Source organism: Lycorma delicatula, chromosome 5 (assembly GCF_047948215.1).
Source record: "Lycorma delicatula isolate Av1 chromosome 5, ASM4794821v1, whole genome shotgun sequence".
NCBI lineage: Eukaryota > Metazoa > Arthropoda > Insecta > Hemiptera > Fulgoridae > Lycorma > Lycorma delicatula.
In genome coordinates this window covers 120,389,611-120,497,315 of record NC_134459.1, presented here as the reverse complement: position 1 = coordinate 120,497,315, position 107,705 = coordinate 120,389,611, and the positions used below count along the sequence as shown (strand labels likewise).

The following is a 107,705-nucleotide window of genomic DNA, read 5'->3' as shown; positions in this document are numbered from 1 at the left end:
GGATGCAATTTGTAGCATGTGAAAATGCCATGCCTGACTGGGATTTGAACCTGAGAGCTCTGGATGAAAGGTCTCATAAGCTGCTAGGCATGCTTGGTTTTTAATCTTAAAATTTGCTACTGTTCTTTTCAATTTCTACCTACTAATGTTTTTGTGGATATCTCTCCATTAACCTCTTTTTTGTGGCTTGCAACTGTTTTTCTATTTAGGCGTTTCATAAGAATGAGCTTGATCTGTAATTTCTTTTCTTTTTTGTTTCAATCACAATTTATCCTAGTGAAAGGATTTACTGTGCTTATCAAATGTGAACACGGATATTTTAGATACATTGAACATCCTAGTTTTTATAGTTTTCAAGGAGTTCACTCAATAATTCTAAGGCTAGATTTCAGCCTTCTTCCCAGCAATGACTTGACAATATTTTGAAATGATATTCATACTGCTTTCTCAGATTCTTTCAAATAACTCAAAGTCTGAATCATTAAGCTTCAATAACTTACATATATGTTGTCAAACAAATATTTCACCTTGCTGTGAATTTGCTCTTAAGGTACAAAAAAATCATAGCCGTTCCATTTGACAAAATCTTTCATCAAATCAAGTTTTATGTAATTGTGGAAAATAAACATTTTTCAGATTCACAAGAGCTTGACACAATTTTTTTCTGCCCTGCTACAAAGGCTTCTCTCTTTGGCTAGTCTTTTTTTATGTAGTGGTTTTTCCTGTCTCATTCACATAAAAAACAACAGTAATTAGTGTAACCGAGCTGCAGTTCTAATAAGACTGGTGTCTTAGACCTTTAGGTCTCCACTTTATGTACCAATAATACATGTCGTATAGTCATATCTCTTCATCTAGTGCATAAGCAAGAGGAATTGATGATTTCTCATTTCATTGTAAAGCAGTAAGTTACAGATAAATCTTTCAGCCATAGATCGTATGGTTGAAAGAAGACTATAATTTCTAGGCGTTAACAGATTTCTTGAATCTAATTGATTCCTTAAATTTGTATGATAAAAAAGTTTGTTAAGTGGTTCTTAAGCTCTCTCCATACCTTAGGAACAGTAAAAGGCATGCTGTGGCTTCCACTTAGCCAGCTTAGTTAAGTTACACAAGATTACAGAAGATGTGAGAGGGCGAAGACTTGTACCTGAACTCCTATTTTACATCCAAGATAGTTTGTATGATTTTTTAACTGAAGTAATATTTCTTCTTTAAGGCTTAAATATTATTTACCACACACACAGCAAAAATTGTTGGGATGATTTATTTATAAGAGTGATTTTTATATAAATTACTAACAATACAAAAAAATAATACATAGGAAGCACAACAAAAACATCTGTTTCAGAAAAAGTAGTAATAAAACAAAAGACCAAACCTTAAAATCTTAGTAAAGACAGTTACTTTTATATGGTTGAATATTTGATCGTGGATAGTGTTCTTTGGTGGTTGGGTTTCAATTAACCACACATCTCAGGAACAAGACACTACATTTACATTCATCCTCTGAAGTAATACCCAAGGTGGTTCCAAAGGCTAAACTGAAAAAAGTGTACTGTATAGTCAGTTAGTTGTTAGGTAGTGCACTGAAAGTTATATTTACAATTTTACGTTCTGTTTAGGTATTCAGATATCAAGTTTATATTTATTAGCTAAGCAATGGATTTTGTTATTATTAATAAACCGATAGTTTATCTTTATTAAATGTCCTATTTAGGTATGCAGATGTCAAATTTATGTTTACTAGTAAAGCGATAGCCTTTCAGTGGTACCATCCAACTAACTGACTAACTACAAATTGCCTATTGGTTACTCTTGAAAATTAACAGCGCTCAGAAACGAGCTTGCTAGTCAATTGAGTTTGATCTACTAGTGCTATTATATATATATATTCTATTTTTACTGAGTTAAGTTTTATTTTCTTAATATTAGAAGTTCAAAAAAGGCTGAGATGTGAAAAGCAAACAATTTAGTAAAAGAACATAGTGCAGAATTGAGGGGAAAAATAGCAAAAGAATTGGATACACCAAGTTTAATTGTGTTTATTACATAATTATTAGTTGTAATATAAAATTATTGTATATACATACGATTCTACCGATGAATCTGTGGAATTTAGAAAAGCATTAGGAAGATGAGGTAAAGAAGATTTTTGAGGAGAACATCGCAAGAGGACTGAGTAAAAAAGATAAGGTATAAAATGTAGAAGATGAATGGGAGAATGTTAAAAAGGAAATTCTTAATACGGGAAAATTAAGAAGAACTTTGAGGTACATAAATTAAAATCTAATAATGTATTAAACAAAGAGGATACACTGATTTGTAACACAAAAGGAAAAATTAATGTGGGTGAAATATATTGAGTTATACAGAGGAAATCAATTAGAAGAGGATGAAAAGGGAGAAACAATACTGTGATCTGAATTTAAGAGAACATTAAAAGATTTGAGTGTCAGAAAGGTTCCTGGACGAAATACCTGCAGAATTACTGCACAATGCAGGAGAGAATCAGACTTCAAAAAGAGTGTTATAGTTATGATACCAAAGAAAGCAGGTGCAGATAAATGTGAAGAATACAGAACAGTTAGCTTGACCACTCATGCGTCAAAAATCTGAACTAGAATTCTGTACAGAAAAATTGAGAGGAGAGTGGTAGAAGTGTTAGCAGAAGACCAATTTGGTTTCAGGAAAAGTATAGGGATAACAGAAGAAATTTTAGAGCTCAGATTAATAGTAGGAGGATTAAAGAAAAAGAAACCAACATACTTGGCATTTATATACCTAGAAAAGGCATAGACTGGAATAAAATTTTCAGCATTTAAAAAAAATTAGGGCAAGATTTACAGGAACCGAACAGCAACAGTAATAATTGATGAACATAAGAAAGAAGCTGTAATAAAAAAGGGAGTCTGACAAGGATGTTCCCTATTCCTGTTACTTTTTAATCTTTACATATAACTAGCAGTTAATGATGTTACAGAACAATTTAGATCCAGAATAATAGTACAAGGTGAAAAGATAAAGATGCTATGATTTGCTGATGATATAGTAATTCTAGCTGAGAGTAAAAAAGATTTAGAAGAAACAATGAGTAGCATGGATGAAGTCCTATGCCAGAATCACCACATGAAAATAAACAAAACAAAGGTAATGAAATGTAGTAGAAATAATGTTAGATGAACCACTAAATATAAAAATAGGAAGAGAAGAGAAGATTACAGAGATAGAATTACTAAAGATGGACGAAGGGAGTGATATAAAATGCCAAATAGCATAGGTGAAACGAGCCTTCATTCAGAAATATAATTTGTTCACGTAAAAAATTAATATAAGCGTCAAGAAAACATTTTTGAAAGTATATGTTTGGAGCGTAGCTTTATATAGAAGTGAAACTTGGACAATCTGAATACCTGAGAAGAAAGATTAAACTTTTGAAATGTGGTGCTATAGGAGAATGTTAAAAATCAGCTGGGTGGATAGTGACAAATGAAGAAGTGTTGTGGTATATGATAAAGAAAGAAGCATTTGGAAAAATTTAGTTAAAAGAAGAGAGACTAATAGGCCACATATTAAGGCATTCTGGAATAGATGCTTAAATATTGGAGGAACAGGCAGAAGGGAAAATTGTGCCGGCAGGCAACGTTTGTAATATGTAAAACATATTGTTAGGGATGTAAGATGTAGGGGGTATACCGAAATGAAATGATTGGCACTAGATAGGGAATCTTGGAGAGCTGCATCAAACCAGTCCAACTGACTGAAGACAAAAAGTAAATAAAATTCCATTATATAAATTATTATAAAATACTTGTAACAAAGAACCTCTTAAACAAATCACACACACACACACACACACACTTGTAGCCGTAGCACATGTTACACGATTCCGTGTTGATTATGAATTATGTCCAGAAATGGAAGCTGAATTTGGAGTTGTGTTAGTGCTTCTTTGTCCAAAATTATGTTGTGTAGGAGACAAATTGTCTTCATTATAAATTTAGTGGTTTCCACATTGGATTCGATTACTTTCCATATTATTTGCCACTTGCTGTAGCCATCCCAAAGGCACATTCCATGGTGTGACTTGCTTTTGAAAGACTTTCATCAAACATGGTGTTTTCAATGATTTATTAGTTAATAAATCATCAGAATTAAACATATGACCTAATCTAAGTATTCTTGCAGAAAGGCGGAATATTCCCCTTTAAGAATAGAATTGTTGCATAATCTTCATTCCAGATGTAAGAACCTATTTTTAGCATTAATGAAAGAATCACCTAGCTGGAATTATCAGATTTATGTGGTAATGAGACGATAAATCTGCCTTGATTGCTCCTATTGGTCAGTTAATATGCTCAAACTGAAAGGACAACTTTCTGTGAAAAAAAACTGAAAATTGGCAGTCATACTAACCTTGGTTCCAAAAGGAACAATCTATAAAAATGTTATAATATTCTATAAAAATATATGTAATTGTTGTATATGAAATTAACAAACAGTTAATTAAAATTATTATTAACAAGTATATAAAGCATGTTAATTACATAAAAAAGGAACTATATCTCACATTAAATCTGAAAAAATAATCTTTGTTTTTAAACTGATTTTTTTTAAGATCTTGTTTATATTTAATAAAAAATAATTTTCCTTTGTTTTCTGTTTTAGCCAATACCTTAAATGTAAGCTTTTTAGTTTCGTTTTAATTCATTATATAGCAATATTAAACTAAAAATCACACTTTTTAAGTCAGATTAAATTGAATTTAATCAAGTCAAAGATTGTTACACTTTTTACTTCATGATGCAGACCATGCCAACTCGATCACAGATACCTGTGTTTATTATGTTTTACTGTTCCACATTAGAAACAATAAACATAAATTTTCAAATATAGATAACATGCAAATATTAAATTAAGTAATAATAAATTTAAATCCAAGAAAATTGCTGTTACTTTCAAGAAATATATAACAAAAAATTTGTAAAATAAAAACACCAACAAAAGTAAAATTAAAGAACAAGTAAAATTTGGACTTACTGATTGGATTAAAGAAATAGTATTTAAATTTTTAAAAAAACTCATTTTCATCACTAACAGATCATACATTTTTATATTTGTTTTTAATCTAACATACATAATTTCTGCAAAAAAAATGTAAAAGGGGTAAAGAATAAGTAATACATACATGATTATTAATTCTTATAAATAATTATTTCTTATCTTTATCAACTGTTGAGAATAGAAACAAATCTCTTTCAAATTCCATTCTTATGAAGACGGGTACAATATTTCTTAATTACTAGTTTATTATTACTGTATACGATGGAATGTTGCACTTTGCAACATACATAATTAAATGAATACAAGTAAGGGCTGTTTTAATAAAAAAACAAAGTGGGTGGCATTTTGCCATATGTCATCATTCACTGCAATACATTTTTCATTATCACTCTTTTATTCATTGTCTTAGAAAAAGTTTCCCATCACTGATTAAATCCAAAGTTCCAATCCATCAAACCTCTCTGATGCTAGCCATTATTGTTAATGGGAAAAAAAAATCGCTAGGTGTATGTCTGGGACAACAGTGGATATCTTAAGACCAACTATTTTTGTTGCATTATGTAGGCAAACTTTGGAAACTGCCCATGTATTCTGTACTGAACAGCATATTATTAAATCTTGCATCAGAATTTACAGTACTTCCATGATCAAGGAACTCAATAAGTCCCTGTTGTTCCAAAAAACAGTGTTCATAATGAACTTCCTACCTGAATGTTCTTACTTAAACTTCTTGAGCCTTAAAGATAATGAACTATTAGGAATGATTTCTGCTTTGTTTCAACACTAGTATAATATCTAAATCGCATTGCCCTGTGGTAAAGCAGTTCATCTCTTTCGGTAGTTGTGAAAAAACATTTGAACTGCAGAAAGATTTTTTCTTGTGTCCATATCATTTTTTGCAGCTACCTATACAACAATTTTCTGTAATCAATTTTATTCTTAAAATATTGTAAATCAAAGAATGCACAATGTTTAGAAATTTATCAGATTTGTGAAACTATAAAAATTATTTATTTTCATAAATTTGATTAACTTAACACAACAAGATCATTTGTGATCAGGTGACAGTCACCTCTGTCTGTATGTATACTCGCAAAGCTCTATAGCTTTCTTATGAAGAAAGTACAAAAATCTATAGCTTTCTTATGAAGAAAGTAGCAGCTTTCTATATCATGGAATTCTTCTTACCTTTTCAAATTGAAATGACACCACTTTCAAACTTTACTTTCACACTCAAAATTTGGTTTTTGGTCAACAGCAAATTTGTTGAACTTCACATTTTCTTTATTTTAACACTCATTTCAGTTTTGTGGCACAATTAACACAAATATTAGTTGACAATAGTTTCTAACTTACGACTACTGATGCAAGAACTATGTCTCCAAAATATAAATCTGTAATAAAGTTGAAAAACCTCAATTTATAAAACATACCTTGCATGTATTAGCCTTCCCTACCATTAAACAAAATGATGGGAAAGCTGAGTACAATAGCTGTCACCTTTTCCATGAGCAAATCCTGTCAGAAGTCAGTAGAGTTTGTACTTTATTTGGATACTACTTGTAATGGAAAGCAATTATAAAGCAATTTTTTTAAATTTGTTTTTCAGAAACTTGTAGGGTAGCAATTTGAATTTACTTTTTAACATTGTATGTTTTATAATTTAATCTGTGATATCAATTAGATACAAATAAGTAGATCAGTAATAATTATCTTTCTTTTCTTTTTTTTTTTTTGGTCAAGATTATATCTGACTATTATGAATGACAAATATATTGACAATAACATAGCACTTAACTTTTTATATTTTCTTATTACTTGACAATGGAAGAAATTTTAAATGGGATATATAATTTAAGGTTGTATAATAAAACTGAACTTTATTAATCACTTCATATAAAACAAACTATTTTCTGAAGGGTAAATTACTTTAATTAAACAATAAATAAATAAACTAACATATATTTATCTTATATATGTTGTACTGAGATACTAGCATGTAATTTAATTAAACATAATGTAATAAAGATAACATAAAAATTGTTGTCATATCTTTTTAAAAAATAAACATGACTGTTATTACAATATAACAGATATCACGTGATCATATTGTTTTTCATCATTTTAAAACGGTGTGAAAAACATAATCTAACTTCTCAATGGTAACAATATATAATATACGTATATATCTCTTTCTTTTCTGTGAAAAATGTTCTTACTCAACTAAGAACTTATCTGTTTATAATAAAATTTTCATTAATGTACTTCAATGTTTTCATAACACTTTTACTTTTTTTCAAGATATTATTCTATGCACTATGCTATGAGGTTGAACAATGAGTTTGCATAGGCCATTGGTTTTACATCTGGGTGAGGCTGAAACAAAGAAGACAAAATTTAGTTAATTAGAATAAAATATGTTTTGATTAAATGGTTTAACAAAGTTATATCAAAATTTTTTCATTACATTAAATACAATGAATCTTCAGACAGCATATAATAAATAATTTCGACCATAAAATATGTCCACTTTTTGAAAGTGGACAGTTTTGAGGGTATCTGACAAAATAATTTTATTTCAGTTCTATTTAATGAGATATTTTGTTGTACATTATTAATATTACATTCTGTAAAATGTTGCCTGAGAGAAAATATAATAAATTTATTAACAACATAATAGGTCAACAACTTATATATTATGTGAAGCACAGCGTGCTATGACATAATTGTTCATTTACTGCTGTCCAATTGGCTCTAGCCATATTGTTTTAGAATGATAACAGAATGCTATATTTAAAAAACAGATACCAGCAGAAAAAAAATCTAAAAAAAATTAATAATTTTTTTAACTCTTGAGAAAAAACAGCCAAAAATAAAATGCTTTATATTTTTTTGTTTTTTCTTCTTTTGTATATCCTCTATAGATTTAAAAATCTGAGTTATCAATAATCGCAATTTCTTAATTTTACTAATAACAATACTATCAATATATTATGCTAAATTGATCTGAATAATACATTACATACTCTATAAATAATATTTCTAAGGTTAAAGGTTAACCAATATAATAAGAATAATAGCTATTAATTATTAATTTCAATTACAGCACAAACTATGATACTATATAACTTATATAATGCTAAATCTGTAAAAAAATTCTGTAATCAGTATAAGTGAGATTAATTGCACATACCACTTCTTCATAAGTAGTAAAATTTGGTTTCATATTTTTGCCATTAAGTGTGATGAAAGCGCCTTTGTTCCCCATTTGATCACTGAAATTAATTATATAATACATAAAAATAAATAAATATATATAAATAAAATGTTTTACAACATACAAAAAAAAATAAGTAAAGAGTAAGTGGCCAACATCTATAAATAATAAAATTTAATTAAAATAATAATACAGATATTACATTTCTCACATTTTTAAAATCATGTGAAAAATGCTTTTAAAATGTAATGTCTTATAAAAAAATTAATTAAAAGAAACATTAATCAAATTGTATAAAATATTTCAAAAGATTTGTAATAATCAGTCACTTGTTTCTCATTTCCTCTAACATAACATTATGTTTGAAAATGAAGGTTTATGCAAAAGCAATTTATTTACCACAATGTAATCTTGTTTTTGATGAAATTGGATGAGACCATTAATTCTCTACAATCAACTGACTTAGACATACAAGTTATATGGTTAGTACTCACAATACAAAAACATCCTTTTTGAATCATCATTACCTTATTTGTAAAAGATTGTTGTTTTGACATTATTATTAATAAAAAATGGAATTGTTATATTGCAGTTCTTACTGACTCTATAGCTATAAATATTTTCTTGTTTCCATGATTTGATATAAAAATAAAATAAAATTACCCAAAAATATAAAAATTTTCATTATGACAGTCAAAAGAGAGTTCTTTTTTTTTACTGTACATAAAATTGATATAAAACACAAAAAGGATATATGTTTGCTATATGTAGGATGATTGACAAAGAATGTAACAAACTTTCAGAGACATGTTCTACTGGTGAAAATAAAGAATAAAGGTCATATAAACATAGGTTCAATATGCTTCATTAATGAGTGTCAGCTGGCGAAAGATTTCACCCTGATTTCTTGTGTTGGGAAAAACTAAATCAGATTGTAATTCTTGGGACTCAAATTAATAGATTAGTGGTTTTCTATGAAATCTGAAATTTCTATTTTTAAAATAGAGCCCAGAACTGGGAGTTTATTAATTATGAGAATACTGGGAGTAAATGACAAAAGATTAGTCAAAAACACACTATTTTATGTTTGGCAAAAAATAACTTTGTTAAATGGCTAATAAAAACGTAAATGTTTTAAACAAAACTTGTACAGAATTTGATTCTGAGTAAAATTGTATGAATAAAGTCTACAGAAATTAATTTGAAACATAAAAATTTCAAAACATATCCAAATGTGACAGATTTTAATTAGGTATTAAACAAACCTATGTTTATATGAACTTTTTTTTCTATATTTAATTAATGATACCTTATTAATAACTGCATAAAATAAACACAAACAAATATGATTAAGTAAAGCAAAATATATAATTAAGTAAAGGTATTAAATTACATAAATGAAATATGTAATCACATGCCACTTTGAGGAATCAGGTTTTAATACAATATTCCCTTGTACTAAACAAGAATTTAATTTCAAACTTCACAACCTGGTGGATAAAAAATTAAATGATGAGTTATATAATCCCTCCTTCACAATGTTCTCAATTAATTTAAGGCTATATAGTAAGCAATTACTTATATAAGTAATTTTGATAAAAATGAACATTACTTGCAAGCAAAAGAAGAGTTTAAGTAAAATGAAAAATTTTGGCGATGCAAATTAAAAAGATGAAACGTTAATGATCAAGGCCACCATTAATCAGTTCCTATGGGTCACCTTAAAAAAAACTAGTTATAGTTTCCTTTATGCTGCTGGCATTTACAGATAACATTTATAAAATATCAATCTGAGAAAATTATGAAATATATGAAACCAAATTGTAATAATGAAAAACTATTAAAATTAATTACCAGTAATTTGGAGCTGAGAAAACTGTTATACACATTCCATCATGTGCAACTTCATAACCATCATTTTTAACTTCATGACTCCTAACAATATAATCAAGATTATTTTCCTTGCAGAAGTTAAGAGTAACATCAGGCCCAAACTGAACACCAACACCACGCTTACTAGGTGCTCTCTTATTACTTGGCATTGGGTCAGACCAAAGAAGTTCACACATCAAACCTAATACAAAATAAAACATTCAAAAAAATTAATCCATTTATTAATTCAACAAATAAAAACACAAATGCCTGTTTAACATAAAATGATTCCCCTCACACAGAGTAATTCTAATGAAAGTTGATAAACTCTTTAACAAAAAAGTAATCAAGATGATACTTACATTAATAACTTTTTTATTTTCATATATTTTCACTTGATTAATATCAAAAGACTGCTTCACTAAGTGTCAGTTCAATTACAAGTTTGCAATTGTTCTGATTCATATTTTCAGTCAAGTCAACTACAAAATTAATGTTGTCAACTGAACTTCAATTATACATAAAAATAACCATCTTTATAAAAATTTTAACTTATTGTTTCTTCATTGTATTATTAGTATTAACAAAGATTTCATACTATACATATTAATATTTATCCCTCAAATGATAAATTTTTTAGAAAATAGATTATATTTAAAATATAACAGATGTTCTTCATATGAAAAATTTTCAGCAAAAATAGAAGTTTCATTAGAGATTAGTACTGTTTCTATTATAATGAGCATCTCTGAAAACTTTACACAAATAAAAAGTTTTTATTATATTTTTAATTTTGGTTGGTTAATTTTAAAAATAATGAGGCTGTATCAATTTCCTCACAAACAATTATTCAATATTAACAAAATCTTTGAAAGTATGAGTTTGTCAAATACAAATTGTAAACTTTCGTTTACAACATTTATTAGTATAAAGTAAAAATACAGAATGTATTTATTGCTTTTCTACATAGTCTCTCTAAAGTTTTACACATTTTTCTAATATGTGGACAGCTTGTTCAAAAAGGTTCCCTTCTTAAAAAAAAAAAAAGCTTGAGGACATGTCAAGAGCGAATTGTGAATAAATTCCTCTACTTTGTTATTGCTCTAGAATCAATTTACTCCTAGTGCCTCTTTCAATGGCACAAACAAAATAAAGTTGCAAGGGGATAATCTGACTGTACAGAATATGTTCTAAGGTTTGTCAGTAAATTTCATCCAGTTCATAGCAAATTCTTACGGCTATGAGGCTTTGTGTTGTCATGAAGGAAAACCACATCTTAGATTAACTGATTGTACCTTTTATTTCTGTGGATGGCTTTCACTTTACCCAAAGCTGACAATAGTAAGTAGCATTCAGTGTGATATTCATGGAGAAAATCGACAAGCAATACACCTTACAAATCCCAAAAGAATTCCAAGGACTTTTCCAGCAGATTGATATATTTTTGCTGTTACAGGGCAAGGTCTTCCACTTGTACACCATTCCATATTCACAGATTTAAACTCAGGAGTGTAGTGATGGATCATGTATGGGTGACTGATGCAAGAGATTATTTTCCTCTAGCTAAAATGGATTTAGGAGCCTTTGGTAAATTCCATGTGGCCTGTTTTTTATTTTAGATAAAATGTCTTGGAACCCTCTCTTACAAACTTGATAATAGAAAGTGTACTAGAGGACTTCTATATTTTTTATACACAATTTTTAAACAATTTCATCTATCTTAAGGTTCCGATTGACTTCAATGAGGTCATGGATTGATTAAATGTTGTCATCCGTCACACTTGTCCTTGAATGCTAGAAATTCATTTTTACAGCTTCATACCCTCCTTAAAATTTTCTGGCCTACTTACAGACTTAAATACATGAATTCATATCCCAAATTATGCATGCAGTCTAGTCAAAATTTCAACATGTATGACGACAGCCCCATTCATGAGAAACTACATGACAATACATTACATAATCAACAATGGAACCTCTTTGTTCTGACACGTTACCAACTAGACAGATCCAAACGCCAAGGCGGCTTGAGTGTCCATTCCTTCCCCACATCTTTGTTATCAACATCATTTCCAACTAATCCATTCATGTTCATATGCAAACTGGGAAAACAAAGTCTGTCTTATATTTGACTGATCCTTGCATTAGTAATCATAAAAATAATCAATTTAGATTAGAACTCACAAAGTAGGTAAATGAAATTAACTCTTTTGCAGCTACTTTCCAGTTTTTTCTTTCATGTATATATATATATATATATATGTGTGTGTAATTAATTATCCAAAAAGGTTCCCGATATTTACATACGATTTTATGTAATATAATCAAAGTGTATAATTCTGATAGGAATTTCTTTCTGAAAATAAAAACTTTTGAATATAGCAGATCTTTAAAGTATCAGTATCCGTTCATTAAAAAAATACACACCTTCTTCAGGAGGCTGTCTGTTTCTATCTATTTCTCTTAAGGCATCTAAGGTTACATTATCTTTAGAAAAGAGTCCACCATGCATAACCTGAAAGCAGTAAAACATAATATATGGTAAAACTATACATATAACACTAAATTTGTTGTATTTTATCTATACAGTTATTTTGAAGTAAATGATTCCTAAAGAATTGGATGGATGAGTTGGAAGGGCTATGATAAATGGTTTTCTTACTATCAAACATTTTTTTTTTTTATTGTATAAAATACAAACCACCAAAAACAGTAATAGATCTTTATCTATTACTTCACATCTTAATAATTTTTATTAATGCTGCGAAAACTAGTTTTCGCAGCATCCCAAATCTTCAGTTGGTATTAAATTTTATTTTTATAATATTAAAACTTATCGTTTTTAAAATTTTGTCATGTTGTTTAAGAAATTGTAATATTTCCCTATTTTCAAAGTTTAAATAATACTGTATAAGTACATGTACATGTGCTGTCCAATACTGGAATAATTAATCTTTAAAATGTATGTTTTTTCTTTAATTCTATTGTAATTGTTAGACTGTAGTTTTATTATAAGAAGTGGCTCAAAAAATAAGTTACATCCTTGCCGTGTTCTTCAACTAAAAGAGATATATTAATGTTTTGTGGTGGCAGCACTGGTTGTTGTTGTCTTCAGGCTCCCCCAGTAGCAATTCTGTATGACATTCAGTACGTGTGTAGTGTCGTCAGTATGGCATGTCCTCTACAGGTTTCGCCTAGCAAAGAAGTGTGTTCAGTAGTCAGATTTTTATGGGCAAAAAATTACAATTGTTGTGAAATTCATCACCAAATTGTTGAGGAATATGGTGAGAATGCAATGTCATGCCCCACTATCACAAAATGATGCCAAATGTTCAGAAACAGAAGAACAAATGTGAGTGATGGACTGCGTGCTGGGTGTCCCTTAGACTGCAAACATGACAGGTAACACAGAATGCATGAATGAAATGATCTTGAGTAACCAGTGCATTAAAATTAGAGAGATTGTAAGTGAACTTAACTTCAGTTATGGTAGTGTGTTTGCGATTATTCATGATCAGCTTAGTTATCGTAAGATGTGTGCACGATGGGTACCACATCTGTTGACCAACAACCACAAATATCAACGTTTTGCATCTGCTGTTTCTTTTCTTCAATGTTATTCCAGGACTGGTCCACAGTTTTTGAATCAAATCAACTCAGGGGATGAGAGCTGGGTCCCTTCATTACACTCCTGAGACTAAATGAGCATCACATGAATGGAGACACAGAAATTTGCCACAGCCAAAAAAAGTGAAAACATCCCCATATGTTCGAAAGGTTATGAGAGTCTTTTTCAATCCTGAGCGAGTTGTTTACAGTAGATTTATGTTCCAAGGAATAACAATCAATGCTGAATCTTACTGTGAAACTTTAAAAAACTGTGTAGAGCCATTAAAAATCGAAGAACCGGAAGATTGAGCAATGGGGTCGTTTTTCTTCATGACAATGCTACTCCTCATTCAGTTCATGTGACAAAGGAGTTAATGCAAACATTCAAGTGGGAAGTGTAGTTTCATCCGCCTAACAGTCCTGACCTAGCACTTTATGACTACCATCTGTTTGGTCCTCTTAAGTCAGACCTGGGAGGGAAGCGTTTCGCTAATGATGAACTGAAGGAAGCGCTCCTTAAATGGTTAAAGGAAATTGGATGAAATTTTTATGAGTGGAATTGAAAAACTTGTCACAAGGTTTTTAAAATGTTTAGAAAAACTTTGTGATTTTGTTGAAAAATAGATAAAAATATGTAGCTTTATATTCAATAAAAAAAAAAAAATTGTCTTATAAATATATATTTGTTTCACAGAGGGGGTGTAACATACTTTCTGATTGTCCCTTGTATATTGTTAATTAGTTCCTTCTCAAATGTGATCTGATGGCTCATAATTTTATATTTTTCTTTATATTTACAAACGAAAAAACATGTATTTTATCATTATCATAAATCTCAAATTGTTTTTGTAACCTGTAATATGTTTGCATTCTAACAGATGGTCAGCTACATTAGATATACCTTTTTTCTATTTTTGTACGCTGTGTAATGTTCTGTAAATATTTTTATCTAATCTATTATCTATATAAATATTGTTAGATTAATTGCATTTAATTTTATATATTCCTCTATTATTTTTATTATTGTTTTTTTTTTTTTTTTTAATATTCTATAATGTAACTATTTGGTTTACATTTTTTTATTTTATTATTATTTTTTTTTTATCATATACGTGAAAAACTTTTTATACCATTTTATTTGTTCAATTGTATTTTATGCACAAATTATTGTATGTTATGTTTTTTTGTTTATTTTGTTTTAATTTTCTGACAGTTTTTCTTAACAAAAAAAACAGACAAAATATATGACCTTTGGTTTGATAACCAAAGGGTTATTGAACCAAAGGGATGAATGCCTAAGGGATGGTTCATAGTACCTAAGGCATTTTTAGCTTGTTGTAAAACTTACAACAAGCTAAAAATTAAAGTTTTTTCATCATTCTGTTATAGGTTTTATTCCTTCATTCATCTGCTACTTCAATTTGTGCTTGTTCTGAATGTGATAATGCTGTACTGTAGTTCATTGTGCGATATTATTATGCTACTTAAACAGAGGGTCATAGGCTCAAATCCAAGGCTGCAGAGCTCACTTTGCTTGCCATTCCTGTCTAACCCTGATCCTCCTGGACTCCTGCAATGTTCATTGCCCCTATAGTTGTGAGAATATTAGCGATAAATAACAATTAAGGTACTCAGACTTTAAAGAAACCTGAAAAAGAAGCTTACTCACAAAAGACAGATTAGTAGTAATTACGCTAACTAAACTACACAGACCTTTGACGAGTAAAACTCCACAACCCACTTCAGTTGCCATGGTGACAGAAATATAATTATGAATTAGATGGATTAATTTGTTTTCTTTAATAAATCTCTTCATTACACAACTTCACCCCCAAGGCGGATAGGGCCTCAATCTATGGCTTAAAACTTTCCTGGGATAACAATGTATTCTGCAAATTTGAAAGCAATTGGTCGGTTGAGTCTTGCATGGTGCAAGAACAAACAACAGACAAACTTTTGGATTTATTAAAATTGGTAATTAGAACTGGTATTAAAGAGTAGCAAATTATCCACACAGCATTTTACAAAACTTAAATATAGAATAATAGGTCTCTATGAAGAGACTGTACAAGACTGTACGTCATTTATATTCAATATATATCATCCTCTGATGTAATACCTTACAGTGGTTCCAGAGGCTAAACAGAAAAAGAAAAGGTCTCTATGAAGACCCCATTCTAACTTTTAAATCATAATGTGAGTTTAAAAATTTATTTAAAGTAGAAAAATGTAACAAAAATGAATTTTTACATGCACAAATACTAAAATAATGTAAATAAAAGATCATAAACTTGGCTTAAACTGATAACATTAAGTCACTGACAATATTAAGTCTTGAAAAACTAATCCTGAACATTGAACAACCAAGTCCTGAAAGTCTAAACAAGCTTAAACTCTAATGTTACAAAAATTTGCAAATTTACCAGAACTCTTCCATTAAGACAATGTGCCAATGGAAGCCAATTGAACACTTCTGTAAATAAATCAGACATCAGTGCTGAGTATTTTGATCTAACCTCACCCTCAAAACCATACATCTGATTCATCGTTTGACTCTCATGATTACCTGAATACAGAAAAACATTACTATATTAACAATCATTACATTGTTCATTAAGCATGTAATGTTACATAATTTTGGCAATAACTGAAAGGATAGGAATGACAGAAAATTTTTCTGTACCAGTAATAAACTCATTTGATAGAAACAAGCTATTCATAATTTAAAGTTGTTTTCATCATTAATTAACTGATAAACTGATTTCTAATCAACTGCTAGATGATGATTAGTAGTTTGTCTTCAATATTATACTGTAAATATGAATCGCTATAATATCATTAATACAAAATTTAAAGAAATTTCAGTTTATCACTTGAGATTAACTGGTACTTCCTTTGGTACTGTACCAAAGGAAGTAATGCATTAACAGGAAACGTATAAATCCAAACAAAAATTAACTGGTCTCTAAAAAACAGGGGAATATTAGCTATCAAGAAGAATTTACATTATTGATGATGGATCATCTACTTATACTTTCAATTATCACATTTGTAACACCACATCATATTAAATCAATACGTAAATGAATAAAATTGAGGTATATAGAGTGATACAGCATTTAATTAGTTGTTCTCATTAACGTTATATAAGTTATCTTTAAATAAACAATTAAACAGCATTTCATTTAGAAACTTTATTATGAAAAAAAAGCTTATATATGAAAGCAAATAATTTTCTTAAAAAGAATGAATGTTTCTAAGCAAATTTACTGCAAATATTAGACATCACATTCCCTCATACAAGCCATCAACTTGTAAAATACAATCTTTTTTTGTTGCTTAAACAAATCTAACAACTTAAAGTAATGTTAGTTTGGTTGAATACGTGCAAATGAACAATACATGTATGTAATTTTATTTAATATTTTTCCTTCAAGCACTGAGGTCAGCAGTACAGAAGGTGAAAAGTTGTAGTCTCTTTATCTTAAATTATTTTCAATGTTTATGCCATCAGAAGACCCAATCAAAAAACTGTAAATTACCAACACAATTATAATTGTAAATTATCCAATTTGCCATAACTAATAAAAAACAAGCAAGAAATGAATAACATAAGTTTATTCCACTAACAGAATTAATCGGTTATATGGAATTTGGTGACAAAAGAATGTGCCATCCAAAAGGATGGTGTGTGTTGGGTTGTTGTATATGCTTACATTTTAATTTTAGCAGCTAGTGGTGCAGAGCGGACTATGTGGTGAGCCAGGCAGCTGCACACACCTGACTCTCTCCTGCTCACTATGCTCTTTATTTTGAATGAAGCACTTCAAGTGTTAAAAAATCACAACTCAAGAAACAGCTAAATTTTACAGGCTAGAAGCAGTCCTTTGTGAATTAATTTAAAGATTATTTAATTTAATTTCTAAGCATAGATTATTTTTTTTTATATTTATATTTTTATTTATTTATGTAATTTATAATAATTTATTATTTTATTTATATTGAATGAATTAGAATTTAATAGGCAATTATTTATTTATAATTTATTGTTACATTTAAATCAAAAATTAACAATTCTTATTAATATTTAAATAATATTCACTCATTAATAAAATAAAAGGATTGATTATTAGATAATATTTAGCAGTAAAAAAAACAAAAAAAACAGTTACTTAACTAATTATTTAAAAGTGCATTAACAGACTGTGGGAATGAAAGACTAAGAAACCATAAAGCACAGGAGAGTCAGCTGCACGCAGCCACCCCAGTGCACCACATTGTTCGCTCTGTGCCAATAGCAGCAGAGTAAGGAGTAAGGAGCAGCAGCTGGCCCGGCAACTAACACGACCTTACACAAGACTAAATGAAGAAGACTGCATCCCCCAAGCCATTTTTGCAGGAGGCCATAGGCCCAGCTTTTTTCTAGTATATAATTAATTTTAACTTCATGACAGACACAACTGTAAAATACACTATTACAGAGAAATGAACTGATGATGGGAGGTGTCTGAAATGTTTTTCACTTTTAGGAAATTACAAACAGAATTAATAAATAGTCTAAAGTATAAAATAATTTACAATTTCTCATAATAGGCCTTCACTAAACATGTAATCTTCTAACAGCAGCATTTCATTACAGTTTTAGTAGTAACAGGCTACTTAGTTGTTAATTTGCATATAATCAAAACTTTGTAGGGTTGTTATTTTTTAATGTAAATTTATGATATTATTATTATTATGTTTTTCTCCTTATTAGAATTTTCCCACATGCATTTTTGATAAATGCACTTCTGATACAAAACTTATACACACTACTATTGTTCATTAAATAGGACAATGTTTTTGGTCAAAATGTTCAACTTCAATTTGCTGTAATTGGTACTAGGTATGAAAAAATGTATTAAAATTAAAGCTATAGATTTCTTTTATGTTCATTATTAACTTTTATTATTAAACACTTTTTTGAGTAAAAAAGCACTTGATCTGAAAATCAACAAAAACACAATTTTACCTCCAAATTGTGATTAAGCCAAATTACATCATCTTAAAGGAGTATTAAATATCCAGTATTAAAAAAAACTTAAGACTATTTTTTGAGATAATTTGTATTTTTATTGCTTTTTGGACAGTTTGAGAATACCCCAAAACATTCTCATGAGAAATTAATTGTCTGCATAATGGATGCAACTGAGCAACTTAGGAAAGAGCAACAAAAAAAGTACAGAAGCATGCCAAGAAATGTGTTGAAAATGGCAGGCTCATTTTTGAAAATTTATTAAAAACTGATACGTATAATAGAATTTAGTTTGGTGCACTGTTTCTAAATAAAATTTGATTTTTTCAAACTTTTCTTTGTTTTATTAACTTATCGTATACCATTTTGTTCATGTAACTGAAATCCAAGCAAAATCTTTCATTACGCAGTTTAGGATAAATGTTTATATAAACTTTTTCCATTATTTTCACTAGCAGAATAGGTAATGAAAGTCCGGAGAGAACTTTGTAACACCTTGTCTTGTTTTCCTGTTTAGCCTCCGGTAACTACCGTTTTTAGATAATTCTTCAGAGGATGAATGAGGATGATATGTATGAGTGTAGATGAAGTGTAGTCTTGTACATTCTCAGTTCGACCATTCCTGAGATGTGTGGTTAATTGAAACCCAACCACCAAAGAACACCGGTATCCACGATCTAGTATTCAAATCCATGTAAAAATAACTGGCTTTACTAGGACTTGAACTGTAACACCTTGTCTATGACCAATATATCCATACTGATATCATCCAATTACCCATACTGGGTAATCCATATATATATATAAAATGACATAATTCACAAGTACATTCCTCTCGTCAAAATAATGGAAATAAAGTTTTCAGTAAATCCAAAGTAAAACTGAAAAATTTGTTTGCAGACTATTTTTCCAGGTTTGCAATACAATAACTTTGTTAAATGACTAATAAATGCTTAAAATGTATTTACAGAACTTGTACAGAATTTAATACTAAAAATAGTGATGTAAAAAATAACTCCAATAGAAGTCAAATAAATGTTTTAAAAAATTAAATTTTACTAAAACAGAAACAGAAAAAAAAATAAATGAAATGACTTACACAAAAAAATTATTGTATGTAATTTTGTTTTTTTTTAAATTTAATTTCCATACCTTATAGATACCGTTCAAAATGATCTTGATAGTTTACGCAAAATCTAGTGTGATGTAAAATCAAAGGAAGCTTTACTAATCATATCAAGGCTGATCTTCCTGGAAAACTTTCAAATTCTGTGAATAAGAGGTGGTGCACCATCATGTTGGAATAACATTTGCTGCCTTTTTTCAATAGGTACACCTTCTAGCAGAACTGGCAATTGATTTTGTAAAAAAAGTTTTGTACACAATATCAGGAAGATGATTTTGAAAAATAAATGGTCCGATTAATGGTCCCCAATTATACCATACATTTATCAAAAATCAGGTTTGAAAGTTAACTATTTAATTGCATTCAGATTTTCCATCTGTGACTATTCTTCAAATTTTATATTCAGTTTCTTGTGAGGATAGATTCATCAGTGAATAAAATGTAATAAGCAATATTTCTATTTTCTTGTACCCATCGACAAAAATTTAATCTAAATTCACTGTCATCTGGTTGAAGTTTTTGACAAAAATTTAATCTAAATTCACTGTCATCTGGTTGAAGTTTTTGAACGGTTTGCAAATGATAAAGATAAAAGTTCTGTTTCTTTAGTGTTCTCCAGACTGTACTACAAGATATGCCTGCTCGACTTTAAATTCGGCGACTTTTAATTTCTTGTTCAATTACAGGCTGTCCAATGGAAAAAGCAACCACTGGAAAAGACCCATTTGTTCCTAAGTTACTGATTTACTAAGAAAACTTTTTAATGAGTAGGTATTCTTTTATTTAGAAAACTTTGTTCATATTCACATTTTGCAACCTGGCTATTTAAATTAGTAAAACCTTAACCAAAAACAATAACTGGATTTTCTTGAATTGAAAATTTGAATGGCACCTCACTCACAAATACTTTATAAAATATATACAAATCATAAAAAGGGCACGTACAATACACAAATCACAGATAAGAGACTAGTTATGATTAATAAGTTAACTGCTAAACAGCTGTACAATAACTTAATTCAAATTTTGTTCCTAAAATGAACAGTGTTGCCAACTCTAGATTTTCAATAAACTTAAAGAACTTCAACTAATAGAGTATTCTTGAAATCCTGTTTTTGTAGAACGTTTTAAAATCATTTTCTAAGTATTTAACTAAATAATATACTGTATTTGTTTATAATTAACAGTTTTTTTTAATCAAACAAATGGATGGATTGTAACAATTTCTAAAATAAGTCATTTCATTTGTTTTAATGCATTGTTTGACTAAAAAGTCAAATGGAACAAAAAAATTTTGTTAAATTTCTTCTTCAGTAAAATTTTATTTTTTAAATGCCCAATTGATTTTACTGGACTTATTTATATCACTGTTTTTAAAATAAAATTCTCTACAAGTTTTGTTAATAAATTTCACGCATTTAGCCACGTTATTTTATTACAATCCTAAAAAAATGGTTTTAAGATAACAAATTTTTCAGTTTTACTTCCGATATCATGAAAACTACTGGAGATACAGGTCTGGAACCTATTTTATTAATTTTTTTCAGGTCAAAAACCAAAGGAAAACATTAATTTCTTCACTCAATTAACATCCTAAACATTTCAATATGACCTCATTTCACCAGTGGAGCTGAATTCCGGACAAAATCTTTCACTTGCTAACTTGCTAATGAAGCATCTCCAGACCTATGTTTATGATGAACCTTTTTCATATTTTGACGAGAGGAATACCCACCTGTGAAGTATGTCATTTCCTAGTGGGATACCCTGAGAATATTTTTTTCTTCTTTTTTGTAAAAGTAAAGAGATAAAAATATTTTCCTTACGTTTTAGTAGTAAGGAAGAAAAAAATTATATTCATTATATTATCATTATATTATATGATTCATTAACAATATTCATGAATAACATGAATAATATTCATATATAGAACTGTGATATTAATAAAATTAAAATCATGTATTTATGCAAGTAAATAATGAAAAGTAATACAGAAAGCAATTAGGAGTTATAATTATTTGAAGACTTTGTACTAAATAATGTTTGGATGTTCATGAAGACAAATAACATACACTGATCAAGCAATTCATGTGACATTTCTAAAGTTAGTGGAAAAAGTTATAAATCAGAACTAACAAATTTGAAAAAACATGTCAAAATAAGCAAAAACATTCAGACCGTTTGTTAACGTTAAAAGAATTATTTAAAAATTGCAGCAGTCACACATTTAACATCATGAAAACACACAGTAAAAAGAAAAACAGGAAAAGAAACTTCATGACACAGTCTTATTTTCCTTTTTACATTATCATGTGAATCAAATAAAATAAAGCCATGAATTTATAATTTATTTGTTATTTTATCTTTAAAAGAAAAAACTATTTACATACATCATCAAAACAATTCTTATGACAATCACTTAACTGTAGAGAACTTTGATTAACATAAAAGTAAAAAAAATTACATGTTAGAACATAATAAATCCATGTTAACTTGGCTAATTTATAAAATTATCCAAACATACCATTAAATACAAAATAAATCAATTTTTCAATGGACAATGAAAGTGTCATTAAGTTGTAAGTTATTTATTATAAACAGTGTTATTGGTAATTTAAACACAAAAAAAATTTTTTTTAAATCTTTTTTCTTTCAAGTTAAAGATAAGGTAGGTGATTTAAAGTACTAAGTCTCTCGTTACTTTTTATATTTATTTCAATCATAATTATAATTTCTTTTTTGTCAGACAATGAATTCTAAGTCCTGTTATGACTGTATTATTACTGGGACGACAGTACTGCAGTAAAATAAAACTAGAATTAACAACAAAATTTATAACTTAGAAACACATGTAACAGTAGCACTTACCTCTAGACATAAAAAAGTGATTAGGATAAAGCAATTTAAATCCAAATAATGTAAAAATACACTCTACTGAAAATGAACCTCTATCTACAAAATCTCCATTAAAAAGCTGGAATTTATTATCAAGGTAAAATTACTGTAATCATAGACAACATAAACATATTCTTTTCATATAATGGGTTATAAAAGTTACTAGAAATAAAAGAATGAATTACTTAAAAGCTATGATTTTCCCCTGAATTTTGTAATCTATAATTCAATTCAAAAAATCATTTAACTGCAATTAATTATAAATAAATACTTGATTCACAATAATTAATTGTTCTACATCATTATTAACAACAATCAAACAAAAAAGGATGAAGGTGAACATTGTTAATATATTTACACATTTTTGCAGTATCATTAACATTTTATCAAAATATTCATCATCAATCCTTTTCCTTCACCCATGTCACTGGGTCAGTCACAATTAATTTATCTCCATTAAAATCTATCTCTCCACTATTCACCTTTTTCAAGTCCTCATTTTTCCAGTTTAACATATCTTTTTAGTTAGGTAGTAGAGTAAGTTAGTACCAGACTCTAATGGCTGAAAAATTTATATTAGCTTGCATATCAAATTTTGTGTAGCCTCCATAAATCAGCTACCAAGTCTTTCAAAGTACTTCATCCAAATTTTAAAAACTTTGTTTACATTAAAAACAGGTCTTGTGTACTATATATGTTTCAAGACTAGTGGTGTTAGTTTAAACAACAGCAAAATGCTAGAAAAGATTGGAATTGATCATGATGACTATTGCTGAATAATCTACAAATTGTGACATTGTTAGAATCAGTTAAGATTGCCAAGAATTGTTACCTGAAAACCTTAACACAGTACCAGTTTATAGAACAGTGGTACACTGATGTATGCTGGGAGCTTCAAAAGATAGCTCTAACAATTCAAATTTCATATCTAAAATTTTTTTTAGTTTTTTGCTGTTTTTTGTTATCTTGGACAAGGTTATATATAATTTTTTTTTAATTAAGATAAAATGACAATTCTGAAATAGTCAGATCCTTCCTGGGATTTCAAATCTGGCATACTTACTGTACTGTAGATCATGCCATAGTCATCATGATAGAAGAGCCTACAGTCAGAAAGACTGAAGAAGGTACAGCTGATCCAAGTACAACAAAGAGCGTATTTGTTCTGTTTTTACATGTTGCTATGTCAAATTTTGACTGATATTTTAGGCACTTGACATATGTGATAAAAAAATATCAGAACTGTAGAAACACTGAAACTGGCTGATGCACCATGACTCAATCTCACCTCCCTCAAAAGTATGCAGTTTAGACGGAAAATACAACACCAATTACTCTTTGTATTTTTCTTGTAACTGCATAGTTTTCACCACAAAAGAAACCAAATTTTAAAGAGTACAGCTTTGTTATTGCAAATGTATTCAAGCACAATTATAGTAATACTGAGCTCCATTCAGGAAAAGTACCATGCTGGTGCTTTTGGGACATGGAAGAGAAATTAGAATCACTTAATATGACGTCAAGATTATCATTTTTGGGGTATTTCCAAATCTTCTCATACCATTTCATATAACAGTTCCTAAATTTATAACTTATAACACATGAAACATGAATATTATCAAGTAATGTTGTAGGAAATGTATGAACACTTTCATAAGCTAAGTGGGCATTACATAAGGTACAAATAAAACTTCTATTGTCTTTGAAGAAGTAAATCTTCAAAGAATTTTATGTAAGCAGCCTCTAATTTGAAATATAATAGACAGAGTAGGTTCTACCTGAGAAAATAATATCAGCTATAATTAAAAATATACAATGCAGTTCAATTTATTATAGGCATATTTTAAAAGGATACATATGGATTTGTTTCTGAGGGTAAGCCATTTAACTCAAATATATTTAGAAGATCGTAGAACTGTCCGTGAATATCACCACAAATTGTAAATTTTTCATCATCACCAATCTTTATATCAACAAGTGACGGCTGTGACATAAACAATTGTTTTATATCTAGTAAAATCTGAAAAAAAAAATAGTATTTATATTAATGAAATATAAAATAATTGCAGGTAATAAAAATGTATTGCTTTAATTTCAAAAATAATAATAATTACCTGGTAAGCATATTTCCTATGTAGTTTTCCCTGTTCTTTATATGTTTGTATTAAATCTGTCATAAATTTAAGGGTCACTTTACCATCCTCTAATGCTGGACCTTTGTACTCATCTTCAATAACTGGAAAAAAATTATTTCATTACTGAAGTATCACACAAGAAAAAAGTATTAGATTATTAACATAAGTTGAATAAAAATTAGTTATACTAATTGTAAACATTTTTATGAGTAAAGAAAAAAAATAATGTCCTAATAATACTTTGAAATAAGGCTTACAGAATTCATATTAAAAGCTGAAAATCTTCCATAATTTAAACCTAGCACTTACACACACAAAAATCCTAAATATAGTTTACACAGATTTTTCAAAGAATAGTATGGTATTTCTTTTATTGCAGGCAGGATTGAGGTGTGAAATCTTTACGTTTAAGGTATGAAGAGTATGAAAATACCATTAACTTAAAACATAGTTTCCTTTTATATATATATATATATATATATATAAATACTAGCATCCCCCCATAGCTTCACCCATGCTATATGGGTACTTGTGTATTTTCCATTGCAGTCATGGGATGTCTCAAAAAGGGGATATTTTAACAAGGGCTCACTTCACTCACCATGACCAACAAGCAAAGAGAGCCCTTCCATCTGGATCCCTTGTGTTCATTAAATTCATGCTTGTGAGAATAATAATAAATAACAATTAAAGTCTGTTCAATTTTTAAAAAACTATCAATGTATTTGCATTTCTTCAGAGCAACAGTTTGGTCAGTACAGGATTCCTGTCATGGCTTTGCTCGTGAAATACATTATCAAAATCTCAAAATCACAAACAATTACCAACGCAATGCTACCAAACCTCAAAGATTGATTCAACAGCAGTAACATAAAATTGCAAAAATGTAAAAAACAATGTTTTTTACCCCTTAAAATATAAAAATTCAAAAAACCCAAAAATGTTTTTAGATAAATATTTTTACCTAAGAGTATTGCAAGCCCAAATCAAATGAATATCTGGTTTAGTATAGTCAGAAACGGAAAATTTGCATTCGTTCTTCAAAATATTTTACCTTTCTTCATCCCTTTCAAGGTCAAATTTAAAATAATTTAAATTGGTTTTTAGATATTCACATGAAGATTACTCACACTAAAAATCAAATTTATATCTTCATTTGTTACTGAAAAATTCAAAGAATAGCCAGGTTTCAAAAATAAATTTAAATCCCTTTTAACCCTACAAACGGTGAATTTAAAAAAAACTAGAGATTGGTTTTTGCATAGATATTCACATGAAAACTACAGAGACCAAAAATCAATTTGATATTTTCATTTGCTATCAACAAATTAAAAAAAAAAAAAAAAAAAAAAAAAAACAGTTAAATTTTATTGTTACTCCATTTTAACCCTTTAAACTCAGAATTTCAAAAGATCCTTTCTAAGAGTGCACACACCATAAAAAGAACATGTATAAAAATAATCAACAATTTACTTTTAAAATTTTTTGCTGGATTTTGAATATAAATCACTCATGATATTCTTTTATATATTGTTGCTGAATTGCTTGTGGCACCTTAGAACCTTGCAGTAGCCCTGAAGAAGGGCTGATTTGGGTTTTTGTAGTGATGGCTCTGATAAAGACTGTGTGTTTGGCAAGGTAGCCCTGAGAAAAGCTGTTGCAGTACTGGGTTCCTTCTTACAAAGTCAGTCAGTACGTGGTGGGAGCCATGCTGTTGTGGTGGGATGTTGGCAGTCAGCTGGCTTGATGGGAGGAGCACTTGTGCATGGATGTAGGTGTACTTAACTCCTACTGACATCTGAACATCTAGCACCATGCTTTTTGATATTAAGCACAGCATGTGTAACAATATATACAGATCCACAAATAAAGGTTTTGGCTCAATAATCTCCAAACTATTTAATTAATTTCACTGAAATTTAGATATGCTCTAGCAGTATATCTGAAATTGTGAATATGAAAATTTTATGAAGATTGGTTGAATCGTTCCTGATTATACTCAATTTAAGGTTGACAACAGACAACATAACCTCAATCTGAGGATATTTTTACTTTGTAATGGTGTATTTTTTGTACACGCTTTTGTAGCGAGTCACAATGGTGAGTGAATTTAGACTTGATGCTTGGGCATAGTGTTTACTCATTAACTGAACATATGTAGCACATTGTACTTCATTTCATCAGTTCATTTCTGACTGCGAAATAGTGAGGGCATCAGAAATTCTTGCACAGTTCTGTAAAAGTTTTTTTTTTTTCAACAGTGAATGAACTTTCTGTAATGCTGTTTGGCTGTAGAATGAAATATGTATGTACTTATGTAATGAATCACAGTGATGAGAAAATTTAAACTTGATGCTTGCATGTAGGGTCTACTCATTTTTAATTATTTCATCGAACATTTTATATATATATATATATATATATATATATATGTATGTATGTATGTATATATGAATGTATGTATGTATAACTCTCAACTCAGTCCATCCAAGTACAGAAATAAAACAACTATTATCTTATTTTTTATTATTTTTCATATAATTTTTTACCAAAGCACTTTCGTGGTATCCCGCATCATGTTTTATACAATATATTTATATAAAATTATATATCAAACATAAGGAAAATTAAAAGATTAAAATTACAGATTCAACATATGAAGTCAATTAAATAAAATAAAAACAAAAATATATAATAACATGTATATGACTGGCCAAATACTACAGTCCTGTACTATTTAAATAAATATTTACAAAGGTGCTGCTATCTATTGCAGCTTTTGAGTACATCTCCTTCAAATTCTGTCTGTAAGTTAAGCTGAATCTTTTTTTATGTACAATATTTTTTTATAAAATATCTACAATTTTATTCAAATATCCTTTTTTTATAAACAATAAACACTCATAAATAAACAATAAACATTTATTTCAGAAATTACTGCTAATTTGGAAATATTCTAAATTAAAAAAGGCGATATAAATAAAAATCTACATATTTTAGAAAAGTATTACTTACCTGGTCCATTTAAATTGAGGCACATGTATATCTCAAAACTACACATTTTAGGAAAACATTTTTCTTATTAAGGTTGTTCCATTTCAAGGGGTAAATATGTTCACAACCTATGTTGACCTTGTCAACTTATTTTTTTAAATAGGAACCTATATTTTTAATTGCAGAATTGAATTCTTTGCAAAAAAAAATTAATATTTCATCTCAGATTTTTTTTCTAAAATTAATAGTTTTTTTAATTACTCATCTTCAAAAATGCTGTAGACCTATAAATTGGTGTTTTTAGTTTCATTAGGTCTGGCCCAGCTGATGTTAAATTTTAAATAAAAAACAATTAATGCTAACAGTAATGAAACTAACAATAGAAGAAGAAAAAGAAGTAAACACCAGCGAACATTTTAAAATATCCTAAAAATAAAGTTTAAGTTTCAAATGACATTTGTCTAAGTGAACGTATTGTGTCTTCAGTTAATTTTTTTATTACTTGCCAACAATTAATTAGTTTTTATTTATTGGAAATTATAGAAAGATTCAGAGAAAAAACAGAGGTAAATTTGCTTTATGGGGAATGTCAGTGAAATGTTGATCAGACAGTAGCTTTGTATGTTCTATGATTCCCTGGTAGAAATACTCCCAACTAGTGCTTCTGTGTATAGAATTGAACAGTTTAGTGATACTGGAAGTGTGGGGACCAAAAATAGGAACCCTCAAAATACTGTGACAGAGAAAACAATCAAACAGCAGTGGCTGTGGCAGTCATTGTAGATCCTCTCATCAGTTGAAGAATTTCACATGACTCTGGGATATCCAAAACCAGTGTTCTGAGAATATTAAAATGCCTGAAATTCCATTTGTATATTTCACTGCATCAGGAATTGCATGGCAATGACTCTGAATTAAGAGTAGCATTTTGTTGATAGGCACAGGAAAAAGTAGAGGAACATCAAAATTGTATCTTAATGTTCTTTTTTTCAACTAATCAGGTTTTACTAATCATGGATCAGACATAATATGCATTACTGGGCAGTGCAAAATCCACTGTGGCTAAGGGAAGTAGAACATCAATGTCTGTGGACTGTTAATGTTTGCTGTGGATAGTAGACTGTACATTAATCGGACCCAATTTTTTCAATGGAAGTTTGAACAGAGAGAAATACACAGATTTTCTAGAAAATCAATTGCCTTTGCTGCATGATGAACCATCCTTGGAGAAGACAAGAACGATGTTGGTGCTGTATCATAATGGCTGTCCTGCACATTTTTCAATTATCACCAGAGTAATTTTGGACTGCAAATACAATGATTGTTGGTTTGGTCAAGCTGGTCCAGTTCATTGACCTGTGTTGTGCCCCTGACATTGTCATTAAAACAGATATTTTCATTGAGTCTATGTAACTCAACTGACCAAATTACACAACATGTAGACTATGAGTACCATACCAGTATGTACATGTACTATTTGATTACAAAAATTCATAAAAATCGAAATGAATTTTAATTAGGGTAATCCTTTAATTGGTTGTTTTTTATTTAAAATTTAATTTTCTTTTAAAATTTAACAACAGCTGGATGTAACTCGTCAGCTGGGCCAAAACACCAATTTACAGGCCTACAGCATTTTTGAAGATGAATAACTAAAAAACTACCAATTTTAGAAAAAAAAGTTTGAACAAAATTTTTTTTTTTTTGCAAAGAATTAAATTCTGCAATAAAAAATATAGGTTCCTATTAAAAAAAATTAAGTTGACCTTGAAATTACCTTCATTTGACCTTATCAAGGACAACATAGGTTGTGAATGTATTTCCCCCTTGAAATAGAAAAACTTTAATAGGAAACATTTTTTCCTAAAACATATAGTTTTGAGATATACATGTGTCTCAATTTAAATGGACCATCTGGTATTTAAATATAAGCAAAGATTCAATTTAATCAACTTACAGACAGAATTTGAAGGAGATACACTCATAAAAGGTGCAATAGACAGCAACAGCTTTATAGATATTACATGAAATATTTATTAAAATAGTGCAGTACTGTAATATCTGGCTAGCCATATACATGTCATTATATATTTTTGTTTTTATTTTATTAACTTCTTATGTTTTTGTATATGTATTTGTAATTTTAAACTTTTAATTTTTCTTATGTTTAATATGTAATTTTATATAATATATTATATACGACTGATGATACGGGATCCTGCAGCAGTGCTTTCATAAAAAATGATGTGAAAAATAATAAAAGATAAGGTAAGCATTATCTTATTTCTGAACTTGGGTAGACTGAGTTGAGTTATGCATATTCAAATTATTAGGTGCATGATATGGGTCTTGAAAGAATTGATTTTGGAAAAAAGTATATATATATTGTTTAATTTTCTTATAAATATATTTTAATATTAAATAAATAAAAAAATTATACCCGTTTTAGTTTTCTCATAAAATGTTTTGCATATTTCTTACACAAAAAAATTATACAAAATAAAATAATGAAAGGTTGCAAGCCTCACAAGATTTCTAATGAGATATTTTAATTTTTATTGTAGAAAATTTGTGAAATATATTTTCAATGAGTAAATTAATATATTATAAAATTAATTTAATTTAATTGCATACTATAAGCACATACAACAGCTGTACTCTGAACATAATTTTAAGAGCTACTTGTCAGGCAAAATATAATTACAAACCCATGCTTTCAAAGTTGATAGTATCTGCAATTGACTTCTTTGAATCATCAACAGCTATTGCTTTTTCAAAATTCATTTTATTTACTATTTTACTACATTCTAAATATTTAGCTTTTGCATCTTTGTCATTTGGCCTTGCTTTTGTAACCTGTAATAAAATAAAAAATAAATAGTATCCACAAAATATTAAGTTTTAATGACTAATATGTAAAATCATATACAAAAGGAGCATAATTTGAGAAATTAATTCCTCAGTTTAGTCACATTTTTTGGATTGTTAGCCTCAAGTTTTGTTTAGTTGCAACTAAGAATAATTGATAACTTTTTCTATAGAAATTCTGTTTATTTAATTACTAATATTTGCTTAATTTTTACGATTTCTTCCTTGATTATTTATAACTTTCAAAACTAACTTAACTTTTATACAGAAATCTAAATTAAAAATCAGTATGAATTTTATTTTTTTCTTTAAAATGAGTATCTTATTATGTATATTTATAAAACCGTAAATAAGAAGAGTATAAATTTTACAACAGTAATAAATTAAGAGGCAGATAAAAAACAGAAGATTATACTTCTTACATTCAAAGTAAAGCCTATTTTTTAACCATGCACTTCCCTCATATTAATAGAATCATAAAACATTTTCACACAGATAAATCCTTTTTTCTAAATTTATTAATCCAGAACACAGTTAATAAAAGCTATTTCAAACTTTACAATGATCTAATAAAAAAAAGTTAATTATTTAGTTAATTTCTCAATTATATTTTTAAGTTTTCTATTGTATATTCATAAAACAATAAATAATATTAAAATAATAAATTGCTCTAAAAAGGAAATATTTTTACCTAATTTTTTAGTATAGCTAAAAAAAGTACTTCATTACATATCAAAGTAAAATAATACAAATAGAATTGTACTTTCACTTTGTCTAGACAACTGAAAACTTTTAAATTTTAAGACAATAAAACTAGCATTTGAACATGTTCACCCATGAATTATGAGAACATCAGTTGATATGAAATGGGTAGACTAAATATCAGATTATGTCAAGTAAAAAGAGTTTTTTCTGGAGTAAAAATTAACATTGTAGCAGGTATATCATGAACTCTATAAGTATAAAAGCGAGGCAGAAATAATATTAGCTCAGTTAATATCTGACATCTTTGTAGAAAACAATTTCTTTTTTTAGAACAGGTATTTATTACAAAAAGTGAAACACATTACACATGTAAATTTGAGTTTAGATAGTAGTCAAAAGTTTGTTTTCAACTGCTTTACATGACTAAAATGACACTTACATTTGAACTACTCAAAAAATAAATTATAATTAAAATTTATTATTATTTTTATTAGAAATAAATCAATTGACTTTTGTTTTGTTATTATTTGCATGGAAATAAAAAGGTCTATTTTTAACGGTTGTTAATAGTATAAAATTAAAAACTAAAAAAGTAACTGATGTTTACTAATTAATTTTTTACATACATTAATCCTTTTTTTTTTTGAATTCATTCGTTTTATCTAAATATTATGAACTTTAAAGTGTATAAAATATTTTATATTAGATTGTGTTGGTTTACAACCAACCATACAAAACATATTTTTGTAATGTCATCTAACTACTGTAAAAAGATACTTATTATCAAATGTTTTGCTGTAGGACATACTGGAAGTAATGAATTAACTGGTTTGGATGTATTTTCTAGGTTATTGGGTTCTAGGTAAGATGGTTAGGATTCAACTGGGAAAGCTAACCCCTATCATTTATGAGGTCGATTGGCATAGTAGAAAATGGTCACCTTTTTCATTTATTCTTGATCAATTTTGTCCATTAATTTTGTGGGTGGATGCAAGTTGAATCCAGAAAGTTTCATTATCCTGTGGATGGTTAATACCAAGTAGAGTTTCTCTACAAAGTAATGAAAGCACTATACGACATGCCCCAGTGGTATGCAAGTGAAAACAAAATCTTAAGAAAAATATTCAGGCTGATGAAAGATACAAGTGGATGGAGAAGAAAGAACAGGAAAATACAGAAGTTGTACTGTGATCCAGATGTAACTACAATAATAAAAGTCAAAAATTGAGGTGGGAGGGGCATGTCATTTGCAGAAATAAGGGCGAGAAAACTGTAGACGTTTGAAGGAAAACCACAGGGTACAAGACCAGTAGACTGTCCAAAGCTGAGATGGGGCAATCAGGTGGAAAAAGACCTGCAACAATTGGACATCAATATAGATCAGGTAAGAAACAGGAGGGAGTGGAGGAAGCTGGTTGGCAAGACCAAAGACTGAAAACCGAGCCTCTTAATGCGTCATAAAAAAGAACCTGTGGCCGGCTTTAACTGTTCATACTATTAATTACTGGGTAAACCTATGTGCATGCTTCTATCTGCAATATTTAATTTAAAAATTTCAGGAAAATGAAGTAGCTTTCTGAAAAGTGGTAATGTTGATATATAAAAAAAAAAAAAATACTGAAAGTTTATCCATAATAAATGTTTTGGGTTAAGCCCAAAACTGTATAAGTGGTTTAACAAGAAAAAATTAATTAAACCTTGCATTTATAAATTTTCAAATAATTTTTTTTTTATAGAAAAAGTAAATTATTTTAAATACAATAAATATAATTTTTCTTAAAAAAATAAATATATAACATTTGTACTAAAATTCATCATCCCTTTTCTTACTACAATAATAAGAGAGGTACTACAAAAGTGTATGCAGGTTTTTATTATAAATTTCCTTAAATCAATAACAACCTAATAATCTGAAATTACTAATGATCAAAATGTTTAAATCAAGGTAAAACATAATTAATTCTTTCTTAAATTTCTATAAGGAAAACTTTGAGAAGGGTCATATTTTTTCTTACGTTTCCAAAAGGAACACTTTGAGAAAGGTCATATACTTTTTTTCAGCAGTCACTTAATAACAAAATGTAGAAAATGTACTTAATTAGCAAACTGATTGCCTTTTCAAACTTTTTTTTTTTTTCATTATTAGATTGATTGATTACAATCTTTCAGCCATTTAAAAATTTATTAAAAATCAAATTCATGTTGTTACAGAAATTAAAACAATGCTATTCTTTCTGTGAAACATTCATATTTTGTGCACATAAAAAAAATTTGAACCATCTAAAACTGTCTTGTTTTTGTAGGCATTTCGATATTTTCAAAAGCTGTAATAAACTATATGTTTACCTCGATTTTCCTTTTCATACCAATAATCAATTAGGGATGACAAATAAAAGTCAGTTTTTCTGTCTTATTTGGGAATAATACTACAGATTCCGGTGGTTTCTTTTAAATAGAAAAGTGCACTAGTTTTAATGTTATGTCATCTTTATTGGGCATCATGGGGATTTCTTTTTAATGAGCACCATGAAATTGGATCCCATTAAATCTGTAAGTAAAAAAATGGGTTTATTTAACTTTACAAACTATTTATAAATAAATTCAGTATGTAAAAACAATCTAACTGAAAGAAAAAATAAAACTGACTTCCATATAACCAGTGTCAAAAATTAGAATACTTTTATAAAATATTAAATAAATAATTTTTATAAATTTTATTTACATTTTTGCTAAATAATTTCATTTTAATTATTAGGTATATAATGTTTTTTTATTCCACTTTTAAAATATTGTAAAAAATTGACTTTTCTGTAGAGGAGTTAACAGCTATTATAAAATGGCTGAAAATGAAATAAATAAATAAAAATTTATGAGAAAATATACAAATGGTGTATGAAGTAAGAATACAATTTTCAATGAACTCTTCTTGCCACACTTCATAAATAACTCTTAGCTTTATACAACAAAATAAGCTTGTAATGTTGTAAATTTTAATAATAACAACACTATTATTTACATACTCATGAAATTTGTATGAGTATGTAAACTTTAAAATTCTAAAACTGAGAACATTGTAATATATAATTGTTATATGTGTATAAATATGAATGTAGACATACATCTTATATTTCAACTATGGTTAGCTATCAATTTATATTATATTTAAAATTGTTTCTGTAAACTGATAAAACAAAAAATTACAGTAAATATAACTAATAATAATAATAAAAATAATAATACATTACATGTAATTTAGAAATCATAATGCATAGTGCAATAACTAAACAGCAATTAATATGAAAAAAAAAGACAATTAACTTTAACAGTAATACAGATACTGATTACTTCATGTAAGCAATGATAAGAAAAATTAAGTCATGTATACCTAATTTTACTAGTGAATTTTATCTTAATATAATGAGATCAAACATAACGAATATTTTTTCTTCACTTGAATTATCACTCTAGGAATATTTTTATTAAAAATACAAAAAAAAAATATTTTCTGTTCTATGGAGAGATTACTAGTTTTAGTTTTAATTAAATTAAACAATTTTTCAACAAGTAGCTTTGTTGAACAATTCTTTTTTTGTTGTAATAAAATAATTTTAGAAAATAACTTCATTTAGTTTTGCCAAGAAAACAAAATTGATGATATACTTTGATGGTAATTTAATTTAAGAAAATAATTATTTTTAAGAAAATGAAAAATGATTTTTGGTCAGAAATAAAATTGATTCAAATAGTGTTGTGGCAGCATATTATGTAAAGAGGAGTGGCAGAGGATTTGGGATACCTCTGATAAGGGTGTGTAGACCCGCTATCTGATACCACACATCGACCCATGGCTACGGAGGAAGCACAGAGAGGTGACTTACTGTGTTACACAATTCCTCTCAGGTCACAGGGAGTTCGGCACGTATCTTTACAAATTTAGTTGACAGGACACACCACACTGTGTATACTGTAGCTCATTTGACACCTCGGAACACACTTTTTTTTAATGTGCCAGATGGGCAGGTCGTTGGCAGCTGTCAGGCCTGGAGTGGCTGACACCGGACAACGCAGTAGAGCACATGCTTCAGGCGCAGCTGCAATGGGAAAATGTATCTAACCTTGTCACAGGCATCCTGAAAACCAAGATGGAGGAGTATGCTGAATGGGGTCCCAAATGACAGGACTGGTGACATTGGCAACATTACTAAAAAGGTTTGTTATTTGGCAAATGGCCTACAATATAGGATCAGATGTTTTTCTATGGTTACCTTACTTTTGATTGTTATAATGTATTTTACTGTGTTTGTGAAAGGAAACCTTGGGCTGGTTGCCCCGGGTTTTTGGACAACGAAATGTGGAACTCTGTGTAGGGCCAGGCCTATTGCAAAGGGCAATAATGTTGACTAACCACACACAAGAGTGGATAAAGTCATTCACTGAAACAGAGTGAATAACATTCGATGAAACATTAGGGACCTCAAGGTATGTAGGGCCATCCCCACACCACATGGTATGCAGGGACATCCCCACATACCACATAAAGCATATTATGTAAATGAATAATCAATATTAATATAGTTTTCATTTCCATGTTACAATAAAGAAAAAAATTATAGTTAAGATTGCTGACATGCAGGAAAGTGCTAAATTTTTTTTTTTTTTAATTTCTAAGTAATGGGAAATATTAGAGAAACATTTTTATATCTATGGGGAAGATAATATTCAGGTAAGCTTGTTGCAGTGTACTATAACAACAGCATCTACTCATAGAAATAATAAGTTCCACCAGTTTTCACGATTACTGAAAAGTACACTTTTGAATTACTTTCATTATGTATTGAGGATTCCTCAGTCACAATTTAAAAATAAAATGTTTTACATAAAGCAGTTCCATATTGGTTTTTTTCTTATATTATATACTGTGAGCAAAGTATATGACAAAGTTGAATTTTTTATGTAAATACATCTGTTAATTCGCATTTCACATATATATCTTTTAACTTCTTCTATGTTAGATTGGTAGCATTTCTGCTTTACAACCAGAAGGTTCAGGATTGAAATTCTGGTCTGGCATGGGTTTCACAAGCTTTAAAATTCATTTCTTATATAACATAAACAAAAAAGAAAACTAAATATAACTGGCTGTCAGTCTGTGGTTAGTGTATGAATAAATAAATTTCATTTAAATAAGAGGAGCTCGAAAGTTTTAAATAATATAAATACTTGGAGATTTTTACTGGACATCATACTAAACAAAGAATGGTTTGAATAATGTAATATCTAACAATACTATTTCAGCATTATAAACAGCATAATGCTTTTAAAACACTAAAAAAAACTATGAAATTAAGAATTAGTTAAAAAGAAACTTACAGCTTCAAAAGCTTTAAGAGCAAGTTTGAATTTTCCTAATGACATGTATGCTGCAGCTCTTCTATAATAACCTTTAACATATGTCTTATCTATTTCTATTGACTTCATTGCATCTGCTAATGCATAACCAAAACATTCCATTTTTAAATGTGCAAAACTCCTATTACCATAATAAACAGCTACAGTTGGATTTAATTCTATTGCCTGTGTGTATAGTCTAATTGCCTCGCCAAAATCTTGTTCTGAAAAAAAAAATTGTCAGATACATTACATCAAATACAATAAACTAATCAGAGTTAAAATTATTCAACATTACATCTACATAATCTTACAAAAACCAGATCTTATTAATATATAAAAATTTTAAAAATTTACATGAATAAAAGTGAGAAATTTTGAATTTACAATCAATTACTGCTTTTCAAAAATAGTTCACATTGTTTGGTAACAAAAACAAAAAATATTATGTAACAAGTCTTGGTAATTACAAAATTAAAAAGACACACAAATATAATAACCAGCACTAGAATATGAACTTACAATAATGTTTAATAGGATAAATAGTACAAAAATAAAGATTATTAATATACATACTTGGCTAATACACATAAAATCTTGGTTGATAACACATACAGGTACATGCATGTGTGTGGTACTTATTACAGTGATATCAGTCGGCTTATCAATAATTCTACTGTGTAATTGTGATTAACACAATTTATTTTAAATTATAACTAATACTCCTATTTAAAGACCCATTATTCATGATACTCATTACAGATAATGCCATCAAACAATAAATAATGCATACTTGGTTTATTGGATGACTTTATTATTTTTACTTGTGAGGCCACATTGGACAACTTTAGTCATCCAATTTCAGTTCCTGTTGAATTTTTGTATTAGTCTGGCCTTTCGATTTTCCCAGTATTTCTTCATTCTGTTGGATCATTGCTTCCTGATCTCGTCTGTAACCTCCACGCTGTTATGCCTTTCTAATTTTTTAACATTGAATCTATTGTTTTGAAGTGCATAGTTAATTTTCATTTTATCACAGGCGTCCTCAACCCTCAAGCCAATTTCTTGAAGATCTCTGGATTTCTCCAACATATTTTTCAAAGGTTTTTTGTTAATATTCCTCGTGACCAGTTGTTTTAGAATTCGGTTCTAAGACATTCTTAATATGTGGAAAAAATGGGAAATCCTTCGTTTTTCATTGTACTGAGAATCAGGTCGACTTGTTTGTAGACCGTTTCATTTGTGGCAATTCACCAGACTCCATCCATCCTTTTGATAACTTTTATTTAAACAAGTTCTGATAATTATCCTTTCTGTTTTACTTTCATTCAATTTAATAGATAGTCTCACAAGCATAAAGCGCCACTGGAAGAACTACTGTTTTATAATAGTGAATTTTGGATTTTATTGAGAGACTTTTGTATTGTATGTTTGCCAAGTTGGACTTTGTAATTTAATTTTAGTTATTCTGTTTTTCCATGTTTGTTTTTCCTTCAATCTGCAGTGAATGATTTCACCTAAATATTGAAATTGTTCAACTATTTTTATTTCTTTACCGTTAACTTTGATTTTGCTTATACAGAGGGAATACATGGCCAATATTTCTGTCTTTTCATAAGAAATTTTCAGGCCAGTCCTTTAAGAAATTTTTTCTAGGCTGGTGATTAGTTTTTTAACCTCTTCCATATTTAGTGCTAGTAAGGCCAAATCATCAGTAAATCCTAATATATTAGTTTTTATTGAATTTTTGCCAGTTCCTATAGTTGTTTTAACAGGACTTTCCTTTTGCCAAATGGTAATTATGAAGTCCACTGTAATATTGAATAGCAGTGGAGAAAGTCCATCACCTTGTCTCAATCCGGTCACATTTCTCCTCTAAATTTAACCTTGATCTGTGTGTTTGTTAATTTTAATTCATTTTCACCAATTTTGAGTGAAGCCCATAATTTCATAGGATCTCTAGCAAAGTTGGTTTACGAATACTTTCATAAGACTTTTTAAAACCAATGAAAGTTACAAATAATTGCTTGTTTATTTTAAAGTTTTCCATTATTAGTTTTAATGTAAGAATCTGGCCTGCACAACTTCTATATGGCCTAAATCGACCTTGATATTCCTCTAATTGGGGCTCTAATGTATTTTTAACTTTAAGATTATTCTGGAGATGATTTTATAGGTGCAGTCTAACAGTGTTATCCCCGTGTAGTTATCTGGGTTTATCTTCTCTCCTTTTTTGTAAAGCAGGTGAATTATACCAGTCGTCCTCTGTTCTGGGAGTGTTTCTTCTTTCTACATTCCTATCAAATGTCTGTGCAATTCTACCAATGTGTTTTGAGTGGCATTTTACCAAACTTGCACAAACACTTGATCTTCACCACAAGCTTTGTAGTTCAATTCTTTTATTGCTTGTGTTAATTCGATGTAGAATGAGGGATCAGCTTCTTCCCATTTAGAGATATCTTCTGGATTGGTTTCTAGAAGGAGCAATTCTACAGGTTCTTCACAATTATAAAGTTTTTTGAGTGCTTCAGCCAGGATTTTAGTATTTTCTTTACTACTGTGGGCTATTTTATCTTCTTCATCTTTTAGCATTAGTGTAAGGGGATCAAATTTTTGCAGATATTTACCAAATGTTTTGAAGTAATCACTCAATTTATTTTTGTTAAAATTTTCTTCTACTTGACTTAACATGTCCTTGTGGAAATTTCATTTAGTATTTCTAATTATTTTGTCTGTTAGTTTCCTTTGGAGGATTAAGTTGTCATAAGATTCTTCTGTTGAAATAGTCACCTAATAAAACTGTAAAAATTTTTACAATAAACCAAACTTTCATAACAATAGACAAAAATTGTTTTTAAACTTATTTCATTAAACTGGTATAATTAGGCTATTTACACACTCATTAACTCAGACAAGCATTTAAATTACTGGCAGGAAAGTTAATTATATCAAGTTTCTTCCTAATGACAGTTATAAAATGTAAGATTTTTTTATCATTAATTAATTAATTACTTGAATTGACTTACTTGTTTATTTTTGTCCACTGTGGACTACATTTTTTAATCTAAACTTAGTGTATAATAAAATAGTACACTGTACACAAATAATTTTTTCTACATGAAATTTTCATTGATTGTTATAATGTTTTCAGTACACTGTTCATCATTGTTTTTTCACTGCATAAAAAAGATCTTATTATGTATCCACTACTATTTCATTTTCTTTTGCATTTAAAATTTTTCATTTTACTCTCATTTGATTTAAGTTAAATTCCTTTTCTACCAATGGAAAAAATTTAATGAGTCTATACTATTCAATATTTTGGTAAAAGAATTTAGATTGGTAAATCATGCCCTTCCTTCTTTTTTCCTGTTTAGCCTCTGGGAATCACAGTCGGATATTACTTCACAGGATGAATGAGGATGATATGTATGAATGTAAGTGAAGTGTAATCCTTTACAGTCTCAGATCGATCATTTCTGAGATGTGTGATTAATTGAAACGCAACCACCAAAGAACACCAGTATCCACGATCTAGTATTTAAATCCGTATAAAAGTAACTGCCTTTACTGGGACATGAATGCTGGAACTCTGACTTCAAAATCAGCTGATTTGCAAAGAAGCATTCACCACTAGACCAACCCGGTGGGTAAATGATGCAATCTTTATTTTTCTTCCTTAAGACTGCTACTCTGATCTCATTTTTTCCCTTCAATCCTTTTTTATGATTTCTTATAAAATATGGAAAATAAGTTACATCACTACAGTAAATCTTGCCTTTCTGATCATTAAATCTTAAACTACCAGATTCTTGTTGACAGCTTACAAATAATTTTTAATTCAATCCCAGTTTCTTTAAAGTGTTTGTAAAAGTAATTATTCCATTCCATATTACCAAAAGCTTATTCAAGAATGATAAATTATGTTTATTCTCTTCAGCCCAACTTTCTAAAGCTCAGAGCTAAACTTCTTCCCTTGTAAATTGTTCCAACTGAATTACTAGTAATGATAAACAACTAGTTTAAAGTAGAGATAGTTCCAGTGAACAGACGACATTGATGTTTCACAAATATAAATATGAAAGAAAGAGACATTCTGCCCAAACTAATAACACATTACAATATACTTAAAAATGATCTGTAATAAATTCTTACAATGTCTCAATTTGTACATGAATAATAAATACATTCATTGAATAAGCATGCTCAAAATTAAATAATAAAAGAAAAAACTGTAAAATTAATTTTTGTGACAATAAATATCAAATAGATATAGTGCTAATAAAGTTGTTTATAAGTTTCACACATTTCTATACAAGATTTATTCAAATAAGGGTGCGCCGAGGTATTTTATCAATATAAACAAATAAATCTTTATTTATATTGGTACATAATATATATCATGTCAGGAATGTGTAGATATGAGGCTACTCTACATAAAAAAGGGACTGCCCCAGCAGTCCCTTTTGAAATCCCTTGGGTGGATGAATAAAGGAAAACTATGGTAAAAACTTGATCAGAGAAGGATCACAAAATACACAACTAATTATAAAATAAAAAATAATGTGATTAAAATACACATTGATTGTTTAATATATAACCAGTGAAATAGCATTAAAGCTCAATTCATGAAGATATTGATATTACTACAAAATAATTTATAATTCAAATGTTAATGAAAATTTTAAGTTCATATTTATGTACATGTTAGGGGGGCACGTAAAAGGGGGCAGAATATTTAGGTTTTTTTTAAATTAGTATTATTTAAAAATTCTTTGATAAGTAATATTGCTGCTGTAAAAGAAAATATATGAACTGCGTTTTAAATAAACCGATAGAAGATTTTTTAATAGATCGGTAATTTATTAAAAATTCTAACAGAAGCAAACACGACCTGTTCTGCTAAAGAATTTTTTTATGATTAATTCTCCTCATAAGCTCAGAGCTTGTGTCATGGAAATATGAAATTGAAGTATTGTGTTAGAAAACACAGTCTGCTGCTCAATTTGACATTGGTTATTACTGTTTTTGGAGAAATAAAAGGTACCAAACAATGAATTGACACCCTATTTTATTATCTTGGAAACTAATTTTTAACATAAGAAATAACGAAGTTATTTTTATAAATCTAAAATTCAAACAGATAAAGAATCAAAACAGAATTAATTTCAATTGAAATTTACAATGTCAGCAAAAATTTACCTATAAAAACATTAATTCTGCTGGTTTTAAGGACATGAAATATGTTTTAGTGAAAACTACAATATATTTATGTCATTAATAACTTTAAAGTAAAAATATAAAATGTTTATATTTGAATGCCCCATGATACTTATTTAATACAATAATAATAAGTCACAAGATTACATTCATTAACAACCATAATTTTAATTCAGGGAATGAACTCAAAATTGCCAAGCAATTCAGCAGCATTTTGTAACTTCTCATTTACCATGACACCTCAATTTGTCTAGCTAGTGGAACTAAATTATACTTTCAACAAAAACTAATTCAAATATTAAATTAAAACCAAATTACTATTCATTTAAAAATTAAAAATTTTGAATATTTACCTTTTGACAAGTTATGTTACTGTTACAGACTGAATAGTTTACAAGTGTTAAATGACACAATTAATATCTCTATCTACTAGTAGAGAGTTGGAAATATATTAATTACTTTCATATTAAAGAAAATCTAAAGTGACACCCATATAATGAAAAATAACCAAAACGAAAAAAAACACTAATATTTTTTGTGATAATGCAAAATTATAAAAAATAAGTGCAAAATATTCACAGATAGCATGGAATTCTGTTAAAATAAATCTAAAACAGACTTACAAACAAATCAATAACAATATCAATAAACACACTGCATTTCTGGCCTGATAAATTGCACATCTATTCTATAGAGTATGAATCAGCAGTATGTAACAAACAATACATGAATAAACTAAACGAATTCGTTTAGTTAAGCCTAGGTAACTACTAGGCTTTTCTCAAAATAGTCCTACCATAAATATAACCTCCACATGAATTATGTTTGGTAAATTTATTTCTTCTACACACCTTAAAATACGCGAGCTACTTCACGGATAAAATTACACAAAAATAAAGGTTTGTAATATGTTATCATTTTAGGTACAAAACAAGCTCTGAACAAGAATCTTCAAAAACTCATTGCCAATAAAAGCAATTTCTGCAACAAACAGTGAAGTTGCTAGCACTCATTTTTTACTCAAAATTGTTACGTATAGAAAAAATATTTATTTTATTTGTATATAAATATTTAATACAATCGGCAAACACGAGCCTAATTAACCAAATTCAACACCACTCACTTTTAAAAAATTCATTCGCATCTGCCTTAAACTTTTCAGCTTTTTGTTTATCTTCTTCTGTAACGGTTTTTGTTTGTTCATCGAGACTCATTTTAAAGTTTGCAGAAAAAGTTCTCGCCTAAATAATCACAATTAACAAACAAATATCAGCAACTTAGCCCAAATTAACATACCGCTTAAAACGACAATCACGCTAGTGATGTTGGGTCAGCTGTTTCCTATTCCAATACAAAATGAGAAGTTTTAACAGGTTAGCCAACATGGCAAAATCTACGATAAATAAAATATCTTCTTTCTGAAAAACAGAAAGAGACTACTAATTATCCGTTCATTCCATTCAAGTTCCTATATGAATACATAACGCTTTACAAAGACGAATTGTTAATTTTACATACCACTCCCTCTTTAAATTCAATTCAAGGTACTAACAGAAAACAGACATTGTTTATAGACCAAACGCAAAATTAGAATAAAACAAGGATTTTTTTGAAAAATAAAACAAAATATTCTAAAAGTACCTTAATTACTGAAGATAGAATAGTACGTAAGGTTTCGCTTAGCTTTTAAGTTTTAGACTTACTACCGTTGCTTAGGACCTTTTTAGAAACTACCGGGTATTAAAACTAGTCAGCTGTCAGCTATAATAACATAACTGATGAAAAAATTCTGTCCCGATCCGACATCTCTTCAGAGGGGTGTTTGGAGTGTAACCTGCGGGGGGCGGCAAGTAAGCCGAAATTGTAGAATTGTACAGATACTCCATTCGATAATACCCTCAAAAAATGGTTTGAGTTGATCTAGTTCAACCCACAGGTACCTTAATGGTTTGCTCTTTTAAAATAAATGCCACTTGCAAATAATACATTCTCATAGCACCATATGATAAATAAACGGTTGCTTTTCAGTCTACTTTACTTTATATTGTCACAAAGGGGGTCTGCAAACAACTAAAAATAGCCAGGTTTCTTAAAATTAAAATATCGTTATGTTCAATAATGTTAGTAAGAAACTGAACTAATGTGAAAATACGTACCGCCAATACCAATACATAACATGGACTATGAATTTATCATACCAACACGATCTTGGCCATGCATTACACAGATGTTCACTTATGTGTCGTACAGGTACACGTAGTAAGCACATGGTCTTTAAACAAGTTCAAACATATAACTTGCTACTGTATCATTATTAATAATTTCGGGATTTTTGGATACTAAAAATGACTAAATTCCAATCGACCCTGGTGGTTTAACATTTTCTTGCAAAGGCATTTAGAGATATTTAACAAATTTATTATTCAGGTATTTTAATTACAAGATGAAAGTAGGTTATTGGAAAATTAAATTAAAATACTCACTCACAAATTTTGAGAAGTAAGTCTCCAGTAAATCTTTACAAAGATTTTTCACTCTTCAATATTCTACATAGTGCGTAAAATAAAAAAACAAAGAAATAAAAAAGACATCGTAATATCAGCTGACACAAGAGCGAGAAAAACAGCACCACTACTGAAAATAAAATAAAAGTTTAATTATACTAATTTTGGCTCGGTTTGTTGTTAAAAAAGATATATATTTAAAAATTATCACAATCCATTACATTGTCATAAACAGAAACGCAAAAAAAATCTTTTCAAAGTTAATTTCCTTAATGCGGTTCCTTTTTTTTATAATTATGTAGGTAGGTAATTATGGAGGTAGGTCCTACCTATGCAGGTGAAGTAATTATAAAAAAGTCCCAAAATATATTGGAAATTTCTTAAATTATTATATACTTTTTAAAATAATGTTTTGTATTTAATTTATGTCTAGATAATTTTTTGTTCCAAATTATTATTTTTTTTTAACATTAAAATTTCTAATGAAATAAAGTAAAAATTATTTCGTATGAATAATAAACTATTTAAAAAATGATACGTATCATTAAGCAAAGGACTAAACAAGATTAATAAAATTTTCAACTAAATTTCGCGATGTATGATGAAATTTGAAAAAAAAGTGTAAATTAAATTCAGTTTCTGATAATTATTTACAATTAGGAACTATCTCCGATTTTATTGAAATTAATGGTCGGATACGACTTTCACCAGAATTACGTTCCTCGTAAGTTACTTAGTACCATTATCAAAAATTTCGTAATTCAGCACTGTACAAGCGTAATATACTTTATTTTCAGACTGAATAATTGGTTATTGTTTATAATTATGGATTCAGCCTAAAAATCGGCTAATATTTAAGGTTAATTAAATGAGGTTAGCGAGCGATGCAAACGTTAAGTTATGATGATAACGTACGAAGTTCAGTGTACGGGTAAGTGTTCGGGTAAGAGTCCTAATAATATAATTGATTGATGAAATTAATCCACGAATGAATATTTTTCTACATTTTATGCAATTAAAAAACTATTATTGAAAGCAATCTTTGCAAAAGTTGATTATGTTATACTAGCGCTCAATACAAATTATTGAGATTTAATCGGTTTGGTGTGCTAATTTCAATACCGTGAGCTGAGATCTGAAATCGTATATTTTCTGAAATTCTAATAAATCTGAGATCTGAAATTTTAATCGTATAAATGTTACGTTTAAATCGTAATATAAATTACATTTTTTTTTGGTTAAGCTGATTACGTGTAGGTACAATTAAACAAGGCGGCCTCCGTGGCGCGAGTAGTAGCGTCTCGGCCTTTTATCCGGAGGTCCCGGGTTCGAATCCCGGTCAGGCATGACATTTTCACAACTACTTGTCATTCATCTCTTGCTCTGAAGCAATACGTAACGGTGGTCCCGGAGGTAAAAAAAAAGAAAGACCTGACGGGTAAAACTTAACGAAAAAATAACGACAGAGAAAAGAAATTTTCATGATATTAAATTGTTTATGTATTGGATTTGTATTATGTGCATCAGTAGAAATATTATTATGATATTTTCATTGAATGTTATTGTTTAAACTAAACAAAAGTACAAAACGAAATCATTTTAGATGAGCAAGTTGTAATTCTTTATTAAGTCGTACGTAGTTTGAAATGTCCGCTCTTTAAAATTTACAGATTGATTTCGAAGCGCTGCTATCGAATCATTATTTTGGAACTTAACCTTTATTTTTTTCTTAGCGTTTTGTTTACGTTAGTAAGCTCTCAGTGTGAAGCAGCTCTGGATGGTAGTATTTGTTAAAGAAATAAATTTTATAATTTTCTTAAGTGAATAAGTGTTCATTTATTCACACCTATAAAATAAAATGACAAATTTTTATCATAATTGATGAAGTTGTTAGGCTAAGGTAGTTACTGAACATTTACATATTTGAATCTAATATATTTTTAATTTATCATGCTTCAGAAATTGTTAATAAATATTAACCACGTTTTAATCATTTGCAGTTAATATTTATTACTTTGGTTAAAATAAAATTGATGTAGCCTAATTTTTAAATTTTCTACTGTAATAAATAGATCTAATTAAGTTGTAATATGCCTTGCATATTGAATATAAAGTAAATGTTTTCTTCAAACCAATGTTAAAATAAACCCTAGATTCTGGTAATCTGTTAATTTAATAGATTAATTTGTTAATTACTGTGAGTGAAATGTTCATTTTTTATTTCAGTTGTATAATCTTTTGCTGTCATCCCAGAAAATTAAAAGATTGTTTATATTTATTTTGAAAAAATTATTAAAATTTCAGATGACGTGTCAGTCTACAATATGTATTGATCATATTTGTAGAGTTTGTGCTGAAGAAGACTGTGAACAATTTATACCAATATTTGAACATCCAGGATTAGAATTAAGTTTACTATCAAAAATTGAGAGTCATCTTCCTATTAAGGTAAGACAATTTTTTTCAGACTATATTTCATTTATTGCTTCTTAGAGATACTGAAGTTTAAAAGTTTTATACCCATTTTTTTTTCATATATGTGTTATTAGTTTTCACTAATTTTAATTTGGTCCACAGCAGTTTTCAAATAATAACTGCAGTGATGTCACTACATCAGGTAGGAGTAATTTGTAGTAATGAACCCATTTGTTTCTTCTGTGCACCATCGTCTTGGATCCTTCTCATTTATATTTTAATTACACCATTGCTGGTTTCTTTTTCATCTTTTCCCTTAAGTCTCGTTCATTTTTTGACCAGTACCAACCAAAGTCTGTTTAAAGGTTCATATATCTCAAAATCTTACTACGTATGCATATCTTTGTTGTAATTTTTCCCTTAATATTTCTGATACTTAAATCTGAATTGTTACCCCAAGATAGCAATGTGTTTCTCTACAGTCACTATTCATTAGAGAAAAGCCTTTAATTTAATTGCACTGATGTTGTAGTGTGTGCATTGGAATCAGTTTGTTACCTTAATTTATATTACTAAAGCGATGTACTTAACCTTTTTAATAATTTTTGTTTACATGCGCATATGTAGTGTTGCTTAGACTTAAGACATGGCATGTGATGTTGTGATACTATTACAAGAATTTTGGATACTATCTGTTAGTTTTTACTTATTTTTCAATCTTTACTGCAGCTTCTACTATGTTGTAACTGCATGGAATAACTGGACTTGAAGTATTTAGTTTTATATCATGTTCTTAAAAAAAAGGAAATACCGTTTACTGACTTTTCTCATATTGTATTAGGAAACTCATGACTAGAACATTTTATCTTAGAAATTTTATTTTATTTGAAGTTTCGAGATTAAAAATGGCATTCTACTTTAAATTGTAATCCACTGATGTTATTAAATGACTAGAATTGTATTCTAAAATGTATGCCTGTGATCTTTGACTAGGTTTTGATTGGCATTGAGACAAAAGGGACATCTGCTATTCACTTGACAATTGCTGATGCACCTGATGTTCTAAAACAAGATTTTTCATATCTTCTGGCATTTGTGTTCAGAATACAGTATGTCTAACTAGTTTAGTTTTTGAAATACCTGTATGATTTTGTGGTCTATTTTTTTCTAAATTTTTCTTATATAATTAAATTTTCACTTAATAATAACAATCATATGTGATTGAGTAATTAAATCTTGTGTTGATTGGTATACTTTTATAATGTAACCAATCACTTATAATAATAAGTTAATAGTATATAAGACCTTGTAGGTCTTAAGACAAGGTAAGGTGAGGTGTTGTTCTCCTAAGAATTTTAAATTTTTCTTTAGATTTCTAATTCATTAATCATATAACATAGTAGCTGTTTGGATTGTATATTTGCCATTAACATATTACATCCAGCTAATTAAACTATTTTTACATTATACTACACTGAATGTAAGAATAACTATAGGCAGTCTAATTGGAATTTTATCATCTTTTTTTTTACATCAAATTTTACCTGTAAACAAAATGATACTAAAATCATCAGGAACAAAACTATTTCTGAACCCACATTTTCAATGATAGTCCTTTGCTTAGTATTAGCATCTGGGATGCCTAACTAAGTGGCTTCCTCATGTTATTGTGGCACATGTATAATGTCTACCAAAGGACAAGCCTTAGTATCAATATAAATAGTACAAAATCAATAGTATGTGGTGGGAGTATAAAGACAAAAATATGAACCCTTGAAAGAAGAGCTGCTTTGATTAATAATGTCAGTATTGATTGAGTAATAATTTACTCAATCATTACTGACATTACCACACCAAAACTGTGGTGTTTGCCATGGCTTCAGTTTGTTAGGTTAATTATTAAAGTTCCCCACTTATCTGTTCTGTTTAATTATTGATTTTGACACTTATAAGTATTTAATGTTACTTATTCCTGAGCGGTTTTCTTTTTTTGCCATACCCTGGCCAGGAATTGAACCCTAGACCAACTGCTAGAAGCTAGGATCTACCTGGCTAACCATTACACAAATTGGATAGTCAGTTAAAGAAAATAAAATTAAAGAATCTTGACAGGTATTCAGTTTTGTAGAATTTACCCATTAAAAGTGCATAATATTTATTCAGTAATTGTATAGCGATTTTTTATTGTTTGTGTTGATTTAAATGTACTTATAATGGATGTTAGGAATCATTATCTATGAGGATGGATTGCTTATTAATCATGACTTAATCATATTGTTCTTGGACAGCCGTTAGTTAAGGAAGAAAATTTTAATATAGTGTTATGAATCAAGCAATTTTAAATCTTTGATTATTTTTACTGCATCTAGGTTCAGATATCTGATAGTTTGCCTCATCAAGTTTGTGAACCATGCATCTGTAAGCTGAACATATGTCATGAACTTGTTCAAACAGCAAAGGCAGCAGATTTGAAACTTCGTCATTTATTAATAAACTCATCTAATAATGTGTCTGCTAATGTAAGTATGTGTAATTATAATGTAAAAAATTGCATCTAATTAAGAGTGCTGGTGTTTTTTTTTTATTTTTAAATATTTTTTATACTTTCTTTCTTGTTTGCAGATTTCATTCTAATTATAAGTTTCTTTGTTTGAATAATATAGTCCTGCTAATTTTTTCTAACTGTCTTTTCTGTAATATTTTTATTAATGTGGTAAAAATTGATGCATTATGGATTTATAACTAGTTTAAAAGCTACTTATTTAATATAATTGAATTTTATTTGTACAAAATAATCGTGTAATTATTATTTGGTTTATTTTAATAAATATATTTTTATAATAATCTGTTCTTTGTCATTATTTATGCATATTTTCTCAGCCTTCTTTCGTTAAGCTATTAGAAAAGGAACCCCAAATAAGTAGGTCTTTGGTATTGCACTAAAATGGCCAAATGGTGATATTTGTAGGTAGGTTCAAAAAGTTCCTGAAATTAGTTTATTTTTCAAAAAAACTGCTTATATAAAGAACTTTTGTTTACATTTACATCAAAGTAGTTTCCTTCGGCAGCTACACATTTTTGTTGCTACACATTTTGGAAACAACACACAAGTTGTTGGAAACATTCTCGGAACCCTTTTGAGATAACAATCTTAACTGCTTTATTATATTATTCATTACATCAGCAGCATTCTTGTATCTTTTCCCATTCAGAACATTTGTCAAGTGAGAAAACAAGTAAAAATCAGCTGTTCCTAATTTGGGAGTTGTTACGTTGTGTAAGTACCAGGTACTTTTTGATAAGCACAGACCAATGCAGGTGCATTGTCCAGACCAATATGCAAAGAACTAATTCTTTGTTTCCCATTTTTCAGGATCTTTTTTCTTACTATATCCTATAAAATACTAAGGATGTTGATGGACTTTTTTCCACTATCAGCCCATGAATGAATTTGTAATAAACAGTGTCCTGCAAATTGAAAAGTCTTCCAACATATCCTTTCCTTTCCTCCTATCCAAACGAAATTCCTGTGACACAGAGATGATGCTGATTTCCACTCTGATGGCTGGCATTTTGTCATGGATCCCACAAAAAGTACCATATCTCATTATGAGGTTGCTCAGAAAGTTTTGATTTTAATTAGCCAAGCAAGATCAAAATTGATTTTAATTTTATGATGGCAAACATTTTTGGAACAATGTTTTTGATAAATGTGATACATATTCAGATCATTTTGGAGAATACTTTGGCAACTTCCAGATCACATCCCACTATTGATAATATTTCCTTTTGAGCAATCCTTAATTAAATGTATCATTTGGCTGTAAAGGCTCCAGTAACAGTTGGGAGAAGAGGACTACCCTTATTTATTGAAAATTGTAGAATCTCTTTTTTGGCCAGTTGTTCTGTTTAGCAGTGTTATTAACTATGTGGATGTGAAAAGTTATGGTGCCTTCCTTGTAGGATTGCTTGGCCTAGAATCTGCTCTATGAATAGCTCCTTTCTCTTGTTCCCTTCATCAGTAAAACCAGACTGTTTTGGTAACCAAGCCAGCAGCCAAGGGACCAATGAGATGACAATTATCCTGTGAAAATGCTATTGTTATCACTGTGGAATAGTAATAGTGGTTTTCCATTCCTGGTTCAGGTTACCCAATCTTCTTAACTGTGGAGGGCATTATTGGATATCACCGAAAGCCAGTCAGTTTGAGTAGATCAACAAGAGTTTATTATTTCTCAAGGAATCCAAGTAGTTAAGTTTCTAGTTGAATCTCATGGCACTTGGGATTGGTATGAAGAGATCAGATCAAACAGAAGAACATTACTCTCCAGAGGTAAACATTGGAGCAATTGCAGAGGTCCAGATCACTTTGATAAGAGCACTCAATTTTCTATCAACTAATGCTCTGATTTTCATTTTACATGCTACATTATTGAGTGCTCATTTAATTTGTGGCCTAGGGCTAAATTCCAGATACTTGGAAATTCATGTCAAAGGAAAGGATGTCAGACTATAATTTTGCCTCATGCTTTTTAAGTGAAAGATGAAAATGATAGTTTTTTTTTTGGGTTCAGCTGTAGCTTCCATCTTGCCAAATACTTAACCAACAATGCTTACTCAACAGCCTATGAGGTATTAGCCTGTGTTAATATCCATGTTAAGAAAAAGTTTGGGAACTTGTTTGTGGGAGATCAGTTGTGTATATGCATTGAAAAGAGTGGAAGCCAGAACTGACCCCTGGGGCAGACCATACACTAGTTTCCATGAATTGCTTTTCTCAGTGAGTAGATTGATGAGATGATCACACAATATATTGTTTACGAGGGTGATGATTTTGCACTTTGGCATGGTATCAGCAAGTTGTAACAAAAAACCAGTTCTCTGGGTATTGCTGTATTTGATGGGGAGATTCAAAAACACAGCAACGTTAGAGCCAGAAACCGATCCTTGCAACCACTTACTCATTTAATTATTATTTATTTATTTAATATTACTTTCTGTTCATTTTTCGTTTTAATATGTGCACAAGCTTATAAGTAAATAAACTGCATGACTCTACTTCACATTTTTTATTCTCCTGAGTTGTTTGGATAGAATTTGGTTACATTCCACTGATATATTCTTGATATTATTGTTATTATTCTTATATTAACTATAATTTTCCAAATTCTAAAAATATTCTATTATTATATTTTATTAATTACAATCTTTTTATTGTAAGAAAGTGCTCAAATCTGAACATATTAATACATCTTGAAAATTCATATTTAAACAAATAATATTTCTTCTGTTTTACCTTTTTGTATATTTTTGTTACCTTTTTCCTTTTTGTTTCACGTTTAAAGTCATGAAAGCTAATAAGGTTATTCAGTATAGCTGTTTGTTCAGTGGTGATAGATAGAAATTGGATGTGCCATAGCACTGCAGCAATAGTTTGTGTTGGAGGTAAACAACTTTTAAGATCAAAGCTCTGAGCATAAAATATTGTATTTATGTACTTTTCTGGAAAATGTTTATAAGTTCTTTATAACCAATAACTGGATTTAAAACTTAAATATAACTGGATAAAAAAAAAATAATAATAACTGGATTTAATACTTAAATTCGACTTTTGTTCACAGCTGTTATTTCTTAATAAGTTTTTACTAGTGTTAGTGTTGTTAAAGAAAAATTATTTTTTAATTAATGTTATTTGAATTGTTCGTAAATTAAAATTTACTAGTGTCTGCAAAACTGATAAAATAATGGGGGGGGGGGGGAGAGGATTATCAAAAGTCAGACTCAAGCAGTTGTTCCCAATATTTATAGTTTTATGAAGAAAGAAGCCAAAGAAGGACAAGCAAAAGATTTAAAACAAATTCAAATTCGTGTTTCTAAAGTGATTGGGGTATCCATTAGATCCCTTTAGTACATTTTAAAGCAACAAGAACAACATGAAACCAGTGGAAGTGAATTCAGTACTTCTCATAAAAAAAGGCCAAAGAAGAAGTTAAAAATGGATGATTTCAACAAAGGTTTTTTTCAGAGGATGGTGAATGTATTTAACATATGTCATAGAGAATGCCCTTTTTTGAGGAAACTTTTGCCATTAATAAAAGAGTAGTAATGTTTGAAGGGGAATTTGGGCTCTTCGTGTAGTCATGAAAAATTTAGGCTTCTCATGGAAAAAAGTTGAAAACAACAGAAAAAGTTTGATTGAGAATGATGATATACAAGATATTTGCATTATCTGCGCTCCATAATGTGGTATAGAGAAGAAATTTGTTCAATTATATACTTAGATGAAAACTATATACATTCTTCCCACAGGAAGGATCACGGACCTATGGTTCTTCAGAACGGCTGAAAGCGCCCATTTCTAAAGGGAGTCAAGCAATCAAGCAATAATATTTAATGCGGTTGGAGAAGATGGTTTTACTGAAAATGCTCTCCTAATATTTAAGTCTGATAAAAAATGAGCAATTACCATAACAATATGAATTTTAATAATTTTCAATAAGGGGTTGTGTCTCAATTTCTACCTAATATGTTACTGAGATTTATAATAGCCACACACTATGGACTGTGTCATAATGTTCAAATAAAGCCAGTCTCTAATTCAAATTCAAAAAAACAAGACATGTTGGACTGGCTCATTGAAAACAAGATACCATTTTCACTTGAAATTTTCAAATCTGAATTGTATATGCTGATAAAACTTCATAAACTTTGATTTAAAAAGTACAAAATAGATTCTTTGTTTACTGAAAAAGGATATATTGTCAGATTATCAACTTATAATTTGGACTTAAATGCTATTGAGAATGCTATTTATATTTCCCAAAAGAATGTAACATTCAGTTTAGAAGACACAATAGAACCGAGAAAAGAGAAATAAATGTAAACTTTTGGAAGGCAGTTTGCAAAAATGTGGACAATTCTGAGATAAATTATTTAAAACTTGAACCATTGTTAGAAAAAATTTCTGAGCGTTATATTATAAAATTACATGAAACTGATTTCAGTTCCAACAGTGAAACGAAGAGGAGTACACATTGAGTGAAGGGAGAAATAGTGTTACTTGGAAAGAAATTAAATATGTTTTATGTTAGGTAATGTATTAATTCAGTGAATCTAGTAAAAGTTATTTATGAAACCAATTTGGATAGATTTATGATTAGCTACTGAAGTACTATGTATATATATATATATAATCAACTCAGCTTCAAATAATAGGCAGGCAGAAGTAGGTTTTGTAATGAACAAGAAGATAGGGAAGAGAGTATTTCAAAATGCATAGCAATAGAATCATTGTAATAAAGATAAAATCAAAACCTACGATTGTAGGTTTTGATTTTTATAGGTGTTATTAGGTTTAATAGGTATTTATTAGGTTTTGTTTATAGGTGTATTTTTTTAGGTGTTGATTGACAACGATTGTTAACGTCTATATGCCTACAAGCGCCCATGATGACGATGAGTGTGGATTCGAAGAAATTGACGAAGTAATTAAACACATAAAAAGAGATGAAAATTTAATAATAGTTGGAGATTGGAATGCAAGCATTGGAAAAGGCAAAGAAGGAAATATAGTGGGTGAATGCGGGCTGGGCAAAAGGAATGAAAGAGGGGACCAACTTATAGAGTTTTGCACGAAGTACAATTTAGCAATTGCCAACACCCAGTTTAAGAATCATAATAGAAGAATATACACATGGAAAAAGCCAGGCGATACTGCAAGGTATCAGATAGATTATATCATGGTTAAGCAAAGATTTAGAAATCAACTTGTCGACTGCAAAACTTACCCTGGAGCAGATATTGATAGCGACCATAATTTAATGCTAATGAAATGTAGGTTGGGATTTAAAAACCTGCAGAAAAGGTGTCAGATAAATCGGTGGAATTTAGAGAAATTAGATGAAGAGGAGGTAAAGAAGATTTTTGAGGAGTACATTGCAAGAGCTCTGAGTAAAAAAAATAAAGTAGAAAATGTAGAGGAAGAATGGGAGAATGTTAAAAGGAAATTCTTAAATCGGCAGAAGTGAACTTAGGCGGGAGGAAGAGAACTGGTAGAAAACCTTGGATATCAAAGGATATATTGGAGCTGATGGATGAACGTAGAAATTATAAGAATGCTAGTGATGAAAGTAGTAAATGGAACTATAGACAGTTAGGAAATACTATAAACGGGAAGTGCAAACTAGTGAAAGAAGAATGGATTAAAGAAAAGTGTTCAGAAGTGGAAAGAGAACTGAACATTGGTAAAATATACGGTGCATACAGGAAAGTTAAGGAAAATTTTGGGGTACATAAATTAAAATCTAATAATGTGTTAAACAAAGATGGTACACTGATTTGTAATACGATAGGCAAAGTCGATAGCTGGGTGGAATATATTGAAGACTTATATGGAGGAAATGAATTAGAAATTGGTGTTATAGAGGAAGAAGAGGAAGTCGAAGAGGATGAAAGGGGAGAAACAATACTGAGATGTGAATTTAAGAGAATTAAAAGATTTGAATGGCAGGAAGGCTCCTGGAATAGACGGAATACCTGTAGAATTATTGCGCAGTGCAGGTGAGGAAGTGATTGATAGATAGATTATACAAACTGGTGTGTAATATTTATGAAAAATGGGAGGTTCTGTCAGACTTCAAAAAGAGTGTTATAGTCATGATACCAAAGAAAGCAGGAGCAGATAAATGTGAAGAATACAGAATAATTAGCTTAACTAGCTATGCATCAAAAATCTTAACTAGAATTCTCTACAGAAGAATTGAGAGGAGAGTGGAAGAACCGTTAGGAGAAGACCAATTTGGTTTCAGAAAAAGTATAGGGAGAAGGGAAGGAATTTTAGGCCTCAGATTAATATTAGAAGGAAGATTAAAGGAAAACAAACCAACATACTTGGCATTTATAGACCTAGAAAAGGCATTCGATAATGCAGACTGGAATAAAATGTTCAGCATTTTAAAATAATTGGGTTCAAATACAGAAATAGAAGAACAATTGCTAACATTTACAGGAACCAAACAGCAACAGTAATAATGGAAGAACATAAGAAAGAAGCTGTAATAAGAAAGGGAGTCCGACAAGGATATTCCCTATCCCATTACTTTTTAATCTTTACATAGAACTAGCAATTAATGATGTTAAAGAACTATTTAGATCCAGAGTAACAGTGCAAGGTGAAAAGATAAAGATGCTATGATTTGCTGATGATATAGTAATTCTAGATGAGAGTAAAAAGGATTTAGAAGAAACAATGAACGGCATGGATGAAGTCCTACGCAAGAAGTACTGCATGAAAATAAACAAGAACAAAACGAAAGTAATGAAATGTAGTAGAAATAATGAAGATGGACCACTGAATGTGAAAATAGGAAGAGAAAAGATTAAGGATGTGGAAGAATTTTGTTATTTGTGAAGTAGAATTACTAATGATGGACGAAGCAGGAGTGACATAAAATGCTGAATAGCACAGGCGAAATGAGCCTTCAGTCAGAAATATAATTTGTTTACATCAAAAATTAATTTAAATGTCAGGAAAAGATTTTTGAAAGTGTATGTTTGGAGTGTCGCTTTATATGGAAGTGAAACTTGGACGATCGGAGTACCTGAGAAGAAAAGGTTAGAAGTTTTTGAAATGCGGTGCTGTGGAAGAATGTTAAAGATCAGGTGGGTGGATAAAGTAACAAATGAAGAGGTGTTGCGGGAAAATCGATGAAGAAAGAAGCATTTGGAAAAATATAGTTAAAAGAAGAGACAGACTTATAGGCCACATATTAAGGCATCCTGGAATAGTCGCTTTTATATTAGAGGGTCAGGTAGAAGGAAAAAGTTGTGTTGGCAGGCAACATTTGAAATATGTAAAACAAATTGTTAGGGATGTGGGATGTAGGGAGTATACCGAAATGAAACGACTAGCACTAGATAAGGAATCTTGGAGAGCTGCATCAAACCAGTCAAAAAAGAGAAAAAAAAAAATATATATATACTCATATGTGTCATATATTAGGGACATAAGATACTTTGGTGAAGGTGTAATTGAAGCCAAGTGTACTTTACAATAGTGCATGAAATTCTGGTGTCTATATTCTTGTCTGCAGGTTGAAACTCTCATTCTGGATCGAGACAACTCAGAGTTCACGCAGTTCCTATGCCATTACCCATCAGTGTCATTATTAAAGTCATCTTTAATATATTAATTATTAATACTGGCATAAAAGATTAACTTATAGAAGACTGCCTTATAACATTAATAGTAGTATATACACCAGCACCAATTGTGTAGCTTATTCTAATTAAAAAAAATTTTTTTTGTTAATTGAAGAATAGAGTAACTATTATTCAGAAAATATCATTGAAAAATAAATTAAATAAACTATTGGTTAATTTATTTAAAATTGTTATTCAATAATTCACTTTCAAAATTTGTAACTTTTTCTTCCATAGAGACTTTTGGATTTAATTAGCTCAGCACCTTCTTCATGTACAGGTGATTCAAAGAAACGGGAAATTAAAAAAATTAAATAACGTTAATGAAAAATTTTTTTTAGAAAATGAATTTTATTTCATGCAATTGTACAAATGTTGCCATTTTAGGATACATACATTTTAGTTTATTTTATAAAGATGACATCTTCCAGGTGACCTCCTCTTCTACGTAAACACTCACGAAGTCTCTTCGTTAAATTGCTCATGGTTTGACGTAACATCTCAACTGGAATTTCCGCAATTTCTTCTCGATCTTTGCCTTCAGTTCTTCCATTGTAGCAGGTCTACTGTGGAACACTTTGCTTTTAAGGTGACCCCAGGAAAAGTAATCACAAGCTGAGAGATCAGGCGATCTGGGAGGCCATCTAATGTCACCATTTCGTGAAATGACAAGTTGTCTAAACAACCGGCGTACAGCTGCCATCGATATTCGTACAGTATGTGATGTTGCTCCATCTTGTTGAAACCAGGCTGTGTTAAGAATTGGTGGAAGTCTCTTTTGTTGTTCCACAACAAAGGTTTCAAGCATGGCTACGTAACAAGCCAACGTCACTGTAATCACAAGACCGTTGTCATCCTCAAAAAAATAAGGGCCTATAACACCGTAAGATGACATAGCACACTGCACGGTCACTTTCTGGCTGTGCAACGGACACTGGTGTAGCTGCGTAGGATTTTCTTGTGCCCAGTATCTGAAATTTTGCTTGTTAACAAATCCACTGAGGTGGGGAAATGCGCTTCGTCTGATATCCACAGTTCGTGAACAAACTCTTTGTTATCATTTATTTTCTGAAGCATTACATTACAGAATTTTGCTCACACAACTGCATCGTTCGGTTTCAGTTCCTGGACGATCTGCAACTTGTATGGATGGTATTGCAAGTCCTTCACTAACATTCTTCGAACACTTGAACTATGCAATTGTAAAGATGCTGAGAGACGACGGATTGACAGATGTGGACTTCGTGTGACAGCATCTTGTAAAGCTTGAACATTCTGTGGTGTATGTACGGTTCGCTCATCACAAAAAAATAATTTTTTTGTGATTTGCGAAAATATTTTTCGCGGCCTGGAGGTTTGTTTTTCATTGCCGAACCAGTTTCCTCAAAATTAGATATCCATGTTTTAATTGCGTGTGCTGATGGAATACGGTCGTGCCATCCCAGATTAAAATGACGGCAAAATTCTCTATGCGCTCCCTCCACACTGTCATTGTTTTTGTAAAACGCTTTGATAGCAAATGCACGTTGCGCACCACTCCACGAATCCATGACAACTAAATGGCAGGTTAGGTTAGAGAGGCTGGCGCCACTTATCAAGTGGTACCTATCGCCCTCGGCTACCAACACAACTTTCAAAATTTCCCGTTTCTTTGAATCACCCTGTACTATAGTTGTTCTTCTACAATTATTGGTAAAGAAAACGTTACAGTATTTTGAAATTACTACTCGTAACATCACCGTTGTAAAGGTTCCATGAAAGAAAGAGTTACAATATTTTGAAAGTAAGTTATATAATAGTTAATAATTTTAAACTATTAGCAAGCTGATCTCCAGTTACAGTTTCCTTTACTAAAGAATTTTATATTCTATTTTGATGAATTTTTTCATCATGAAATCTAATAAAATATGTTATTTTATTTTCAGGACAAATCTTCAAGTACTGAAGATAACAGTGTACAGTGCAATGCAATTGATGTGGAACATTTTCAGCTGCATAATGATAACTTAAGTGAAAATAAAACATTTCAGTTATCTAGTGTATCAGATAAAACACTGGAAGATGTACAATTTGAAATTTCCATCTCTGATAGTATTGAAGTTGTTAAAACTATTGAAGGGCCCAGCGGTCAGCCAATTCATCATGTAACTGAAACTTCTGTTGTTGTTAGCAATGATGATGTGTTTGGAATAACTAGTTCAGAAGAAAATGTTAAACTAACTAATCTAATACATGATAATCAACAGTTTTCTTTACGTTCTGTCTATCAGCCTCAATTAAATGATGAACACAATGCAAAAAATATCGTCAGTGTAATTGAAGAACATCATGTACTGCCTGTGAGTACATTATACGTAATGATGTAAAGTTAAATCTATTCAACAACCTTTGTCATTCATATACTTAAGCTGGTTTGGTTGAATCTGAAAAAATCTGTGAACCCTGTTTATAGCTTCTATTATATTTTTATTTATTAAACATGTTGTCCAGTTGTTTTGAAATTAGTAATTATCACAAAATGACTATAAACACAGTAAATTAATTGCAAGCTCAAGATAAACGTATAAATTTACATAAAAGTAATTTTTGAACTGATTTATTAGTACTAAATTATATAATGCTATCTTTGTCATAAGTTAAATCTGGTAGTTTTCATGTTTATGTAATTAAAATTGGTTATAACTAAGGCAACTATCAATTCAGATGTGCCAATTTAAACAGTTCTTTTTCACAATTTACCCTGTTCATTTATAAGAGTGTATTTATGTTTGAAAATTTAATATTTTTTAAAAAGTTTATTATTGTTGTTACTTATTTCTAAATTGTTTTTTATATTGTTATTATAAGTTTATGTGAGACGAGGTGATCAACAATGCTTGAAAAAATAATAAATGAAAGAATTTTTCAGGTGTAAAACCATTTTTATATATATATATTTAAAAAAAAAAAAACTGCAGGTGTAAATTGTATACAGATTATGAGTTACTATGTTTATTTAAATGTTTGGTGATTGCTCATTTATATCAGTGCTGCTAGTATCAGTGAGGACATCTGGGTGTGAAAAACCTCTAAACTCTTCTGGCCCAAACTTGTAACCCCCTCAAAAATGGTGTAATTGAAGAAATAACGACAGTAAATGTATATAAAAAGAAGTTGGTTTAAATTATTATTATTATTACACTTATGTACTATCAACTAAACTGAGTTTAGCAAAATAATAGTTGAAAAAAGGATTTGATTATTAGGGCCAAATCTCTGCTAACTGTAATTATAGTTTAGCAATCATTTATAAATTGATGTGGTTGGTTTTATGGTTGTATGCACTGATAAAAGGATTGATCAAGAGGTTTTCATATAGTAATTAAGTTTGCAAAATTATGTGAAAGTATTTACAAAGCAATTGTTTTTTTCCCCTGCTTAGGTTTTACAGCTGATAATATTAAAGTTTCTACTGTAAATGTATTTATTTAATTAATTTTATTTATTTATTTAAATAAATATTTTTATTTTATTTATTTATTTATTTAATTTTTATAAAATTGAAAAGATTGTATAAAAATTAATTTGACTTGTAAAAAATTTTGAAAGTGTAATTTATATTACAAAAAACAGAACTTTTTTAAATGTTATATCATTAAAAGTATTTAATACTTCAGTAGCATATTTCTACATTAAAAAAACATATAAAAAAATTCTATATTAAAAATATCAGTTTTTCAATGAAAAATTAAAAGCTTAAAAAATTAGAGTAGGTAGTTAAGGAAAACATTTTATTATTTTTATAATTTATAAGTACTAGAAAAATGTACAGGCAGAAAATGCCTGTTTATAAGCTGAAAAGAACTGATCATATAGACTTTTTTGTATTATAGGCTACGAAGTGTTATTCAAAAACTCCTATATAAATCTGTACCCTGGAATTTTTGAAAGGATATTGTAGGACAGTTATAGTAATTTATTATTTAGGGTTTTATTTTTGTTCTACTATTTTTATGAGGGGTAAACAAATAATTATAATGTATTATTTTTTATTACAGAAATCACTTCTGGTTTCTGAAGATAAACAACAGACACTAGTTGAAGAAGATGAAAGAACAAAAGATGATAAAGTGATTTCAAAACTGTCATGTCCAGACTGTGGAAAAATCTGTAAAACTATTAATGGTCTTGATGTCCATATGTCGACTCATTCTGATGATTCACCTTATCTTTGTGATCTATGTGGAAAGAATTTTAAACATGTAAATAGTCTTTATGGTCATAAACGAACTCATCTTGATGAATCTGAAAAGAAACGACATCAGTGTGCCATTTGCAGTAAAGCTTTCCGATCAAAGTTTGTAAATGATTATGTAAATGAACTATTTATTATTTTTTAAATGACAGTGTATTATATTTTATATTATTTTGATTTAATTATATATGCTGTGGAAGCCAAATGCAGTTATTGATTTTCACGTTCAGATGAGATGATAATGTAATAATTGTTTGAAGGGGGTAAAGATTCTACAAAAAATATTAATATTAGCCCATGAAATTATCAATTTTATTGTGTCCTCTAAATCAGTAGCCCCTAAATCATGCATAAAATTAAAAAAAAAAAAAATACATCTTATGGTTACATATACAAGCTTGGTCATTCTCTGTAGACTGTGATAAAATACATTTTCATACATACAATTAAAACTTGAGTGTTGTTTATGAAGTATTAAAAAAAAAATTGTGTAAATTTCATTTTATTTTTATGAAAATTAATTATAGCTGAACTGAAAAAGTAGAAGATAAATATTGTTTATTGTATATAAATTTGATGACTATTTTAATTAAATCTTAGTTGTTAAGAACCTAAAGTAGTATTTTCCTAACATGGGAAAAAGTCACAAATTCAATTTTTTTATGATAATGAATATCATATATTATTATTTTATATAATATTAAAAACAGCTTACCACTATATATTATTTGATTTCCTCAAACATTTTTGGCTATTCTGCCATTTTCAGGAGGAATTTTATAATAATTTAGAATTAAAATGTATAAAAAAAATTTATATGATAAATTAAAAATAACAACTGATTGTCATAAGATAAATTTTGTAAATGTAAAAATAATAAGTTAAATTAAAATAATTACGTCTGTTTAGTAAGAGAATCATAATTGTCATCACAAGTTGTCATAACAATTGTGATGCTCTTACAAAATTTACGTAATTATTTTAATTTAACTTACGACTTTATCATTTATCTTATGATGATCAATTGTTATGTCTTTAATTTATCATGTGAATTTTATATTTTTATGTATATTTTAATTCTAAATTATTATAAATTCCTCCTGAAGATGGCGGAATAGCCAAAAACGTTTGAGACCAAATAATACATTGGCAAGCTGTTTTTAATATAATATATAATAATTATATTTTACCAATGGTGCCATGCTTGAAAAGCTTAAAAAATAAAATACTCAAGAGCTGAATAACAATAATGTGTACAGTAGATTCTAATGAAAAATTATCAGGACCATCCAGAAAGTAAAGTAAAGTTTGTGCATAGCACTCACTTAGGTCCTCCAGTGATGTAAAGTCAGCTTGTTGTATTAACTCAGTCTGAGCCAAGTTCTGTAATGTAAATAAATTATTACTGTTTTGCTAAGTATATAAAATGTGGTAAAAAGAGAAAACTTGTGTTTTTGTTTTTAAATGGAAAAAAAATCATTTGCTCAGTAGAGATTTGTACACAAATAATGGAAACACCATTGATGTGGACCAAATGTTGTGGACTTTCTAGATAACCATCTCTTAAAACTGAAGTAAATACTTCTATAAAATTCATGAAAGAATAATGTTTTATGTAACTTCATTTCCTCAGATTTTTAGATCTCTCTTACATCTAATTATATAGCTGAACATCTTTGACACTAAGAAATTTATGCCAGGTGGGTTACTTGACCAATGTCTGAAGGAGACTAGAAAAATCAATTTATAGCTGTCTTAACATTTCTTGAACAGTATAAATAAGAGGGAAATAAGTTTTTAATTATATTGTTACTAATGATGAAATGGAGATCTGTCACTAAAATACTGAAAGTAAACTTCAATCAATGAGTTGATATTATTCAGGAACAACTTTAAAACTGAAAAAAGATACACAAACTCTGAGCATGGCAAGTGTTTTCTGAGAGACCGGAAAGGCTTGTTGATTTTATCTATAAATTCATAACCTTATGGTGAAATGTAAGATTTAAAATCTTATGGTAAAACATTTAACCAGCCTATTTTTGCACTGTTATAAAATTAATCAGGCTATTATCAAGAATTTTTTGTTCTATGATAGTATTTGTGTGTAATAAATCAAGCTCTGTTTCAAAAAGTAGCTTGGAAAGTGTTTATGCACTTACCTATCTTGCAGCCTTGATCTAGTGATTTCACTTGTTTCCTGAACTGCAAGAATTTTCATCAACATTATTTTGCTGTCAATGAGATAAAAAAGCTGTAATTGAGTATATGATTTCTATAGTGATGGACTAGAAAACTAACAAAATAGTATTGTTTAGATGTTAACAGTGACTTTTTTATTTCAGAAAGTATAATTGTTAGTAGCAAATTAACATTTAAAAAATAATTATGTGTTTTTACAGCCAACCAAAGTTTTTTTTGAATGACCATTATAAATAGCATGCCCTTAGCTATATTCAGGTTTTCTTGATTTGTATTGTGTACCTATTGCAATATACACTTGGCTTTAGATTTCAAAGTGGTATTAGGTAGTAGTTTTTAAAAATCATCTGTGCATTATGATTAATGCACTTTTCAGATATACACTTCCTTAAAAATATTAACATGTATATGTTTTTTAGTGAAGCAGGTAATTGTACCAGTCTTCTGGGTTTAAAATTTGTTAATCCCAGAGGGGGAGAAGATGGGTAATCTATGTAGTAATGTGTAAAACTCAGCTTGATCACAAAATGGTTAGTAGTATTCAGAGATTGAGAAACAGTTATACTAAAAAATTTTTGCAAGCTAATAAAATTTGCAAAATTTGTGAGCTCAATCTTAAGAGTTGATTGAAGGTAAACTTTAATTTGTTTTTGTCCAAAGTGTTTTGAAAAATATTCTAAATAACTGAGATATAACATTATGTAATTAGTATTATAATTAGTTCATTAATGGTCTGATTATTTTGGTTGAGAGTAATGAATGAATGAATATCTTTTTGTGTTCAGATTTCACTTATCAGAACATATGAATATTCATAATGGAGTAAAACCATATAAGTGTCCAGACTGTGGTAAAACATTCCATAGAAGTATACAATTAAGGCAGCATGCAAGCACTCATTTATCAGAACAAGATAAATTAATGTGTTTTGATTGTGGTGCTAGATTTAATCGTCGCAATAATTTACAGCAGCATATTAAGAAATGTCATGATGAAAATCGTACATACAAGTGTCGTGTATGCTCTGAGGAGTTTACTACTTTAAATCGGCTGTTATCACATCGAAGTTCACATAAAAAAGCAGGGGATCGGCAGCTACCTACATCTGAACATTGTAAGTTAACATGATAAATCAATAAATTTTATTATTACAAATGAAAGTAATGAAATTAACTATGTTGGCAATTAATGTTTGAACTATTTGTATTGCTTGTAGTTGTTTAAGGAAAATAAAATGTTCAATATTGTACTGTTAAACCATTTATTTAGATTTCTTTTGTGAAATTGCTTTAATGTGGAAATCTTTTCAAAGGCTTATGTTTTCAAAACAAAGTTATGTTGTTCAGCAAATAATATTACAGTAATCTACCGCTATTTCATTATATGTGATCATTAGCAAGTTTGTTAGTGTATAGAAATTCAAGCAATATAGAGTGGCCAGCCAGGAAGTCACTGTACCTCCTAAAGTTAGAACTAAAAATTTGTAATGAGTTATAAATGAAAAATGTGATATAATAATGAATTATTCTATTTAATTACTTGATACTTAGTATTAATTTTAATGGTGCAATGGGTCTGTGTCTTCACTCTTATGTTGCATACAATTCATATAGTTGCTACGTCTCTGTGACATGCAACGTAGCATTTCTGGTGTTACATTATGGAAGGCATTCCTCACAGCATCATGCAATTCTTCATTTTTGGTGTAGTGATATGCAGATATGTGTGCTTTAATAATTCCCTTTATTGAATTGTCTAGTGTGGTGAGATCTGGTCTTTGTGATGGCCATGATAACGAGCTGGTGACGCTGGAGTATTGTGGCCAATTCAATATCCTGAAAACTTTTCATTCAGAAACGTGTGGATTGATAGAGCAAAATGTGCAGGTGTTCCATCCTGCTGCAACCATACTCATTCCATGAGATCCTTCTCTGAGATCCTTCTCTGAAGCTGTGGTATTAACCATGCCTCTAACACAAAATAAATGCATAAGTAAGTTTTTGCATTCACTGGCTTGTCAAAAAAAATAAAGATCAAACAAATGATGAGCTGTCATTCCAGCCCATATCATGATGTACGGTGTCTTTCTTTCCAGCTTTGTTGCATAATAAGGATCTTCTTTCGCCCAAAATAACACATTTCTGGCATGCGAACTGTGATAAATTGCATATTCATCAGTAAAAAGCATCTTTCCATGGTGCATTGCAATGGGAAATTTTTCATTCAATGGGAAATTAGACATTCTGTGTCTGCATCTGACAGTTCATTGATGAACGTCGGATGAAATGACCTAACTTTCAAATCTTTTTCATATGGTCTTGCATTGTCATTCACAATATACAAAGTTCATCTAACCATTTACAAGTTGATTTCATTGGGGATTGTTCAGTGGAAACTGCAACAGCAGCACATGTTTCTAACCGCATTAACTTTCATCCAATCTGTGGCGTATCTTTAACACTGCCTAATTCAAACACACGATTTTCCCAAGCCAACATGGTTGCTTTTTGTGCTGGTGGCTTATTAAAGTGATGCCAAAACATGTCACTAATTAATTAGCTTGATTGTTTGATTTGTTTGTTGTTCATGAACCCATACATATGTCATTAACTGCTCCTCGACACTGTAACTACTCGTGTCAGCCATTTTAGCACAACTTTCTTTTAATCAGTGGGTGGCATAAAAAAACTGTTGCCAACTGACCCCAAAAAAATACTGTATGTTCTAAACACATATCCTAACTTATATTTTTCATTAGCTTTTGGGGTACAGTGACTTCCTGGTCACTCTGCATGTAGAAAAATAACAGTTCTTCTGAAAAAAGGTGTCAGTGAAATTCCTCAGGTATATGGCTATTTATTAAAGAGTTGGAAGTGAGGAATTCATGGATTGGCCATCAAGCATAAGCTAACCTTTTTTATTTTTTGGGGTTATGGGACCCATAATAAATTGAGAGTAAAGCTGAATGTTATATAGTAAGATAAGGTGAAGTATATCAAAATGAAGTTTATAAAGTTTCAATTTGAAGAAATGGAGTTGGACCTGTCTATATTTGTCAATTGATATATTACACCATTTAAAAAACTTAATAATTATCTGATATTAATTTATTTTAATTTACTTACATCATATTTCTTTTGGTTCTTTGCATGATGGAAAGTCATGTCTTCTGTTACTAAAAGAATTATGACATAAGTTTAAAAAACATTATATTGACTATTGCTTTTTGTTTTATAATGTTTAAGTAGGAAGAATTAATCTGAAGCTAAATAAATCTGATAAATGAAAAGATTAAAATTATTGATAACTCTTATTGAAATTCGTATATACAAAGGGCAATAGGAAAGTTTTGCAAATACGATGAAATGGATTATCATGGGCGATCACAAGTTAGTGTGTGTTTAGACAGATCCCAACCTGTGCTGTAGCCGCTATAGTCACTGTTTCAGTGTTATTTGCTTTTTAGCTGTATTAGTGAAAATAGGTAGTAATGTTTTCTTGGTTGAAAATCAAATACTGGCCAATTTTTCACTTGGTTAAGTGTTGATTAGTATTTAGAGGAAATGATTGCTGTATTTGGATAGGATTGTTCTCATTGTACAACAATATTTAGGTTGTACCAAGAGTTAGAAAGAAGAGATTTTGGGCTTTAGGGGGCTCCAAGGTCAGTTTGACTGTATCCGTCTGACTGAGGAAAACATTGCTGCAATATGAAAGTGCTTGAAACAAACAGGCATCTGACCTACCACCGTAATTTGGTATTAATGCATCAGCAGTTCATGTTTTTTTGCGAGTTCCAAGTTATAAAACTTTGTATCCTTTGGGTACTGCATAACTTGATCAATGATCAGATGGCATGTTGTATTCATGGTGTTATAAAGTGCCAAAAAAGTTTGAAAATAGGAAATCTCCTTGCATGAACAATATTGTAACAGGTGACAAAACTTGTCTGACTATTATGACGACTCAATCATGGCTCTAAACAAAGTATGGGTGTTTGAAGATGAGGAAACCCCATGAAAATCCAAAATTAGTGAAAAAGGTGGCTGTTTATTTTAGTGTGAGAGGAGTTTTAGAACCTTGCTTCATATGATTTGACACTCTTCCCCATATGAAGAACAGATTAAAATGGGGGTATTAGAAATGATGATGACCTCCTAAGTGCTTGGGATGATGAGTGTGTACAGATCTCTGATGAAACATGGCAGGGTTTCTTTGAAGATTGGTTTCAAAGGATGGAGTAGTGTATAATGTTTGATACAGATTATTTTAAAAAATTATAAAAAGTCAAGTTTACTGCAAAACTTTCCTAATACCCATTCTATAAACATCAAAATATAAACCAAAACAAGTAATTTGTTGTAATTAATTAATTTGTACATTTGAAAAATTGACCAGACTTTTAAAAAAATTGTTATTAACAGTTTGCAATATTTCTGAATAAATTATTAACCACAATCTATGAGGTGTGGCCAAATTTTATTTGTGCAAGTATTTATTCTCTGGATTAGCATGATGAAATGTAATGCCAGTTTTTAAACATATTATTAATTTTGCATTCAAATTATATCGAAAATTATTCTACTCAATAATCTTTTCATAGTTGATTATTCAGCCAGCCCTTTGTCCTATATAGTTTTCAGTGGAATCGTGTAATTAGTTACTGTAGTGGAGGAACAAGAGAGTTTGTAAGAACACAGTCTGCCTGATATAAAAACTCATGGTGTAGAGATTAAACTGCTGTGATTGCAATAAGTACTATTATTAGATAGACTAGATGCACTTTAACCCATAGATACAAGGAATATTTTGAAGAACACGACAGACATACAAACTCATTAATCACAAAACATAAATTGTACAATTCATATGTAAAAACCTTGAAAGATATGAAATTCACAGAAATCCAAGATTTAATAAAATAACAATGAATAAACACAACATACTTAAATGTATTTTATTCATTTGCATACTTAGTGGGTTTCTTACACTTTTTAAAATAAGATTGTTTATAAAAGTGCTACCAATAATTTCGCTGAATAAGGTGCTTCCAAAGAATAAACAAAATGTCCTTTGGAAGAACAAATTACTTTGGAAGTGGGTGTTTTTAATTTTATAATTTTATTTTTTATTTATTACTAGCTTAAGTTTACTACTACAACATGTTTAATTTCATTTGATACAATACTATATATCTATATATGTTAAAATTAAAAAATTTTTGAGGGTGCCATGATTGTGTCAACGTAGTAATTTTTTTTATTGTTGTATAGTTCTACTTCTTTTTCATTTTGTTAAGTTTTACTTATGGCTATGTGTTACAGGTTATCCATGTCACATTTGTGGTAAAGTTTTACCAAAGAAAAAGTCATTAGAAGTTCATTTAGTATCTCATTCAGGGGAAAATAAGTGTTGGTGTAATATTTGTGGAAAACAGTTATCAAGTAGAGCATCTTTAAGGTACCATATTCGAGCATTACATTGTACAGAGCGTAGTTGGCATTGTCAATACTGCGGCAAAGGTTACATGTCTCGTGAATTGCAGTTAATACACGAAAGGACTCATACTGGGGTTAAACCGTATAAGTTAGTATTCATTTCTTAAAAAATAACTTTAATTTTTCTTTAGAATTCATGTAATATTTTTACAGATCATAACAATACATATAATGCCTACTTTATGTTGCACTAAGTTGTCACACTGTCAACTGATTGGTTGTCAACATTTTAATTACCTATAGTTTTATAGGAACAAGAAAAGACATTTCCTAACTAATGTTTGCTTTTAATTCAAAAGAAATAGTACATATTACATTTTCTATCATGTTTTAAAAACTTGATTGTGTATTGAAAGAAATTATAGGTAGAATATAGTATTTGGAAATAAAGGATTTGAATAAGAAAGTCTGTTTTAAGTGGCCATCATGAAAGAAGAAATATTTTTTATTAAATTAGTATTTGTCTTAGTTATTTATAATTACTGTCAAAATATGTGATAAACATTTTCTTCAGAATTTTATTAATATTTTTCTTGGCTATTTGACTTTGCTTAACCTGACAATACAGCTTAACTGGCTAATCAGGTATATTTGAATTACATTTAAACCAATGATTGTTTTAATTAATTTTTAATAATTCCTTTTTTAATACTGTGTAATGAGTTATATGGAATATCCATGAATTCAGAGCTTTAATATTAAAAAATGTATGTACCTCTCTTCTTAGTATCAGCTATAAAAAAAAATGTAAAAGATTGTGCTATTTCTTCCTGCTGATAATAAAATAAATTTTGGTATGAAAAATATAATTAACTTTTTTTTTTGTTTTAACACCAGATACATTAAATCATTGTGCAGTCTTTACCAATTCACAAATTACTTTATAGAATTTTACTCCTACAACCTAAATATTTTACTCATAGAGAAAAAGGACCACATCTTAATGAATGTGAACTTTAGTAGAATATTGGTATTAAATATTTAGAATTGTGTTATTTAGTTTACAGTTCAGATCTAATTTATTTTTGATCATATCATAAATGTGTAATTATCATAATTACAGATTAATTTTTTATTTATATATCACATGGTTTTACAAGTACATGAAAGTATCCACAATCAGATGGAAATGTCTAAATTTGACAACCAGTCCAGTCCAGAGCACTCGGAGTCACTTGATTTAGAGTCTCCAGGTCACTGACAAGTGGTTGAAATAGGCACTCTGTAACAATATGTTTTATTGTCTTCTCCTTTGCTCCGCAGTCGCAGTCAGCAGATGGGCAGAAACCCCATCTCCCGTGGCTTGACCTAATGCAGTTCAGCCTCAACCAGGTTTGGCACAGTAGTTGAAATCTCTCAACCTTCTTTGACGGATCTTGAACCAGGTGAGCATTGTTGGGTGGATGTTCATTCCAGTTTTGTCGCCACTTGGAGACCACGTCAACAGAATTGATACTTTCTAAATCAGCCCAGGGCGGTTTGCGTGATCTCAGCTGAGTTGTTGGTAGATCTTGTAAGGCATTGTACAAGAAGAGTTTTTATGAGAAGTGATCTTCTTGAGCAAGTCTTCCTTAGCCACTTTCCTCCTCAGATCTTACGGAACAATATTAGCCAGGACAGGCAACCATTAAATGGGAGTAGATCTAACAGTTCCAGTGATAAACCTCATGGCTTCATTGAGCTGCACAATCTTTGTTGTGTAGGCACTGTTTTCCCACACAGGGGGACAGTATTCACCAGCCGAATACACAAGAGCGAGTGCAGCAGAGCGTAGAGTATTGGTGTCCACACCCCAACTGCTTCTGGCAATCTTGCGAAGTAGATTCACTCCTAAGCGAAGTTTCTTAGATAACCTGATGTACTGTTGTTTTAATGTCAAGGATAGATCACCTGTCAGCTCATTCCCACTCCTTCCTTATTGTGGAAGACCAATGCTAGATCATCTGCATACTGGATTTTCATGTAGTTTGTCTCTGACATGTCATGGATATGCAGGTTAAACAGAATGGAGGCCAGAACTGATCCCTGAGGTATTCCACTATTCAGAGTCCTCCATCTGCTAGCCCGTCCATTCAGGAACACCTTAATAAAGCGCCTGTCAGAGAGCATGTTGCTCACTAGAAATGCCAGCCTTTGGCATGGAATGATCTCAATAAACTTCGACATCAATCCCTCCCTTCACACAGTGTTGTAAGTGCCATAAGATCTACAAAAACTGCAGCCGATTTGAGGCCTTGCTGAAATCCAGCCTCCACTAGAGTTGTCGATGTTAAGACTTGGTTGCAGCAGCTCTGATCATTTCTAAAGCCACCCTGTTTGGATGGGGGGGGGGGAGATTTGATCAATGGCTCTTTGAAATTTAGAATAAGCCTTTCTAGTAGCTTATAGGTCATGCTGAGTAGTAATACTGGTTGATAGTGAGAAGCATCAGTTCTGTCTCTGCCTGGTTTCAGGATGGCAATTATCTTAGCCTGTTTGAAAAGCTTCAGCAACTTTCCAGTTCTCAGAATTTCATTGAAAACTTCAGTGCACCATAATCTAGTTTTAGGTCCGACGGCCTTAAGAAAGTCCAGATATATGCCATCAAAGCCAACAGCTTTATTTACGTTCAGCATATTCAAGGCTCTATCAAGCTCCTCAGTGCAGAAGTTTTGTGAGTAGTCTGATGCAGTTTCAGATTAATTGTAAATAATATGTATAGATTAGTAACAAACATTTTTTTTTATTCTAGGTGTTCTGTGTGTAATAAAGCATTTAGTGGTTCAAATAGTTTAAATCAGCATATGCAAAAACATTCAAATGCAAGAAAATTTCAATGTACGTATTGTCTAAAACGATTTCTTCGGAAAGGAACACTAAATATCCATGTCCGCACGCATACTGGAGATAAACCATATGCATGTGACATATGTGGTCATAGATTTATACAGAAGAATGATATGTTAAAACATCAGAAAACACATCAAATACAAACTGTAGTATACAACCCACCTCAGAATCAATCAACTGATGAAAATATTGTTCACGAGCATCTACATCCATGTGAATCATGTCATAATACGTTTAGTTCTAAACATGAATTAAATAAACATAAGGTATTGAATCATGGTATAACAATACCTGTTATTTTTAATGGAGAAAATAGTGATGTAATTACAGACATTGAAATTATTACTGGTGATGATGAAAATATACTTACTTCAATCAAGTGTCCAAATATGTAACAATAAAATATTTGAGTTTAAAATGTGATCAGAAAGCTTTATTGATATAAAACCCTGTGTATTCTCTTAGTTTACTTATTCAGTAATATTTTCCATTATAAAAATTCAACAATATCAATAGATAATATATTCAAGTTTCTGATGGATGCTCCAACTATATCCAGTAGTGTGTTGGCAGGTGGTTGGTTGATGATTACACTCCTAAGTGGAAGGTTGACATGAATGAAACTGATCCAATTATATTTGAACATTATTGGCTTGTAAAACATTTGGAATATCATATAATCAAACAATTATCCTGGAAATGGATGATTATTAACTGTCAACTTGAATAAAATATTTGGTATCCTTTAATAAGATAACTGTAAGCAAGTTTCTAAAATTTTTAAAGACTAGAAGTTTTGATAAGAAAGAATGAAAACACCAATAAACTGTAGAATTTTACTCACCTGTATCTATACTATATACAATACTGTACAATATTTCTATGTACTGAAAAATCACTTTACATTTTTCACTGTATTGGGAATGGAAGTAGAACAAAATGAAAATCATAACTGGACTTAGTATTTTGTAAAGTACTAATTTACTTTGTTCAGATGCTTAAATGACTGGACTATCATACTCAACATAGTTAGTCAATGAGTTTCTTTGTAAGAATGTTCATTTTTATAATATTTATAAAATTGAATTGTTACAAGGAACTATAATCTTTGCAGTCATATGTAATCAGAGTTAATAAATAAATATTTTCTCATTTAACTTGTTCTTATTAAATTAATAAATATTTTACTGTCTGTTAGACAAGGTCAAATACAGTGAATGATAATTGAGGATAGAACCAAAATTTACAATAAAAATAATTCATAATTATTCAATGCTTATATGTAACAAATACATTACTTTTCATGATTTATGTATTATAGCAGGATATTATTTATGAGGTTTGATAAAAGAAATATGCTGAATTTTAAATTTCTCAAAATGTATAAATCCAATTCTCACAATTTTTTTTATTGTGTTGGTACTCTTGTCCCTAACATATATTTACATGGGTAGCGATACTGGATGCTTAGTTTATTCTTGGCTGTCAAAAAGGTTACATGTGTTTTATATGGTTGATGATTTTTAACTTGTGGAAAAAATGGAACAAAGAATTTTCATTAAATTTTGCTTTAAGAATGGAATAAAGTGCAGAACTACATTGGAAATGTTGAATGTTGCTTTTGCCAATACTTCTATGAATAAAAAACAAGTGTTTACAAGTGGTATAAATGTTTTCAAGAGGGCCATGAAGATGTTGAAGATAATGAGTGCCCTGGACATCTCAGCACATCAATAACCGATGACAACATTGAAACAGTGAAGTTTCAAACAATGATTATGGACAATCACCGAATCAGTATCAGTGAGGTTGCTGATGCTGTTGGCATATCGTTTGGCTCATGCCAAGCAATTTTTTTGAATGTTTTGGGCATGAAACGGTGTGACAGCAAAATTTATTAAAAAATTATTGAATTTCAACCAAAAGGTAGTGCTGAATGAATACTGCTCATGAGTTGCTGAATGAACTGAACAATCTAGAACTGCTCAAACCAGTCATAACTGGTAATGAAACATGGGTGTACGGGTATGACATTGAAATTAAGGCCCAATCATCCCAATGGAAGCTTCCTGAAGAGCCAAGACCAAAATAAGCTCAAGTTCAATCAAATTAGAAGGTTCTGATCACTGTGTTCTTTGATTTCAATGGTCTAGTGTATCATTAGTTTTTGCCACTAGGTTGTACGATCAGCAAGAAGAACCACCTTTCTTTTTCCTGTTTAGCCTCCGGTAACTACCGTTTAGATAATTCTTCAGAGGATGAATGAGGATGATATGTATGAGTGTAAATGAAGTGTAGTCTTGTACATTCTCAGGTCTCTGTTCATACTCTGGTCTGGTTGATACTCTGGTCTCTGTTCATTTCGTATAAGAAGAACCACCTAGAAGGTCTTCGTCGTTTGCATGAGGCAATCCAAAGAAAACAGCTACATTTGTGGTAAAACAATTCATGGCAATTGTACGACGATAATTCACCTGCTCTCACTTCACTGTTTATTTGTGAATTTTTGGCCAAAAACAACACCATTATGATGCCTCAGCATCATGCCATATTCACTGGATATGGCCCCCTGTGACTTCTTCTTATTCCTGAAGTTAAAAAGAACCATGAAAGGAAGATGTTTTGCCAACATTGAAGAGATAAAGATAGAATCGCTGAAATGCCATACCAAAAGTTACATTCCAGAGATGTTTCAAAGATTGGAAAAAGTGCTGACACAAATGTATTATACCTGAAGGGGAGTACTTTGAAGGTGACAAAATCAATATTGATGAATACATAAGGATTTTTTGAGATAATTTAAAATTCTGCATATTCATTTATTAAACCTTATATTTTAACAGTTTTCTTCTGATCTGTAGAAGTTTAAAGGCAACTGTAATTGTGGTGAATGGGCTGCAGATAGGTATACCCCTACAGTTGTAATTTAAATAAATAAATAAGTAAAAGTTTTACTTTAATATCCTCATAGAGCAAATTCTCATAGTGAAGATTTATTAAAACAGAATAATTAAGCATTCACAAAGTGAGAGAGAAATTAATAGTGCAGGAAAAGTTTGCTATTTCAAGCTTTGTAGTTGGGAGTTACTTTTATGACAAATTCAGAATATAAGAAAATAACCAAAATACTATCTCTTCCTACCTTTTTAATATGCGTAACTCTTTTTCAGAAAATGAAAAATTAAAGAGATATTAATCAATAACTAACATCACTTTAACTAAAATTTAACTCAATTTTAACTAAAATCAATTTCAGAGCTAGTTTGAAAGTAGTGATTTTCAGTTCTATAGAGGAGGTTGAGATTCAAGGTTAACCAGTTTGTTGACATTGCTTGCACAATCAGGTGACAGTAATTTACTGTACCTCCCTTGCTTAGTTTAAGAATTATCATGTCAACAAATTTGAATTAATGCTTTGGAAGATGGATTGGTAATAGAAGCGTATTACAAATATCCTTCTATGGGTGGACAAGTGGTGGTGGATATTAACAAATGACATGTTGTTTCAAGATAATGTGCATCCATACTGTGCTTTTTGTTACTTTGCTTGCTAGGAAATTAAGAAGATAAATTTTCAGTTAGGGTAGGTTACATATATTAAAAATTTGAAGAAATTTTAAAATGGTGTGTGATGTTGAATTGAAAAAGAAGCTATCAATATAATAGTTTTATGGGCTGATAGCAAAGGAGCATGACAGCGGTATTTTGAAGCTAAAGTAAGGACTGTCATGAGAAATACCTCATTTTTGGTGAGAATTACATGGAGAAGTAGGTTAAGACGGTGTTTCTCAACCTGTGGAGTGCACTTTCGTAGGGGGGTGTGATAACACTAAATGGGGGGCGTGAATATATCGAAAAGAAAATATTTAAAAAAAAATTAATTTACTGAAAGGAAAGCAAAACAAAATACATTATCACATAATAAATAATAAAATACACATTTACACTTATGTAATAATACAGTTATAAATAGGATTGTATCAGTACTGTACTATTTATTTAATAATTAACTTATGAATACTAAATTAAAAACAAGTTTAATAATTATTAGTGACTTGGACCTGTCTTGCAGAGCAATGTTTTTCGAAGGAAGGTTTATTATTAGAAATAGACAATCAGTTCCTTTTTTATATTTAGCTGAGATCTATGTTTTGTTTTAAAAGTGGCCATCGCAGAAAACCTGGTTTTTTCAAAGATAGGATGTTGAAAAGTGTAACAGTATATGAAATGCTCTTGTTCTAGTACAGAAAACTCATCCATTGCTGCATAAAATTCAAAGAGTGATTTATAACTAAATTGTCTTTTGATTTCACCATTTGCTGTGAAGTCTATGAAGATTTCTTCTTCGGCAATTGAGAGCCCTTCAGGAGTATTTTGAAATGAATCCCTAACCCATTCATAGCTTGCTACCAAGTTGTCAGCAAGAAAATACCTTTTAAAATTCTTTACCAGTTTGGCTAAATGATTTTCAATGATTACAAAAGCAACTTTCACATGTTGTTCTTCAGCCTTGTAAGTTTTAATTCATCCACATTTGCAAACATTTCTAGGTTTTTTGCTTTAAATTTCTGCTCCACAATTCCAATTTTTTTACAGAAGCATTAACTTTGTCACTTGAATCCAACATATGTTTGTATTTTCTCCTTGGAGTTGAAGATTCAACGTATTTAATTTCACAAATATGTTGACCAAGTAGCTCAATTCCATCACAAATAAACCATCTTGAAACTTCTCGGCTTCCGATTGGTTTTCTTCTTCTAGAAAAATGGCTGTCTCTTAATTCATAAACACATAGCAAAAATGTCCCATGTGATAACCATATTGCCTCCCAATAAAATAGTAATGCTGAATGTACTGCACCCATATCTTTACAAAGTGCAGAAAAAATTCTTGATTTCAAGGGTCTCCTTTTTATGTAATTTACTACAGTTACAACATTATTCAGACCAGGATTCATTTCTTGGAAGCCAGAGCTTTTCTATGGATCATGTAATGTGTCCAGACACACTGTGGAGATTTTTGTTTCACAAGTGCTTGTATACTTTGGAATTTTCCAGACATTGAACGAGCACCACTGATATGTCGACACAATTTTTCCACTCTATGTTTGCCTTGTTTATAAAATAATTTAAAGTAGCAAATAATGCAAGTGCTGGCTTTGAGTACTGTTGGTTTGCAGAAAAGTAGTTCTTCTACCGCTGACATACCATCACAAAATCAAACATAGGCACTGAAATGAGCATCTTTATTGCTATCAAGCTGAATTGAAAACAATTTGTCGCATAACTTCCCAAAAAGCTGATGCTGTACATCTTCACCTGTATCACCAATTTAATGGGCAACAGTATCATTTGATAGAGGTATCGACCATAATTGTTTAACAACATTTTGTCCAAACATAGTTTCTGCAATCTCAATTGCAGTTGGCAAAATAAGCTCTTAACCAGTGGTGTGGGGCTTTTTACATCTGGCTTTTTATATGAAATTTTGTTAAGAGCAAGTAAAGCTTTTTCATTTACAGACAAAGTTTTTTTTTAAAATGATGTTTGGTTTTCATATGATTTTAATTTTAATTTGAAGAATTCTTGGGGTTTGTTAATGTACTCATTATGAAACATTTCCGTCATTTAAGTTTATCAGGTTTCATGCTGTCTGCTGTTAAAATCTTTGAGAAAATGAACACAGGGCTGTTCTTCATTTATTTCAGTACTGGTAAACCCAAAATTTAAGTATTTTTGAGAATATTTTCTTGGTTTTATTTTTGGAACAATGCTCGTCTGTACACTTGTTGATGCTTCACTATCATCTAGTGCTCACTTACACCCTCTTAAAAATCTATCCATGATTCTGTATAAACTTACTCCCATTAATATTTAATATCATGAATTGCAATTAACATGCAATTTACAACATAGACATTTACAATAGATTTGGCAGCAATAGAAGGATTGACTCGACTGAAACTGGCTGGAATTGAATGAGGTGCAGCATTTATACACATTTATGCAGACATTCCAGAATGTTCGAGACAAATCAGAACTTCTTGTGAAGCTGCGAGAATGTCCAATATGGTGGATATAAGACAGAGAAAATAGAGAGGCATTGATTCTAGTTTTGTCAATGTAGCAGTTTGATGTTGCCAAATACCAGTAAATTTACTTATTCTTGGTAATTTGTAAGGTTTGTAATTAAGGTCATAGTGGAACTTTAGTGTCAAAATACATTATTATTGTAAAATAGGGGAGGGGGCGTTGAAAATTATGATTGAAAATTGAGTCGCAAATACTGAAAGGCTGAGAAACGCTGGGTTAAGATATATGAATAAAATTAAAAAAGTCTTTAATTATAACTTTTTATTGAAAAATGTATTATCAAAGATAGTTTGCATTCAAAATAAGCTTTATGGGCAAAAGGTGATAAAAACTTAATAGTGAAAGTTTAAAATGTAAAGTAAAGAAGGAAAGGAAGTGAAAATAGTTGGGGCATTTGAGATAAAATCAGGCAGGACTTTAAAGGATGAGAGGCAGTTCTTTTGTGAGTTGATTTTTTCATCCTTTTCCCTTGCCTTTCCGTCTAGGGGAAGTGCTATGGGAATTGGGTCAGCCAACTTAGTTTCATGTCTGGTGTGCAAGGACTTTGTTTCCTTTCTTGAAATTACACAATAGGCCAAACTTGTGGCTAAGTACCTAATGAATAAAAAAAAAATCAAGCTTCCTATACCGTTTCCTGCTATACTATTTCAAATGAATTAATGGAGTTTTGAACAGAAAAATAAGAGCGTATATGTGCTGTCAGAATTGTACAGAATGTAAGTAAATAGTAGTGAACACGTTTTTAAAAATCATGAAAGAAGAAACATATATAAATGTACACACAAAGCCAAAGGATAGGATGGTATCAGTTTAAATAATCATTGGGCAGAATTTTTGAAATAAAATAATGGATTACTAAATGTAGATATTTGTACAAAATTCAACAGCAGGTGTGGTTACTGATAATGTTTTAGATTAATGATAATAAAATTTACATTAAAGTTAGAGATAATAGAATAAAATTGGGATATTGACCCATAAATAATGTTAATATATATTTTCATATATTTTAGTACCCAGGGTTAGTTAATTATTAGAAAGAAGGGTAGAAACTAAAATTCATAATGAGAGAAAAAGTAACAGCAAATTAGAAAAGAATGGGAGAGTGCATACTGAACCAAAAAACTAATGACATAAGATTTATTTTACATTCTGTTATTAGAATCTATTATAATATAATTTTGTTCAATTATTAAAAAAATGGAACGTGTTGTTTGAGGAGACAAAGAAAGAATCTTATTGGATCTAATTATTCAATTTTTTTTTAAACCTTAATATTTTTCAAATTTGCTGTTCCCTGCTTAGATGTAGTGTGTTCTTCAGCAATCCTAGTATGTAACTCGTGGACATTTCTCTCGTTTTTCAAAATAAAAAAACTAAATAAAGCAATAGTTTTACTAAATAAACCAAGAATTTCTTGGTAAACATATTGGTTTACAGTTTGTCCTGTAGACAAAAACTCCAAAAGTTTCTGATTCGCTCAACATTGTCATCACTTTTTGATGTTAACAGTCTTCTAGAGGATGGATCATCTGCAACTAATTCCTGGCCATCTGAAAATGCTTTAAACTACCTAAAAAATTGGGCTCGTGACAGAGCATCATCTCCATACACCATTTTGAATTTTGAAAAAGTTTCAGTAGCATTCTCACAGAATTTAACACAAAACTTGATTGCACAACACTGCTCATAAATAGTATCACCCATTTTTGTAACTCATAACAAAACTCATTTCAGGAAAAGTTTGTTTACATCTCACGTGGCAACAATACACAAAAAATATTAATACCTATATAAATCAGCTGTTCATATAACCATATGTTTACTAATAACTTTACAGTGTTGCCACTTTGGCTGCCAAAAAAAAAACTAGTCTCATTACTTTATTTACAGATCTCGTGTTTTTTGTGTTGCATATGTTGGGACTATTCTACAATAACTTCTGTTGATATATGTTGTTGGATTGCTGGTCTACCTGTTGCTGTAATCATTTAATTAACTTTCACCAACAGAAATATAGTTAAGGACTCTCAAGTATATTTCTACACTATCAGTCATACTCTGGATCATCTTCAGAACTACTCTTGAACAGGAAAATATAATAGTATACCTCTATGATGTAAGACTGTGTCATCAAAGTTATCATAAAATTCAGTGTATTGTAAGGGGTTGAGAAGTTCCAGAAAGAAGAAAGAGAGAGAAAATTAAGAAATGAAAATCTAGAAGGTTTGGCAAGAGAATTCTTTCTAAAAAAGAACATATAGAAAAGCGAAGAAAGTGCGGAAAATGGACATTATTTACTCTTAAACAATCAAAAGGATGGGTCTGGTACCGGTACTGCAGTTCAGGACATATAAATACTGCCGGGGACCCAGCAGAGTGACAGTATTTTAAGTTCAGTTCAATGTTCAGTAAAGCAATCAAATTGTGTGGGTGCATTTGGAGTAAGAGTTTGGTAAAAAACGAGTGAAGAGAGCATAATGATTACTCTATTTTGGACAGTGATTGAAAACAATAAGCTGTTTGGTGAGTTATTTGTGAACAGGAGTGAAAGTGACATTATTCTATTCATTTATAAAGTATAGAGTAATTCTTTTGTAAACAGTTTAAGTGATAATACTTGCATAAAGTGAATTGTATGAATTGTAGATTTTTTGTTTATCTTATTGTTAACTCAATATTAGTTTCTTATAGTAAATCATGATTGTATTTTGGTATTTATAATTTAATTGCTATGAAACCAATTTTGTATTTCATTTGAATTGCAGTTTTGTATGTTATTTAAGAGTAATAAATTGTATTTATAAGAAATTCTTTTGTGTGTTATCTTTCAATTTCCTTGTCGAACCGTGAACACACGACAATATTTTCAAATTCATGAAAAAACTTTTATTTATCATGCATGAATAACACTAAATAAAAAATATTGTAAATACAAGTAAAACACGGAGATGATCTCCATTGTGGAATGATAGCGTCTCAGTCTTTTATCTAGGAGTTTCAGGTTTGAATTCCAGTGAGGTTTAAAATTTTTCATTAACTACAAAATTCTATTTCCATATTCCCACATACAAGCGTTTTAAGGCTTCTTTTGTAAATTAATTCATCAAGCAAAAAAAAGTTGTTATCTCATGATATATCAAGATTTAGATTCTTAGTCTACATAAGGCACTTAATAATTAAGTGCCTTAATCTTTGCAACTGAACATAATAGACTGAATTTTATTTAAAGCCCCATGACACTATTTAGGTGGGAGTAAATGCATACTGCACAAAAAAAACATACCTGATAACTTAACTACATTGACATTGATTCATAATTAATAGAGTTATCTAAAGCTAGGAACATATAATGACTGAATAGTTATTAGAGTATTAAACTGTAAGTGGTCTGTTATTACTAAATAGTGTATTCATAGTACATATCTTTTATGCCTATGGAACTTAAGCTCAGCCTCAAGCTTAAATTGTTTAACTACTTAAATTTATTTTTAAATACCCATTTCATAAAAAAATCTTATAGAAATAAATAAAACAATTCTAAAATTTAATATTTATTTACATTGTTTACATAAAAAAATTATGATTTACAGGTGATATTGTAAATGAATTACATTATCAATAAATCTTTTGGGTACAACAACACTGGTCAGTTTGTTTAATAGTAGGTCTCATATTATTTATGTAATATTTTACAAAAGTTATTCATATATTAGGTTATTACTATAACATTACATAAAATAATGATGCATTACATAATTTACAGTTCATACAATAGAATGATAATTCAACATTACATAGTACGCATGCTATAAAATCTATGATTCAAATATTTTTATGTGGAAAGTTTGAATGTTCAATCAGTTCTATTATTGGTTCACAACTATTTAATTTGTTAGATTAGAGCAAGTTGTGTATTAAAAACATGATACTTTTTGTTCCTGAACAATAATTTTTTTCTAATATTAATTTAGTTAAAAATTAACTTAGTACTCCATACCAGCACTGACGATTTGATTACTACTGAATGTTTTCATGCATTAAATAAAAATTTAATGAATAAAAAACTGTATGTAATTTTCTCATGTCTCATGATAAAATAAGAATTGATTTATATTTTATACTACCAGTACAGTATTGGCCTAAGGGGTTAAGGAATTAAGGGGTTATAACTTAAATTTTATATATATATAATGAGTTAAAATCACCCCAAAATAGGGCTGTTGTTCAGAAATATATTGTTAAATTTATATTGATAATATTTTAATTTGTATTTTTTTAAATTTATACTTAGTAACATTTTTGATGAATTATCATAACATACAGATAAACATGTAAAACAGAGATAAAGGTATAGGCTTTTTTATTAAATATATTAGTGATTTTTATCCTACCCTACTAAAGGGCATTTGTATGTGTGTCTTTATGTGCATCCCCCTTAGCTGAAAACATGTTTACATGATCGAACATACTGCCTGTCAAAAAATCATATGATTTTTTTTCTTAAATGTTTATAAACAATAAATAACAACAGTAATAATAATTATAAAATAAATTAATAAATTTTACTACTGCAATTCATTTATTCAATATCATAGGAGATCTTAAAACATAACTATTTTCAATACAAATAGATCGATACTGAAAATACTATCGATTTTCCATTTATATTAACTTATTACTTATGTTATATAGACTTATTTCCCAATGGGGAAGGGTGCTTAACTGAACGATGGTGAACCCTTTTTTGCTTTTCCTTGATCAATTTCATCATTAAAAAAAAGCATATTTACACAAGAGGTAATCAATTTTGGACACCTAATAATAGCATTCCGAGACATCACCTGCCAGGGCAATCCGCCTGGAGGGCCTAGCTGCAGGGCATGCCTAAGGCACGCCTCTGCAGCTAGTAATAGGCCTGCAGCTAGTAATATTACTATTTTTATATCTAAAAGTAGCTTTTTTATTATTTAAATAATAAAACATGTTAGACAAAAACCACACTTATAATTACTAACAATAATAATGATGATAATCATAAATATAAATGTATTTTACCTAATAAATTTATTACTTTTAAATATAAAAAAAATAATAACCAACATTATCATGCCATAGTAAATAAGAGAGGTTTTAATTTATTTACATAATATATACATAATTATGGATTATATTTGATTTAATTTTATTTTAATTTATGTGCAATTTATATTCTTGACAGCTGAAGATGGAGTGACTCTTCAAAAGTGCTACAGTTAGATAAATATTCTTACCTTTTTATTCTGACTGTGTTTGATGGTTATAATATTATTACTTTTTAAATATATATTTTTTGTTTTTGATTGTTGGAGTTTTTGGAACCTAATGGTTCTTGAGCAAATCAATGCTTGCATAAAGGATTAGTAACTTTTTTAAAAATGCACTGTGATTGTTAAATCAAAATTGACTTGCTTTAAAAATTAGAAAAAGTAAATTAAAGAAAACAGAAATAAATAAATTATAATCTGCAAGTAGTGGAATATCAGTTTATGCCATATTTCTTTTGATGGAATAAAATTTGTAATTCTGAAATCAATGCCATTTAAAAATAATAATAGAAGTACTGGGATATAGAGGGTACTGAAAAAATAATAAATTTATGTTAGGGAATAAATAACAGAAGTTTTGCTGTTTATAATAATGTAGTACTACTTATGATCTTATAGTATCTACAATGGACTTTTTAACTAGTTTCCTAAATGTGGGTTTAGAGATCTGAGTCTGGAAAAATCTGTTTTTCCAGCAGTCACTTAAGAGTGGATGACAAATGGTGACTTTATCCAAATTGATAATATTTTACTACTAGAATGTGAAAGATTCAGAGATGCCAGTAGAACCTGTAGCACAAGTTCAATAAGGAGCTGAAGTGATGAATCTTTTTCAACATGGGAAATGATATTTCCTTGTAAAAAGATAACATTTTTTGAACTTCTTTCAAATGTGAAGTCTTTGGAAGTTATGAGCTTGAGTATCAAATGATTTATTTTATTCTACATTATCAATTTTTTCACTGGTTTTGCATATATAACCTTTTTTTTCTCTGCTCCCCTGGGTCGGATCAACAGTCAAGTATTTCTCATTCCAGGGGAGTGTTCTTGTGACTCTAACGGGTCTTTCCACTCACCAGCTTGTCCAGCCCGTCAGTTCTGAATTTTTATTCGCATTTTGGCTGCCTCAAACCGATAGGACAGGGGTAAAACTAAGCCTGGCTATGCCATTCTCAGGGGTCCTGCCCAGGCATTGGGGCTCGGCTTTTCAATTTATCTTTATTACTTGCCTCAAGCCATGAGGCTTTTTTTCTATATGGCATCAGTTCCTTCTCCAATCTTGGAAGTCTTCCTCTTTCTATTTCAAGTTGTCCATCACCAAGTTCTCAATAGCCCTACATTCTTCTACTCCTTGTAGCATATGTCCAATTGTGTTCCCTAGGGTAATCCAATTTATACATGCTCTTTGATCTCGTTCTTTTTGGGCACTCATAGACACTATGCTGTGGCGAATCTGGTGCTCTATAATATACACAGTTTGGGAACTCACATCTTTTAAATCTCCAAATTCTCCATGGCCTGAAGCTGGGAGACACAGTACACCATCTACCCATGCTTCCTCTCCAGCCACGGACCCGAATCAGGTATCAACCTGTGCGTCCAGATCCTTGAGCGCACAGCATTCCAGCTCTCTTGCCACTCCTGAAGAAGCTGTGTAACTGCCACCTCTTTTGTCATACCTTCAAATCGTCTACACCTCTGTAGGTCCTGTAGCCAGATTGGGGGAATCCCCGCCAGCACCCCAGCGCCCACAGTAGGTACGGTCCTGTTCACATTAGTGATCTTTAGAGTCGCTGTCCGTTGAAGAGAGTCTAGTCTTCTTATATTCCTTTTGCTATTAAAGGAATGTCAGGACGGCATGCCAAGAGCATGGAGGCTGCAGCTGACAACAGCAACCTAATACCCTACGCATTCTAGGGTGTTGATAGCTCTTTCTGCTTTATTTGCTGGCTCTAAAAGGCGTTTATTAAAGTTACCTGCCTGTGAAAACTAAACGCCAAAGTAATTTTACATAGGACGTTACATCTACCTCGAAGCCATCAACAATTATACTTATACGATGAATTTTGGGCCACTCCCATGGTCATTGCGACTATCTGCGCATTTTATCAGGGGCTAATTCCAGGTCCTTGGATTGAAGCCAGGTGCTCACTTAGAGCACTGCTTTATTCGCTGTTCACATCACTTCATCCTCGGTACAACCGGTTGCCAACAACGCCAGGTTGTCTGCATAGGCAATTAGGGATATCTCCTCCAAGTAGCCCAGTCTCAATATCCCATCAAAAGTCAGGTTCCTTAAAAGGGGGCTTAAAATAGAATCCTGGGATATACTTCTTTGCATATGGAGTTCAATATCACCCTCCTCTATAGACATCAGTAGTTCTCTATCCCGGAGATGTCTCTGATCGCCACCCTTAGTTATGAGCCAATATATATGTCATTCGTAGCTGTCATAATTGCTGAACAAGATATGCTGTTGAAAGCATTGCAGACTCTAAGAAGACCATCAAGGGAATCTCTCTGATCCTCCAGGTGTCTGCTCCGCATGTTTCAATCCATTTTGTCGATGGCGGAGGGCATCCACTGTGGATTTGCCTCAAATAAATCCATATTGGGATGGTGTGAGCCCTCCCATCGTGTTCAGCTCCTACGAAATCCTCTCCTCTAATAACCTCTCATATTTTCCCTGTCGGGAGTAGCAGGCAGATCGTTCAGAAAGTTGGAACCCAACTGGCCTGTAATGTCTTAGGAATCAATAGGAGTTTTCCCCATTTCTAAGTGTTTGGGAAAACAACCCGCTCTAAGGGCTCTATTTGTCACTTTGAGGGTAAGCCACGGGTGTCTTCCAGCAAGTCCCTTCAGCAGCCTCCTCGGAACCCCATTTGGACCCGGGCACTTCTTGCTGCTGGCCTGAGATACCGCCCAGCATAATTCATTCATGCTGAAGCATCTTTCTCATCGCATGTGATATTTACTTGAACTTCTTCATCAAACCCACGTTTAGGTTCACATGGTGTTGCAGGCAGTAACTAAGCTTGGGGGTGTTTTCAATGAACAGGATAGATAGTTAACAGACCATATAAAGAAGCTCGATGATTATTTGTATGGCTTATGTTTCAAGGGTCTTCATAGACTCGCTTTTGATTTGCCAAATGTAATAAACTCCAGCACTATTTGAATGAAGAAACAAAACTTGCAGGTAAAAATTTGGCCTTAAATTTCATCAAAAGACACAAATTGTTTCTACAAACTCTCTTAAGAACAAGGCTTGCTCAAATCATGGGCTTCAATAAAGTCCAGGTAGATGTACTTTTTAATAATCTGGAAGAGCTCATCTCTAAACATAAATTCCTGCCCTCACAAATCTCTAACATGTATGAATCAGGTATCAGTACTGTACCTAACAAAGCTTCTGTATTGTCCAACTGAGGGAAAAAATGTGTTGGTAAAGTGTCCTCTGCTGAGAGAGAGACCAACTGATAACAGTGATTTGTACTGTGCATGCTAGTGGCAACTATGTTCTTCCATTACTAAGAAAAAACTGCAACCTGAGCTCTTGAATGGAGCACTCCTTATTCATTGATGCTACATTCTGACTCTGGTTACAGCAACTCAGATTCATTCCCTATATGGCTACAGCACTTTCAAAAACATGTTCAGTCATCTGATTAACCCTGTACTTCTGGTGCTCGACAATCATTCTTCCCACATCAGCATTGAGGCTGTAATATTTTGTAGAGAAAACAGCATCCATTTGTTGTTAATGCTTCTTCACAACAGCCACAAAATGCAGCTGCTAGATAAGTGCTTATTCAAACCCCTTAAAGAGTACTTTTCTGAAATGTATGACAAATAGTTATTTAATCACCCTGGGCAGATGATTACCCAATATCAAACAGCTGAGCTGTTTGGTAAGGCATACGAAATAGCACCAACAATGGGAAAAGGTATTGTTGGCTTCAAGTCTTGTGGAAATTATCACTTAAATCGTCATATTTTTCCAAAGATTATTTTATTCTTAGCTCTGTGATGGACCATACAATTTTAAGGGAAACTAACAATGAAACTGTTCAATCTAAAGCTGTTGATACATGCAACACTTCAGTTGCTAGTGAATTATTAGCACATACTTCTACTTTGGCTATTTCATCGGGTGAGTTCCAAATGGCATCTTGTAGTAAAGTTAATTAAAGTGACCAAATAACACCAAGCAAAAAATGCTGTTTCAGCAAAAAAATGAAGTCATCAAACATTATTCAGTTCTCTAAAAGAAAAAGCTCACAGCAAAAAAAGTTCAGAAATTATTACAAGTTCTCATTTTGAAAACCAGTTGTATGAAAATGAACAGCAAAACTTATGAGCTGAAAATGAGCGGTTAAAAAACAATTGACAAAGCTTGAGAAATCTAAATGAGTTCTGGACAGACACAAGAAGAAAAAACAAATTTGTAAAAAAAAAAGTTTAACATACAAGAAAATACAAACAATCCTTCTGATGCTTTGAAAATCCAAAGACAAGACACAGCAAAAGCCAAATTGCAGGATTCACAAAGAAAAAAGACCAACCATCTACTTCTTCAGCCAAAATACAACGTCCAATGTGTAAAGAAGGACATAAGGACCCCTCAGATGAAGATTGGATCAAACATTCTTCATGCAAGGAATGTGGCTTGATGCTTGCTCCAATTATATGAGAACGAACAAACTTATTTGTGACTACTGTTAAAACTTTATTTTATGAGTACTTTTCCTAATAAATCAAAGTTATATACATGTATGTCTGCATTAGACTTACTTAAATCTATGTTTGAAATGCAAGTTGTGAACGTTTGTCTCATACCATTCAAACTTTTGTCCCACTTATGGAGCAAAAGTTTGCATTTGATACTTTTTTGAAAAATGTCTTTTTCATAGTTTTGATATAATTAAATTAAAATTTTGTTATTTAATGAATTACATAGCGCCAGTAGTAGGTCTGAGAAAGTTTGAATATTTTCTATACACTTCTTTTTAATTTATATCTATTCAAACCTTAAGTGTGAATTCTTGCTCCAATCTACTCTATAAGTTAAATTTTTATTTGATCTTATAGTTGCAAGCAGAATAAATCAACTTAAATCCACTGTGACTCATAAAAAATTAAGTTGGCAATAATGTGTACAAACTCATAAAAGAAGAAGCATATATATCAAGCATATTAATCCAATTCAAAAGTGTGAAGAAAGAACAGCTGCGGCGTGTAAAATATCATGATTACAAGTTCAAAGAGTAAAGAAACTGAAAAAGGAGTTAATAAAAAACTTATAAGAAAACCCATCAGAGGCTTCTACTTCTTTCAGCCCTCCAAGAAAATATAGACTAGTAAACCAGCAAACCAGAAACTGGCCTAGATGATTTTGACATGTACATAGTGAGAAGGACTGTAAACGAATTTCATCTCAAAGAAAAACAGTTGCCCACCATTTCAAAACTGCTAGTATGTCTGAAAGATTCAACAGGATTCTCAAGAAGTAAAAGATATCTAAGAAGAGTACTACAACAATTGGGTTTTAAGTGGAAAAAAACAGAAAACAACAGGAAACTTGTTACTGAACATCACGATGTTAGGATTAAATGAATACAGTACAATCAGTATATAAACATGATCAAAAAATTTAGAACTGAAAACAGGCCACCTGCATACCTTAATGAAACATATATTTTGTCATCATACCTCAATGAAATCATGGAGGAATGCTGCAGGGGTAGGACTTTTAACTCCAATTTCTAAAAATTATAGATTGATTATTATATATGCTGGGGGTGCAATGGGATTTTTTGTGGACACATTATTAACTTGGTCAGCAAGTGCAATAACTGGCAACTACCACGACTATGAATGCAAATAATTACTTAAACTAGGCTGAAGAAAAATCAATAAAGAATTAATTCTGTAGCAATTTTAGATAACGCATCTTTTCACAGAATACTGCAAGAAAAATTACCTACATCCAATCCAAGAAAACCAGAAATGCAGGACTAGTTATAAAATTATTGGATTCCATTCTCACCTACTATACTGAAACCTTAAATATACAAGATAAAAGTAACAAAGAAAGATAGAAAGTGTATATGTTTGATGAACTTATAAAAAAAAAAATGGACATTAAGTACTCTGACTACCCCACTACTACCCAGTCTTAAACCCTATTGAAATGGTTTGGTCTGAAGCAAAACGGTGGAAGCCGCAATCTCACTTTTGACTGTAACAATGTTCAATGGATTACAGAAATAAATTTTCTAAGATGGACATTTCGCATTGGAAATTTTATTGAGAAAAAGTACAAACAAATGATGATGAATACAATAAACTGGAGAACTTAACTGACACACTATAAAATCTTTTCAAATTTCTTTGGAAGATAGTGGTAGTGAAAGTGATGACAATACAGAACATTAAGAATTTAGGAATTTGGATGATGATGTTCAACCACTTTAGTTTCTAAAGTGTTGTGTTTATTAATTTTTTTTGTAAAGTTTGTGTATTATTCAAATTTGTGTAAAACATGCCGTAGCTTAGTTTTATTTTATTTTAAAATAAAACTTAGCTTACTTTTATTTTTCTAAAGATCTATAAAACAATTTAAGCTTCAGTTAATTACATGCCATTTAATTTGTTACTGGATCAGCATAATATTAACTGAAAAACCAGAAGATTTTTTCATAAAATATATAATTGTACATTATCAGTTAAAAATTAAATAATTATATTATTTAATATTAATTCTTGACATGATTAATATTAAATACCAGAACATTAACATGATTCAAATATAAATTATGTTAATAATAGTGCTAATTTTGTGTAGTGTGTAAATTATACAGACGTCTCTGTAGCAAACCAAATGTTATGCTAACTGGATAATAGAATGTTAGCTAGAACAGGTTCAGTTGACACAGTGATAAGCTTCAAGCTTCATGCCCTTTACTACACTTAAATTTATTGATTTGGCTTGTATTAAAAAACGTTAGGTCTACTTTCAGTTAACTTGTAATCTTAAATCATAATTTAACATTATTTTTATATATATTATTAAATAAATATTTTATTTGAATAATTATTTTTTTTTAATTTAAAATTTCCTTTTTGCTTTTCCATGATTTTTGTATAATATAAAAGTTGTTCTGAGAAAAATAGTTTTGATAACTGAAGTTGTATTTTAATTAAAAAAAAGAATCAATAATGATAATATATTATTTAAAATTATGTTAACTTTTAATAATTTTTTTTTTTAAGAAATCTGTAGAAAATACCTTTAATCAAAGATAATTTCTAAATTTATCAAAAAAAAAAAAAAAAAAATACTACTGTAGTTTTACTTCATTTTCACTCATTATTGGTTTATTAATAGATTTATTATCCAAAATACCTGAAATTAAATTTCACTTTGTATTTTCATAAAAAATATTCAGTTACAACCTTCATGTGGAAACTAACATACAAAATACACACATTACTAAAATGTAACTTATCTTAATTATTATAAGAATTGTTAGTATTGTAATAACAAACTGTGCTAAGTTACAATAATTATCAATCATCAGTTACTATTATTATTATTACAATTATTTTTATTAGTAAATTTTTAAGAGACATGAACATACATATAACATCTTACATACATTGTTACTAACAAATTTTATTTACTTAATGAAAGAAAAAGTACAAGACACACACATGTTCATATCAAATAAATTTTGATACTTTCACTTGGATTTATTCATGATGCGTAATCAGTTTTCAGTTCTTTTCTTCACTTTTATTTGTATATACACTGGGCCCAGAAAGTCAAAGAATTGAGAAGGTTCAGAAATTCTTCAACCTGTTGAAAATAAAACAATAGTATTGTATGGAATAGTGGTTTTTTACTTATAAATAAAATAGATTCACTTTGATATTGATTTCATCTTTAATTATCTTATTTAAATGAATTCTGAGTTACTAAGTTATTGAATTTAACATCGATTTTGTTAGCAATGCTGTCATAAAACAACCGAGTAATTTTTGGGATTAAGTTCATCTAGTATATTTAGACATACAGGTATATGTTTAAATATATAATTTAATTATCAATCTTAGTGTTCTTATTAATTATACATCTAAATATATAATTTTTGCAAGTGTGACAGAAGTATTATTCATTAAAGTTCAGTTAGCATTAACATACAGATTTGCAGCAGTTGTACCTGAGTTATTCTGATACTGCTAATAGTATACTTAAAGGGATGGTGTAACGTGATCTGATGTCTTAAGTAGCCAGAAGCTAATTGATTTATTGAATGTGTTTATGTTGATATACCTCATACTTCCCTGCTGGTTCAGTTATCTTTCCCCTACTCACCTCCCATCAACTGAGCTTTCCCAAACTTTGATGAGTAATATTATTCATAAAAAAACATACAGTAGAATACTGCAGTGATGAACAAAAATTCAATACTACTAATATTTTCAAACATTGAAAATTCTTTATTGCTAGAGCTAAAGCTTGGATTGAAGTCAAGCTAGTCAATTTTAAAAATTATTACAAGCATAAAAACTACACTTAGATATATTTATACGTGGCCTCTAACCCAGTTCATCTTTTTACAACATTCTATCACAAACGTTTTTCTTCCTCATTCATCTAACACCTTTTCATTTTGTAATTTATCAACCCATCTAATTTTAAATACCCTTCTGTGGTATTTAAAATTAGATGTGTTGACCACTTTCAAAGGTCTCTAATCTTTTCTTTCTGTCTTCAAATCGGTTCTACAGCTTAAAATGGAAGGAAGGCAGCTTTCTGAATTTAACTTCTTTCATGTGGAAGGGTAGTCATGAGGGGGGTGCTATGTAATAATACACAATAACAAACGAAGAATAAAATTTTTATTTAAAAAAAAAAATTATAACATAAAAATTTGTTAGGATTAGATGCAAATTGTCTAACTACAGCTTCAACTAATTGCTCCTTGTTAATGAAAACCCATTATCGGTGAATACTTAACCTGTTTAACCTGTTTTCACCAATGGTGTTCTTAGCCATATTTTAATTTCACAAAGATAACTAAATGAATGCTTGTGCAGAGCAGTGAAGGCAATATCAGTAGAACCTTTCTAACAATCAGGTAAAATGATTCACTCTTAAAACCTCAATTATGTTTGGTGCTTCCTATACCTCATTCCACATTTTGAACCACAATTCCCTTTCTCCTTCAGTGTCTTCTAAACTGTAGAAAGTTTCACAAGATGAAGTACTTCCTCTACTGAAATACCTCTCATGTTACGTGGATGAAAATTTATCAGTGAAAATGCAGGCGATTTGTCTGCAGAAAATCTGATTTTCAAAGATGACATGATGGAATCCAAGTAAGGAATTATTTTGAGAGATGTTCCGTAACACTCATATGGATTTTTGTATAGATGATTACTTCTATGCTTCTGTCAGCCAGCAATGCGAGTGGTAATTATACCAACTTTCAAATGCATTGCAATGTTGCCTGCTTCTTTTAAAACGGCAGTCATTATGTTCTCCACACTTTCCTGATGAACTCATAGCATGTCAAGAATAGTTTGAATGCGCTGGTTGGCTTTGACTATGCCAAGTGTCTTCAATTAAATGAGATTGCTTCAGAGATAATCAGGAAAATATATGTATGAATGAATGACAGGGTCCTGAGTCCTTGCCCTGAGAAAACTGGTGTAGTATCTTTGACAGGGAGAAAAAGGAAATGACTCAAATCCCCTGAGTTCAAAGGCACCTCCCAGGGTCGAGTAGTACTTATGTGCAGATCCGACCTTGGGAGGGGAGAAATAGTGAGATAGGAGTTTTAGTCGGTAGGCACTTAAGAACATCCAGCTGAACCTGTGTGAGTCTGACACTCCCCTACTTGTGGGGATACATAAATGGTATTTCTTCAAATCATTGAAAACAAAAAAAAAGCAGTGCATTTACCGCAGATTTCTGTATAGTAGAATACTTATTAATTAATGCTACTGACACAATAAGTGAAGATCTGCATGCTGCATTTGATAATCATTTTTCTTGTCCATCTTCAGCTAAGGTCTCTAATGCTTTAACAATATCAACGAAGTGATCCTAAAAAACACGGATGATCTTGTATTTCTCTGACCACCTAATATCACACAATTTAGGTATTCTAGCAATAAGCTTGTGTTGTAAAATGGACTTGTGAAAAAATTTGATTATCTTCTTGATAGTTCCAATGCAGTTTCAAATTTCTGGGATAATGTTTAAGTCGTTCACTACAAGATTAAGCTTGTGAAAAGAGCAATGGAAGTAGAAGGCTTTTTTGTACTTTTGTCTCAAGATTGCCTGTACACCTTCTTCTTTTCAATCATGGTGGAACATCTGTCGAAGCCTAACCCCACACATTAGGATCTAGGTTTAAGTTTGACACAAAATCTTCAATGGCTTTGGCAATACTTACAGCATTAAGTCCTTCAAGCTTTACAAATTCTAAAAATTCTTCTTTAATTTCATTGGCCTTTTCATCAAAGAAATGTATTTCAATAAACAACTGTTCTTTGCCAGAAATATTTATGGTTTCATTAGCCAAAATGCTATACATGCAAGCTTTTTTAACCCTTCTGACAATATGTTTCCCAGTTGAAGTGCTACATAGATAAATTATTTCATTTTGGATGATAGGTGACTGGTATGATGCGTCCAAGCTCAAAACGATCTTTTAGTTGTTGAACCACCTGCTTCAAGGCGTAAATTGCACAAGTTGATAAATAGATCTTCATCCAGATTTTTACCTCCGACAGGTAAATCATATGTGCCGGAAATAATGATGCAGGAAACAATTGAGAACATTTTTTTTTTCTATTAATTTTTATGAAGACTGGTGAAGTTGGATGTCCACTGGAATGCCCTCCATGAATGATTTTGCAGATTCCATTGCAATCTGATGTCCCTGGGACTGTACATGTCTTTTGCAATAATCATGCACATTCTTGTACTAAGTGAAAGATCTGATGGAAAAAGAAGTCCACCCACCTCTCATCATTCTGGTTGATGGTGGAAACAACACCCAATATTTACTGAAAGCACGTAAGCTAGCCATGGTGAATAAGCTAGCCTTGGTGAATATACGTCCAGCCACTGGTGACTGAATTTCCTCTGGAACTGTCTGTGAACACATGTAACTATAGGGGTGTGGGGTACCGCTCTCTTATAGTTTTGAGCACAAGATTCTTTAGCTCTGTTTTTGAGCAGCTTTGTTTGTTTATTGGCTGCAGGAGCTGTAAGTTGGCTTCTGCTGATTTTCTAGGGATTCTTGGTGGAATCATAACAAAATTTTCTGTAGTACCAATGGCAAGTATATTTTTCTTTTCTAATTGAGTCTATTTATTCATGAATGTGACTTGGGTTTTAAGTTTTGTGGTGATAGGTTTAAAGTTTTTCCAGTAATCAATATCCAAACGTTGCAATTTCTTGCACATTGTAAGTGTTGCAATCTCATTTCTTATTTTGATGGGTTCTATACATATTTGCAATCACATAGTTATAATTGGAGTTGATTGTGGGGCTCCTGTAATAACTCTGAGGGCCTTATTTTGACTTTTTCAATTTTTTGGATAGTGGACTCTAATGCTGTATGAGTAGTTCACGTCTGTACCCAAGAATGGGTCTCACATAAATGTTATACGCTGTAGACAATACATCTTGGTTTGCTCCCCACTTCATACCAGTGATTCTTTTAACCAGGCCAAGACACTTTTCACCTTTTTCTACCAGATGCCCACCTCAATCTATTGTCTAGGACTACCCCAAGGTACATCGCTGAATTTGTTTGTTTTATGCACAAGAAGAATTTGGACACAATATCCTGGTGATAGAATTCACTGAAAAGGCTACAGATAAAAAAAATAAAGGTAACAAATTTAAGTGGATCCTGACAAAAGCAAACTGGGATGCATATGCCAAATTAACCAATGAGTTTCTTTCTCAAGGACTCATCGAGGAAAACCCTGACTCCTCCCTAAGCAAGATTATGAAGGTAATCTTCAAGTTTGCAGGTAAAGTAGTACCAAGAGGAAGGGTGAAGAAGTACATCCCATTTTGGAATGAGAAGCTGGACATACTAAAAGCCAAACGTAATAGAGCAAGAGGCAAAATACGTAAAGGCACAAAGTAGGGCAGCTCAGGATATTGCAGAACTAAAGCACAAGACTGCATTATTGAAAAGAAATATACTAGAAGCTAAAAAAAGTTCATATGATTCTTGATGAATGGAGTCTGTGTCTTGGTAGAGCATGGGTCTGGTAGCCAGGGTATTTAAGAAATCAAAGGATTCCGAAGCCGCTCCGGCCTTGACTATGTCATAAATATCAGCATTTTCATTTGAAATTATCTTTCTAAATTCTGTGAATTTGTCGCTGGTCAATCCACCCGCATTCCAAGTTTGTACCTTGTGATGGGTGTTGTCAAGGTCTTTAGAAAGACTGTTTGTGGGTTTTTGTTTTGGTCCAAGCATGTTGTTGGGCGGCCAGAGGCATTAGCAGTGATTGTTTAGTTCTGTTATTTTTCAAAGATATCCAGGGGGCATGAGGTGTTACCTACACCAGACGTGATCACTACCACCCCCTGTTATTTATGTATAAATACATATATATATATATTTTTTTTTTTTTAGTTTTTCTCATCTAGGAAGGAGGTAGCTGTCCCTCCTTACCACCCTCTGGTACACTCATTATTCCTTAAATTACTCTAAACAAAAAATTAACTTATCTGTTTATGATAAAATAGCATGAATTAAATTACTTATCAATGTACACAGTATGTTTAATTGTTATGATTTTTTATTTGCATTTCTTGTTTTAATTTGATTTTAATTATCTCTGTTTTGATTCTGATACAAAGAAATAACTTACCCATTGTTCAAAAGGTTTATAAATTCAATATATTTCTTCCTATGTACCAAATAACACCATAGCATATAGTAGGAGTACCAGTGCTGTTGTTGGTATAGATGCGGTACTGCCAACTGTAGCTGATTCTAAAGCTCTTACTCCCATACCTCTTACCTCCGGTTCTAGAAAAATAAAGAGTGAAAATATAATTTTTTATTTTTCTTGTCAATTACACTGTCTTACGGTTATTGTTATCTGCAATATTACCTTTTACAGACTGCCAACTAACAAATGATGAATAAGCTATGTATGACTATAAAGCAATGTGTAGCAACATACTGTACAAAACCTGACGCCAAACTTCATTTGACAAATTGCTGTGTAATATTTGGTGGCAGGGAATCATGAAAAAGAATGTTTTTCTCAAAAACCTAACACCTGAAAAATTCATGAACATTTACTAAAGTAGAATTTTAAATTCAAAAATATAATAAAAGATTTTCTGGTTTTTTGTGAATAAATAAGGCTATTTTATCATACTGAATAGTTTGACATTTAATTTAAACAATTTTATATGGGTTTTAAAATTCGTAAGTAGTTTAGCATTGTAGAAAAATCAATTTAGTATTTTTATTGAATCATGGGAGTCCATGAAAAGGAATACTGTTGCATGTTGTTTAAAAAAATTGTAATTGGTTAGAAAATTTTAGTTTTATACTGATTATATTAATATTTATATTTTGCAAGCAGCTGGATGTACATTGATTACATTTTTTATTCCTCAACGTAAAATAATTTGTCATTATTGTTTTCCAATAAACGCATGCTAATAATATTTAACCACTTATTTACTGAGTAAGATTCAATGTAAACGTTTATAGTTGGGGTTACAGAAAATAGCAGATTTTCAAAAAAAGAATGCTATGTGAAACCTTTTTTTGATTTTTTGATGTATTTAATTTTTTTACCAAAAAACTACAGAACTCTTAGTATCACTATAAAGAATTTTATAAAAGGTCTGACAAATTAAAAACAGGTTGTCCAGCTTCACACAAGTGTTTATTGGGTAGTAGTGAGTGACTGCATGAAAGATTATGTAAATTACTACACTCTCTATGTTCAAGATTTACTAATTGCTAATAAATGCAATAATCTTGATTAATCTCTCAGAACGTAGATTTCCAACCAGTATTTTTTGCCATTTTTAATATACAGTTTTTGCAGAGAAGTAATCTCGTTAAATAGAAGTTAAAAATTGAATTAAACTGCCTAGAATCATTCTTCCTTAAATGGTAATATAAATGACTTTTGTTATCTATCATTTATTTCTCAGCTGTATAAATGCTTAAGTGAAAAATGTAAATTACAAGAATACAGAAATTAATATTTTATATAACTCATAAAGAATGAAAAGCAGCTTCTTGATACATCTGTAACTCATATATCTATATGTTTGAATTTAGCAAATGTCTTTGAATAAATAAGTTACAAAACCAACAGTGATCACTTTCAGAATCATATGTAATTGATGAAAACAATACAGAATACTGAATCAGTCAGAAAAATCAGAACACCAATTCAATACAGCATTTTTTAAAACTAATAAATCTACAATTAATAAGTGTTTTCTGGATAAACAATAAAGACAGAAAAAACCACTGATAATTATCTATCTGTTGCAATAACTGATTATTTAATTCATTTACATTTTGTTTTATCTTTTGTAAAATTTTTACATTTATTTATTCCTTAATTAAATCAAGGAAGCCTTTTTGTGGTTTTCTGTTTGAGCTTTCTAAGAGATATTTGTAAAAATAAATTATGAAATTATTTAGAAATTATGTTAGTATACCAGTAATAATTGTTTGTTTTGCTTTTCTTTTTTTGCAATATAGCCATTGTCAGCTCTTTCAGCGCATCCTGAGTTCCTTTTTTTTGTTTGTTTCCTTTGGGGACTAACAATCACAAATTTTGGTAAATGAGGTCTTGCTTTATTGACTTTTTAATGATATTCACAATGAAACTGGATATTTGGTTCTCTATCTTATTATAGCTTTTTGAATTGTTGAAATTCTGTAATCTATTCTACCTATACCAAAATGTAAAGGACACAAACAGGCAAAAGGCCACAAATGTTGGAAGTATTCAAGTACAAGTGATACTATTTTGATCTTTGTCAGTAAGATCCTTGACTGTTTTAAGAAACATCTTTTCACTATGGCAACATTTTTTGAGATTAGTAAAACATTTGACTATGTTCAACATGAGATTTTAACTGAAAAGTTAAAATTGTATAATTTTTTTTAGGGAACCATAAAATTAATAACTTATTATATAAGTAACAGGCAACAAGCTGTGAAATTTAACAATATTCTAAGAGAAGTTTTATTTATTTTGTGGTGTACCTCAGAGCATGGTGCTTGGACTTAGTGTATATCATTTTTACAAATGATTTGAATCTAGACTTGTGGTTAATGAAAAATTCACATCTGGTGACTTTTGTGGTTGATACAACAAAGATCATGTTTAGCAGCTCTTTAAATGATTTTGTTCATATAATTGATGAAGTCAATGATATGATTAAGGGTTGGTTTTCTGACAATAAATTATTATTACTTTACAAAGAAAAATGGCATTTAATGATTCTTGCTTTACAAGACATTGAGAATAATGTAAATAATTATAGGTATGTGTAAATAATAATGTATAATAATTGAAGGAATGTGTAAATAATGTTGTTTTGAGGCTTTCCTACTTCGGATGTACTCACAGTTAATCTTAGTTATGCCATTCTTTCCAGGGGCCATGCGTCTAATGCCACTCTCTTGTTTAAAAAACAAAGGTAAGCTGTATTATAATAGCTTCACTGGATTTACAGCTGACATATAGCTGAGATATATATATATATATATGTATGTGTGTATGTGTGTGTGTGTGTGTGTGTGTGTGTGTGTGCACATGCGCGCATGCGTGTGTGAATAATGTATATTTATAGTCACCCTGATTAGTTTCTTACAAATTGTGATGCTCATTCTCATAACACCAGTGACGGTCTCTACTAATTACTGAGCTCTGAAATTCTATAAGAAAATTGTTGGTAGCATTAAGAGGCTATCCTGAATGGAATTTAAATGCAAAATTAAGTATGAATGTGTTACAGTGGCCTTTTATTTTTTTGTAATGTTCTAATGAAATTTTTGTTTAAATTAAAATATAGTGCTCCTGCAACTATTGCCGTCGTTGCTGTTATTTCTTTTCTTAATGTGATTTATTTTATTATGAAATTTATATTATTTTATAAATTTATTATTATTGTTTTAATTTTTAGTACACTGTACTAGTTTTATGAATTGATGTTTTGACAATTATAATTCTGTGGTGATATTATTTACATGATAGTTTTAAATACAAAAATATAAATTGTCACCCCTGATTGTACAAATCAGATAAAAAACTATTCACTTACCTGAAAATACAGAAGGTTGTAATGATGACTCAGGCTCATCGGAACCTAGAAATTATAGCAGATATATTTAAATTTTATTTAAAATATTTTATGATAGTAAATGAAATGATTGTTATTTTTGTTACTGTTTTATAGGTCAATTTTAGTAAAAATATCAAAATAAAATAAGAAACGTTTATGGTCTTAAATCTGAATTATTATATGATACAGGGAAAAATTTACTATTTTGCAGTTATGAATTATTACAAAATGCACTAATTTTTATTTTGTGAATGATTTATCAGTCTGAAAACTAATTTGATTATGATCAATAAATAAATAAATATTTTATTCAAATTGTTATATAATTATATATTATATAGACAACTTCGGAAAACTGCTATTTTACTGATACAAAAGGAGCTTTCAGTATTTGCCATATAGGATCACAGAAATCCGTTCAAAAACCTCATCAGATTTTTGTCTCAAAGAATGAAATAGTAATAACAATTAATGAAATTAATAACATGCCCTTGCATGTTATTAATTTCATGCCCTTGCAAGTTATAAGTTATTATAGACCCTTGTCTATATAACGTTTTTGAGTTTGTTTCATACACTGACTGGGATTTTTATTATGATAATGGTATTAATATGAATGTTAAATGGGATCTTTTCCTCCAGAAGGTAATCATGCATTTGAATGTTCCTTTCCTTTAAATGGCAGGAAGGGAATGCTCAGAACTCGATCTAAGAGTTTGTATACTGATAAATTAAGATATATGCTGATTTTCTTAATATGCTAAGTGATTTACATCAGATGCTTATCTCTGATTTAATTAAATAGCTGAGAAATAGATTTAAATGGAAGTATAAAGAATCTCTAAATGCCACTAAATTGTCATTACTTAAAACATCATGAGTATTTCTGTCAGCTGTCATATAAAGCCTCTCAGCCCTCGCCAATGCTCAGAGACAAAGTTATTCTTACTAAATTAAGAGTTGTATGGGTGACTACTGGTTATTTAGTATAACCAGTGTAGGAAAAAACTTCCTTTTATATCATAAAAAAAATGAAGACTTTTGCTAGGATAAGACAATTTTTAATTATTTTATAAACTATCAAGATCTGAACTTAAAATTTTATCTTATTAATAATAAAATTAATTAAATATTTATTTAATTTTTAATCATATATCTTCATTTTTAAACAGTTCATTTTCTAATTTTATTTGATTCCTTTTCAAAGTTTTTTTTTTATAATTGTGAAACTGAAGAAAAAATAAAAATATATACCAAATCCTCTTGTGTTAAAGTAGAACGTATCAGATATTTGACTCCAACCAAATCTGTTCTTAGCTTGAACAAGTGCCTCATATGTAGTTGCTGGTTCTAAACCTCTAAGTAAAAATGCAGTCTCTTGTGAAAAGTGACCTTTGGGTGATGCTCTCAGGACAACATCATTCCAGTCTTCTTGCTCAGCAGTTACATTATCATACTGGAAGAATATACAAAAGATAAACTTTTTAAAGCAATATTCATTTTACTGAATAAAATATTAATTTTTATTGTTTAAAATATTTATTAATCTCTTAATTAAATCTATAAAAAAACTGTTGAAACTTCAAAAATTTGAAAGTAATTATTTATCTAATTATCAAACTATATAAAAGTTGTGAAGATCCTTTTTTTCAATAAATAGTTTATGAGCTATCATATAAATATGTTTTTATTCATGGTGATTATACATATGAATTACTAAATAATTAACTAAATTCATGGCAAATTATCTAGTAACAGTAGCTGATAGCTGCAAACTGTAGTTAAAAATAAACTGGCCAAAATTTCAGAAAATTTATCAATACTTATGTTAAAATCTAGATCTTTTACTGGTATAATGTACATTTTTTAAGAAAATGAAGGAAAAACTGTTCAAAACAGTTGTCAAACCCTATTTACTTCCTGGAAATACTCACTAGAACTATAGCCTAGTTAGAATTTTTACCCATAAAGAATTAAATTGTAGTACGACTAATATAATTTGGAAATAAAGTAACTTAGTCATGCTTATTGTAGTTAAAAGGTATGAATTTAACAAAAATGGACTCTTTGATAAGATAACATCAAAGGTTTTAGGGAGAAGTGTACACAGTGTAATAAAAAAAAAGTTGCTTCTGAGGTGTGCAGAAAATGTTTTGAGATGTGCATTATTAACATTCTGAGGTGTGTGTTTAATATGTTCCATATCCTCTAATGTGTTTTTCCTATTTCACATCTATAGCCCTAATGCAAAAGCTTTTTTACCAGACTGCATTTAATCAGTTCTTCGATTTTGAATGTTCAGTTAAGTCATTGTTTTTTCTGTGATGAGATAAAAATATTTTTTTTTAAATTTTAATCTTTATGTGCATTGTTTCTTTAAATTTTGAAATATGATTACCAATTCTCTTCCTTAACTGACATGATGGAATGACAGCATTTTCATCTTCATCCAAAGATTCTGAGTTTTTTAATCTTTGTCAGATGTGAAATTTTTTAATATGATACTAATTTTCATACCACATTTTTCATATCAGGTTGTTATCAGAAAGGACATCAAGTCATAAAAAAATCTTCTAAATCGTTGGTCTAAGCTGCAGGACTTAGAAAAAGTGAGCATGAAATACATTTTTTTTTTTTTTAATAATAAATAAGCTTAAAAGATGTTTTATTACCAGTGGATCTGATAAATAAAAGTAAAATAACTTATTTAAATGTATTTACTGGTATTTATACATAACATACTTGTGTATTAGAAAATTACTGTATCAACGATGAAATATTATGTTTTAACTGTGTTAAAGAAACCGTTTTGGTACATAGATGTCTAATTTAAGAATGAAATTAACACAAGTTTTTTTTTTACCTAAAATTTAAAAGTAATAGCAATAAAAACATCTGGTTCCACTTAAAGAGATAAACAAAATTAGCAGCCTATTGATTGTAATTTTGCTGATAAAATTTCTGTAGCTTATATAGATAAGGATAAAATTATTTTCTATGAGAATGTTAGCTGGGTTTAAATTTACTAAATTTATGGTTCAGTTACTATAGGCTAACATTAAATGCAACAAAAACAGAATGTGTTAACTTTTCCCTTTCAGAATTTTATTTTTGTTCAAAAATTGTACTGGAGATATCAAATACCTTTCTTACAACAGAGACAGCAACGACTGTTGCAGTTGAGTAAACCAGTAAAACAAAATATCTTGTGCTTATACTTGATGTTGGTTTCTAGTGAAATCATCAAGAATCATCTATGAAAAAATTATATTCGACAGTTCAGCTTATCTATTATCACTTAAATTAGATTTTGCCTGGTTTTGTTCTGTGAATGATCTACCATATGTTTGTTCATTCAAAACTGAATTACAGTATTTCATGCTCAGTTACAGTATTTATGAGTTGTAGAAACTATAAAGTGCACGCTAAATCACTTTTCAGAGGTTAGCAGAAGACATTTGTGGGAATAATTACTGGAACGAATTGTTAACGGAATTGTACTCTCTGTTAATAAGATGAACAATTTTTCACCTTAGTTATATGCATGACTATTTCTTTTGTATAAAATAAGTGGTAATTTGGAGGTTGATTGTAATGCATATATATAAACTAGAAATGCTTCTTCCCTGAAAATTTTTATAAAACATAATTCCTTGGTTAGGAAAACATTTTGGTTTTTAGGACCAATATTCTTCATTACTGTATCTTGTAAAATCTGATATTTTAATATCTTAAAGTCATTTACAAGCCATTTAAAATTGTAAAGTCATTTAATAATTTAGAGTAACATAAGAGATAGTGCATAGTGCAGACTATTCCCGTTGAAAGTGTTAATGCTTTTACTCAATTATTGTTTTAAAAATGTTTATATCATATTTTGTTTTTATCTAATTATAAAAATAATAATTTTGTGTATTTTTGCCATTTTTTTTTCTTGGTTGAATGGCACATTATACAATCAGAGTCTAATAAAGCTATAAAATAAGTACTATACTTTGTGTAAGGTACCTTATTTTTTTATTTTATAAAAGGTACCTTATTTATAAAAGTCATCAATTTTACATTTTTTTATAACATGTATCAATTTTCTTTTTGAACAGAAAGTAATTTTGTACTTTATTTTTATAATTAAAGACATATATAGGAAATATTCTACATGTATACACTTCACTGCATCCTGAATCTACATGCAGAAGTGAAGGTGTAATTAATAAACGTGTAAATATTTTTAAACTCAAATTTAAAGAAAACTAAATAATAAATAATTAAATAAATTTAAATACATATACAAATACCATTTCATCTTTTAGTTACACTAACAGCATAAAAAATTCCATGAAAAGATATTATTAATTCATTCAAAAGAAATTATAATTAAAATAAATGATGAATAGTAACTGATGAATAGGCTAAGTTGAAGTAGATTGTACAATGTTCTGTTCCGTTTATGAAGCTATTTTTTGTGCCAGTGTGAACAACAATTAGTCTGTTTGCAGAATTATGATTTGCAGTTATGCCTATGACTTCATTACTTTGCCAGCATTTTCTAAATGCAAGGTTGTTTGTTGTCCACCATGTTTTGTCAATTTAGACAATAGTTCTTCCAAGTTCTCTGTGACATTTAATGGTCTCGAGATACTGAACACGCCAGTTCACAATATCTGATCTTTCTTATATATTTTTTTTTATTTTTCTTATATTTTGACACCTTTTCCATTTGAACCTCATTTTTTTCAAAATTTTTCTGAATGTTTGTATACTCCAAGGAAAATTAATTGCTTCATGAACAGCCGACCACAATTTTCATGCTGTAGGAACTACTTTTTTGTTTGTGTAAAAATCTATTATTAAATTACAAATTACGTTTCTATTGAATTCATCAATGGATGACAATGTTCCTTGATGTTTTGTTCTCTTTTTTGCTGGAGTTGTAAGAACACTTTTTACTGATTCTAAATCTTCCTTCTGTGTCTTAGATACGGTTTGCTCATGAACTCCAGTGTATGTCGCCAATGCCTTCAACGCGGTGAGATGGGAGGTCATTTTGCAGCAGTTGGAGGTAAGAGGTATCTCGCTGTACCTGCTGAGGATGGTACAAGAGTACCTCAGTAGAAGGGAACTGAGAATTATGTCCGAAGAAGTGGAGGAGGTCGTTGTACCCATGCAACATGGGGTGCCACAGGGGTCAATCCTGGGTCCAATTCTGTGGAACTTGGTGTGACGACCTCCTTTAGAGGGAGTGGCTGCCTAAGTGGGGTTGGTGGCATATGCTGACGATTTGGCGGTGGTGGTGATGACAAAGGAACTACATAAGGTGATGAGGATTGCAACAGGGACAGTTGAAAAAGTTAAGACCTGGCTTCAGGCGCAGGGACTACAACTGGTAGCCAAGAAGACAGAAATTGTATTGATGACAGGGAGATGGCATATACTACCCCCATTTTCCATCAAAGTAGATGGGGAGGAGACTGCCCCAAAGGATGGGGCCAAGTACCTGGGAGTGTGGCAACACAGGGCGAGGGGCTTTGCCTTCCATGCACAGCAGGTAGCCATGAAGGCGGAGGGAACGTTCTATTCTAGACACTGATGAGGCTGACGGCCAATGTCGGGGATTCCAGAGCATCTAAACGCAGAATTTTAGCATCTACAGTGGTGTTGGCCTTATTATATGTGGCACCAGTATGGTGGGAGGCCTTCAGGATAGGGAGAAATGCCTGGAGGCTGAACAGCATATATAGGAAGTTGGCAATCAGGGTGGTCTCAACTAAACAGGACTGTCTGCCCGGATGCTTCATTAGTGGTGGCGGGAATGTCACCATTGAACCTCGTGGCCAAGGAAAGAAGGGACAGAACCATGGAAGGGAAAGAGGAGGTGAGGAGCCGCATGTTTACTGAAGAGCAGGAGAGGTGGAGGAATGCAAAAGAAGGACATTGGAGCTATATTTTGTGCACAGGCTATATTTAGACCACATGGGGAGGTGGACTTTTGGACAACTGATCACAGGTCATTTGGGGTCTACCTCTGCAGGATTGGAAGGAGGTGTATGGATCAATGTCTGTGTATTGCAAAGAAACAGACATGGTGGAGCATACCTTTTTCATGTGTCCCAGGAGGAAGGAAGAATTGCCATGTAATGGTTTGAACTCGCCAGGGAGAGTCATGCAGTTGATGTTCTTGTCCAGAGAGGGTTGGACCATGTGTGCTCAATGGTTTAGAAGAATTCTCCACCAGAATCTACTAGAGGTAGAAAGTGAGGAGGACAGCGAGGATGTCAATTGAGGGCGGCGCTTCAGGGGTGGGTGGCGAGGTGTCTTGGCATTGTTGTCACCAATGGCTTCTGTGAGACACGTTTCTGCCATCTGAGGCCAGCATAGCTGGGCAGGGTTAAGAAGAGTACATGTGTATAGTGTATATATTGAGTTGTAAATAAGGTGTGTAAATATTTGTATGAATGTGAGGTATGCCTGTGATGCACATGTTGCATGAGGGAATGGCTTTTTAGTGGGTCCCATTGTAGTAGGTGGCAAAATCCACACACCCAGTATGTACTAGCTACTTGGCTTGGATTAGGCAAATTTTCCCACTTCGATGTAAAACAAAAAAAAAAATAATAAAAAGAGAGAGAAAAAAAGTGTTTGTCGATGCTCTCAGATTTTTTTTCTGAATGAGATGCTCAATTTTACCTTCACTATACTCCTCATCGCACTTATAACTGTACGAATTATTTCTTGGGCTTCACTATGAACTGTTTGTCCTCATTTCTATTTGGAAGTCATTTTTCTAAAAAACAATACTTTAAAGAATTGCTAGTTATGAAAAAATGTATTTTTGTAGCTATTAATTAATATATTTATACAAACATAAATAAAAACATTAATAAATGTTAAAACATTATATAAACATTAATAAAAATATACAATAAAACTTTACTATTTAAGAAAATATAACATTTTTAAACAATGATATGCAGAAATAAATGAATATGAAAACTGTCAGAGTAAAAATGTTTCAACAGTTAGAATGTCTCCTAGTGAATGAATGAACTAATAATATATACAATAATACGGAAGCTGAAATAACAAGACACTTGCATCTGCAAACACAGTGTTTTTCTTCGAACTAGTATCAGTACTGTTGCTACAGAAACCACACCAAGAACAGTAAATGCCCCTCCACCCTGCTACAGCCAAAACTGACATTCTTGTTTGCAATCGAGATTACTGTTTCAATACAGTATGGAAGCCACCACTCAAGAGTTGCTTTCTCTGTGTATAATGATATTTCACTTTACAGCTGGTCTCTGGTGAACAGAATGAAGGTGTTATTTGTAGGACTGGATATCAGTAGAATTTTGATAAACTTTGAGTGCTGAGATGTGTATCAATAAATTTGGCTCAGTGGAGAAGGTAACAGAAAACCACTTTATTCCTCACACTCTTTAACAAATGCAATATGTGTTGCTTGTTAATCTGTCATTCTGGGAAATGGCAATGTCATTTTTGAGAATAACTTGAGGTTCATGCCAGGCAGCTTAGGACTATTATAGTTATGACATTTAATGTATATATTGTTATACAGACATCAATACAACAATAAAACATAATAAATAAATATTTTATATTTTTTAGGCTAAGCAATATTCACTCTTTATTTGGTGTATTACATTAAATATTAACAAACATTATTAAACAGTTAATCTGTATAAAGTATGAATACAATTACCTTATTAAGTTATCACTTAGCATATAGCTATTTAATTATGTTTCCTTTGAACTATCTTTACTGTTTATTTTAAGTGTATAATTAATACTCTGATTTATTTAGTATTTCAATTTAAATAAATTGTACTTTGTTATCATTTAACAGTAATTACCTTTTAAAATTACTTTTAGTTAATTTATTTTATAATAAAGTGTAGCTTTAGTAGTAAGAGTGTATATTTGCAATGTAAATCTGTAATAATCATGATTGCATAGGGTTCAATTATTTTACGTATATGCTTACAGAAGTTGTCTATTCTATTATGCAAATACATTTTTTTAAATTTTCACTTACGATGATGACAAGTTGTAATATTTATTTTTTCAACTATGCAGCATGAATTTATCCCAAAATATGTTTCTGAATAAGATTCCCTAAGGTAGTTAATTTT

At 30.3% G+C, this 107,705-nt stretch overlaps 3 protein-coding genes across 4 annotated transcripts in view; 1 reads left to right on the top strand and 2 right to left on the bottom strand.

Moving 5' to 3' along the window:
- Positions 1–6,935: 6,935 nt before the first annotated feature.
- On the bottom strand, positions 6,936–43,447 carry PpD3 (protein phosphatase D3). 2 transcript variants are annotated; one of them, XM_075366970.1, is made up of 11 exons: positions 39,914–40,067; positions 36,870–37,111; positions 30,635–30,782; positions 24,912–25,033; positions 24,653–24,817; positions 22,771–22,876; positions 16,186–16,328; positions 12,581–12,668; positions 10,136–10,355; positions 8,258–8,339; positions 6,936–7,440 (listed from the first exon to the last, which is right to left on the bottom strand). In XM_075366970.1, the coding sequence occupies exons 2-11, from the start codon at positions 37,008–37,010 to the stop codon at positions 7,381–7,383; spliced, it is 1,275 nt and encodes a 424-aa protein (XP_075223085.1). In that variant the 5' UTR covers positions 37,011–37,111; positions 39,914–40,067; the 3' UTR covers positions 6,936–7,380. The 2 variants fall into 2 exon arrangements, with proteins under 2 accessions (XP_075223085.1, XP_075223084.1); XM_075366969.1 differs by lacking the exon at positions 39,914–40,067 and adding an exon at positions 43,231–43,447 and having other exon boundaries at positions 6,937–7,440.
- A 2,875-nt stretch (positions 43,448–46,322) lies between these two features.
- LOC142325339 (uncharacterized) lies at positions 46,323–72,424 on the top strand. Its single transcript, XM_075366968.1, has 8 exons — positions 46,323–46,511; positions 46,916–47,059; positions 49,396–49,545; positions 59,152–59,565; positions 61,264–61,562; positions 64,448–64,776; positions 68,987–69,248; positions 71,892–72,424. Exons 2-8 carry the CDS (start codon positions 46,916–46,918, stop codon positions 72,382–72,384), a joined length of 2,091 nt encoding a protein of 696 aa, XP_075223083.1. The 5' UTR covers positions 46,323–46,511; the 3' UTR covers positions 72,385–72,424.
- Positions 72,425–90,726: 18,302 nt separating this feature from the next.
- The window catches only part of LOC142324522 (protein amalgam-like), a 423,072-nt gene continuing 406,093 nt past the window's right edge, over positions 90,727–107,705 (bottom strand). The window contains exons 9-12 of the mRNA XM_075365350.1: positions 100,807–101,008; positions 99,532–99,576; positions 96,087–96,247; positions 90,727–91,029 (exon numbers count right to left, since the gene is read on the bottom strand). Of these exons, the coding sequence (XP_075221465.1) occupies positions 96,126–96,247; positions 99,532–99,576; positions 100,807–101,008 (369 nt within the window). The 3' untranslated portion in view covers positions 90,727–91,029; positions 96,087–96,125. The remainder of the gene's footprint in view (positions 91,030–96,086; positions 96,248–99,531; positions 99,577–100,806; positions 101,009–107,705) is intronic.

What these genes read in the sequence shown, in the direction of transcription:
- PpD3 (XM_075366969.1), bottom strand. Translation starts at nt 43,321, where the DNA reads ATGAGTCTCGATGAACAAACAAAAACCGTTACAGAAGAAGATAAACAA. An exon ending in GTCTTAATGGAAGAGTTCTG is followed by an intron (nt 12,669 to 16,185) that starts GTAAATTTGCAA and finishes TACTGCTTTCAG; the next exon opens with GTTATGCATGGTGGACTCTT. An exon ending in CAGACAGCCTCCTGAAGAAG is followed by an intron (nt 10,356 to 12,580) that starts GTGTGTATTTTT and finishes ATTTTGTATTAG; the next exon opens with GTTTGATGTGTGAACTTCTT.
- LOC142325339 (XM_075366968.1), top strand. Translation starts at nt 46,916, where the DNA reads ATGACGTGTCAGTCTACAATATGTATTGATCATATTTGTAGAGTTTGT. An exon ending in CTAATAATGTGTCTGCTAAT is followed by an intron (nt 49,546 to 59,151) that starts GTAAGTATGTGT and finishes TTTTATTTTCAG; the next exon opens with GACAAATCTTCAAGTACTGA. An exon ending in AAGAACATCATGTACTGCCT is followed by an intron (nt 59,566 to 61,263) that starts GTGAGTACATTA and finishes TTTTTATTACAG; the next exon opens with AAATCACTTCTGGTTTCTGA.